A 144,179-nucleotide genomic window follows, 5' to 3' on the forward strand; every position below is an offset into this window, starting at 1 on the left:
CCAGCCCCGTCTACCTTGTCCTCCGTGTTCCTTGTTTCCTCCTGCTCTGATCCTGGTGTTCCTCGTGTTTCCCTGGTTTGTGATTTTTGGTTTTGGTCCTCTGTTTGGTTTTTGTTGTTTGTTTCTATTTGTTCTTTTGTACTTGGTTCTCCTCCCTGCCTTTTGTTGTTTTGGATTTTTTCAGCTCTATTAAAGCTCGCTTTTATTTCTAACTACCTGTCCTGCCTGTTACTCTGCGATTGGGTCCCCTTTGTAAACTCCACATACGACATCAGTATCTTTTGATGAAAGGGTTAACTCTAGAGTTATCAGTTACCCCCAAATTTCAGTAATTAAACCGGTCTAAGTCTAATGAACATAATCCATAAAATGATGGGCACAACTTATATATTAAGACCCAGATGTTTAAGTTAATTTTTCCTTTAAGATTTTAGCTTCTATAGTGGAACAGCACAGTAGTCAGGCAGATTGGTGGCAAACATTTTGAAAGACAAATAAATCAAAAAATCAACTCTCTGTTGCATGTGCAAACTGTGTGAAATGGTTTAGTTGTATTACTGAAAATAAATATGTTGTCTTAAAATCCAACTATCTTAACTTACAGTATATTTAGTTTGGCTTTCACAATTTGTTTAAAGTCTGATGCAATGCTATTATGCAAACTGACACCTCTCATTAGAGGTGTGAATGACTTTTGAGTTTTTGGTCCCTGAGCTGCTCTGGTGGTGCAGAGAGCTCTTTCCCCCAAGGTATGTTGTATAAGCAAACTATCTTAATTGTCACTAGGCAATTATGTAATGTTTATATTTTTCCAACAAAGTTACAAGGTGGAAAAAACAAGAACAGATGAGTAACAACAACAATGACATGACAAGGTGACTGCAAACATTATTGTACAAGAGTCAGGGGCATGTCAGGCACGTTAAGGAGAGTAGTTGTAGGCAGCTTGGGTTTTCATCAGTAACCAAAAGTTTCAATGCCAAGCATGTTTCACAATAAAAAAAATAAGCATCAAAATATTTTCTGAGATAACTTCCATGCCTCGCCTTTCTTCTCAGGCAAACCTTTCATGCTGAAAGCAGACAGCCTAGCCTCCTTCCACAACACTTCCCTAGTCATTCTGCTTTGTTACCTATTGTACCACTTTGCGGTGGTGCTAGAGGGAAAGTCAGGGGATCACCAAAATCATCAGGATTCATAGTCTGAGAAGCATGAATATCTGTGCCAAATTTTGTACCCACCAATCTAGTAGATGCTGAGAAATTTCACATGATACGTGAATATTTTGGCCTGATGGTGGCACTAGAAGAAAAATTGAGTATCAATATGGCTTAACCACTTCAATGAATCGCCACATGGTGGAGGGGTTTGTGTGCTCCAGTGACCCCGGGAGTTGTGTTGTCGGGGGCATTGGCTCCTGGTAGGATCTCCCAAGTCAGTGTGGTCCCAGGGAAAGGGCCAGACTGAGAGCGATTCACAGACCCTTTATGAATCAGACCCAAAAGAGTTGTGGAACTGCACCTGCAAAAGGGAGACCAGGGCCCCCTTCTGGACATGGGAGGGGAGCGTCTGAGGACCTGGCCTTGGGACATGGGGCCCGGCCGGGCACAGCCCGAAAGTTCAACATGGAGCCGCCACCCTGTTGGCCCACCACCAGCAGGGATAGGCATTGGGGTCAGTTGCGATGTGAGCCGGCCGGCAGGCGAAGGCAGGTACCTAGGTGTGTTGATCACCAGCACTGCAGACTGACTCTAGGTACTTGGAATGTCACCTCTCTGTTGGGGAAGGAACTAGAGCTGGTGCGGGAGTTGGAGCGGTATCAACTAGATATAGTTGGGCTCACGTCCACGCATAGCTCTGGTTCTGGAACCAAATTCTTGGAGAGGGGCTGTACTCTTGTCTTTTCCGGAGCTGCCCAGGGTGAGAAGGGCCAGGCGGGTGTGAGGATACTCAAGAGCCCCTGGCTGAGCATCACTGTGTTGGAGTTCTCCCCAGAGAATGAGAGGGTCACCTCTTTGCAACTGCGAGTCGCTGAGAGGAAGTATCTGACTGTTGTTTGTGCTTATGCACAAAGGGTCTCCACTCCCACCTCCGGAAGATTTTTTTGCGCATCCCGGGGGAGGCTGGGGACATGGAGTCTTCATCTTCAAAGCCTCCATTGTGGAAGCGGCTGCTCGGAGTTGTGGTTGGAAAGTTGTCGGTGCCTGCCTTGTCGGCAACCCTAGAAGTCCAAGTTAAGTCTCAAGTCTTGGGTGACAAGTCCAAGTCAAGTCTCATATGGTTGTAATAAACATTCTGTCATCTGCTGCATGCCATCCCATGCATGCCATTTAAAGAATATACTGTATTATCACTCCTTTATCTAACATACAGTATCAATATACTGGAATTTATAGCTTTTTTTTTTTTTAACTTGATTTTTATTGCAGTTACAGCAACTTACACAATCATAATAACAATCTATATCACTGTATTTTCATTTTGATAGCTGTCTCATAGTTTAAGTAAATAAGTAAATAAATGCATAAATTTAAATGATGATAACTGTGGTAAGGGGTCGGAGGTAAGGGAGGGGGAGTGTGTTGTATGGGTGTGTGCTGTATGAGTGCGTGCACGTGCCCAGAGAGGTGACCTGGGTCAGGAAGACAAAGACACAAGCATGATCCAGGATATACAAGAACACTCAGATCACCGCACTAGTACAATCCTGGCAGGGCTCCACCTTTTAACAAATGTGTCTTTTTGGAGTCTTAGGGAATAGGTTATTTGTTCCATGTGGTAGATTTCCCATACCTTCTCGATCCATAAATTGTATGTTGGGGGCTCAGGTTTTAACCACATAATTGTGATACATTTAATTGCTGCTGTAAGCAATATTTGTAAGAGATATTTTTTGGCTCTTCCATTAATGCCTTCTGGTATTGCTCCCAGCAGTGCCATTTTTGGATATTTGGTGAAATTTTGGTCGAATACATCTTCGAGTGCCCGAAATACCTCTTCCCAAAATGTTTTTAATTTGGGGCATGTCCAAAATATGTGATTATGGTTGCCAATATGTATACCACAATTTCTCCAACATTTATTCGAATGTTTAGGGCCCATTTTAGCCACTATTTCTGGTGTACGAAAGAATCTTGAAATTACTTTCCATTTGAATTCCCTCCAGCTATTAGAGTTGGTCACTAGATGTGCTTCGGTGCATATTTCTTCCCACATGTCCTGTGGTATGTCTGTATTCATTTCAATTTCCCATCTACCTTTTATTTGAAGCGTATTGTTCAAATTCATGCCTAAAAATATTTGGTAAAAATGGCCTATAATTTTCTTATCCTCATTTCCTGTTTGTAATTTCATCAGGAACTCTTCAATTGGAGTGGGCACCAGAAATTTATCCCATTCCTTGTGTTTCGTTAGGAAGTCCCTTAATTGTAGATATCGGAAAAAATCGGTATTGGGAAGTTTAAATTCCTCTCTCAACTGCTGGAATGACTTAAGTCTGCCATCCTTCAGGAGTTGGTGTAGGTTAACGAGTCCCTGTTCTGGCCATTTTCTAAATCCTGTATCTAAACTGGAGGGAACAAAATCCTTTATGAATCCAATATTGGTTAGTGCTGAAATTGCTTTGGGCAATCCAAATGCTAGTTTGATTTTTCTCCAGATTGTTAGTGTGACTTTAGTCCATTCGCCCATTTGAGTTTCTCGTAAGGGGACATCTAAGAAAGGCAAGATCTGTAGGGGCCACGCACAAAGGCTTTTTTCTATGTTAAGCCAACGTGTATGTGTACAATCCTGGGTCCATATTGTCAAAGGTTTTAACTGTGCAGCCCAGAAGTAATATCTTAGGTTTGGAAGTTTGAGCCCTCCCTTTGGTTTAGATAGCTGCAATGTTTTTAGTCTGATTCTTGGCCGCTTTCCTTGCCATATGAATTTTGAAATTAACCTGTCCAATTTATCAAATGTGGGTTTAGGAATATCAATAGGCAACATCTGAAATGGATAGAGAAGCTTAGGCAGCACATTCATTCGTACACTCTCAATTCGAATTTATAGCTTTGATACAATACCTTGAAAAATATTGATATTAAATACCATTTTAAATACCACGGGGAATAATTGAAATCGAGGGCATTCAATTTTAGATTTTACTAAAAGATAACTATAACAAGGCCAAGTTAAATGCATTAATCTGGTGCACTTTGAGAGCAAAATTAAGAGGCTTGATTTATGAAGAACTTTGTGCTCTTGTAAACAACTTTGTGCTCTTAGAAATTATTTAATCATAAACACAGTGGTTGTATAGATATGAATGGTGATTACGAGGATAAAAATAAGTCCCATAAAAGCATGGTGAACGACACAGGGTGCCGTAAAGCTCACTGTCAGAGCCGCGAGCCACCTTCACCCCAGAGCTCAACGATAAAGCACGTAAACATGTTCTAGTAGAAACCCAAAGTAGAAGCATGAACCTGAATATAAGCATAACAGGTCCTCGTTAAACAACTAAAACACAGCCATAAATCTTTGATCCATGTTGTTCATAACTGGACCTTTAATGTTATTAACTTTGTCTGTAGGCTACAACACAACAAAATAGGAAATAACAATAAACAATTTGTACATACCAATAAATAAATTGTGAAATAAACAGTTTATTAATTTGTTTATTTCACTGATAGTTATGTTATGTAGCAAAAATATAATCAGCCTTAACCAACCCCTAAGTTAAATGCATTATTTGCCCCGGCATTTGACCTCTGTGCCCTCAAAAATTGACAATACCAAAGGCTAAGTGGCCATGCCCCTAAAGTGATGAAATTCCAGGCCTAGTTTCTGCTGAAGATATATCCATATGGAACTTATAATTCCTTCTTAGCATACTATGTTACAGTACAAAGTGGTGACTTTAAAAATTGTTTATTTTGTGTTATCAGTGCATGGTATTGTGATGCTTAAGAATCTGCATTTCAGTGACAAAGTGTTGGTCTGTTGTTCCACCCTAATGAGCATGTACATATGTATTCTAGAGAGCCATAATTTAATCAAAACAGTTTTGAGTTAGCAAAATCACCTTGAAATATTGCTCCAGAAATGATCATTCTGAAAGCTGATCTGAACCAGCTGTAAAAGAAAGCATAAATAAGTGGATTCAGCATTGAATTTGACAGTGTAAGCCAGTTGAGTGTTTCAATCACTGAAACCGGTGGGGAATTATAAGATAAAGGCTGAAAGACAAGGAGAAGAAAGTAAGGAGTCAAACATAAAAGAAAAACTCCCATAACAATAGCCAGAGTTTTGGTGGCTTTTCTCTCCATCTTACTGACGGTTGCTCCAGACTTTGTGCTCTGACAGGTTGCGTTCTGGATGCTGTTCACCTGTTTCTTAGCAACAAGGAAAATCTTCAGGTAGATACAGAGCATTATGATCGCTGGTAGGTAAAATGAAAGAACTGGTCCCATAGTGTTTGCCATTATAATATCAACTGAGCACATATCTTCACATGTTCCTTGGCTGAATCCTGCAATTGTGATGCAAATTCCAATTAGAACAGAAATCCCCCAACTCACCAGGATCATGATCACAGTAACGTGAACATTGATTTTAGTTGTATAGGTCAGAGGCTGACACACAGCATAATATCTGTCTATGGAAATACAACATAAATTCAGAATAGAAGATGTGCACAGTGTTACATCGAAGCTGTCTCGTATTTTACATATTACATGTTCATGATGCAGACATGAGGTTACAGTGAATGCCATGCTGGAAGGAAAAACTAAAACTCCAACAAGCAGGTCGGCCACAGCCAGAGAGAAAATAAGGTAGTTGGTAGGGATGTGGAGCTGTTTGAAGTACATGATGGAGATTATTACAAGAAGGTTTCCACATATTGTGGCGACAGATAATAAGCCAAGGAAAATATATACTAATACACATATAATGGAGGGGTTGCTTGTAAATACATAACTTGTATTATCTGATTCATAGCAGGGATGTATGTTATTAACAGTGTAAGTCCTGTTGACAGTCACTTCTGGTTCCATGATTTCTGCAAAAATAATCTGTGGTATTTATTTAATATTTAAACATTTATTAGCCCAGCATTGATGTACAACTACAGGAACAACAATCTTCTAAAGAAAACAAGACATTTATGATTTTTAGTTCATTTGAGCTTTCCAATTTTTGTCCCTTACCTAGTAACACCTCAATATAATCCATGCAAGGACAGTGTTATGTGTTCTTAGTCAGTATGCCACTGCACAGAGGTTTTGGACGTGGTTCAGTATTTATAACCCCCTATGTCATTACCTAACTGAACACGAGATGTGGTCATCCAATCAGATGTGGGTACCTACATCCTGTTTGCATGAGATACAAAGATAAAAAATGACGAGTAATGTTACACGAACTGTGTGTTTGTGTGTGTGAGTATTTTAATGACCATTCTCATGTGTTTGTATCGCTACTCTCTCTGTTGTCTGCCCTTTGACCAGCTTGTATTGGGGAGAATCTGCTGATTTCTGGATGGTTGGTAACCAATAACAACACAAATGACGATCTGTGACCGAGTCATCTTCCCCCCGGGCCTCTCCGAGCCTAAATGGTATAAGTTTTCCAATGATTTGAAAATGGCCAGAGTAGTTCCACTTTATAATAAGGACAGTAAAACTGAGGTTGGAAACTACCGCCCTGTGTCTATCCTTGGATCTATTTCCACGGTATTTGAGAGATCAGTTTTCAACCACCTTAGTAGAGTACTGCCTTCTGAACACAGACTATTTTATGAACTTTAGTGTGGGTTCAGAAAGGCCCATTCCACTGATACCCGTCTTATTTACCTTTATGATCAGGTGGGGATGGAAAGTGAAAGAGGTAACGGTAACACTTCATTCTACAGGTCCGCACAATTCATGGTAATTACGTGATAATTAGCAAGTAACCTATTTGTCAGCTGCATCTCTTCTAGAGATTCGATGTCTTGCCTATTTTGTTTTCGACATGTCGAAGGTGCAACATTTAGACTACTTACAGAAATCTTTTGTTTTAGCTTTTGTAGCCGATCGGTACGTTGCGCCTATACTTTACGATAATAACACGGAGGCTCCGCAGTCTGCATCAAGACGGCCTCCAACCTTGTCATCAACAGTGCATGACCGCTTCACTGCTTCCGTTCCACCGCTTCACAGTAAACTCCCCGGACACATACACTGGAACACTGCTTACTAGAGGGAACCAGTAACCTTCACTAAGAGGCAACTCAACAAGCTGCAGCTTCATGATAAATACTAACGTTACAGCCTTTAGTCTTGCAGCCCGTTTAATAACGAGGTTCGGTAACTATCTCCAAAGTGTTTATTGCGCTTGTTCATATTGCAATGATGATGAAAATACGATTTATCGGTCAGCACTAATATGTGCACTGTACCAGGAAATGAACTTCATCAGCAGTAAATTCTCCCAGGCTCTCGCACTTGGTGGCGGAGGCTAGTCATCTGTAATAGCTACAGTACGAGAATGTCTTAGTTTGCCTTGATGTTTCTATTAAAGTTTAAGGTCTCTAAGCCCACATACATGTTTCATCAAATAATAAAGAATATATGAAAATGCTCGAAGCATTAAAGCTACAGTTGGTATCTTTAATGAAAATAACTTTCTGTCATATTGACAGTGGTACCTGAGACAGATAATCTGTGAAATAATCAGGTTCCTTGCCTCCTTTTAGTGCTCCTAATGGTATTTTCAACATTCCACCGTGCCCGAAGGAAAACAACTTATCAGACCCGAGGAGTCTCTAACGCAGTGTCAATCACTGCTCGTGAATTTCTGTCAAACTGTCAAACTAGGAAGAGCTCATTAAATATGAATCAAGATTATGTTGCTGTAATGGCTATTTCTCACCTCAAATGTGTTCAGAAACATATTTTAGTAAACTAGAAAATGAGAGTTTGTGACCCGGCCGCAATGTTGAAAACACTTGAGCCAAAACCAAACGCCGCCCACCGACTTGAGCAAACGTTCTAATTTTACAGCTATATGGTACACTAAAATATGTTTCTGACAAAGTGAGGAATAGGCATTACAGTAACAGAATCTTGATTCTGTAAAATGAAAGATTTGCTCAGGGCGGTGCTTGGTTTTGGCTCGAATCTTTTGAACATGGTGGCCGGATCACAAACTTTCATGTTACAGTTCACTAAAATATGTTTATGAAAACATTCAAGGTGAGAAATAGACTTTACAGTACCAGAATCTTGATTCATATTTGATCAGCACTGCTTAGTTTACAGTTTGATCGGAGTTCAAAAACTTCACAAGCAATGATTGAAATTGTTAGAGACTCCTCAGCTCTAGAGACTCTGATTGGTTGTTTTTCTTTGAGAGCGGTGGAGCCTTGCAAATTCCATTAGGAGCACTAGGAGGAAGAGGGCTACTACTGTCAGGATATAGTGACAGTTTGAGCAAATATGACAGAAAGTTATTTTTATTTTTATTTTGCCTTTTTTTATTGATTTATCCCTAGCATACCATGTAACAATACACAGTGATGATTTTACTTTTTTTTATTGTGTTATCAGTGCATGGTATTGTGATGCTTAAGACTCTACATTTCATAGGGACAATATTAATCTATTGTTCCACCCTAATGAGCATGTATATATTTTAGCTAGCCATGAAATAATCAAAACAATTTTGAATTAGCAAAATTACCTTGAAGTATTTTTCCCGAAATGATCATTCTGAAAGCTGATCTGAACCAGCTGTAAAAGAAAGCATAAATAAATGGATTCAGCATTGAATTTGACAGTGTAAGCCAGATGAGTGTTTCAATCACTGGAACCGGTGGGGGATTATAAGATAAAGGGTGAAAGACAATGCAAAGAAAGTAAGGAGTCAAACATAAAAGAAAAACTCCCATAACAATAGCCAGAGTTTTGCTGGCTTTTCTTTCCATCTTACTGACGGTTGCTCCAGACTTTGTGCTCTGACAGGTTGTGTTCTGGATGCTGTTCACCTGTTTCTTAGCAACAAGGAAAATCTTCAGGTAGATACAGAGCATCATGATTGCTGGGAGGTAAAATGAGAGAACCAGTCCCATAGTGTTTGCAGTATATGCACCTAGAACATTGTCTGAGCACATTTCTTCACATGCTCCTTGGCTGAATCTTACAATTATGATGCAAATTCCAATTAGAACAGATACCCCCCAACTCACCAGGATCATGATCACAGTAACGTGAACATTGATTTTAATTCTATAGATCAGAGGCTGACACACAGCATAATATCTGTCTATGGAAATACAACATAAATGTAGAATAGAAGATGTGCACAGTGTTACATCAAAGCTTTCTCTTATTTTACATATTATATGTTCATGATGCAGACATGTGGTTAGAGTGAATGCCATGCCAAAAGGACAAACTAAAACTCCTACAAGCAGGTCGGCCACAGCCAGAGAGAAAATAAGGTAGTTAGTAGGTGTGTGGAGCTGTTTGAAGTACATGATGGAGATTATTACAAGAAGGTTTCCACATATTGTGGAAACAGATAATAAGCCAAGAAAAATATACAGTAATACACATATTGCAGATGGGTTGCTTGTAAATACATAACTATCTGATTCATAGCAGGGATGAATGTTATTAACAGTGTAAGTCATGTTGACAGTCACTTCTGGTTCCATGTTTTTAGATTTCTGCTATAATAATCTGTCATATGTATTTAATATTTAAACATGTATTTACAACTACAGCAACAACAATCTTCTAAAGAAAACAAGACATTGATGACTTTCAGTTGATTTGAGCTTTTTGAGTGTTTTCCCTCACCTCAATATAATCCATGCAAGGACAGCGTTATGTGTTCTTAGTCAGTGTGCCACTGCACAGAGGTTTTGGACGTGGTTCAGTATTTATAACCCCCTATGTCATTACCTAACTGAACACAAAATTTGGTCATCCAATCAGATGTGGGTACCTACATCCTGTTTGAATGAGATACAACGATACAAAATGTTACATAAAGTGTGTGTGTGTGTGTGTGTGTGTGTGTGTGTGTGTGTGTGTGTGTGCGTGTGTGCGTGTGTGCGTGTGTGCGTGTGTGCGTGTGTGTGAGATTTTTTTATTGACCATTCTCATGTGTTCGTATCTCTTCTCTCTCTGTTGCCCTTTGACCAGCTTGTATTGGGGAGAACCTGCTGATTTCTGGATGGTTGGATACCAATAACAACACAAATGACGACCTGTGATCGAGTCACCTTCATCCCGGGCCTCTCCAAGCCTAAATGTTAGATTTCCAAATGATTTGAAAATGGCCAGAGTAGTTCCACTCTGGGTCCGAAATTAACACATTTGCCAAGCAATAAAAATGGGTGGATTTTCCGTTTGGTGATTAAATCTCAGGATGCTAACCGCCACATATTACACAAACACAGAAAGGTGTTATGCCTTCTTCGGCCTCAACCTCAGCTCCAGCACCGGCCTGCTGTCTTCCAGCCGGATTGCCGTCTGGGGGCTGGTTTCCCTGTAGCGAGGCTTGGGATTCGGAGAAGGAAATCTAGGCTGCCCAGTGTCTCAGCTAAATCCTGGCCTGCTCCTGTGTCAGGGGTCCAGCCGAACCCTTCTCCATGGATGAAGGGGTCCGGTCGACCCCTGCTCCAAGCATCCTGTCGGCGGTCCGGTCGACCCCTGCTCCACGTCTCCTGTCGGGAGTCCGGCCGACACCTGCTCCACGTCTCCTGTCAGGGGTCGGGACAACCCTTGCTACTCCAGTTGGGCCGCAACCACCTGCGTTTCCGGTTAGGCCGTAACCACCTGCTGTTCCAGTTGGGTCGCAACCATAACCTGTTCCGGTTGGGCCTCAACCACCTGCCGTTCCGGTTGGGCCGCAACCATCACCTGCTGTTCCGGTTGGGCCGCAACCATCCCCTGCTGTTCCGGTCGGGACGCAACCATAACCTGCTTTTCCAGTTGGGTCGCAACCACCTGCTGTTCCGGTTGGGCCGCCACCATCATCCGCTCTTATGGTTGGGTCGCAACCATGACCCGCTGTTCTGGTTGGGCTGCAACCATCGCCCGCTGTTCCAGTTGGGTCGCAACCATCACCAACTGTTCCGGTTGGGCCACAACAATCACCCGCTGTTCCGGTTGGGCCGCAACCATCACCCGCTTTTCCGGCTGGACCGTTGCCATCACCTGTTCCAGCTGGATCGCCGTCTTTGCAGCCACGCCCTGTTCCCCCTGGGTTTCAGCCCAAAGACCCTGTCCCTGTCCCTGTTGGGCCGCAGCACCAAGACCCTTTCCTTTTCACTGCTGGGCCGCAGCCCCAAGTTCCCGAGTTTCCCTGCTCTGTTTCTGCTCTGCCCCCGGGCCGTCCGCCCGAGTTTCCCGGCTCTAACTCTGCCCTGCCCTATGGGCCGTCCGCCCGGGAACCTCGGTGCCCGCTTGTCCCACTTGTTTGCCTTGTCTCCCGTTATACTCATCACTCCTGCCATGTTTCTAGTGTTCCTCCTGCCCGTGTATCTTGTGTCTTCTGGTTTGTAGTTTGGTTTTGTTCTCAGTTTGGTATTCAGTGTGTTTCGTTTGTACTTCGTTGTTTCCTTGGATCTGGACTTGTTTTTGTCAACTTTGTTTTATAGCATCAGCTTTGGATATTAAAAACTTGTCTTTCATTGAATTCACCTGCCTGTTTTGGTCTCTCTGCATTTGGGTCCACCTTTAAAACAACAACCTTGACTGAAGGAAAACAACCAGTCAGACCCGAGGAGTCTCTAACACAGTGTCAATCACTGCTTGTGAATTTCTGTCAAACTGTCCAACTAAGAAGAGCTCATTCAAAATGAATCAAGACTATGTTGCTGTAATGGCTATTTCTCACCTCAAATGTGTTCAGAAACATATTTTAGTATACTAGAAAATGAGAGTTTGTGACCCGGCCGCCATGTTGAAAACACTTGAGCCAAAACCAAACACCACCCACCGACTCGAGCAAACCTTCTCATTTTACAGCTAAATGGTACGCTAAAATATGTTTCTGAAAACGTGATGAATAGGCATTACAGTAACAGAATCTTGATTCTGTAAAATGAGATTTGCTCAGGGCGGTGCTTGGTTTTGGCTCGACTCTTTTCAACATGGTGGCCGAGTCACAAACTTTCATGTTACAGTACACTAAAATATGTTCATGAAAACATTCAAAGCGAGAAATATACATTACAGTACCAGAATCTTGATTCATATTTGATCAGCACTTTTATGAAGTGCATAACAGCAATCCAGACAGCCTTATGGTTGAAGGCCTAGAAACCATCAAAAAGAACATTCAAGGTGGTTATCGACTAAAATTATTACTGCAGAGAGAAACTTTTTACATCCACCAAATGAAGTATCACAATATATCCAGGACTTAACAAAGAAATTGATTTTAGTTTGTTTTTGTAGTGGCTCTTATGCATGTGGTCTGGTACTGTTGCCATAAATGATTATATATTATTACTTATTTACTTTTTTCTGTCTTGTTATCTATATATTTATGTTTTCTAAGGTTGTTATATATTTTTTCATATCGTTGCCAAACTTTTCCAACTTCATCACCTTCTCTGTCTGTGGCATTCAGACCCTAAACCCATTTGTTCCTACTGAACATATATCCATATGTAACCATTGATTTATCCCTAGCACATATAACAATACACTGTGATGATTTTATTTTATTTTTTTTATTGTGTTATCAGTGCATGGTATTGTGATGCTTAAGACTCTACATTTCAGAGGGAAAATATCATTCTATTGTTCCATCCTCAATGGACATGTATACATTTTAGCAAGCCATAAAATAATCAAAACAATTTTGAGTTAGCAAAATTACCTTGAAGTATTTTTCCCGAAATGATCATTCTGAAAGCTGATCTGAACCAGCTGTAAAAGAAAGCATAAATAAATGGATTCAGCATTGAATTTGACAGTGCAAGCCAGTTGAGTGTTTCAATCACCGGAACCGGTGGGGGATTATAAGATAAAGGCTGAAAGACAATGTAAAGAAAGTAAGGAGTCAAACATAAAAGAAAAACTCCCATAACAATAGCCAGAGTTTTGGTGGCTTTTCTCTCCTTCTTACTGATGGTTGCTCCAGACTTTGTGCTCTGACAAGTTGTGTTCTGGATGCTGTTCACCTGTTTCTTAGCAACAATGAAAATCTTCAGGTAGATACAGAGCATTATGATTGCTGGGAGGTAAAATGAGAGAACAGGTCCCATAGTGTTTGCTATTATAACATCCACTGAGCACATATCTTCACATGTTCCTTCACTTAAATTAAGTGTCTCACCACTTAGCGCCCTTAGTTCCCTTGAGAGGTCACATAGTTTCAAGAATTAAGGAATAATTTCACCGTTGTGTTTATTATTCTTCATCTTTTGATCATTGTTGGCTACATCAATATTTGTAAAATAATGTTCTTAACTATCTGTATCTATGATCTCACAATGAAGAGGCATTTTCCCCTTTAGACATTATTTTGAGTAATGCGACCAGAAATCGCTTGTTTTCTAAAAAAAAAAAGAAAGCTAAATACATATCGGCCAATCCCTGAACACATCGGCTATCGGTCTGATGATGATTAACCTCTGGAGGCAACGGCCAACGGATATCCTCTTTTGTGCGCCAGCCATTGCTTACAGTTCGATTAGCAACTTGAGACATGAGAATGGAGTTGGAGTTGAGAGACGACGTTTACGACCGAGTTGTTTCACAAGTAGCCAGTTTACACTCTGATAACATTTAATTTTTTAGCTAATAAAAACTTGAATCTTCGCCAGAGATTAGACGATTGGTTCTGAGATTGCATTTCTGCCAATGCCTTCCGTCTCCTCTGCTCTCCACACGGACTGTTTACCTGCATGCAACCAAAGTCCACTCAAAAGTGGTTGGTCAATACTACTTGTACTACAAACAGAAACCAGAACGCATTGGATAACAAAATCTTCCCGTTGCCTGCAAATTCTGCATTCATATGTAGATATCTCTTTATAGAGATGAGCTTTACATGTAAAATCCAGTGGGCTTCTTCCGGGTCTGAGAAGTGAAGCCAATGCATAAGTGGCCTAAACTTGCATTCTTTCAAGTTTGTATTACAAACTTAGTTTTGTATTACAAGTGTAAAACATATTTGTATTACAAACCATCGGAGATGTCTTTATTCACCCACTTCTAATGCGTTTAGCCTTGGCCAGGAGGTACTTTGCTGTAAACCTGGCGGATTGGAATCGCAGCTTGATGTCTCTGAAGTAGCTGATGATCAGGCCCTGGATGTGATATGGGATGTGGTAGTGGTCCATAGCAACTTGGATCAAACTGTGGGGAATGGACCCATACGTGTAAGCACAGTGAAGCCATACAAACTTTGAGGTTGCCTTTCTTCTCCTTTGCTTCTTGTATTTCTAATAGCCAGCAGGGGGCGACTCCTCCGGCTGCTAAAAAAAAGTCCAATTGAATAGAAGTCCATGAGAAAATGACCCTACTTCTCACTTGATTTATTACCTTAGTAATCGTTAGTAGTAGAACGATTGACTATGAAATCTTTGCAAAACAGTTTTTGTAGGATGAATTCTTTCACTGCTTTCTCGATTTGCCGCTGCCATTGCACTTGTACATCCTACCCAATCATTACTACGTATGTGCAACTCTCAAAAGAGATGAGAAGAAAGCGAGATGGCTCACTTGTTAGTATTAGCTAAGTTCCATCACCAGCTCCGGGAAAAACTATATTGTTTAATTCAGAATGTTAAGACTTTTAAAAACAAGTTTTAATGTCTTCTGGATGTCTTAGGTATATTATATGAATATATATGGTGACTTATATGTACATCACATATGCATAGCTTATATGTGTGAGATACACATGGACATATTGAACATTTCACCGTTTTAAACGTACATTCCCAATGTGTCCCAGTTTATTTCCTGTTGCAGTGTATGCTCATATCATATATCTCATCAGACTGCATCCAGAAAATGTTAAAATTTGTTTTGAAAAGTCTTAATAACAGTCAGAAAAAAACAGTTTTTCGGGAGCTAATGATGGAGCTAACGAGTGAGCCATCTTGCTTCCTACTCATCTCTGTTGAGAATTGCATATGGGCAATGCAGCTTGTGACCAGGCCTGCAAGTTGAGAGCCAAAAACTTGATCAGTTAGTCAGTGGGCAAGGTTTTTGATTGACATTTTGGGCAAAAGTAACAAAAATTACATGCTGTAAAGCATAAATGTAATTTGGATGTTGTGAATGACGAATGGTCGACAGTTGATTGTAAGTGCAACACTGTTTCAGATAAAATCAAGTTAATTAAATCAATTGACAATTCATCACTCTATTTTTCAATTCACATACATTTCCATTATTAATTCATTAGCATTTTCATCATTTCCTTTTTCTTAAATCATTTTTGTTACTCCCACCCTTGAGGCCACTTTCATTAAATGATGAATGTCATTTTTATATTGTGAATGATGAAAATGAATATAAGAAGGGGAAAATGATGAAACATGGCTCTGTTTTCATCATATCATGATTGTCTTAATCAAATCGGCTTTATATTAATCAGATCACTTGATAATTTATCGCTTGATTTTTCATTATACATTCGATAATAATAATATACATTTCGATTCACGTGCATTTTCATCACATCCATTTATTATCAATTAATTTTTGTTAGTTCCTCCCCTCATACTGTGGTATAATGTCTATACATTGACATGTTAATGCACTTTATTTTGTAGCCTAACTTTGTCTTTAATTTAATGTCTATCGTATAACATCATCATTATATATATATTTTTCTTTACCCTCCTTCCACCCACCCCCACCTTTCCTTTTAAAAGTGTTACGCAGTAACATTTACTCATTGTAAATTTGCACTGACCTACTTTTATCTAAGTACATTTCTACTAGGGCTGTCAAAGTTAAAGTGATAATAACATGTTAACTCAAACTTGTTTTAACGCCACTAATTTCTGGTTGCTTTCTTGCTTGTTTCTCTGCTATAGCAAGGGCCTTCCTTTTAATTGTGAAGTAATGTTCAAAGACTAAAAATATTGTTCAGGAGTATCACACTTCTGCATTCAACGTATGGAAGCAGTGTCTGCAGAAATATAATGAATACTGTTCATTGAATACAAACTAAATGAGACACAATGAGATATACAGATCCTACATTTATTTACAGACATTCACAATGACATTACATATTATTTAAACTTCTTAATCTGCGAGTTGTACAAACAGATAATGGATGCCTAGTACAGAGGCAATTTTGGTGTAAATATATATACATATATATATATGTATATATATATATATGACATGCAGTGGAAAAAGAGTGGAGAAGATAACCTTCATGGTCAAACTACATCATTAGTGACAGCATTATATGATAATGATTCAATAGAGCTTATAATTAGTAAAATCACCTTGAAATATTTTGCCAGAAATTATCATTTTGAAAGCTGTTCGAAACCAGGTGTAAAAGAGACCATAGACAAATGGATTAAGCATTGAATTTGACCATCCAAGCCCCTTAAGCATTTCAATCACAGGAGGTGGTATTGCATTATTATTGAAAATGTGAAAGGAGATACAAAGAAAGAAAGGAGTCCAACAGATTAGAAATATTCCCATCACAATAGCCAGAGTTTTAGTGGCTTTTCTCTCCATTTTACTGATAGTTGCTCCAGACTTTTTGTTTTGACAGGTTGTGTTCTGGATGCTGCGTGCCTGTCTCTGCGCCACCATAAAAATCTTTAGGTAGATGGAGAACATTACGATAGCTGGGAGGTAATACGCAAAAATTGCAACCATAAATGCAGTCGGCCTTATTGTGTGTTGAAAAAAACGACACCTGTTAGATTGGCCTTGGTTCATTCCCAAAATTGTGCTTCCAATTCCAAATAGTGCAGAAACAGTCCAGCTCACCAGGATCATGTTGACAATAGTACGAACATTTATTTTACTTCTGTACCTCAGAGGCTGACACACTGCGTAATATCTGTCAACAGAAATACAACATAAATTCAAATTAGAACACATGCACAGAAACATGTCCAAGGTGCCTCGTACCTTACAGAGTAAGTCGAGATAACAACATGAGCATACAGCCAGTGTAACACTAAAAGGTAAAACTAAAACCCCAACAAGCAGGTCAGCCACAGCCAGAGAGAGGATCAGATAGTTTGTAGGAGTGTGGAGCTGTTGGAAGTAAATGATGGAGATTATTACAAGAAGGCTTCCACACATTATGAAAACTGATAAACAGCCGATGAAAACAGTTGACAAACTTGAAGTTGTAACTGCTGTCATGCCAGATACATTTGCTGATTCATTACAGAAATCATCAGACCTGTTGATAAAGGATTTAAGTTCCATGCATAAATGATCATTAATACTGAGATAATATTTGCAACAAAATGCCTTTAATCAAGAAAATATAACACAACAGTATCAGGTTTCTGTATAAAGAGATTTTTAAGTGAATGTTAGTGTTCGGTATGTTTCACACCATGCCTATTAATCCTAGTTAGTGCATCTATACCGATAGGCTCCTTGGTCTCTGTGCCACTGAGCAGTATTCTGAGAATAGATTTATGTTTGTCTGAGCTCATTAGCATATCAGGTTCAGGGGAGTGGCATTTAATGTAGATCCAAATGTTGAGTAGTCATACAACTCCTTGTGTATGTGCGTTCCTGTGTTTAGAGAAAAGCAAATACACACAGTAGTTGCCATCCAATCACACAACTATCCACTTCAGCCAGGGCCATGAAGCAGCATTAAAGGGGAACTATGCCCATTTTCAAAATTCATAAGCTAATGTGCTATAAGTCAAACTTGTTATGTAGGGTATAAAGTTGTTATAGATGACACTGAAAGCACCCAGGGGAATGTTCTGAGTATATGGGTACATTTTTTCTTACACAATTGAGAACTCTATGGTAGAATAAAGCTCATTTGGGTATAAAAATGAAAACCAACATTCTGTGGCTCTACAAAATCAATCTCCCATTCATTGTCTACGGAGCAGCTCAAGACTTTATCCCATATGGCATCACAAGTTTGAGACTTTGTTCTCTGGTTTCTGACTTTGAGAGAGAGGAGCTTATGTTCACAAATATTGATTGAAATTTCCTAGGTCATGGAAATAACATATTATTGGAATTCTTAATTTGGGTCGTGTTCCCCATTAAGATCTTTCCTTTAAATATGTGCTTTTCCACCTGTTATGAATTTATTATTTCCCAAAATTACAGATGACATTGGTAGCAGAACATATCGTCACTTTTTGCAAACTCTATGTGATATAAATTACATTTTAAATGGATTACATTTAGTAGTTTGGCAATTGAAACTTCCAGTGCTACAGATGGCCTGTCCGTCATTGGCTGTAGCCAATGGGTTGCGCCGTCAGTTTTAGTGCAAGGCTAATTGTGATGATGCTTCCGGCGACGCTGCTTCCCGTGACGCCCCCCATCAAATAAAATGTAGGCTATTTGTCTTCCTAAATATTAATGTTGATTATTATTATTATTATTATTATTTATTTATATTCTCATTATATTATTATTTGTATTATTATTATTCTGTGTTATATCATTAAAAAAGCATGTGAATAGAATATATATTTATGAGTTTTAAATTTGACTTTCAGACTTTAATTAGGTATCACAAACATACTTGCTAACTTTGAGACCTAAAAAAAAGAGAGGATTTCTAAAACTAATTGGAGGGTCTGGGGGTCCGTCCCCAGAAAAATTTGAGTTTCAGAGACTTTGTTTCCTGCATTCTGGTGACTTTAAAAGAGTGAAAATAACAAAATAATAACTTCACTGCAACTGCATTTTATGTTAAACTTTTAATTTAACCTTTAACTCCCAGGGAAGAAAACTGAATAATTGACCCCTCTGGTGTGAACTTCAATGTTGTCAAAGTGTCAGACTGTTGGATATGTGGAGGGAGTGAGTTCCAGAGCCTGGGAGCAGTGCAGCTGAATGCCCTAGCACTCATGGGTGCTAAGATGTGAGGTGGGGTTGGTCAGAAGACCAGCTGAGGATGAGTGCAGGGAATGGGCTTCTCTCACTCACTGAAGGTCCTTTCAGACACAACGTGACAACGCCACCACTGACCTCTGAAACACATTGTTTCTAACGGCTTGCACAGCGCTGCGACGGCTTTTCACTGCACTGAACAAAGCTGAACTCTGGCCCCTGCTCGCTGTGGAGAGCGCAGCTTAAACATGAGCTCAAACTGAGCTGTGTCGCGAGCACAGACTGCTCTCTTCCCCTGAGAAAAGACAGTTGGTGAAGCTCTGTTGCCGTCCGGGTGGCAACAGTAGGGACTTAACACACTGTTCAGTTCCAGAAACAGGTAAAGATAACGAAAAGGAAAAAAAAAGTGTGAAAATTTGACATAAATTGGGAGAAATACGGGAGAATTGTGACTCCGGGAGGAAACCGAGAGAAAGCAATGAAAAACGGGAGTCTCCCGGGAAAAACTGGAGGGTTGTGTGTGGCTGCTTGCTCGATGCTAAGTTGCTTTCACTGGAAGTCCGAGAGTGGAATATCCCTCTTGTAAATTTGTAACCACGGCGATAACATGGTGTTCACCGTGTGTCCTCGGGAGAAATTAATGCTTTCAAGAGGAAGAAACTCTAAATTTCCGCCATGGGTAATACCAAGGAAGAGAGCCTCCATTTTCCTGACTTGACACAGTGAACGCCATGTTGGTGAAAGTTTATGAAGATGATACTCTGATGACCCGTTCCTGTGAAGGCAGCATATGGAGCAGCGCTACAGAAAGCTGACAGAAACACGGAAGTAAAGATGATACACCGTCTCATCTAGTTGTATTGGTGTAAACTGGCAGGTTTTCTAATGTTGCAGACCACATTCTTTTGCAAGTAGTTGCAACTTTCAACTCATGAATCTTTGGTGTAGTTCAAACGCCCCCCAAGAACACCTCAACGCCCCCCTTACAAAAATATTTCTTCCAGCGCCCCCCGATGTCCTCTGAACGCCCCCTGGGGGGTGGTACCACCCCCGTTGAGAAACACTGGTTTAGGGTAAGAATATCAGGGAAAGCCAACTAGAGGCAGTGTAGGACAGGTCATGCTTTTGCCATGGTAGGAAAAATGACATTGTGACTGGAAAGGTCTGATTTTGCATAATAATTAGCCATGTGCTTCTGTTCTGGATAATGGGCTCAGGACATTTTTTGGCACCACCTAGCATTACTACAAAAGATAAACGAGTATTTCATTAGTTAACTGCATTTTTCTCTTTCAGGATTATAGGTTACGTTACAAAAAAAAAACAGATCATAACTATCACATACTATTTTCCCAATGCGTGGAAGCCGGTCCTGGATGTTACTACATCATAGTGTGAGGTAGTGTTAGTAGCTCTGTCCTGCTCTTTATTGGAATCAGGAAAGTTTATACTTCAGCAACCCCGACCAAACTTGTTATGCAATATGGCATTACATTCAGTATCTTTTGATGAAAGGGTTAACTCTAGAGTTATCAGTTACCCCCAAATTTCAGTAATTAAACTGGTCTAAGTCTAATGAACATAATCCATAAAATGATGGGCACAATTTATACATTAAGACCCAGATGTTTAAGTTAATTTTTCCTTTAAGATTTTAGCTTCTATAGTGGAACAGCACAGTAGTCAGGCAGATTGGTGGCAAACATTTTGAAAGACAAATAAATCAAAAAATCAACTCTCTGTTGCATGTGCAAACTGTGTGAAATGGTTTAGTTGTATTACTGAAAATAAATATGTTGTCTTAAAATCCAACTATCTTAACTTACAGTATATTTAGTTTGGCTTTCACAATTTGTTTAAAGTCTGATGCAATGCTATTATGCAAACTGACACCTCTCTCATTAGAGGTGTGAATGACTGTTGAGTTTTTGGTCCCTGAGCTGCTCTGGTGATGCTGAGAGCTCTTTCCCCCAAGGTATGTTGTATAAGCAAACTATCTTCATTGTCACTAGGCAATTATGTAATGTTTATATTTTTCCAACAAAGTTACAAGGTGGAAAAAACAAGAACAGATGAGTAACAACAACAATGACATGACAAGGTGACTGCAAACATTATTGTACAAGAGTCAGGGGCATGTCAGGCACGTTAAGGAGAGTAGTTGTAGGCAGCTTGGGTTTTCATCAGTAACCAAAAGTTTCAATGCCAAGCATGTTTCACAATAAAAAAAATAAGCATCAAAATATTTTCTGAGTTAACTTCCATGCCTCGCCTTTCTTCTCAGGCAAACCTTGCGTGCTGAAAGCAGACAGCCTGGCCTCCTTCCACAACACTTCCCTAGTCATTCTGCTTTGTTACCTATTGTACCACTTTGCGGTGGTGCTAGAGGGAAAGTCAGGGGATCACCAAAATCATCAGGATTCATAGTCTGAGAAGCATGAATATCTGTGCCAAATGTTGTACCCATCAATCTAGTAGATGCTGAGAAATTTCACATGATACGTGAATATTTTGGCCTGATGGTGGCACTAGAAGAAAAATTGAGTATCAATATGGCTTAACCACTTCAATGAATCGCCACATGGTGGAGGGGTTTGTGTGCTCCAGTGACCCCGGGAGTTGTGTTGTCGGGGGCATTGGCTCCTGGTAGGATCTCCCAAGTCAGTGTGGTCCCAGGGAAAGGGCCAGACTGAGAGCGATTCACAGACCCTTTATGAATCAGACCCAAAAGAGTTGTGGAACTGCACCTGCAAAAGGGAGACCAGGGCCCCCTTCTGGACATGGGAGGGGAGCGTCTGAGGACCTGGCCTTGGGACATGGGGCCCGGCTGGGCACAGCCCGAAAGTTCAACATGGAGCCGCCACCCTGTTGGCCCACCACCAGCAGGGATAGGCATTGGGGTCAGTTGCGATGTGAGCCGGCCGGCAGGCGAAGGCAGGTACCTAGGTGTGTTGATCACCAGCACTGCAGACTGACTCTAGGTACTTGGAATGTCACCTCTCTGTTGGGGAAGGAACTAGAGCTGGTGCGGGAGTTGGAGCGGTATCAACTAGATATAGTTGGGCTCACGTCCACGCATAGCTCTGGTTCTGGAACCAAATTCTTGGAGAGGGGCTGTACTCTTGTCTTTTCCGGAGCTGCCCAGGGTGAGAAGGGCCAGGCGGGTGTGAGGATACTCAAGAGCCCCTGGCTGAGCATCACTGTGTTGGAGTTCTCCCCAGAGAATGAGAGGGTCACCTCTTTGCAACTGCGAGTCGCTGAGAGGAAGTATCTGACTGTTGTTTGTGCTTATGCACAAAGGGTCTCCACTCCCACCTCCGGAAGATTTTTTTGTGCATCCCGGGGGAGGCTGGGGACATGGAGTCTTCATCTTCAAAGCCTCCATTGTGGAAGCGGCTGCTCGGAGTTGTGGTTGGAAAGTTGTCGGTGCCTGCCTTGTCGGCAACCCTAGAAGTCCAAGTTAAGTCTCAAGTCTTGGGTGACAAGTCCAAGTCAAGTCTCATATGGTTGTAATAAACATTCTGTCATCTGCTGCATGCCATCCCATGCATGCCATTTAAAGAATATACTGTATTATCACTCCTTTATCTAACATACAGTATCAATATACTGGAATTTATAGCTTTTTTTTTTTTTAACTTGATTTTTATTGCAGTTACAGCAACTTACACAATCATAATAACAATCTATATCACTGTATTTTCATTTTGATAGCTGTCTCATAGTTTTAACACAAAATCTTACAGCTTAAAACAAGGGGGAAAGAGAGAACACAAAAAAGACAATCCGAATAATTGAAATAAAATAAAGTAAAGTAAATAAATGCATAAATTTAAATGATGATAACTGTGGTAAGGGGTCGGAGGTAAGGGAGGGGGAGTGTGTTGTATGGGTGTGTGGTGTATGAGTGCGTGCACGTGCCCAGAGAGGTGACCTGGGTCAGGAAGACAAAGACACAAGCATGATCCAGGATATACAAGAACACTCAGATCACCGCACTAGTACAATCCTGGCAGGGCTCCACCTTTTAACAAATGTGTCTTTTTGGAGTCTTAGGGAATAGGTTATTTGTTCCATGTGGTAGATTTCCCATACCTTCTCGATCCATAAATTGTATGTTGGGGGCTCAGGTTTTAACCACATAATTGTGATACATTTAATTGCTGCTGTAAGCAATATTTGTAAGAGATATTTTTTGGCTCTTCCATTAATGCCTTCTGGTATTGCTCCCAGCAGTGCCATTTTTGGATATTTGGTGAAATTTTGGTCGAATACATCTTCGAGTGCCCGAAATACCTCTTCCCAAAATGTTTTTAATTTGGGGCATGTCCAAAATATGTGATTATGGTTGCCAATATGTATACCACAATTTCTCCAACATTTATTCGAATGTTTAGGGCCCATTTTAGCCACTATTTCTGGTGTACGAAAGAATCTTGAAATTACTTTCCATTTGAATTCCCTCCAGCTATTAGAGTTGGTCACTAGATGTGCTTCGGTGCATATTTCTTCCCACATGTCCTGTGGTATGTCTGTATTCATTTCAATTTCCCATCTACCTTTTATTTGAAGCGTATTGTTCAAATTCATGCCTAAAAATATTTGGTAAAAATGGCCTATAATTTTCTTATCCTCATTTCCTGTTTGTAATTTCATCAGGAACTCTTCAATTGGAGTGGGCACCAGAAATTTATCCCATTCCTTGTGTTTCGTTAGGAAGTCCCTTAATTGTAGATATCGGAAAAAATCGGTATTGGGAAGTTTAAATTCCTCTCTCAACTGCTGGAATGACTTAAGTCTGCCATCCTTCAGGAGTTGGTGTAGGTTAACGAGTCCCTGTTCTGGCCATTTTCTAAATCCTGTATCTAAACTGGAGGGAACAAAATCCTTTATGAATCCAATATTGGTTAGTGCTGAAATTGCTTTGGGCAATCCAAATGCTAGTTTGATTTTTCTCCAGATTGTTAGTGTGACTTTAGTCCATTCGCCCATTTGAGTTTCTCGTAAGGGGACATCTAAGAAAGGCAAGATCTGTAGGGGCCACGCACAAAGGCTTTTTTCTATGTTAAGCCAACGTGTATGTGTACAATCCTGGGTCCATATTGTCAAAGGTTTTAACTGTGCAGCCCAGAAGTAATATCTTAGGTTTGGAAGTTTGAGCCCTCCCTTTGGTTTAGATAGCTGCAATGTTTTTAGTCTGATTCTTGGCCGCTTTCCTTGCCATATGAATTTTGAAATTAACCTGTCCAATTTATCAAATGTGGGTTTAGGAATATCAATAGGCAACATCTGAAATGGATAGAGAAGCTTAGGCAGCACATTCATTCGTACACTCTCAATTCGAATTTATAGCTTTGATACAATACCTTGAAAAATATTGATATTAAATACCATTTTAAATACCACGGGGAATAATTGAAATCGAGGGCATTCAATTTTAGATTTTACTAAAAGATAACTATAACAAGGCCAAGTTAAATGCATTAATCTGGTGCACTTTGAGAGCAAAATTAAGAGGCTTGATCTATGAAGAACTTTGTGCTCTTGTAAACAACTTTGTGCTCTAGTAAATTATTTAATCATAAACACAGTGGTTGTATAGATATGAATGGTGATTACGAGGATAAAAATAAGTCCCATAAAAGCATGGTGAACGACACAGGGTGTCGTAAAGCTCACCGTCAGAACCGCGAGCCACCTTCACCCCAGAGCTCAATGATAAAGCACGTAAACATGTTCTAGTAGAAACCCAAAGTAGAAGCATGAACCTGAATATAAGCATAACAGGTCCTCGTTAAACAACTAAAACACAGCCATAAATCTTTGATCCATGTTGTTCATAACTGGACCTTTAATGTTATTAACTTTGTCTGTAGGCTACAACACAACAAAATAGGAAATAACAATAAACAATTTGTACATACCAATAAATAAATTGTGAAATAAACAGTTTATTTATTTGTTTATTTCACTGATAGTTATGTTATGTAGCAAAAATATAATCAGCCTTAACCAACCCCTAAGTTAAATGCATTATTTGCCCCGGCATTTGACCTCTGTGCCCTCAAAAATTGACAATACCAAAGGCTAAGTGGCCATGCCCCTAAAGTGATGAAATTCCAGGCCTAGTTTCTGCTGAAGATATATCCATATGGAACTTATAATTCCTTCTTAGCATACTATGTTACAGTACAAAGTGGTGACTTTAAAAATTGTTTATTTTGTGTTATCAGTGCATGGTATTGTGATGCTTAAGAATCTGCATTTCAGTGACAAAGTGTTGGTCTGTTGTTCCACCCTAATGAGCATGTACATATGTATTCTAGAGAGCCATAATTTAATCAAAACAGTTTTGAGTTAGCAAAATCACCTTGAAATATTGCTCCAGAAATGATCATTCTGAAAGCTGATCTGAACCAGCTGTAAAAGAAAGCATAAATAAGTGGATTCAGCATTGAATTTGACAGTGTAAGCCAGTTGAGTGTTTCCATCACCGGAATCGGTGGAGGATTATAAGATAAAGGCTGAAAGACAAGGAGAAGAAAGTAAGGAGTCAAACATAAAAGAAAAACTCCCATAACAATAGCCAGAGTTTTGGTGGCTTTTCTTTCCATCTTACTGGCGGTTGCTCCAGACTTTGTGCTCTGACAAGTTGTGTTCTGGATGCTGTTCACCTGTTTCTTAGCAACAAGGAAAATCTTCAGGTAGATACAGAGCATTATGATCGCCGGGAGGTAAAATGAGAGAACAGGTCCCATAGTGTTTGCTATTATAACATCAACTGAGCAAATATCTTCACATGTTCCTTGGGTGAATCCTGCAATTGTGATGCAAATTCCAATTAGAACAGAAATCCCCCAACTCACCAGGATCATGATCACAGTAACCTGAAAATTAATTTTAGTTCTATATGTCAGAGGCTGACACACAGCATAATATCTGTCTATGGAAATACAACATAAATGCAGAATAGAAGATGTGCACAGTGTTATATCAAAGCTGTCTTTTACTTTACATATTACATGTTCATGATGCAGACATGTGGTTACAGTGAATGCCATGCTGAAAGGACAAACTAAAACTCCTACAAGCAGGTCGGCCACAGCCAGAGAGAAAATAAGGTAGTTAGTAGGTGTGTGGAGCTGTTTGAAGTACATGATGGAGATTATTACAAGAAGGTTTCCACATATTGTTGCAAAAGATAATAAGCCAAGAAAAATATACACTAATACACATATTGCAGATGGGTTGCTTGTAAATACATAACTATCTGATTCATAGCAGGGATGAATGTTATTAACAGTGTAAGTCATGTTGACAGTCACTTCTGGTTCCATGTTTTTTGATTTCTGCTATAATAATCTGTCATATGTATTTAATATTTAAACATGTATTTACAACTACAGCAACAACAATCTTCTAAAGAAAACAAGACATTGATGATTTTCAGTTGATTTGAGCTTTTTGAGTGTTTTCCCTCACCTCAATATAATCCATGCAAGGACAGTGTTATGTGTTCTTAGTCAGTGTGCCACTGCACAGAGGTTATTGACGTGGTTCAGTATTTATAACCCCTTATGTCATTACCTAACTGAACACAACATTTGGTCATCCAATCAGATGTGGGTACCTACATCCTGTTTGAACGAGATACAACGATACAAAATGTTACATAAACTGTGTGTGTGTGTGTGTGTGTGTGTGTGTGTGTGTGAGATTTTTTTATTGCCCATTCTCATGTGTTCGTATCTCTTCTCTCTCTGTTGCCCTTTGACCAGCTTGTATTGGAGAGAACCTGCTGATTTCTGGATGGTTGGATACCAATAACAACACAAATGACGACCTGTGATCGAATCACCTTCATCCCGGGCCTCTCCAAGCCTAAATGGTAGATTTCCAAATGATTTGAAAATGGCCAGAGTAGTTCCACTCTGGGTCCGAAATTAACACATTTGCCAGGCTATAAAAACGGGTAGATTTTTCGTTTGGTGATTAAATCTCAGGAGGCTAACCGCCACATATTACACAAACGCAGAAAGGTGTTATGCCTTCTTCGGCCCTAGCCTCAACCTCAGTTCCAGCCCCGGCCTGCTGTCTTCCAGCCGGATTGCCGTCTGGGGGCTGGTTTCCCTGGAGCGAGGCGTGTGATTTTCGGAGAAAGAAATCTAGGCTGCCCAGTGTCTCAGCTAAATCCAGGCCTGCTCCTGTGTCAGGGGTCCAGCCGAACCCTTCTCTATGGATGAAGGGGTCCGGTCGACCCCTGCTCCAAGCATCCTGTCGGGGGTCCGGTTGACCCCTGCTCCACGCATCCTGTCGAGGGTTCGGTCGACCCCTGCTCCACATCTCCTGTCGGGGGTCCGGCCAACACCGGCTCCACATCTCTTGTCAGGGGTCGGGACAACCTTTGCTACTCCAGTTGGGCCGCAACCACCTGTGTTTCCGGTTGGGCAGTAACCACTTGCTGTTCCAGTTGGGTCTTAACCATAACCTGTTCCAGTTGGGCCGCAACCACCTACCGTTCCGGTTGGGCCGCAACCATCACCTGCTGTTCCGGTTGGGACGCAACCATAACCTACTCTTATGGTTGGGCCGCAACCATCACCCGCTGTTCCGGTTGGGCCGCAACAATCACCCACTGTTCCAGTTAGGCCGCAACCATCACCCGCTGTTCCGATTGGGCCGTAACCAACACCTGCTTTCCCAGCTGGTTCGCCGCCTCCGCAGCCTTCACCTGTTCCGCCTTGGTTTCAGCCACGCCCTGTTCTGCCTGGGTTTCAGCCCAAAGACCCTGTCCCTTTTACTGCTGGGCCGCAGTCCCAAGACCCTGTCCCTGTCCCTGTTGGGCCGCAGCACCAAGACCCTTTCCTTTTCACTACTGGGCCGCAGCCCCAAGTTCCCGAGTTTCCCTGCTCTGTTTCTGCTCTGTCTCCGGGCAGTCCACCCGGTGCTCTGCCCCCGGGCCGTCTGCCCGAGTTTCCCGGCTCTGGCTCTGCCCTGCCCTATGGGCCGTCCGCCCGGGATCCTCGGTGCCCGCTTGTCCCACTTGTTTGCCTTGTCTCCCGTTATACTCGTCACTCCTGCCATGTTTCTAGTGTTCCTCCTGCCCGTGTATCTTGTGTCTTCTGGTTTGTAGTTTGGTTTGGTTCTCAGTTTGGTTTTTGGTGTGTTTCGTTTGTACTTTGTTGTTTCCTTGGATCTGGACTCGTTTTTGTCAACTTTGTTTTATAGCATCAGCTTTGGATATTAAAAACTTGTCTTTCATTGAATTCACCTGCCTGTTTTGGTCTCTCTGCATTTGGGTCCACCTTTAAAACAACAACCTTGACTGAAGGAAAACAACCAGTCAGACCCGAGGAGTCTCTAACGCAGTGTCAATCACTGCTTGTGAATTTCTGTCAAACTGTCAAACTAAGAAGAGCTCATTAAAAATGAATCAAGATTATGTTGCTGTAATGGCTATTTCTCACCTCAAATGTGTTCAGAAACATATTTTAGTATACTAGAAAATGAGAGTTTGTGACCCGGCAGCCATGTTGAAAACACTTGAGCCAAAACCAAACGCCGCCCACCGACTTGAGCAAACTTTTTCATTTTACAGCTAAATGCTACGCTAAAATATGTTTCTGAAAACGTGATGAATAGGCATTACAGTAACAGAATCTTGATTCTGTAAAATGAGATTTGCTCAGGGCGGTGCTTGGTTTTGGCTCGACTCTTTTCAACATGGTGTCCGGGTCACAAACTCTCATTTTACAGTACACTAAAATGTTTTTATGAAAACATTCAAAGCGAGAAATAGACATTACAGTACCAGAATCTTGATTCATATTTGATCAGCACTGCTTAGTTTACAGTTTGATCGGAGTTCAGAAATTTCACAAGCAATGATTGACATTGTGAGAGACTCCCCGGCTCTGATTGGTTGTTTTTCTTCGAGCGGGGTGTAACCTTGCAAATTCCATTAGGAACACTTGGAGGAAGAGGGCTTCTACTGTCAGGATATGGTGACAATTTTTTAGGTGTATTAGGTTTAAGGGAAAAGAACTTTATTTATCAAAACAATTTTAGTGAGAAGAAAAAATGGTGGGGGCGGTACATTGATGACATTCTATTGTTTTTGACTGGTTCTGAGGAGGAACTTTTACTGTTTCACGATTTCTTGAATACTAATAAAAAAGATATAAAATTGTGTATTGAATATTCCAAACAGAGTATTAATTTCCGAGATCTGACTATCTCTAAGTGTGAGAATGGCTTGCTCCATACTACAGTATATAGGAAGGCAACAGACAAAAATACTAGGCCTAGAAACCATCAAAAAGAACATTCAGGGTGGTGATCGACTAAAATTATTACTGCAGAGAGAAACTTTTTACATCCACCAAATGAAGTATTACAATATATCCAGGACTTAACAAAGAAATAGATTTTAGTCCGCTTTGTAGTGGCTCTTATGCATGTGGCCTGGTACTGTTGCCATAAATGGTTATATATTATTACTTATTTACTTTTTTCTGTCTTGTTATCTATAAATTTATGTTTTCTTATTTTATTTTCATTATTTTCTCTGCTTTCTTGACATCATGTAGAGCAATCTAGTGACCACATTTTGCACTTGTCACCCGAGAGTTTATTGGCCTCTTGCTCAGGTGTTTGCAATCATCAATTGTCTGTGTACTCACAAAAGGGAAAGCTGTGTGCTGAGGGGTTAAACCCTGAAGAAGGCTGTTTGTGCTGCTACGTGTGGGTTGTTACCCAATCTTATATGTACCAGCATTGTTTTTAGCATTTCATCATGAAATAGCCAATTGAATAAAGGCTTTTTTATTTTTTGCCTGAAGAGTGCCTTGGACTCCCCCCTTTTTTGAACCGTTGTGTACCCCACCAAAGAGCACCTTCATCACACTGATTTGAACTTCCAAGCACTCTGGACTTTTTCCCTTTTTTGAGCAAATATGACAGAAAGTTATTTTTATTTTTATTTAGCTTTTTTAAAATTAACAATTGTAACTTTAATGCTAAGGTTATTATTCCATATATTTTTTCATATTGTTGCCAAACTTTTCCAACTTCATCACCTTCTCTGTCTGTGGCACTCAGACCCTAAACCCATTTGTTCCTACTGAACATATATCCATATGGAACCATTGATTTATCCCTAGCACATGTAACAATACACAGTGATGATTTTATTTTATTTTTTTATTGTGTTATCAGTGCATGGTATTGTGATGCTTAAGACTCTACATTTCAGAGGGAAAATATCATTCTATTGTTCCACCCTCAATGGGCATTTATATATTTTAGCGAGCCATAAAATAATCAAAACAATTTTGAGTTAGCAAAATTACCTTGAAGTATTTTTCCCGAAATGATCATTCTGAAAGCTGATCTGAACCAGCTGTAAAAGAAAGCATAAATAAATGGATTCAGCATTGAATTTGACAGTGCAAGCCAGTTGAGTGTTTCAATCACCGGAACCGGTGGGGGATTATAAGATAAAGGCTGAAAGACAATGCAAAGAAAGTAAGGAGTCAAACATAAAAGAAAAACTCCCATAACAATAGCCAGAGTTTTGGTGGCTTTTCTCTCCTTCTTACTGACAGTTGCTCCAGACTTTGTGCTCTGACAAGTTGTGTTCTGGATGCTGTTCACCTGTTTCTTAGCAAGAAGGAAAATCTTCAGGTAGATACAGAGCATTATGATCGCCGGGAGGTAAAATGAGAGAACAGGTCCCATAGTGTTTGCTATTATAACATCAACTGAGCACATATTTTCACATGTTCCTTGGGTGAATCCTGCAATTGTGATGCAAATTCCAATTAGAACAGAAATCCCCCAACTCACCAGGATCATGATCACAGTAACCTGAACATTGATTGCAGTTGTATAGGTCAGAGGCTGACACACAGCATAATATCTGTCTATGGAAATACAACATAAATGCAGAATAGAAGATGTGCACAGTGTTATATCAAAGCTGTCTTTTACTTTACATATTACATGTTCATGATGCAGACATGTGGTTACAGTGAATGCCATGCTGAAAGGACAAACTAAAACTCCTACAAGCAGGTCGGCCACAGCCAGAGAGAAAATAAGGTAGTTAGTAGGTGTGTGGAGCTGTTTGAAGTACATGATGGAGATTATTACAAGAAGGTTTCCACATATTGTTATAAAAGATAATAAGCCAAGAAAAATATACAGTAATACACATATTGCAGATGGGTTGCTTGTAAATACATAACTATCTGATTCATAGCAGGGATGTATGTCATTAACAGTGTAAGTCATGTTGACAGTCACTTCTGGTTCCATGTTTTTTGATTTCTGCTATAATAATCTGTGATATTTATTTAATATTTAAACATTTATTTACAACTAGAGCAACAACAATCTTCTAAAGAAAACAAGACATTGATGATTTTCAGTTGATTTGAGCTTTTTGAGTGTTTTCCCTCACCTCAATATAATCCATGCAAGGACAGTGTTATGTGTTCTTAGTCAGTGTGCCACTGCACAGAGGTTTTGGATGTGGTTCAGTATTTATAACCCCCTATGTTATTACCTAACTGAACACAAAATGTTGTCATCCAATCAGATGTGGGTACCTACATCCTGTTTGCATGAAATACAAAGATACAACATGACGAGTAATGATGCACAAACATTGTGTGTGTGTGTGTGTGTGTGTGTGTGTGTGTGTGCGTGTGTGTGCGTGTGTGTGTGTGTGTGTGTTTATATGTGTGTTTTTTTTATTGACCATTCTCATGTGTTTGTATCTCTTCTCTCTCTGTTGCCCTTTGACCAGCTTGTATTGGGGAGTACCTGCTGATGCTGGATGGTTGGCAACCAATAACAACACAAATGACGACCTGTGATCGAGTCACCTTCACCCCGGGCCAGTTAAAATTTGGGAAAGGCTTAGTTGTTCATAGATTATTTAATTGTACCATGAGGCCTTTTTGACCTCTTCTCCTGCCTCTTGAGCCATGATTCCCTGACCAGCAAAACACATGTCGCCACTGATGTGAAACATAGAACCAGAAATTGTTGTCCAACCCATATCTACCATACAAAAAGTCAAATCTTTAAACCTTTTACTTTCCACCATAAGAGCTATTCTTTCTTTACATCTCAGACAGCAAATTTTTCCTTATATTTAACCACAGTGAACCACCCAGCAACCACTGTCAGTCACCTAAAGCTAAGCACCACCCTAATATAACTAGTAATCATATCACAGGTTTGTCATTAGACAAAGAGTTACATTTAGTTCATAGTAAATATTAATTTCACTAGTTAAACTAAAATAAATCAAACTCATTTAAATTACACAATTGAACTTTTTACTGAATCCAGGTAACTCAGTATGATTGCTTTATGATATAATCCCTAGAGGCTTGCCCAGTCTCTCTCTCTCAAACATTTCACTTCTGACAGCAAGCTGGAGTAAACATTGAATGTAAAAAATGCAAAACCTTTAGAGAGAGAACTTGTTTTAATTGTTTTAACATAACACGTTGATTAAAGTGCCTTTTCCATTTAGACCCACGAGGGCCTATTCTTTCACAGGGAGCAAAAAGATTCATAAAAAAACCCTTGGCACAAAAACAGAATGTTAAAGGGACTATTTGTAACTTTCAGAAATGCTTGTTAACAGCGACACCTGTGGCCGTGAAATCAACGAAAGTCAGCGTCGGGCTCGCGCTTGCTCGCTCTAAATATACCTGAACGAGCGTCGCTCAAAACAGTGAGGCGACACACGTCAGCTAAAACCACAATATCACTCTATATTTCAGCTGCTTGGCAGTAATGTCAGTTGACCAGACGAAGGTCTCTCCATGAACATGATTTAGATCTGATCCTAGTGTTGGCTTTTCCTGCCTAAGTGCAGGCTGAAGCAGCGGGGCTCTGCAGCGTGTCTCCCTGCTCTCTCCGCAGCCGGAGAGAGCAGAGGAGACATCGGCACCCGGTCGGTAACGAGAAGACAACGTAACTCTCTGAAGAGCTCCGTCACTTCACAAGACACGGGAAACCTCTGTTGGTCTGGAGGAGCTGCAGCATTTATTTCTGCACAAACATCCCCTGTGCATTCACTAGATATTCTCAGAGCTAAACTAACTCTTCTGCAGTGTGTAGTGAGCACGCGTTCACGTCTAGAGGTGGAGGACGCGCGCGCTGTCTGAGTGAAGGAGAGCAGGCAGCGGAGACGAGGCTCCGGCCACACGCGAGCGCGCATATGCGAACGCGCATATGTGCCGACCCGCTACATTTATACGCTTAAAAAGTTACAAACAGTCCTTTTAAAGGAGGCAAAAAATAGACTTATATTTTTTTAATGTGTTGAAGGGCAGAGACTCTAAAACAGAACTCAGTTTGAGTGCATTTTCTTAAGAACAAAATTTAAATGGATGCCAACACAGCAGCTTCCAGAGAAAAAATATCAAATTCTACTACAATATTTCTTCCTGCTCCATCAACTTCTGTCTGCCCTCACCCATACTGAATAAAACAAGCTAAGTAGGTACATTTCACACGCCATGTTCTGTTTCCTGGGATGGATGGTCTCAAGTTAGTCAAATACTTAACACAAAGTTTTTACTCAAAAACTGGCGTAAGGTGTGCTGTGGGGACGTTGTGAATGTCCCAGAATAGATTGATATTTTACAAAAAAGAAAATTCCTATGAAGTTTCAAACCTGTCGTCCATATACCGTTACTATTATCCTTTTAAGTGCTTTACATGAAACTGTTTGGCCGTCCTGATTCACAATAGATTACCATCATAACAAACTAACTTCCTTGATTTACCTGCATTAAAGAAAACAAAAACAGCAAAAGGTGACTCAGAGAGACTCTAGAAATAAAGCTAAAGTGCTAAATATGAATATACCTGTTGATGAGGGTTCTATGGACTGGTAGCTCCATCCATCTTTGTCTCTGACATAAGAGCAGGACGAGAGCCTTCCGCAGGAGTTACATCTACCGCACATGTGGTCATCTGCAAATATTTTGGATTAAAAATATTTCAAATTATGAAAAACAATTGGTCAATTTCATGTAAACACTGTATAATATTTAATTTGACTAAAACATTTTCTAAAAATCATATCTGTAAATTTAAATGTTTGCCAACCCACCAGTTTCTGTTTCAGTTTTCTTCCTGCTCTGTCAACTTCTGTCTGCTTTCACACATATTGAATAAAACAAGCTAAGTAGGGACATTTCACACACCATGTCCTGGTTCCTTATGGGGATGGATGGTCTCAAGTTAGTCAAATACTTAACACAATGTTTTTACTCAAACACTGGCGTAAAGTGTGCTGTGGGGACGTCGTGAACCAAAAAGAAAATTCTTCTAAAGGTTCAAACCTGTCCTGCGTATGCCATTATCATTAACCTTTTAGGCGCATTACATGAAACTGTTTGGCAGTCCTGATTCACAATAGATTACCATCATAACAAACTAACTTTCTTGATTCACTTGCATTAAAGAAAACAAAAACAACAAAAGTCGACTCAGAGAGACTCTAGAAATAAAGCTAAAGTGCTAAATATGAATATACCTGTTGGTGAGGGTTCTATGGACTGGTAGCTTCATCCATCTTTGTCTCTGACATATACCCTTTTCATACCAATGACCAAGGTTGGACCAGGGTACGTTAACCCTGGTTGAACCCTGGGCTGGACAATTCAGATACGATCTGGGTCACACCCGGGAGCAATGCATACTAATTAGCTGAGGTGCTGTAAACGGGCGGGTTTGGGGGGGGTGCACGTCATAATCAGTGGACAGCTTCCGACATGCAACTTCCTGCAGAGCCCACAGTCCCCGTTGCCTTCTTGAGTTTGTAGAGCGTAATTGTTAAAAAAAAGCACAACAAACAAGGCACACAAGAACAGCAGCTACCATGTACACCGTCGATTGTGCAGACATTCTTCCAATGTTGTTTGGATTTGGATTGGTTGTCCTCACACAGTGGATGGTCCAATGAAGTTGCTGATGGAGGTGTTCAAAATTCAAGCTGTGCTAAGAGCAAGACGAAGAGATTTCATGACTGAATCTATTAGACGTCGCCGTGAGTATCTCAGAAGAAGAACATCATTTAAATTGTCTTTGATGGCTACTGTTGTCTCCCTTGGTACCACAACAAACCGGGGAATATGGGTCCGGGACCGAAGACATGGACACGCTTTCTGGGAAGCAGTTCAGCGTTTTGGCAAAGAACAGTGGATGGCACATTTTCGCATGTCACGTTCTACATTCGACATCTTAATTGAACTCATCGGCCCAGCACTGGGACGTAAAACAACAAACTACCGTGAAGCCATCGATCCACGGCGCAGGCTAGCAATTGTTTTGTGGTGGTTCGCAACACCCGGGGAGTACCGCAGCATCGCCTGTTTGTTTGGGGTTGGTTTGTCAACTGTGTGCACGCTGGTGCAACAAGTAACAATGGCGCTAGTTAGAACGTTGTACAAGCGGTTCATTTAACTTGCAACCGGACAGCGCCTGGATGACACAATTCGTGGATTTTTACGCCGTGGCTACCCTCAGTGCGCCGGAGCAGCCGATGGCACACATATTCCCACCATCTCCCCAAGAGATAACCCCGCCGACTACTACAACAGGAAAGGATGGCATTCAATTGTTTTGCAAGCTGTGGTTGATCACAATTTCTGGTGAGTAGGCCTACTGATTTTTTTGTCTCCTTATTTTCTATATGGCCCACAATCAAAAAAGTGACCACTTTATCAGTTATCATATGAATAACTTTATTTCATTCCTTCTTTTCTAGAAATCCACGGTAACTGATGGCGTGGAAGTCCCTGTCCACATAATCGGTGATGCAACATACCCCATCAAGCCATGGCTTATGAAATGATACATCCAGCATCATCAACTCTCAAGCTACACAGTCTCAATATACCCATACCCTCAGTTCAGCTTGGATGGTGGTTGAGAATGCCTTTGGGTGCCTGAAAGGATGGTGGCATTGTTTGATGAAGAAGAATGACATTGACCTTTGTATGATACCAGATGTAACTGCAGCATGTTGTATACTGCATAATGTATGTGGGATTCAGAAAGACAATTTCTTGCCTGAGTGGAACACTGAAGTTGCAAACAACTTCATGCAACTGAATGCGCCCGCTTATGATGGACAGATAGACAGCTCTCCCAACCTCATCCGTGACACTATAACAGGAAACCTCACAACAATGGTCCAGTGAATAATTTGTTGACAATTTTTATTCAAAAAATGGGAAGTAATTGTTGTTCTGAGCAAAATGCACAACTTAAACCTTGTAAAATGTTCAACTACGTTATACCGTGTTATGCAGAGCTGTTATGTCTGCAAAAAAATGTTTTCCAGTGAGTGCAATAAAGATTCTTTATAAGTCTACACCTGTGCACCTTTTTTCCTCAGTCTATTTACAGTATGCATTTATCTATAAAAACTTAATAAAGTAAAAGCACAGAAGTATTAGCATCAAAATGTACTTCCAGTAAAACTAAATAATTATATTAAGTAAAATAAGTAATAATAGTAATATATAAAGTAATTTAAAGTACTTTACTTGTAATAATAGTAGTATATGAAGTACTTTAAAGTACTTAACCTATAGTAGTAAGTAATAGTAGTATATAAAGTACTTTACTTATAGTAGTAAGTAAAACTAAATATAGAAGTTTTTCAGCTGGGCATGTCGCAACTGTTGGATAATGTAAGAGCTTGTCCAAATGTAATAAAATGGGTTTATATTTTATGAAGTTTGCTAATTGCTCAATAATGTAAAAACATTTCAATATGAACTGGGTTTGTTTCTTCAGAACAGATTGAACAGGCAACAGATGGATATTTATGCATGTTTATTTGAAAAATTCAAAAAGTTAAAAAGTACAGGTACAGGTAGAAACCACTCTGGGTGGGATCGGGTTCATCTGTGCTGCTAGGCGTTCATGGAGTGCCGTTAGCTTCTTCAGCCAGTATGTGTGGATCATGTAGGGGCCGGGTGCTGTCCAGCTCTTCATCTTTGACCCTCTTTCTTGGATGTCTGTCATTGAGATGGTTACTGGTTCTTGTTCTCAGAGGTTGCTGTGGTCAGTTCTCAGGTCCACTAGCCATTGGGCACCGATGTTGTGTGATGCTTCTTTTTCCCATATGCCTTTGCAGTATTTTTCCATCTCAGCTCTGGGTGTGTGTGACCAGCTTTTATTGCCCGGCCATTGACAGAACACTTTGGCTGTTTCAGTGGAGAACATCCTGTTGATTCTCCTGGAAAATGGCTTAAGGATAAGAAATGTAATTTTTCCTTCATATTCTATATATGAAATGGTCAGATATAACCAATCTAGCTCAAATGTTTTAAAATCGCAAAGTTGTATGATCAAAAAGTGGGGATGCAAATGCAAAAACACGTTTTTTTCCCCCAAGTCGAGAGAGCCTGCCTGCCAGAAGACGAGAGAGCCTGCCTTTTGACCAACTAACTTCAAAGACGACATCTTTGATTTGGAACCACAACTTCAACACATGGAATTACAAACCCTGTTCTTCCATGGATCGGTAACGTACTGGGCTTACCTTAGCATTAGCAATCGCACATGGCTGAGCAAGACTGTTCAATTAAGATTTCTAGAATGTACTTGTATTAATATGTTTAATGTTATTCATTGAGTTTGACTGTGGTGATTCATTTGTAGTTATTTTTATTTGGGTATCTGGCTTCGCCACATCTGATGTGTTTAGTTTATGCTTCACATAGACAAGGTCTTGCATGCAAACTAACCATCTTTTCTAACCCACTGCAGTATCTAACACACATTAAGATCACATACATAAACTGTGAACTAGTTAAACATAAACATACAGCTTCAGATAATCTTAACCCCCCACATCACCCCCCTCTCTGTTCTTCCTGAGCACATGTGCTCCGAAGAACAAAGAGTCATGTGATGATATGCTGGCGGCCATCTTTGATTCCGCCATCTTTGTAGTTTTACAGTGCTCGCCATTTTGTCTAGGCAATACAGACATCCTGAGACAAGAAGCCATCTTGTCTCTCTCTCTCACACACACACACACACACACACACACACACACACACACACATGCTTACATACTGTGTTTGGTTTGTTTAGTTATTTAGTTAGATTAATATTGTGTTTTGAACCTTTATTATCTTGTAAATAAATGTTTGTGGAATATACATGCTGGTCTCTTTAATGTTGCACAAGAGTGAATAATGCCAACCTCTGCTATGTCAAGAACTCCTATATCCTTCAACCATTACTATCTATTTTGGTTATAGTTATTAATTTAATTATTAATCAACATTCCAAATTGATAGTTTAGCATATATAATGAGACTATATTAACGTTTTGGCCATTGGTCCCTGATTCCAGGGTGGTGCCCCGTTTATTATTGATGTTTATTGATAATCTTTATTAATATTAATAATTCTATTATTATTTATTAATTAATTTGCTAATAACCAAAACCTGTTACAGTAGAATCCCTACACTGTCATTATATCCTGACAGTAGTACATGACACATAATCTGTGAAAATAATCAGGTTCCTCTGCCTCCTCTTAGTGCTCCTAATGGCATTTGCGAGATTCCCCCGTGCCCGAAGGAAAACAACCAAGCAGTGATTGACACTGCATTTGAGACTCCTCGGCTCTGATTGGTTGTTTTTCTTCGGGCGCGCTGGAACCTTGCAAATGCATTAGGAGCAAGATGTAGTGACAGTTAGAGCAAATAAGACAGAAAGTTATTTTTTAAGTTACCAATTGTAGCTTTAATGGCTAGGGTTATTATTCTATTACCTTTCCAACTTCATGACCTTCTCTGTCTGTGGCACTCAGACCATAAGTATGTTCCTACTGAACATATATCCATATCGAACCTTTGATGCATTCGTAGCATACCATGTAACAATACACAGTGCTGATTTTACATTTGTTTATTTTGTTATCAGTGCATGGTATTGTGATGCTTAAGAATCTACATTTCAGAGGGAAAATATTAATCTATTGTTCCACCCTAATGAGCATGTATATATTTTAGCTAGCCATGAAATAATCAAAACAATTTTGAATTAGCAAAATTACCTTGAAGTATTTTTCCCGAAATGATCATTCTGAAAGCTGATCTGAACCAGCTGTAAAAGAAAGCATAAATAAATGGATTCAGCATCGAATTTGACAGTGCAAGCCAGATGAGTGTTTCAATCACCGGAACCGGTGGGGGATTATAAGATAAAGGCTGAAAGACAAGGCAAAGAAAGTAAGGAGTCAAACATAAAAGAAAAACTCCCATAACAATAGCCAGAGTTTTGCTGGCTTTTCTCTCCATCTTACTGACGGTTGCTCCAGACTTTGTGCTCTGACAGGTTGTGTTCTGGATGCTGTTCACCTGTTTCTTAGCAACAAGGAAAATCTTCAGGTAGATACAGAGCATTATGATCGCTGGGAGGTAAAATGAGAGAACAGGTCCCATAGTGTTTGCCATTATAACATTGACTGAGCACATTTTTTCACATGCTCCTTGGGTGAATCCTGCAATTATGATGCAAATTCCAATTAGAACAGACACCCCCCAACTCACCAGGATCATGATCACAGTAACGTGAACATTGATTTTAGTTCTATAGGTCAGAGGCTGACACACAGCATAATATCTGTCTATGGAAATACAACATAAATGCAGAATAGAAGATGTGCACAGTGTTACATCAAAGCTGTCTCTTATTTTACACAATACATATTCATGATACAGACATGTGGTTAGAGTGAATGCCATGCTGAAAGGACAAACTAAAACTCCTACAAGCAGGTCGGCCACAGCCAGAGAGAAAATAAGGTAGTTAGTTGGGCTGTGGAGCTGTCTGAAGTACATGATTGAGATTATTACAAGAAGGTTTCCGCATATTGTGGCGACAGATATTAAGCCAAGAAAAATATATACTAATACACATATTGCAGATGGTTTGCTTGTAAATACATAACTTGTATTATCAGATTCATAGCAGGGATGTATGTCATTAACAGTGTAAGTCATGTTGACAGTCACTTCTGGTTCCTTGCTTTTCGATTTCTGTAATAATCTGTGGTATTTATTTCCCATTTAAACATTCAATAGTTCAGCATATATATGAACAACTACAGCAACAACAATTTTCTAAAGAAAACAAGACATTGATGATTTTCAGTTCAAGTCTTTTCCCTTACCTAGTAACATCTCAATATAATGGACAGTGTTACGTGTTCTTAGTCAGTGTGCCACTGCACAGAAGTTTTGGACTCGGTTCAGTATTTATAAAACCATACCTCATTACCTAAATTAACACAAACTTTGGTCAGCCAATCAGATGTGGGATGTTGGCAATAAACCCAAAAGACCCTCGCCATGAGATCCTGCTTTAAAAGCACAATCAGTCCATACTCATTGATATAAATAGAGTGGACAAAATATTTGAAACACTTCTTAACAAAAACCTATGACCTACATGAAGGTTTTTTGTGTTGCAGGATCTTGGCTGTATAAGACATCATAAATATTAGCTACATGTAGCCTACCTACTAGAGGTGTAATAAAATATCATATAATATAATATTATGTTGTGCGATTGATTCTCAAAAACACTATAGATTTTGAATTAATAGTTTACATGCAAAGATTCTTGGCAGACAGTGGCTCCTTTGGTGTTGTATTTAAACCTCAACCTCTCTTCTGTCTTCAGCCATTGACTCTTCCACTCCAACGCAACAATGTAAGCTGAGACGGGAAGTAGCGGTGCGCTGCTACGTTAGCATTAGCAAACCTAGCTGACTGCATTATCCCGCCGATGGCTGAATCCAAAAGAGATAGACCGGCTCCTGTGGTGTACAAAGCTGAAGTGTGGGTTTATTTTTGGCTTACACAATAAAGAAGGCACTAAGGAGATCGACAAGAGCCGTGACGTTTGAAGAATGATTAATGCCGAAATCAGATACTCCGGTAACACAACAAATCTTAGAGCTAAATTAGCAAAACACCATTCTGATGTAACATTACAGCGTTAAACGTGAGTGGATCTCTCTCAACTCACACTGGAACAAAAATTTTACACAAAGTTACCACCGACCTCAACGCATGCAAAAAAATAAAAGTAATTTTATTTAATTTTCAAAGGTAGAGAAGAAGCACCATTTTTAGCGTTTTATAGGTTGTGTACTTTAACCATCTCCTCCTACAGATTTAATCAGATCAACTTGAAATTTGGTCAGGACCACCTTAAAACCTTAAGGATGAAAAGTTATTCAAATGGTGAGTTTTCACTGAATGACTTGACCGTGGCGTGGTGGCCATCTTGAGCCATTCTCCATGAAACAGGAAGTTGGATGATGGATGCATTAAAAGAACTGGATACAGCATTGGAGGCGGGGCCCCGGTCATTCCTATGAGAGTTGCTCATCGGCGCATGAAGCCTAAATGGCTCGACTTCCATCTGGAAAAGTACCCGGATCTTGGAGGAGTAGCGTCCGAGATGATTGGCAGAGTAGCGTCAGCTCGGTCATATTGCTTGGTCACGGGGTCCCAACTTCACGGCGTCGTCACGCTCCAGCCTCAGTCTGGGTCTCACTCACATAAACAGAAGAAGGGAAATCCTCTGGATTCAGCTATTAGTGCATTTTATAACTTTAAAGACCTAATGATTTAAATAAAGACTATTAGAGTGTTCGTACTGGGAAGTTGATTCACCTCAAAAAAAATTATCCACTGAGTTAAAGATGTCTCTTTCCCAATGTAAGTCTATGGGAAAAAGTATTTTTGGGCCCAACGCATCACGTGACAGACATGGAAGTTGCAGTACCGCCGTTTGGCCACGTCGGAATCGACAACCGGCGCTCCTCCTGGGGGCTTGCTGTACATAGTCCAATCTGCCCCGAATTTCTCAGGCATGATAAGGGTCCAGTCCTGAGGACATTGACATGCAAATTTTCACTCAAACCTCCTTTCATAATTCATGAACCTTTTGTCGTAGAGTCTTGTGGGAGGTGTCATTGCAGTCAGCAGAGAGTTCCTGTTTGATTGGTGTGGCTTTCCCCACCCCTTACACATTAGCCCCGCCCCCTTTCATAACTCATGAACCTTTTGTCGTAGAGTCTTGTGGGAGGTGTCATTGCAGTCAGCAGAGAGTTCTTGTTTGATTGGTATGGTTATCCCCACCCCCTACACATTAGCCACGCCCCCTTTCATAACTAATGAACCATTTGTCTTAGACTCTTGTGGGAGGTGTCATATCACTCAGCAGAGAGTTCCTGTTTATTTGGTATGGCTTTCCCCACCCCCTAAACATGAACCACACCCCCTTTCATAACTCATGAACAGTTTGCCTAGTGCAATGACACCTCCCAGAAGACTCTATGACAGGGAGTCCCCCTTTCATAACTCATGACTAAGACTCTTGTGGGAGGAGTCATATCACTCAGCAGAGAGTTCCTGTTTAATTGTTATATTTATCCCCGCCCCGTAAATATTGTCCCCGCCCACTTTCATAACGCATGAACCATTTGTCCTTGAATCTTGTGGGAGGTGTCATATAACTCAGCAGAGAGTTCCTGTTTCATTGGTATGGTTATCCCTGCCCCCTATACATTAGCCTCGCCCCCTTTCATAACTCATGAACCGTTTGTCATAGAGTCTTGTGGGAGGTGTCATATCACTCAGCAGAGAGTGCCCGTTAAGTTGGTATTGTTATCCCTGCCTCCTACACATTAGCCCCGCCCCCTTTCATAACTCATGAATCGTTTGTCGTAGAGTCTTTTGGGAGGTGTCATATCACTCAGCAGAGAGTTCCTGTTTCATTTGTGTGGTTATTCCCACCCCTTACACATTAACCCTAACTCATGAATCGTGTGTCGTAGGGTCTCCCATGAAAAAATTGGTCTCAGACGAGGGGTCAGACCAAGAATGGTTCATAAAAACCCTATGACAAAAAAAAGAAGAGGAGGAGTTACCCGGCCTGAAGTAAGCCCTGGGCTCCCTCCTGGACCCAGTTCCAGACGGAGGGCCCGTCAGCGAGCGCCTGGTGGCCGGGCTTGCCATGTAGCCCGACCGGGGTCACCTTGAAGAAGCAACGTGGCACCCCCTTCCTATCTATACTGTGGGCTCACCACCTGCGGAAGGAACTGCTGTGGTTGGCTGCGCTGCCACACGGGTAGCAGTGAAGGCCAGGGACCTCGACGGACCAGACCCGGGTGACAGAGGCTGGCTCTTTGGATCTGGAACGTCACCTCTCTGTGGGGGAAGGAGCCGGAGCTTGTGCTGGAGGTCGAGCGCTATCAGTAAGATCTGGTGAGGCTTACCTCTACGCAGAGCCTCGGTTCTGGAATCGTACTCTTGTATAGGGGTTGGACTCTATTCTTCTCTGGAGTTGCCCAAGGTGTGAGGCGCCGGGCAGGTGTGGGGATACTCACAAATCCCCAGTTGAATGCCGCTATGTTGGAGTTTACCACGGTGGACAAGAGGATCGCCTCCCTACACCCTTGGGTTATTGGGGGGAAAACTCTGAAGGTTGTCTATGCATATGCACCGAACAGGAGTTCGGAGTATCCAGCCTTCTTGAAGACCCTGAATGGAGTCCTTCATGGGGATCCAGTAGGGAACTCCATAGTTCTGCTGGGAGACTTCAACACGCACATGGGCAACATTGGAGGCACCTGGAGTGGCGTGATTGGGAGGAATGGCCTCCGTGATCTAAACCTGAGTGGTCGTTTGTTACTGCACTTCTGTGCTAGTCATGGAATGTCCATAACGAACACGGTTTCAGATTTAGAGGTACTGATTCTCATCCCAGCCGCTTCAAACTCGGCTGTGAACCGATCCAGTGAGTGCTGGAGGTCACAGACCGATGATGGCAACAGGCAACATCATCTGCAAAAAGCAGCAATGAGATCCTCAGCACACCAAACTGCAAACCTTCTTCCCACCGACTTCGCCTCAATATCCTGTCCATGAATATCACCAACAGGATTGGTGACAAAGCGCAGCCCTTGCGGAGGCCAACCCCCACCGGAAACGAGTCTGACTTAATACCGAGAACCCGAACACAGCTCTCGCTTTGGGCGTACAGAGATAGATTGGCCCTGAGAAGTGACCCCCTCGCCCCATACTCCCGCAGCATCCCCCACAGTATCTCCCGGGGGACCCGGTCATATATGCCTTCTCCAAGTCCACAAAACACATGTAGAATGGATAGGCATACATCCATGCCCCCTCCAAGATCCTTGCGAGAGTGAAGAGCTGGTCCGTTGTTCCACGGCCAGGACGGAATCTGCATTGTTCCTCTTCGATCTGAGGAGGTCAAACCCTCCTTTCCATCATCTTGAAGTACACTTTACCAGGGAGACTGAGTAGTGTGATACCCATGTAATTGGCACACACTCTCTGGTCCCCCTTTTTGAACAGGGGAACCACCCTTGCCACTCCTTAGGCACTGTCACCGACTTCCACTCAATGTTGAAGAGACAAGTCATCCAAGACAGCTATTCCACACCCAAAGCTTTCAGCATTTCTGGACGGATCTCATCAATCCCCGGTGCTTTGCCACTATGGAGTTGTTTGACTAACTCAGTGACTTTCACCAGGGAAATTGATGATGATCCCCCATCAACTTCCAGCTCTGCCTCTGCAATAGAGGGCGTTTTAGTCGGATTCAGGAGTTCCTCAAAGTGATCCTTCGACAGCCCGATTACCTCCTCAGTTGAGGTCAACAGTGTCCCATCCTTACTGTACACAGCTTGGATGGTTCCCTGTTTCCCCCTCCTGAGGTGCCGGACGGTTTTCAAGAAGCACCTTGGTGCCGACCGAAAGTCCTTCTCCATGGCTGCTCCAAACTCCTCCCACACCCGCTGCTTTGCCTCCTTCACGGCAGTGGCTGCTGCCCTTCGGGCCTGTCGGTACCTTGCAACCGCCTCCAGGTTTACCAGGTCTATCCAGAGTCTTCCCCCACCCTCTAACCTAACTCACCACCAGATGGTGATCAGTTGACCGCTCCGCTCCTCTCTTCACCCGAGTGTCCAAAACATGCAGTCTCAGATCAGATGATATGATCACAAAATCGATCATCGACCTTCGGCCTAGGATGCTCTGGTACCATGTACACTTATGAGCATCCTTATGTTCGAACATGGTGTCCGTTATGGACAGCCCATGACTAGCAGAGAAGTCAACTAACAAATGACTGCTCAGGTTTAGATCAGGGAGGCCATTCCTCCCAATCACGCCTCTCCAGGTGCCTCCATCGTTGTTGTTGAAGTCTCCCAGCAGAATTATGGAATCCCCTACTGGAGGGCCATGCAGGACTCCATTCAGGGTCTCCAAGAAGGCCGAATACTCCGAACTGCTGTTCAGTGATGGTCCCCGGAGAGTCCCATTGGACTGAAGTCCCATTTGTCCGACAACCCGTTATCCTAAGAACACCCATTGGTCTGAAGGCCAATTGCACCTAAAATACCAACTTTCCCTGCAACTAACAGAGGCACATGGCAAATTATTATGCAAAATGATGTCATCAGACATTCCTGGTCGCAATATTGTTTTTTCTACCATGGAATACAACACACATTTTATGAAAAGAAGCGGTTAAGCTGATAATGAGCTGTGGCTCAGAGGCTAGAGCAGGTCATCCACCAATTGGAAGGTCGGTGGTTCGGGTCCTTGAGACACTTTACCCCAAATTGCTCCCGAAGGCATAGCCATCAGTGTATGAATGTGTGTGTGAATGGGTGAATACGGACATGCAGTGGTTGGAAGACTAGAAAAGTGCTATATAAATACAATTACATTTACCAATAATAATAATAATACATTTTATTTAATGTCGCCTTTCATGGCAGTCAAGGTCATCCATCTTACATCAATAAAATCAACACGTGCCATTGGTGTTTTATCCTTGTAAGGTGTCCTTGGGTGTCTTGAAAGGCGCCACCAAATAAAATGTATTATTATTATTGGCAACAGAGGATAGCTAAACAGTAAGTTAAAATTGATAAAAATAGAATGCAGATTTTTGTAGTAAAATTTAATATACTAGTTTAAAAAAGTGGGTTTTAAGAGTAGTTTTGAAATCTGTAATAGAGTCTAGTGTGCGGAAGTGAGTTCCAAAGTGTGGGTGCAGTGTTGTACTGAGGTTGATGCGTGGTATTGCCAGTAGATCTGGGGGTAGGAGGTGTAGGTCTAAAGGATGTCTATGAGATAAGCAGGGGCAAGATTATGAAGAGTTTTGAATGTCAATAATAGGATTTTAAAGTTAATCCATTGTGACAGAGACCTAATTGTACAACCTGGGCACAGCGATGACTGTGATGTGTTGTCGGGAGGGTATGGTGTAACAAAGCTTCATTGTTTTCATCATATTATGGAAGCCTTCACTCTCAACAACACTGAGAGGGTGCTTCTTCTCTACCTTTGCAAATTAGAGAAGAAGAACTTGTGTAAAATTGTTGTTCCAGAGTGAGTCGAGAGAGATCCACTCACGTTTAATGCTGTAATGTTACATCAGAATGGTGTTTTGCTAATTTAACTCTAAGATTTGTTGTGGTACCGGAGTATCTGATTTCGACATTGCACATTTTGCAAACGGCACGGCTCTTGTCGATATCCTTAGTGCCTTCTTTATTGTGGAAGCCAAAAATAAACCCACGCTTCAGCTTTGTACACCACATTCAGCCATCGATGGTAATGCAGTCAGCTAGGTTTGCTAATGCTAACGTGGGCAGCGCACCGCTACTTCCCATCTCAGCTTACCTTGTTGCGTTGGAGTGGAAAAGTCAATGGCTGAAGATAGAGTACAACACCGTTATCTAGCAGTTGGGGTTTAAATACAACACGAAAGGAGCCACTGTCTGCCAAGAATCTTTGCATGTAAACTATTAATTCAAAATCTATAGTGTTTTTGAGAATCGATATAGTATCGCACAACATAATATCGTGATACTTGATATTTTATTACACCCCTAGTAGGTAGGCTACATGTACTTATCATGTCTAATACAGCCACAACCCTGCAATACACCAAACCTTCATGGAGGTTATAATGTTCAGTTTTTGTTAAGAAGTGTTTCAAACATTTTGTCCACTCTATTTATATCAATGAGTATGGACGGATTGTGCTTTCGAAGGAGGATCTCTTGGTGAGGGTATTTTGGGTTTATTGCCAAGGAGAACATTCATAGTTGTGTGATTTGTATTTCAAGTGTGCTTTTGAAGGAGTATCTCTTGGCGATGGTCTTTTGGGCTTATTGTCAAGGAGAACATTCATAGTTGTGTGATTTGTATTTCAAGTGTGCACTATGTATCTTATTTCAGTCTCTCATTTCAGAAACGCGCCAAACACACATACACACACACACAAACACATAGTTGGTGTATCATTACCCTTCATTTTGTGTCTTTGTATCTCATGTAAACAGGATGTAGGTACCCATATCTGATTGGCTGACCAAATTTTGTGTTAATTTAGAAAATGAGGTAAGGTTTATAAATACTGAACCGAGTCCAAAACTTCTGTGCAGTGGCACATTGACTAAGAACACGTAGAACTGTCCATTATATTTTGGTGTTACTAGGTAAGGGAAAAGACTTGAACTGAAAATCATCAATGTCTTGTTTTCTTTAGCAGATTGTTGTTGCTGTAGTTGTACATATATATGCTGAACTTTTGAATGTTTAAATGTGAAATAAATACCACAGATTATTACAGGAATCGAAAAGCAAGGAACCAGAAGTGACTGTCAACATGACTTACACTGTTAATGACATACATCCCTGCTATGAATCTGATAATACAAGTTATGTATTTACAAGCAAACCATCTGCAGTATGTGTATTAGTATATATTTTTCTTGGCTTAATATCTGTTGCCACAATATTTGGAAACCATCTTGTAATAATCTCCATCATGTACTTCAGACAGCTCCACAGCCCAACTAATTACCTTATTTTCTCTCTGGCTGTGGCCGACCTGCTTGTAGGAGTTTTAGTTTGTCCTGTCAGCATGGCATTCACTCTAACCACATGTCTGTATCATGAATATGTATTATGTATAATTAGAGTAAGCTTTGATATAACACTGTGCACATCTTCTATTCTGCATTTATGTTGTATTTCCATAGACAGATATTGTGCTGTGTGTCAGCCTCTAACCTATAGAACTAAAATCAATTTTCACGTTACTGTGATCATGTTCCTGGTGAGTTGGGGGATTTCTGTTCTAATTGGAATTTGTATCACAATTGCAGGATTCACCCAAGGAACATGTGAAGAAATGTGCTCAGTTGATGTTATAATAGCAAACACTATGGGACCTTTTCTCTCATTTTACCTCCCAGCGATCATAATGCTCTGTATCTACCTGAAGATTTTCCTTGTTGCTAAGAAACAGGTTAGCAACATCCAGAACACAACTTGTCAGAGCACAAAGTCTGGAGCAACCGTCAGTAAGATGGAGAGAAAGGCCAGCAAAACTCTGGCTATTGTTATGGGAGTTTTTCTTTTATGTTTGACTCCTTACTTTCTTTGCAATGTCTTTCAGACTTTATCTTATAATCCCCCACCGGTTCCGGTGATTGAAACACTCATCTGGCTTGCTCTGTCAAATTCAATGTGGAATCCATTTATTTATGCTTTCTTTTACAGCTGGTTCAGATCAGCTTTCAGAATGATCATTTCTGGGAAAATATTTCAAGGTGATTTTGCGAACTCAAAAGTCTTTTGACTTTTGATTTGAATGTTCAAATACAATTTTAATAAGAGAGTAATAATGAAGGTTGAAACAATAAAGATTCCTAGTTCACTGCACTGTGTCAAGTTGTTCTAGTCATAAATCAGAAATAAACATGAATCAATTAGTTACTTCATTCAAATGAATTTTCAACGTGTATAAGGGCTTAGAACATTATAATGGAAGTATATGATGGCCATTCCCATGCTCTATTATGTATCATAAGTTGTTGCAGCAATTTCTGGGTTGATACCAACTGTTACACAGATTTGGTGATAAATTCAACAAGTTTTTACCACTCGAGAATTGATAAAAATTATCAAAAATCCCTCCAAAATACCACATTAACACCAAAAGCTGGAGGAACACCAAAGAAAAGGCCATGCTGTGATTTGGGATCAAAAACTTTTAATAATAATAATACATTTTATTTAGTGGCGCCTTTCTGGACACCCAAGGACACCTTACAAGAATCAATTAAAACACTGACAGATAAAACAATATAAAAAAAACAGGACATGACAGAGACATAATTGTACAGACACATAGGATGGGTGATGATGAGTACTAGAGAGAGTAGGCCAGTTTAAACAGGTGGGTTTTGAGGAGGGATTTGAATGATGTGACATTATCAGACTGCCTCATGTGTGGGGGGAGTGAGTTCCATAACCTGGGAGCAGAGCAGCTGAATGCCCTGGCTCCCATGGTGCTGAGGCGTGAGGTGGGGGTGGTCAGAAGTCCGGCTGATGATGAGCGGAGGGAGGGAGTGTACTCCTGGAGGAGGTCTATGAGGTAGGTGGGGGCGAGGTTATGGAGGGCTTTGTAGGTAAGCAGAAGGTTTTTGTAGTCGATCCGGGATTTAACAGGGAGCCAGTGCAGCTGGATGAGGATGGGGGTGATGTGGTCAGAGGATTTGGTGCGGGTGATGATCCGGGCGGCAGAGTTCTGAATGACTTGGAGTCTGTTGAGTAGTTTGATGGGAATGCCAGAGAGGACAGCGTTGCAATAGTCGATCCGGGATGTAACAAAAGCGTGAACCAGGATTTCAGTGCTGGAGTGGGACAGGGATGGGCGGAGTCTAGAGATGTTGCGGAGGTGGAAGAAGGCAGTCCGTTTTTTATGTGGGATGAAAAAGAGAGTGTGCTGTCCAGGGTGACCCCAAGACTCTTGACATGGGTGGAGAACGGTACTGAGAAGCCATCAATGGTGAGGTTTGGAGCAGTTGTGTGTTGAGATTTGGAGATGTTGTTCTTGGAGCCGATGAGCAGGGCCTCGGTTTTATTGCTGTTGAGTTTTAAAAAGTTCCTGCTCATCCAGCTCCTGATGTGTTGTAGGCAGGTGGTGAGGGAGGCGGGTGGCAGGGCAGCAGTGGGTGTAGTTGAAATGTAGACCTGTGTGTCGTCGGCACAGCAGTGGAATAGGACATTGTGATGACGGAGGATAGTGCCAAGGAGAAGGAGGTAAATGATAAACAGGAGTGGACCCAATACTGACCCCTGGGGGACACCCAGTGAAACAGCTGAACACCTTGACTTGTGATTGCCCAGTTTTACAAATTGTTGTCTGTCGGTGAGGTATGAGGAGAACCATGTGAGTGCAACACCAGTGATACCAATATCAGTCAGACGTGTGATGATTAGTGGGTGGGAGATGGTGTCAAAGGCAGCAGTGAGATCGAGGAGGATGAGGAGGATGAGGATGGTAAGCAGTCCAGAGTCAGCTGCACGGAGGAGGTCGTTGGTGATTTTGACCAGGGCTGGAGGTGGGACTGAAGTTGGGCGGCGACCACTCTCTCAAGGGTTTTGGAGATGAAAGTGAGGTTGGAGATGGGCCTGTAGTTGTTCAGATCAGCTAGGTCAGCACCGGGTTTTTTGAGGGTTGGTGTAATTGCAGCAGTTTTGAGGGTGGTTGGTACAATAGCACTGGTGAGGGAGGAGTTAATGATTCTTGTGATCATGGGGGAGATGGAGGGCAGACAGGCTTTGACGAGGATTGTGGGGAGAGGATCGAGCTGACAGGTAGTGGGTTTGGCTTTATGGATGAGCTCAGTGATGGTTAATTCCGTTGTGGGTGTGAAGTTAGAGAGGGTGCTGATGAGTGGTTGGCAGGAGGTTGACATCCAGAGTGGGTCACATGGGGAGGTGCAGGATGAGGCCAGCTGTTGGTGGATGGTGTTGATTTTGTTTTCAAAGAATTGCAGAAAGGCAGTGCAGTGATCAGTGAACATTTGGAGATTTCTGCAAGAATTGCATTTTTCGGCGATTGGATGGCGAGCATCTGTTCTGGAAACTGCTCAGAAACCCCCTTATTGTCAATATACATAGGAAAGCCATCCAACCTCTGAATGCTCTAGGTCTCTCGTTTGTGGTTGTAAAGTTTGGGCTGTGATTATCCTAGAAGTCACAACAGGTCATTTTATAAAGTAAGGTCAAGTTTATAAGTAATGGAACCACTTTATGGACAAATTTTGAATGGCTATTTCCTGCCATTGGCGCAAAGTCAACTCAATGGACATGGATACAAAGTGACGTGTCCAATGGCAGTGAAAATGGGTGAGCCATTGGATACTCGGTTGCGATACATTAAAAATCCACTAGATGGTGATGGTGACCATGGATGGTGTCTACAAAGTGGACATTTTTCACCCATTTTATACCCGAAACGCGCCAAAATTGGGACAGATGCCCCAAATTGGACCTGGACCACCGCCAAGAGGTCCAAATGGGTCTACATAGACTGATGAGTCCAACGCAAGCAAAAATAAACCCTGACAATCAATCGGTCAATGTTAATGTGGACACATTGACCTTTCTTGACCTTTAGCCAATTAAGGACATGTTTTCAATCCTGCCATGATTTTTGACCCCAATATCTCACCACGTGATCTCTGCGACCCCTTGAATCAACTGACATTGTAACTGTATTGCTACGATGACCCTGAAAGGAAGTAGCCGTGGAAGAGAGATAGAAGCCTGAAACACAGGATTCTGGATCAGAGGGTCAATTTTAGGTGCCCCTATAAATTTCACATCATTTAAAGCTATTTTAGCTGAAATATGACTGTCATTACAAATACTTTATAATGGGATTTTCCCTAACTTTCAACCCTCATTCATTTGTAATTTCAAATGGACATCTTCCCCAGAGTGTACCAAATACATAGAGATGTGCAACCACCACAGCATTGCTCTAGAATGAGTGGAGATCAACATATTTCAGTTTCAGCACCCCAGATTCCCAGCCCTAGAAAAAAAACTTGGTCCAAAATCACCCCCTCCCATCAAGGGCTCTCAGACTTGATGCCGCTAAAACACTTTAGAGGTGTGAAGATGGAGTCATCTTTTTGCAGAGCAACTAGAACCACCAAATTGTAGGTGCTTAATCTCGACCACGAGAACTATCGCTGCACCACATTTGGGGCCTGTAGGTCCTCTGGTGCACGAGCAATAGCCGTAAGATATTTGAGAATTTTGATGGAAAAATTGGGTGTGCATTAACTTTCTTTCTAAGGCATCCAAAGCTTCCAAATTTTAGGGACCATTTTCCCTGCTGACAAAGGGGACGTGCACCAAATGTGAGCTCTATAGCTCCTCAGGAACCCGAGCAACAGCCTAACCTAAAACCCATATTTTTTGAATGCAAGTGAATTTGAAATGGACAAAATGTCCACTTAAAATACCTTTATATTGCAGACTTTGTCTCACTTTGAGGACCATTTGAGACTCTTACCAAGGGTCTAGAGGCTCCAAAGTTGGGTCACTAGTTTTTCACGGTGTGCCTTTCGAGGCCACAGTGTCTGCAGGTCATTCAGAGCAGGTTTTGATTTCATATTCTGCGATTAGGCTCATATTCTGACCTATACTCGACCCAAAGGAGGCCTTCTCAACCTCCAAATGTGGATCAAATTAGACAACTTGATAAAATTCAAGTCACTTTGCATGTGTATGACATAATTAAAAAGAAACTCTGCCTTATTTGGCCTAATTTGGCCAAGTTTGACCTGTTTTTTGGCATTTTCCTACTGGTTGAGGCCTACTGTTTTGGTCCTGTTTAGGGAAGTGTGTTTTTGTACTTTCCTGAAGCCCAATCAACTTGAAACTCAGGACACTTAAACCACATAGTTGAGTGATGAATATGGTGTCTCTAAACCCCTGAAAACCTTCTTAAAGAGGCCAAAGTATTTTTTATAAATTTGAATGGGAAGGTATTGCTATTGGACGCCTGGCCTGGAAATTATCCCTCACTTCCCTCTTTTGACCCAAGGATGACCAAAGGAGCTAAAACTCGGTACATCTTAAAAGAACAGTTCATGATGAATAACTGACAAGACTTTGATGGATCTAGACCCTTTGGAACCAGTTTGGACAATTCGTGCAAAAACTTGGAAATATTTTCAAGTGGTGCAAACATGCACTTGTTCTAATCTGCTTCATCTTTGCAACATCTCTTCGTGGTTGTGAGAAGGTGTCACATCCTAGTACATTCCAGCACAAAGTTATTAAGTTTCTCTTTTCTATGTGTTTTCACATTAAAGCTGCAGTATGGAAAAAATTAACTTTTTCCGATCTTCTTCATTTTTTGCAGCATTTATTCATCCGTGGGACAGGGTGTTACTGATGAGTTTTCAGCCTCCTAGCACAAGGCACTGTGGATATATAGACACTGTCCACTTCAAACACCCAGGGCCGTGCAGTAAAGTATGTGAATTGATTTGTCCACTTCACATGACTTACCGCAGGGCCTTGGGTAGGCTGAATGGACAGTGGCTATATCTTCAAAAGGCCTTGTGCTAAGAGGCTGAAAATTGTTCAGTAACACCCTTTCCCACAAATGAATAAATGCTGCAAAAATGAAGATCGGAACAAGTTTTTTTTTCCATACTGCAGCTTTAATGTGAAACGTGAAGAAAAGAGAAACTTCCTAACTTTGTGCTGGAATGTACTAGGATGCTGAAATTGTGGCTGTGACACCCTCTCACACACACAAATGGATGTTGTGGAGATCCAGGAGTTAATTATGCTTCTGAAATATAGCTCAATTGGTTGTGCATTCTGATGCCACTGGATTGGTTGAGAACTCAAGTGGGGTGATCTGATGCTGTAGAGAGGCCAGTGTGTGGCAGGTGATGTTAGAGGAGAGTGGACAGGACTGAGACAAGGCTGGAGTGGACAGTGCTCTGTAAAAAGTAAGTTTTGTTTTTATTTTGTGTTGTTTAATTAATAATAATAATGAATTCCTTTTTATTGTGAATACCTTTGTCCAATGGCAATACCCGAGCAATTAAGGATGGGTTTGTCCAATGGCAATACCCAAGGGAGCCTGCCATCTGGTGGATAGATGACGGATTGCATTGAGGATCCCTAAAATAAGTCAAGTTTGACATATCATAACTCCGTGGGGGAAAAGGCCATAGGTCCAGTTATGGGCCCCCTCAATCAGAGTGATGTCTAGTAATTTTGAGCCTTTTCCCTGATTTTTTAGGACCTCTGGAACGATTTTTTAGGGAAAGGTATAGATCGTCCAATTCGCAATTTTTAGCCCATGAATGGGACTATTTTTCTTGGTGGGACCATAAGTACAGAAATGGTCTCACTATATGAAATGGCTACTATGGGGACACACAAAAATACATTTGAGCTCATTGGATCCACAAGAGTCTCAGCTTTCCAGTGATACCCAATTTGTGCAATTCCAAAACTGTTTAGGGACCCCATTTTGCAGAAATATTCAAACACATCATTTATACAAATGTAATACAATTTTATACAAATTTGTATGCAAATACAAATTCTATAAAAATGCATGGCATTAGCATAAATTTGGCATGTCTGTAAAGGGGAGACTTATGGGTACCCATTTTCGTTCAAATATCTTGAGGTCAGAGGTCAAGGGACCCCTGTGAAAATGGCCATGCCAGTTTTTCTCTGGGGTGTCATCTAACCTCATACCCAACAAGGAACAAAACTAAATTCCTTAGGTTTTTCTAGTTTCATATGATACAGTACCTTCACTTTAGGTCTGAAATAGAGCCTGCTACAGCCCCCGAAAGACAGTAAAGTCGATGAATGATTGAATTGTTTGGCTTTTATTTACATTATTCTATGTTTCCATTTATTGTGCAGCCACTGAAAACTGCCCAGCGTTAGAAGGATGACTTTGATAATTGCTTTTACTAGGCTTTCTTTTTTTTTTGTTAGGTGGAGGCATGTTGCTTAGCGTGGCGAGGATGTTTTTCGGTTGCCAGTCCATTTACGGCCATAATCTCTCACGTGTGAAGACCGGCATCAGATCAGTTTCTGAATTGTGGTGCTGTGGAGGCAGCGGTTTGTGTTATTCTGCCCGCGCTCCTGCTTGCTTGCATACTGTCAAACGCCCTCTGTAAGTAGCACTTAAATCCACCTGCACTGTCGTTTAGCAGGTGGATTATTTCCTGGAGTTCGGCACTACTCAATAGGCTTTTCGCGGTAGTCGGTGTTACCGGTGTTACACAGTGGTCAGGCACACATTATTACATTACGTACCCACCGCCGCCCCAACCATCATTTTGCTTTTTCTTACAGAAATAAAACCCATTTAGTTCATTTTGCCGTATCAGTGGCATGTCATCAATCAATAATTGAAGCGATTATCGGAAAGTGAATGCATCTGCTCCGTGAGGAGTCAGCTCAGAGTAGCAGGTATCATATTTCACACACGGGACGAGAGAGAGTTGACAGACCGGGAAATGGCAGAGGATTTGGTGTTGAAGTGAAAAGAAAACGCGCCTATTTCGCAATATTTCCGGAGAAGGAATTTTGTTTTGTTCCTCGTTGGGAAAGAAAAGAAGAAAGAAAAACTGGCACAGCCATTTTGACAGGGGTCCCTTGACCTCTGACCTCAAGATATTTGAATGAAAATAGGTACCCACAAGTCTCCCCTTTACAGACATGCCAACTTTATGCTAATTCCATGCATTTTTATAGAATTTGTATTTGCATACAAAATTTTATTTTCATACAAATTTGTATAAAATTGTATTGCATTTTTATAAACGATGTGTTTGAATATTTCTGCATACTGGGGTCTCTTAACGCAAGTAAGACTGACTACCGCGACAAGCCTATTGAGTAGTGCCGAGAAATTGGGTATCACTAGAAAGCTGAGACTCTTGTGGAACCAATGAGCCCAAATGTATTTATGTGTGTCCCCATAGTAGCCAGTTTATATAGTGAGACCATTTCTTACAAACTTGACCTCACTGTATAAAATGACCTGTTGTGACTTCTAGGATAATCACAGCCTCAACTTTACAGCCACAAACGAGAGACCTAGAGCATTCAGATGATGGATGGATTGACAATAAGGGGGTTTTGAGCAATTTCCAGAACAAAAGTGATTGCCATCCAATCGCCGAAAAATGCAATTCTTGCAGAAATCTCCAAATGCCAAAAGTTTTTCATAACAAATCACAGCATGGCTTTTTCTATGGTGTTCCTCAAGGTTTTGGTGTCTTAATGTGGTATTTTGGAGGGATTTTTGATAATTTCTATCAATTCTCGAGTGGTAAAAAATGGTTACATTTATCACCAAATCTGTGTAACAGTTGGTATCAACCCAGAAATTTCTGCAACAACTTATGATACATAATAAAGCATGGGAATGGTCATCATATACTTCCATTATAATGTTCTAAGCCCTTATACACTTTGACAATTCATTTGAATGAAGTAACTAATTGATTCATGTTTATTTCTGATTCATGACTAGACCAACTTGACACAGTGCAGTGAAATAGGAATCTTTATTGTTTCAACTTTCATTATTACTCTCTTATTAAAATTGTATTTGAACATTCAAAACAACAAGTCAAAAGAGTTTTGAATTCGCAAAATCACCTTGAAATATTTTCCCAGAAATGATCATTCTGAAAGCTGATCTGAACCAGCTGTAAAAGAAAGCATAAATAAACGGATTAAGCATTGAATTTGACAATGTAAGCCAGTTAAGTGTTTCAATCACAGCAATTGGTGTAACATCGTACGTTAAAGGCTGAAAGATGATACAAAGAAAATAAGGACTCCAACATAAGAGAAAAACTCCCATAACAATAGCCAGAGTTTTGGTGGCCTTTCTTTCCATCTTACTGGCAGTTGCTCCAGACTTTGTGCTCTGACAGGTTGTGTTCTGAATGCTGCGGGCCTGTCTCTGTGCAACAAGGAAAATTTTCAGGTAGATACTAAGCATTATAATGACTGGAATATAAAAGGAAAAAATACATGCCAGAGTGGTTGATATTAGAGAATCAATTAAACAACTTTCTTCACATTTTCCTTGATTAAAACCTACAATTACGATGCCGATGCCAATTAGAGCAGCGACTCCCCAGCTCGCCAGGATCATAATCCCAATGACACGATCATTTATTTTACTTTTATAAGCGAGAGGCTGACATACTGCGTAATATCTGTCAATAGAAATACAGCACAAGTTTAAAATAGAAGCCGTGCTCAGTGTAACGTCAAAGCTTCCTCGTACCTTACAAAATAAGCCCTCATGATGCCAACATGAGGTTACAGTGAATGCCATGCTGAAAGGAAAAACTAAAATTCCAACAAGCAGGTCGGCCATAGCCAGAGACAGGATGAGGTAGTTAGTAGGGATGTGGAGCTGTTTGAAGTAAATGATGGAGATTATTACAAGAAGGTTTCCACATATAGTCACAACAGATAGTGAGCCAAGGAAAATATATAATAATGCACATATTATGGAAGGGTTACTTGTAAATATGTAAGTAGTATTATCTGATCCATAGCAGGGATGTATGTCATTAACAGTGTAAGCCCCGTTGACAGTCACTTCTGGTTCCATGCTTCTACATAGATTTCTGAAATTAAATTTTCTAATATTAAGCAATTACATTGATGAAAGTTATTAAATATTTGAAAATTTACTTTACCATCTGTAACCACAACAATGTCAGTGTTCTTAAGAAACAAAGACATTAAGTTGAAATAACAAAACACTCATAGTTTATTTCATACCATACGCCTCAAGTTAGCTGATGTATCGTGTGGATTTGTGTCCTTTTTCACACTGCCACATTGCAGAACCTTTGGACTTGATATTAAAATAGTCAATACCTACCTAATTATCATAATTAATGCAAAGATCTCTTGTCCAATCAGATGGGATACATTACGTTATGTTTGCATGTAATATGAGTAATAATACACTGTGTGTGTGTGTGTCCTTGAGTGTGTTTTAACAATTTGAATGTAACTTTTAAAATTGCTAATACTAGAAGGTTAATATAAGATATACTGCACTTTATGTAGATGCGATGACAAGTACAAATGTACAATAAAATTAAGACTCAGTTTGAAAACTCGGTTCATCCTCGAATCCAAGTGGACTTTTGTGCCAGATTTGAAGAAATTCCCCCAAGGTGTTCTTAAGACATTGTGTTCACAAAAATGTTACAGATGTGAGGTCACCGTGACCTTGACCTTGCAAGTTAGTGTGGAAATTTCTTTATAAATGGCTGAGTTTGACACTGGTGTCTTCATCAGGCAGAAGGATAAGTGAATATTTACCGTGGCAACAAGTAACATCTGACGTTAGCACATATTAGCTGGTACAACATGGCTACTGGGTCACAAACTTTCTAATTATACAGCTGAACAGTACACTACAAGATGTGTCTGAAAACATTTGAGGAGAGAAATAGGCATTACAGTAACAGAATATTGATTCATATTTGATCAGCGAGTTTATATTGGACTTTATTAGTTGTAATCAACAGAAGACATTCCACAAATGTGTACCATGATTTCCAAATATTTCACTATCCACAAACATGTATTTTTGTATTTGTGTTGTGTAAAGTCACTAAAATAAAGGGCGATTTGCAAATATGCATAACTTACTCTGTAAATACTTATTTTAAGGTTTACATGTAAAGTGATATATACGCATTTGTGCATCTCTATCTACACATGGAATGATATTTGTGCATTTCCAGATCGGTTCCTGTGGATTTATGGCCCACATAACATGGCCCACCTTTCCTCCTGTTTGTTTACGGAATTTTGTCCGATTCGTACCACAGCAGATCTGTAGATAATAGTTGTAATCCAAGTATAAATGCGTATATATCACTTTACATGTAAACCTATAACATTTTTATGTGGAATTAAAATACATATTTACAGAGTAAGTTATGCGTATTTGCAAATCACCCTGTGTTTTTGAGGATGTGATTTTACACAACACAAATACAAAAATACGTTTGTGGGTAGTAAAAATATTTGTAGATCATGGTATATATTGTCCAGAGATACTTCTTATGTAGTTTTACAATCATGCAGGTCAAAATATTTTAAATGAACATCATTTTTAATTTTGTAAATATTGTTAATCGTTAATGCAAAACTGATTTGCAGGAACCCAGAAACATGGCATCAGAAGTCACTGTCAACCATATTAATGTTAATGACATACATCCCTGTTATGAAATAGATAATGGCTCTTACATCCTGAAAGGCACCCCTTCTACGATATGTGTTTTATTATTTATTTTCCTTGGCTCATTATCTGTTGTCACAATATGTGGAAACCTTCTTGTAATAATCTCCATCATTTACTTCAAACAGCTCCACACTGCTACAAACTATCTCATTCTCTCTCTGGCTGTGGCGGACCTGCTTGTTGGTCTTGTAGTTTTTACTTTCAACATGGCCCTCTCTCTCAGCTCATGTTTGTATTATGAAGATTTATTTTGCAATGTACAAGGCAGCTTCAATGTAAAAAAATGTGAAGAAAACTGTTTTATTGATGTTCTACTTGCAAACATTTTGGGACTTATTTACTAATTTTATCTCCCAGTTATCATAATGCTCTGTATCTACCTAAAGATTTTCCTTGTTGCCCAGAGACAGGCTCGCAGCATCCAGAACACAACCTGTCAGAACACAAAGTCTGGAGCAACTGCCAGTAAGATGGAGAGAAAGGCCACCAAAAATCTGACTATTGTGATGGGAGTTTTTCTGATGTTCTAGACTCCTTTTTTTTCTCTGTTTTACTGCTCAGCCTTCGGATACTATGTCAGTGCCAGTTGCATTGTCTGAAATACTTGTCTGGCTTACACTGTCAAACTCAATGCTTAATCCATTTATTTATGCTTTCTTTTACAGCTGGTTCAGATCAGCTTTCAGAATGATCATTTCAGGAAAAATATTTAAAGGTGATTTCACTAACTCAAAACTTCTTTGACATTCTTTGAGGTGCTGAAATAGCCTGTGAAGGGTGCCAGACTAACTTTCTACATTGGTTGGAACCGGGGTGCCAACTTTTTCATTTGGGTGCACCAGCACAATATTTAGGTGCACACCAAATTTTTTATCCCACCTTTTGCCACTGCAATAATAGTGTACATTTTAAGCGTTTTGTCACTTCCCATAGGCCTACACTAGGGATGTCACGATACCAGAAACTTAGTAGTCGATACCAAGACCAGTGGAATTCTATGATTCTTGATACCAATCAATACTCCTTAATTACTGTTTGTTTTTTGTTAGGAAGTTAAACATGTCATAATTTCCTTTGTATTATCTATTTCATACTGCTGTGAAAATATGTCTTTCAAACAACTGAAATTATTCAAGTTACTCGCCAAAAAAAATACATTTCTTTTTTGTCAGTGTGTGGGCAATTCTTCTCTGGGATGAGATTTATCCAGTTCACCTGTAACTGTAGTTGATAAATTTACTGTCAGTTAACTAACAAAGACAACGTGCCACATTCTCAGAAACACCAACAACCAACACCAAACTCCCTTCCTTATAAATCCATCAAAATGTAATAACTACTGAAAGATGGACCTCAGAAATCCAGCTGCAACACGGTGCGGGTAGGAGCGGAGAACGAGATGCTCTACATTCCCCTCGTTGATTATTTGTTGCCATTGTGAGCTTCCGTGTGAAGAAATAAGATCGTCCTGCTTACTGCATTTGTGATGTTTTGATTTGTATGTGACTAAATTGACTGGGCGTACGGATTTTCAGGCGTGACAGCAACAAACAACAAGTAAAAAAATCATCTTCATCGGATTGTTATGCGTAACATCATGAATTGAATCTGTTTTAGATTTTCTTCTTCTCTTTCACTGTCAGATAGAAGTCCTTCAGTGCAGGAGAGGATTGCATCTAGAGATTTATTATTTATTTTTTCTATGAAAGAACAGATGTAGTCCTTGTCCCACCCATTATATGATACTTCACGCATAGTCGATGCATAAGCTATTTAATGCTGATCATTTAATCGGCTATAAGACAAGCATGTATATTTTGTTTTCATGAAACGTGTCTGTAGAAATGAAAAAAATAAATGTTTCAAAGGATAAACCTGCATTTAAAAATGTTTTTTTTATTTCTAACTTTATTTTCTCACAAAAATCACAGATAATTTACAAAGAACTACCCAGATACTACTAATGTAATATCACACTATGAAAAAAATACAACATGTAGATATCCTGCATTTAAAATTTTACACAAGTAAAACAATAGTACTAGTATCAAAAAGTACTTAAAGTATCAAAAGTAAAAGTACCCATTATGCAGAATATCTGTTTTGGTGTAAAATGATATATTATTATTATGGTGGAGATGTTATGGAATGTTAGTTTATTTCAGTTGACAGACAAGTTTAACACATAGCCTACAGTAAGCCTCCTATTGTTACAGGCGACCCCTCCTCCCACAGGTTTCCTCTCAACCTGAGTTTTGCGCTCTTTAGCATGCTAGATATATGTAATGTGTCTGCGAAGCATCAGCGTTTGAGCAGTTCGCACATGATGCTCGAACGCTGATGTGCGAGTGGTGAGCCAACGACGATTTGCCTCTGATCTGGGACTTTTGTCGGGGATATCCAAAAACTGTCGGGGAGCTGAAAATCAGGGCTAAAGTCGTGTAGTGTTAGTTATAAGGAAACAGGCTAGTCTCCCGGAAGGTATGTTTTAAAGCTGACCTTTATTTTAAACTTGATGAACACTTATAAAGACTTTTTGTACCCCCACGACAACGTAGTCGGGGGTATATAGCGCACCTCGTGTCCGTCCTTCCGTCCGTTGGCGTGTCATACTTTCGTTTCCGGAGCAGAACTCGGAAACTACTTAGCTTAGGAACTTCAAATTTGGTATGATAGTTGAAAGTGTGGTCTAATTGTGCCTTTTGGGGGGTTGAAGTCCAAGGTGCCAGAAGTTTTGAAATTTGGGCCAAAAACTGTGATTTTTTTCGACTTCAATTTCGTTTCCGCAGTAGAACTCTAACACTTAAACAGCCTTCATTTAAATCGTTATGTCTTAAAAGATGTCAAATTCACTAATAGCCAAATCAAGAGTTATAATCCTCAGCATAATAAACATGCATCAGACCAACAGGACTCATACACGCTCATATGACGCATCTGGTTCTGTCAGCTTCACGTTTAACACTAAACACTAAACTAACACTACACTGACTGAGGCTGATGGGAATGTCATTAGTTTTGCAGGTATTTGGTGATTGAAATTTTGACCTGATGATGGCCCTAAAGGTATAGTCAGGGAATTACCAAAGCTGGTAGGATTCATCCTCTGGGCACCATGAATATCTGTAGAAGATGCCATGGCAATCCATCTAAAAGTTGTCAAGATATTTCAGTTTGGACCAAAGTGGTGGACCTACAAGCAGCCCAACATTCCCATCCACAGACCCATGCTGCTAGCAATGACACTTTCAATAAAGCATTGTGTTTTTTGCATTGCTTTTCTATTATGCATAGAGCATAGTACATGTGTCCTGCTTATTTATCATAGCAGGAAACATGTAATCCTGATGATCATATGATTTCTGTTTAAGAGACAGCATTGCCCTGTGTATCAGCTAATAGAGCTTTAGGTAAGCATGATGGTTACTAACTAAACCATAGAGATAAACTTTCATTAAACTTTCAATATAAATCAACAATGGATAAAGAAACGAAGCTTTACCAACTGTCAATATTAATGCAAAAAAATATATAATCCAGTAATATAAGTTATTATGAAATGGGCCATTCTCCGTAATGAGTACTTTTAATTATTTACCTAGTATATATATTTTGATTCTAATACTAAAGAGGTTCAGAATGGGGTCAACAATTACATTTAGAGTCCAGCCGCAACAGGATGTTACAAATGTATTTTTGCTATGCAACATGTGATACATTTTTTAACAAAAAACTATAAACTCAAATGTAATCAATATCATGTTGAATATTTTACTCAAAGAAAGTGTCATATAGTACCAGTGAGTGTTGGAAAAAGCACATACAGGATATACATGTACAGTACATGTGAGCATAGTGTGTTTAAGCTATTTTCATGATTGCATAAGCTGACAGCTCACTGTAACGCACCTTTGTCCCTAGGTCAGTGTATCTTTATTGTGACTAATTTTATCAGACCTTACTCGATCGTTGGCTATTTCAGCACCCCAAAGATTACGTCACAGCAGTTTTGTGTGCGTAAAATCACCTTGAAATATTTTTCCTGAAATGATCATTCTGAAAGCTGATCTGAACCAGCTGTAAAAGAAAGCATAAATGAATGGATTGAGCATTGAATTTGACAGTGTAAACCAGTTGAGAGTTTCAAACAGTGGAACAAACACGGACACGTGATTCAAAAGCTGAAAGGTAAAACAGAGAATCTTTAGGTAGATACAGAGCATTATGATCACTGGGAGATAAAATGAGAAAATAAGTCCCAAAATGTTTGCAAGTAGAACATCAATAAAACAGTTTTCTTCACATTTTTCATTACTTAATCCTGGAATTGAACAGCCAATGGCAACTAGAACAGAAACACTCCAGCTTACCAGGATCATGACCACAACAACATTAACATTTATCTTAGTTCTATAGTTCAGAGGCTGACACACTGCATAATATCTGTCAATGGAAATACAACATAAATTCAAAATGGAAGCTGTGCTCAGTGTTACGTCGAAGTTTCCTCGTACTTTGCAAAATAAATCTTCATAATACAAACATGAGCTAAGAGAGAATACCATGCTGAAAGGAAAAACTACAAGACCAACAAGAAGGTCTGCCACAGCCAGAGAGAGAATGAGAGAGTTTGTAGCAGTGTGGAGCTGTTTGAAGTAAATGATGGAGATTATTACAAGAAGGTTTCCACATATTGTGACAACAGATAATGAGCCAAAGAAAATAAATAATAAAACACATATCGTAGAAGGGGTGCCTTTCAGGATGTAAGAGCCATTATGTACTTCATAACAGGGATGTATGTCATTAACATTAATATGGTTGACAGTGAATTCTGATGCCATGTTCCTGGGTTCCTGCAAATCAGTTTTGCATTAAAGATTAACAATATTTACAAAATTAAAAATGATGTCCATTTAAAATATTTTGACCTGCATGAATGCAAAACTACAATAAGAAGTATCTCTGTTGATTGGTGTTTTTCATTACTGTGCCACTGTGCACAAACTTTTTATCAACCTGTATCTCATTACCATAATGAATACATTCTATAATGGTCCAATTAGATGTGGGACCTTTCATCGTGATGACATTAGGTGCCAGATTAACACACTATACTATAGATGAGAAGTCCTTTTTGAATTATTTAATTTCACCAGTATTGTTAATATCTGATTCATCATTTACGTAGGCATATTAGGGTCATGTCCTTTTGTCCTTTCATGTCCTTTTCCAAAGGACATGAAACCAAAAGTCTCCTGGCCAAATAAAAATACCAGCAGTCTCGCTACCAGCCTCAGCCCCACTCTCAGTCCACGTCCCAGCAGTCTCACAACCAGCCCCAGCCCCAGTCTCAGTCCACACTCCACCAGTCTCGCTACCAGCCTCAGCCCCAATCTCAGTCCACCTCCCAGCAGTCTCACAACCAGCCCCAGCCCCAGTCTCAGTCCACGCCCCACCAGTCTCGCTACCAGCCTCAGCCTCAGCCCCAGTCTCAGTCAATGCCCCAGCAGTCTCGCAACCAGCCCCAGCTCCAGCCTCAGCCCATGCCCCAGAAGCCTCAGCCCATGCCCCATCTCGGCTGGCAATATCCCCAAGATATCTAGGGGCTGGAGCCCCTATAACGAAGCGTGGGTCTTGGAGACGGCAATCGTCTATGTTGCCCAGTGGTCCAGTCGGCATCACGCCAGTTCTGGTGTCGGAGGTCCCGGCCAACTCCAAGACTGTTACTGAGTTGGGGGTCCCGACCGAATCCAAGCCTGTTCCTGTGTCAGAGGTCTCTGTCGTCTGCAACCTGCCGACACCTGCTCCACGTATGCTGTCGGGGGCCCGGCCAACAACCGCTCCGAGTATCCTTTTGGGGGTCTGGCCAACATTTGCTCCATGTAGCCTGTCGGGGGTCTGGCTATCTCCTGTTCCGGCTGGGCCGCAGCAGCACCAAGACCCCGACCCTGCTGGGTCGCAGCAGCTCCAAGTAGTCTTCCTCCTAAGGGCCCCGTCGCCTCCGTGGTGGTCCTCTTAAAGGGTTCCGTTGCCTCTGTGGTCGTCCTCCTAAGGAGTCCCGCATTCGCCGCTGATGCTCACCACCAGAGTTTCCCTGCTTTGCCTCTGCCCTGCCCCCAGGCCGTCTGCCTGAGTTTCCCTGCTTCACCTTTGCCCTGCCCCCAGGCCGTCCACCTGAGATTCCCTGTTCCACCCCTATCCAGCCCTCCATTCCTCAGTTCTCTGCCTACTTGTTCCAGAGTCCATTCTCCGGACCCCCTTCACCTACCGTACTGGACTTCATAAACTCTGGGATCCGTTCCTTGAGGGGGAATACTGTCATGTTCCTGGGTTTTCGTTGTAGTTTGTTTCCTGTTTTATTTTGAAAGTCATTATTATATACAGTGTGTATATATATATATATATATATATATATATATACAGTCTGCGCCCTCTGTTTTTGGTTTCCTGTCAGCTTTGTGTTTTGACACCAGCTTTGCATCGCATTTGTCAAGTTAACCTGGCTGCCTGGTCTCCTTCGTTTGGGTCCACCTTTGAACTGAAACCTTAAAAGATCTGACTACTTTGAAAGTCGTGTAGTGTGAAATAGGTGTTAGTTTTAGCAACAACATCATGGTTGGCCTTAAAATAAGTACGTAAACTTAGTACAATATGTATGGAAACAACGTAACATAACGACGGAAAACACGTCACAAACGTCACTAAAAAACTTGTTTTGGATGCATCCACCTGCCCGCCATGAGCACTCTTTCTCACATTTTATGCTACGTCACTAGCTCTGGGCGTAGCACATTTATGCAGATGCATTTATACTGCAGTCAGTACAGACTACATGTCGCAGAAATTATACACCTAAAGCAAGAACGCCATTCTTATTCCACGTTTTTGCCTTGCACATTATTCGTCATTCATATGCCTTTTTGCGTGACTGGTCTTCAGTGGCAGGAGTAACAGTGGTAGTAGTGACAATTTACAATGTAAACCATGTTGCAGCCCTCCTGTAATGTTCTGGTTTGATGAACCAAATTAGCTTGCTTTAGAATCAAAACCAAAAAGCCTTTCATTAAGTTGTTGTCAAGGGTCAACGTGTCAAATGGGCGATGATGGGCGATGATGTTTCCCGCCTTTGTGACTGTCTGCCCCGCCCTAATTTGTTCCACCTGTGTCTAATCACTCTGCTCTCCTTGTGTATTAAGTCTGTGTGTGAATGGACTCCCCTTCTGAAGTTTCCCTGATCCGCCTATGCCTGCCACCAGGCAGTCCGCCTGATGTTCCCTGCTCCGCCTCTACCCTGCCCCCAGGCGGTCTGCCTGAGTTTCCCTGCTTTCCCTCTGCCCTGCCCCCAGGCCGTCCGTCTGAGTTTCCCTGCTCCGCCTCTACCCTTCCCCCAGGCGTTCACTCAGGCAGACTGAGTTTCCCTGCTCTGCCTCTGCCCTGCCCCCAGGCCGTCCGCCTGAGTTTCCCTGCTATGCTCTGCCCTGTCTCTAGGCCGTTCGTCTGAGTTTCCCTGCTCTGCCTCTGCCCTGCCACCAGGCCATCCGCCTGAGTTTCCCTGCTTTGCCTCTGCCCTGCCCCCAGGCCATCCGCCTGAGTTTCTCTGCTCCAGTTTTGCCATGCCGCCAGGCCGTCTGCCTGAGATTCCCTGTTCCAAACCCTATCCAGCCCTCCATTCCTCAGTTCTCTGCCTACTTGTTCCAGAGTCCCTCCTCCAGATGCCCTCCACCCACCGTACTAGAATTCAGCTAGGGACGTCTGGAATCCATTCCTTGAAGGGGGATACTGTCATGTTCCTGGGTTTTTGTTGTAGTTTGTTTCCTGTTTTATTTTGAAAGTCATTATTATATACAGTAATTTCCTTCACCAAGGCCGAGGGCCTTGAAGGAGGTTATGTTTTCACCGGCGTTGGTTTGATTGTTTGTCTATCTGTCTGTTAGCAGGATTACTCCAAAAGTTTGCGATGGATTTGAATGACATTTTTTAAAGGGCTGGGGTGTGGCACAATGAACAATCCATTCAATTTTGATGGCAATCCGGATCTTAATCCGAATTCAGGAATTTTTTTTAAGGATTCCGATCAGCCTGAGCATTAAGACCACAGGGTATAACACATGCGCAGTGTAACTGATGACGTGTTGATGAAGCGTGACCCCGCCTCCTACTGAGAGCAGAGAGATATGTGTGTGGAATTGTGGCGAGACATCGAGGTGCGGGAGCTGCTGGCCGTCAGTGGTGAGAAAGAAAAAAGCAGTAGATGATGGAATGAGAGAGAACATAGTGTAACATTATACAAACATAACAAGGCTGCTGAATAAAAGAGGCATCCAACGATACGTTACACGGAAACACACCGTGTTAATAATAAGCCGACCCCCTCAAGGTACCGCCAGCTGTAAGCTGTGATCTATTTTTAAAGTCACGCACCTTGGCGGACGTCTGCGCTATCCGAGTGCCATTCTAGTTATATATATTCTTATTATGATCCACAGTGTATACCGTAAAAAAACAACAAAAAACCCCAGTATATATATATATATATATTTATATATTCGGGGTTGAACGGTTCGTGTATTTGACCCGAACCATTCGGTTCAGTACTTTCAGTTCGGTCCGCGACATCCTTCCGGTTCGCCGTCACCCAAACAGCCGTTTATGTCTACTACTCACACGCGCGGAACAGAAACTCTGGAGCGTGAGTTTTACCCGGAAAATTTTGGCAGCACACCAGAAATGATATCAGCGCTGTAGCGCCTAGTTGCTCAAGATAGTCGAGCTAAACTGACAACAATTTGTGTCAAACTGTACGCCGACACTGTTCAACTGAAGTCGGGTTTATATGTGGACACTGGAAACATTTAATTACGACGGCATCAACCGAATGTGTCGATCAGCGGAGCGAAACAAAAGCAGACTGGATGGAGAGTCCGTTTCCCCACAGCGTTCAGACAGCCTCCCACTGCAGATTCACACCGTGCCAAAGTCATATCTAATGCTATAAGAGTGTTTATTAATGCATATACGACCTCACTCCATCATAAACAATACAGAATTAAGCATATGGTCAAAGTGCATGAGCCTTCACGTGTGAATGTTAGTCTGTTGTGCCTGCCCTGTAGAAACTAGAATAAGCAGCAGTTGAGGATTTACCAACAACCTTAAGATGGAACATTACATTTACATTACAGACAATTTATTCTTTCTTATTGACAATATGTCAGTATTTGAGTGCCTTAACTGTTATAGTAAGAATTATGATCAATGAGCCACTGTTAAATGAGTGGGAGATTACAAAAAAGCTATTTGTTTTTTAGCATGGTTCTGGTTGAGCTTATGCTTCAATGTATGGCCTCAGTTTATAATTACATCATATTTATATGAAAATAACAAAGCTGTAATTTTTGTTTGTACTAATTACTGTAGAAGACCTATTCTTTCAATTAAGATTGTCAATGAAGAAGTGTTTATGTTCTTTATGTAAGCCAAACTTTTGTTGAGGCAAATATTTGTAACTTATTTTTGCAAAATAAATGAAAAGCATGTGGCAATCAGAACATGACCTCCATGCTGTACCATAAATGTACCGAACCGAACCCAAAACCGTGAATCCAAAACCGTGATATGAACCGAACCGTTCAACCCCTAATATATGTATATATATTGAATTTAGTCTGTGTACTTCCCTCATTCAGTGTCAGGTTGTCTCCTTTTTTACCTGTGTTTTTCCTGCCATTCTGCCTGTGTTCCCTCTGTTCTCTGTATTTTACCGGTTTGTACTTAGTTTAGTCTTTGGGTTTTTTTTCCTTTGTATTTTGTTTTATCTCAGCCTGCGCCCTCTGTTTTTTGGTTTCCTGTCAGCTTTATGTTTTGACACCAGCTTTGCATCGCATTTGTCAAGTTAACCTGGCTGCCTGGTCTCCTTCGTTTGGGTCCACCTTTGAACTGAAACCTTAAAAGATCTGACTACTTTGAAAGTCGTGTAGTGTGAAATAGGTGTTAGTTTTAGCAACAACATCATGGTTGGCCTTAAAATAAGTACGTAAACTTAGTACAATATGTATGGAAACAACGTAACATAACGACGGAAAACACGTCACAAACGTCACTAAAAAACTTGTTTTGGATGCATCCACCTGCCCGCCATGAGCACTCTTTCTCACATTTTATGCTACGTCACTAGCTCTGGGCGTAGCACATTTATGCAGATGCATTTATACTGCAGTCAGTACAGACTACATGTCGCAGAAATTATACACCTAAAGCAAGAACGCCATTCTTATTCCACGTTTTTGCCTTGCACATTATTCGTCATTCATATGCCTTTTTGCGTGACTGGTCTTCAGTGGCAGGAGTAACAGTGGTAGTAGTGACAATTTACAATGTAAACCATGTTGCAGCCCTCCTGTAATGTTCTGGTTTGATGAACCAAATTAGCTTGCTTTAGAATCAAAACCAAAAAGCCTTTCATTAAGTTGTTGTCAAGGGTCAACGTGTCAAATGGGCGATGATGGGCGATGATGTTTCCCGCCTTTGTGACTGTCTGCCCCGCCCTAATTTGTTCCACCTGTGTCTAATCACTCTGCTCTCCTTGTGTATTAAGTCTGTGTGTGAATGGACTCCCCTTCTGAAGTTTCCCTGATCCGCCTATGCCTGCCACCAGGCGGTCCGCCTGATGTTCCCTGCTCCGCCTCTACCCTGCCCCCAGGCGGTCTGCCTGAGTTTCCCTGCTTTCCCTCTGCCCTGCCCCCAGGCCGTCCGTCTGAGTTTCCCTGCTCCGCCTCTACCCTTCCCCCAGGCGTTCACTCAGGCAGACTGAGTTTCCCTGCTCTGCCTCTGCCCTGCCCCCAGGCCGTCCGCCTGAGTTTCCCTGCTATGCTCTGCCCTGTCTCTAGGCCGTTCGTCTGAGTTTCCCTGCTCTGCCTCTGCCCTGCCACCAGGCCATCCGCCTGAGTTTCCCTGCTTTGCCTCTGCCCTGCCCCCAGGCCATCCGCCTGAGTTTCTCTGCTCCAGTTTTGCCATGCCGCCAGGCCGTCTGCCTGAGATTCCCTGTTCCAAACCCTATCCAGCCCTCCATTCCTCAGTTCTCTGCCTACTTGTTCCAGAGTCCCTCCTCCAGATGCCCTCCACCCACCGTACTAGAATTCAGCTAGGGACGTCTGGAATCCATTCCTTGAAGGGGGATACTGTCATGTTCCTGGGTTTTTGTTGTAGTTTGTTTCCTGTTTTATTTTGAAAGTCATTATTATATACAGTAATTTCCTTCACCAAGGCCGAGGGCCTTGAAGGAGGTTATGTTTTCACCGGCGTTGGTTTGATTGTTTGTCTATCTGTCTGTTAGCAGGATTACTCCAAAAGTTTGCGATGGATTTGAATGACATTTTTTAAAGGGCTGGGGTGTGGCACAATGAACAATCCATTCAATTTTGATGGCAATCCGGATCTTAATCCGAATTCAGGAATTTTTTTTAAGGATTCCGATCAGCCTGAGCATTAAGACCACAGGGTATAACACATGCGCAGTGTAACTGATGACGTGTTGATGAAGCGTGACCCCGCCTCCTACTGAGAGCAGAGAGATATGTGTGTGGAATTGTGGCGAGACATCGAGGTGCGGGAGCTGCTGGCCGTCAGTGGTGAGAAAGAAAAAAGCAGTAGATGATGGAATGAGAGAGAACATAGTGTAACATTATACAAACATAACAAGGCTGCTGAATAAAAGAGGCATCCAACGATACGTTACACGGAAACACACCGTGTTAATAATAAGCCGACCCCCTCAAGGTACCGCCAGCTGTAAGCTGTGATCTATTTTTAAAGTCACGCACCTTGGCGGACGTCTGCGCTATCCGAGTGCCATTCTAGTTATATATATTCTTATTATGATCCACAGTGTATACCGTAAAAAAACAACAAAAAACCCCAGTATATATATATATATATATTTATATATTCGGGGTTGAACGGTTCGTGTATTTGACCCGAACCATTCGGTTCAGTACTTTCAGTTCGGTCCGCGACATCCTTCCGGTTCGCCGTCACCCAAACAGCCGTTTATGTCTACTACTCACACGCGCGGAACAGAAACTCTGGAGCGTGAGTTTTACCCGGAAAATTTTGGCAGCACACCAGAAATGATATCAGCGCTGTAGCGCCTAGTTGCTCAAGATAGTCGAGCTAAACTGACAACAATTTGTGTCAAACTGTACGCCGACACTGTTCAACTGAAGTCGGGTTTATATGTGGACACTGGAAACATTTAATTACGACGGCATCAACCGAATGTGTCGATCAGCGGAGCGAAACAAAAGCAGACTGGATGGAGAGTCCGTTTCCCCACAGCGTTCAGACAGCCTCCCACTGCAGATTCACACCGTGCCAAAGTCATATCTAATGCTATAAGAGTGTTTATTAATGCATATACGACCTCACTCCATCATAAACAATACAGAATTAAGCATATGGTCAAAGTGCATGAGCCTTCACGTGTGAATGTTAGTCTGTTGTGCCTGCCCTGTAGAAACTAGAATAAGCAGCAGTTGAGGATTTACCAACAACCTTAAGATGGAACATTACATTTACATTACAGACAATTTATTCTTTCTTATTGACAATATGTCAGTATTTGAGTGCCTTAACTGTTATAGTAAGAATTATGATCAATGAGCCACTGTTAAATGAGTGGGAGATTACAAAAAAGCTATTTGTTTTTTAGCATGGTTCTGGTTGAGCTTATGCTTCAATGTATGGCCTCAGTTTATAATTACATCATATTTATATGAAAATAACAAAGCTGTAATTTTTGTTTGTACTAATTACTGTAGAAGACCTATTCTTTCAATTAAGATTGTCAATGAAGAAGTGTTTATGTTCTTTATGTAAGCCAAACTTTTGTTGAGGCAAATATTTGTAACTTATTTTTGCAAAATAAATGAAAAGCATGTGGCAATCAGAACATGACCTCCATGCTGTACCATAAATGTACCGAACCGAACCCAAAACCGTGAATCCAAAACCGTGATATGAACCGAACCGTTCAACCCCTAATATATGTATATATATTGAATTTAGTCTGTGTACTTCCCTCATTCAGTGTCAGGTTGTCTCCTTTTTTACCTGTGTTTTTCCTGCCATTCTGCCTGTGTTCCCTCTGTTCTCTGTATTTTACCGGTTTGTACTTAGTTTAGTCTTTGGGTTTTTTTTCCTTTGTATTTTGTTTTATCTCAACATGCGCCCTCTGTTTTTTGGTTTCCTGTCAGCTTTATGTTTTGACACCAGCTTTGCATTAAAGCTCGCCTTTAATCAAGTTTACCTGGCTGCCTGGTCTCTTGCGTTTGGGTCCCCCTTTGAACTGAAACCTTAACAGATCTGACTACTTTGAAAGTCTTGTAGTGTGAACTAGGTGTTACTTTTAGCAACAACATGATGGTTGGCCTTAAAATACGTACGTAAAATAAATACAAACAACGTAACATAAGTACGGAAAACGTGATAACAACCTAGTGATACATTTTTGTTTTTGCATTGTTTTTCTATTACGCATAAAGCACAATACATGTGTCCTGCTTATTTATTATGGCAGGACACATATAATCTTGATGATCATATGATTGTTGTTTAAAAGACAGGATTGCCCCCTGTATCAGCTAATAGAGCTTGAGGTGAAGCAATAGATGAAACATAAATGTATAGACTGGAAAAATAGTCATGGGTTTTGGGTTAATTAGACTAGAAGTGGGGTCCCCCATAGGCATGATGGTTACTAATTAAGCCATAGAGATAAACCTTCATTAAACTTTCAATATAAATCTATATTAACAATTAATAAAGAAACCCTAGCTCAACTAGCTGTAATATATGATATTATAAAAATTGGCCCTTCTGCATAATGAGTAATTTCACTTATTTACTTTGTATTTTTTGATGCTAATACTTTTATACTTTCACTCAAGTAACACTTTGATTGCATGGCTTTTACTTATAACAAAAAACAGAGCTTTACCTCCTCAAGGTGTCTGACTTATTAATGTAGAGATGATGACAAACCTAAAGTTTAGGTTATGTGCATATTTTATTCTTTTTGCTTGTCTCATACCTTTCTAAATAAATAGTTGTGCCACTACAGTGGCACATACTGAAAGTGTTTATGACATAAAGAGGTTCAGAATGGGACCAACAACTACATCAAGAGTCCAACTCTCTGCATGATGTTATCAATTTATTTTTTGCTGTGTTGGAAGTGTTGCAAATGTTGAAACAAGCACATACAGAATACACATGTACATGTGAGCATAGTGTGTTTAAGCTTTTTACATGATTGCAAAGTGACAGCTCACTGTTATGCACCTCAGTCAGTGTTTCACCTTAGTATGTAGTATATATTGCATAATTAAGAAAACATTCAAAACATGATGCTGCCTTACAGGTTGCAGAGTTTCATGACACATTCGTGAGCCTTTACAGCACTCCAAAGAATACGTCACAGCAGTTTCGTGTTCGTAAAATCACCTTGAAATATTTTTCCCGAAATGATCATTCTTAAAGCTGATCTGAACCAGCTGTAAAAGAAAGCATAAATGAATGGATTGAACATTGAATTTGACAGTGTGAGCAAGTTAAGAGTTTCAAACAGTGGCACCCACATGGGCACGTGATTCAAAACCTGACAGCTAACATAGAGAAAGAAAGGAGTCCAGCACATCAGAAAAACTCCCATAACAATAGCCAGGGTTTTGGTGGACTTTCTCTCCATCTTACTGGCAGTTGCTCCAGACTTTGTGTTCTGACAGGTTGTGTTCTGGATGCTGCGTGCCTGTCTCTGGGCAACAAGGAAAATCTTTAGGTAGATACAGAGCATTATGATCACTGGGAGATAAAATGAGAAAAACTGTGCCAAAATTCTTGCACGTCGAAAATCAATAACACAGTTTTCTTTACATTTTTCATTGATTAATCCTGGAATTGCACGGCCAATGGCAACTAAAACAGAAACACTCCAGCTTACTACAATCATGACTGCAACAACATTAACATTTATCTTAGTTCTATAGTTCAGAGGCTGACACACTGCATAATATCTGTCAATGGAAATACAACATGTATTCAAAATGGAAGATACGCTCAGTGTTGCATCCAAACTGTCTCGTACTTTGCAAAATAAATCTTCATAATACAAACATGAGCTAAGAGAGAATACCATGCTGAGAGGAAAAACTACAAGACCAACAAGCAGGTCCGCCACAGCCAGAGAGAGAATGAGAAAGTTTGTAGCAGTGTGGAGCTGTTTGAAGTAAATAATGGAGATTATTACAAGAAGGTTTCCACATATTGTGACAACAGATAATGAGCCAAGGAAAATAAATAATAAAACACATATTGTAGAAGGGGTGCCTTTCAGGATGTAAGAGCCATTATCTATTTCATAACAGGGATGTATGTCATTAACATTGTCTTCTGATGCCATGTTTCTGGGTTCCTGCAGATCAGTTGTCAATTGACGATTAACAATATGAAAAATCACATTAATTTAAAATATTTTTACCTGCATGAATGCAAAACTACAATAAGAGGTCCCTCTGTTGATGGGTGTTCTTCATTACTGTGCCACTGTGCACGATCTTTTTATCAACCTGTATCTCATTACCATAATGAATACATTCTAAAATGGTCCAATCAGAGGTGGGACTTTTCATCGGGATGACATTAGATGCCAGATTAACATACTATACTGTAGATGAGATTTACTTTTTAAATCCTTTTTGAATTATTTAATTCTACGAGAATTGCTAATATCTGAAACACCATTTAGGTAGGCCTAATAGGGTCTTTTCCCAAGGACATGAAACCAAAAGTCTACTGGCCTAACAAAAATGCAACCTACCCCCATGTCTTTAAGATTTTAGAATGAGCCCACTCTGAAAAGTTCATTCCAGGTTAGTCCTAATGCAATAATGTCATGATGCAAAACAATTCATTATTTTACAGCAATAGTAGTAGTTAAAGCCGTAATAATAGAAGGTACATTATTAGTGGCCTACTCTGTATCACGTCAAAGCATGTAATAGACTCACCTGTCCACCAGAGGATAGCTAGTTCACATAACACAACTTTATCACAGATTTTCCACCTCCCGACTATTTTTGGAGCTCCCCAACAAAAGCCCCAGATCAGAGGTACATCGGCGTTGGCTCACCACTCGCACATCGCCGCTCGACAAAAAGGCTCGCAAATAAGCTCGCCAAGAAGCTCGCCGATGCCTTGCAGACACATTCCAGATATCTAGCATGCTAAATATCTGGACCTGTCGCGGACTCCGGCCACGAGCTACAGCCAATGAGAGCGCAAGACACGGGTTTAGGGAAAACCTGGGGTAGGCGAGGTCACCTGTAACAATAGGAACTTACCGTATGTGTTGCAATTGCCACACGGAGCAAAGTTGTTGTTGCACCCAGAGGAATAAATAGCAAAATAGAAGTGTGGAAACCAGTGGAAACAGGCTATTTTGTGAACTAATGTAACAACAACCACGTCTTGCGCATGGTATCATGTCATTTACTTTGTATTCCTCGCCTGTTTTCGTGACAAAACGTAATTTGGAGACCTCATCTGGGATACTTTTTTTGAGGCGCTTAAGATGCACGAAATCTCACGAAAATTGGAATACGTATCAGAACTGGCGAAAATTACAAAGTTCTGAAGTGATTTGGCTCGGGTGTCGCCAGAGGGCTCCATAGCGCCCCCTAATGTAGGCAGGTTTGAGAAACAAATACTTCCATCATCACGAAATTAGAGTAGGTCATTGCCTACATATGCAAGAGCGTATTATATCTCTTAGATTTTTAGATTTTTTTGGCCAACAAAAAGTCAGCCATCTTGGATTTCGTACGTTAATTTAAAATTTACGAACACACGTTTGAGGACTTTAAGATGCACAAAAACTCATGAAACTTTACACGCATATTCACACTAGTAATTACTTCAATTTAGTGTTGTAATTGGGCTTGGGTGTGGCATGTTGGCTCTTAATCTCCCCCTTAATACTTTTAGCCTTTGAATATACCTTTGACGCCCTTGGTATACTCGAAAAATCATGAAAGTTGGATACCTGTGGACTTTTACGTGAATGTACAGCGATTGGGTTCAGCGTGTTAAGCGGGCTCCATAGCACCCCCTAATGCGTGGAAGGCCATAGTTTGGAAAAAGTTGATCCTATATTCATGAAATTTGGTAGGCACATCCCGGTCATTATTTCAGACATATTTCTTATTGGGTTTCATTAGCTCCTCCCAACCGGAAGTTGGCCATTTAGAATTTTGTGCATTTTTCATGTATTTTATGCATACGTTTACATACTCCTCTTAGAGAGTTTATCAGATTTGCATAAAATTTGGGTGGTATAACTCTCAAACTAATGTGACGCTAAATTGCGAAGGAATGTTTGATCGATATATCAAACTGTGATATCATAGGTCATGTGAGAAGATGCCATTTTATCACATACTCCTCCTAGAGGATTCAAGAGATCCATCTCAAAGTCAGGCAGCAGAATTTCAACGCCTTCACGATGCAAAATTGCGAAGCTTTTGTGTTTTCACAAAACGGCATTGTTGTGGCGGCGTGGCGTATTTCGATGTTTCGACATGACACATGAGGCTGTTGTAACTTGGCTTTACATAGTCCAATTTGCCCCAAATTTCACAAGCTGGATAAGAGTCCAGGCCTGAAAACATATATGTGCCATTATGAGTGATAGTCATAGCGCCACCTACAGGAAACAGGAAGTTGTTGTAAACAATACATTGTCCAATCTGCCCAAAACTTGACATGTTTTATAAGATTCCCGGCCTGAAGACATATACGTGCCATTATGAGTGATAGTCATAGCGCCACCAACAGGAAACAGGAAGTTGTTGTAAATTAAATTATAAATTGTCCAATCAGCCCCAAACTTGACATGCTTTATTAAAGTCTTTAGCGCCACGCGCTCCACGGAGAAAATACCCTCTAACTGTTGCGTGCCGTGTCCGACTTTCATGGAAATGCATAGCAGCGGGTACCCCCAACGTGCACAAAGGGGTGAGGGCCTGTTCAACGCTGCTTGCAGCTTTGATTATTATTATTTTATGTCTTTGAGTGCAAAAATGAGGTGCTGACATGGTGTGCTGGAGAATTTACATTATTCGCCATTGAAAGACAAACTGTTGTAACTCGTCTATACTTTGTCCAATCTCTCCCAAACTTGACCTACTTCATAGTAGTCCAGGCCTGACGACATCTTAATGGCAATATTGACATATAGTCATAGTGCCACCGACTGGCAACAGGAAGTCAGCGTTATGTGACAAACATCATCCTATTTGCATGAATTTGACATTGTGTGATCTACACTTGACATAGAGCAACATAATACCTTTCTTGCCCGTGTTCTCTAGTGCCACATAGTGAACACAGGAAGTGGTGAAAAATTGTCAATCCGTTATTTCCTGTTCTACTCAATACACGCAGGAAATAACGTCTAAATTGTGCATGCAATGTCCAATGGTCACTATTTTAATGATCTATAGCACATGGTTGAAAGTGCATGGCACAAGTGCATTTAGGGCGTGTCCAAAGTAAGGGGCTATGAAGGGTTATATTTAGTCTCTTAATTAATCATAGGTGTGTTTTGCGCAAAACAGGAATTAAACCAATGTCAAGATTTTAGTTTAAAGGTGGACCCAAACACAGAGAGACCAAGCAGGCAGGTGAATTTAACAAAAGTGAGCTTTTAATATCTAAAGCTGAAGTAACAAAACAAAGTTTACAAGAAAAAATAAACAGAGTCCAGACTTGAGGAAACAAACTAAGTACAAATGAAATACACCAAAAACTAAACTGAGAACAAAAACTAAATTACAAACCAGAAGGCACGAGGAGCACGGGCAGGAGGAAACACTAGGAACATGGCAGAACAACGCAGGAGTGACGACGAATTGTCAAAGAGACAGGGGAACACACAGGCTTAAATACACAAGGAGGGCATGATGATTACACAAAGGTGGAACTAATCAGGGCGGGGCAAACAATCACAAAAAGGCGGGGAAAAAAAACATAGAAAGGAAGTAAGAATAGACATGACACAGGAGGATTGAATTCCGGGACAAGAGGGCGCAGAAGATCTCTGGCGGGTGGCCCGAGGGCAGGGCAGAGACAGAGACGGGGAACTCGGGCGGATGGCTCGGGGGCAGAGCAGGGACAGAGCTGGGAAACTCGGGAACTTGGGGCTACGACCCAACAGGGACAGAGTCTTGGGACTGCGGCCAAACAGAGGGACAGGGACAGGGTCTTGGGACTGTGGCCCAGCAGTGAAAGGGACAGAGCATGGCTGAAACCCAGGCGGAACAGGGAGTGGCTGAAGCCCAGGCGGAGGCGGAACAGGGCGTGACTGAAACACAGGCAGAACAGGACGTGACGGAAGCCAAGGCGGAACAGGTGATGGCTGTGGAGACGAAGACCCAGCCGGAACAGCAGGTGATGGCTGCAGCCCAACCGGAACGGCAGGTGATGCTTGCGTCCCAAACGGATCAGCAGTGGATGGGCGGATGGTCCGGGGCAGAGCAGAGACAGAGCCAGGAAAACTTGGGCGGACAGCCCGGGGGCAGAGTAGGGACAGAGCTGGGAAACTCGGCGGACGGCCCGGGGGAAGAGCAGGGACAGAGCCGGAAAACTTGGGCGGACAACCCGGGGGCAGAGCAGGGACAGAGCCGGGAAACTCGGCGGACGGCCCAGGGGAAGAGCAGGGACAGAGCCGGAAAACTTGGGCAGACGGCCCGCGGGCAGAGCAGAGACAGAGCTGGGAAACTCGGGCGGACGGCTCGGGGGCAGAGTAGAAACAGAACTGGGAGACAAGGGAACTTGGGGCTGCGGCCCAGCAGTGAAAAGGACAGGGTCTTTGGACTGCGGCCCAGCAGGGACAGAGACAGGGTCTTGGGACTGCGGCCCAGCAGGGACAGGGACAGGGACAGGGTCTTGGGACCGCGGCCCAGCAGTGAAAGACACAGGGCATGGCTGAAACCCAGGCGGAAAAGGGCATGGCTGAAGCCCAGTCAGAACAGGATGTGGAATAAACCCCGGCAGAACAGGACCTGACTGAAGCCCAGGTGGAACAGGTGATGGCTGCAGAGATGATGACCCAGCCCAAACAGCAAGTGATGGCTGCGGCCCAACCGTAATGACAGGTGATGGCTGCGACCCGAATGGAACGGCAGATGATGGCTGCGGCCCAACCGGAACGCCCGGTGATGGCTGCGGCCCTACCGGAACGGCAGGTGACGGCTACGGTCCAACCGGAACAGCAGGTGATGTCTGCGGCCCAACCGGAACAGCAGGTGGTTGAGGCCCAATGGGAACAGCAGCTGGTAGTGACCCAACCGGGACAGCAGGTGGTTGCGGCCAAACAGGAGCAGCAGGTGGTTGCAGCCCAACCGGAGCAGAAGGGGTCGGCCGGACCCCGACAGGATGCTTGGATCAGGGGTCGGCCGGATCTCCGACAGGATGCTTGGATAAGGGGTCGGCCGGACCCCCGACAGGAGACGTGAAGCAGGAGTCGGCCGGACAGCCGAGAGGACATGTGGAGCAGGCGTCGGCCTGACCGCCAACAGGACACGTGGATCAGGAGTTGGCCGGACCACTGACAGGACATGTAAAGCAGGAGCCGGCTGGACCACCGACAGGACATGTGGATCAGGAGTCGACTCTATGCTCTAACAAAGTGCCTGACCACAAGTCATTTTAAGACCAACACACCCCTGGGCACACAGATGGGCGCAAGTACTTACACAACGTGGGCGCCGGGTAAAAGTGAAATTAGAAATGACAGTTGAGCTACGCTGTGTGCCGCTTTGCGATGGCTGTAAAATAGTGCAGGCAATCTTGATGATAATACGATTTTTGTTTCAGAGACAGCATTGTCCTCTGTATCAGCAAATCAGCTAAGATAAAACATTAATGTATAGACTGGAAATATAGTCATTGGTTTTGGATTGATTAGACTGGAAGTGGGGTCCTCCATAAGCATGATGGTTACTAACTAAGCCCTAGAGATAAACTTTCATTAAACTTTCATTATAAATCCTTAATGGATAAAGAAACCCCCACTTCAATTTCATTAAACTTTCAATATAAATCTGTATGAACAATGAATAAAGAAACCTTAGCCCTACCAGCTGTAACATTAAAGGGATCTACACATTAATGCATCAATAATTTTAATCCAGTAATATATGTTATTATGAAATGGGCCCTTCTGGATAATGAGTAATTTTACTTATTTACTTTGTATATTTTGATGCTAATACTTTTGTGCTTTCACTCAAGTAACACTTTGATCGCATGGCTTTTACTTGTAACAAAGTATTTCTACACTGTGGTATTTCTACTCTTGCTTCAGTAAAATATCTGAGTACTTCTTCCTCCACTGGCTCTATCCATAATGGTTTTGTCATTTTTGAATAAAGAACACGTTTGAATGCCAAAACAGAACTTGGCCTCCTCAAGGTGTTTGACACATTAATGTAGAGATGATGACAAACTCTCAGGCCTAAAGTTTGGGTTATGTGCATATTTTATTCTTTTTGCTTGTCTCATACCTTTCTAAATAGTTGTACCAATTACAATGGCACATAGTGAAAGTGTTCATAACAGAAAAAGGTTCAGAATGGGGCCAACAATTACATTTAGAGTCCAACTGTGTGAAGTGTGAACATTTTACTTAATAAAAGTGTCATATAGTGCCAGGAAGTGTTGGAACAAGCCCATATAGAATATATATGTACAAGTGAGCATATTGTGTTTAAGCTATTTACATGATTGCATAAACTGACAGCTCACTATAATAAACCTTTGTGCCTCAGTCAGTGTTTCACCTTAGTATGTCATTTTCATTGCATAATTTAAAAAAACATGCAAAACATGACGCTGAGTTACAGGTTGCAGAGTTGAATGACACGTGCTTGATCTTTATTGTGCCAAATTTGATGGGAACTGAGTCGCTCGTTGGCTATTTCACCACCCCAACAAAATGTGTCACAGCAGTTTTGTGTTCGTAAAATCACCTTGAAATATTTTTACCGAAATGATCATTCTGAAAGCTGATCTGAACCAGCTGTAAAAGAAAGCATAAATAAATGGATTGAGCACTGAATTTGACAGTGAGAGCCAGATAAAACTTTCAAACAGTGGGGCAAACACTGAAATGTGATTCAAAAGCTGAAAGGTAAAACAGAGAAAGAAAGGAGTCCAGCACATCAGAAAAACTCCCATAACAATAGCCAGAGTTTTGGTGGCCTTTCTCTGCATCTTACTGGCAGTTGCTCCAGACTTTGTGCTCTGACAGGTTGTGTTCTGGATGCTGCGTGCCTGTCTCTGTGCCACCATCAAAATCTTTAGGTAAATACAGACCATCATGATCACTGGGAGATAAAATTATATAATAGGTCCAATGGTGTTTTCTATGGTCTGAAACTAGCAATGACATTTGCGATGCGCTGTGTACCGCTTTGCGCCGGCTGTAAGACAGTGCACGCAAACTTGATGATGATATAATTTTTGTTTAAGAGACAGAATTGCCCTCTGTATCAGCTAATCTGCTAAAACAAAACATTAATGTTGTTGTTTGAGGGTTTTTGTTGTAGTTTGTTATATATATATAATTATATTATATATTAATTATATTATATTATAATTATATTATATATTATGTATTTAGTCTGTGTACTTCCCTCATTCAGTGTCAGGTTGTCTCCTTTTTTACCTGTGTTTTTCCTGCCATTCTGCCTGTGTTCCCTCTGTTCTCTGTATTTTACCGGTTTGTACTTAGTTTAGTCTTTGGGTTTTTTTTCCTTTGTATTTTGTTTTATCTCAGCCTGCGCCCTCTGTTTTTTGGTTTCCTGTCAGCTTTATGTTTTGACACCAGCTTTGCATTAAAGCTCGCCTTTAATCAAGTTTACCTGGCTGCCTGGTCTCTTGCGTTTGGGTCCTCCTTTGAACTGAAACCTTAACAGATCTGACTACTTTGAAAGTCTTGTAGTGTGAACTAGGTGTTACTTTTAGCAACAACATGATGGTTGGCCTTAAAATACGTACGTAAAATAAATACAAACAACGTAACATAAGTACGGAAAATGTGATAACAACCTAGTGATACATTTTTGTTTTTGCATTGTTTTTCTATTACGCATAAAGCACAATACATGTGTCCTGCTTATTTATTATGGCAGGACACATATAATCTTGATGATCATATGATTGTTGTTTAAAAGACAGGATTGCCCCCTGTATCAGCTAATAGAGCTTGAGGTGAAGCAATAGATGAAACATAAATGTATAGACTGGAAAAATAGTCATGGGTTTTGGGTTAATTAGACTAGAAGTGGGGTCCCCCATAGGCATGATGGTTACTAATTAAGCCATAGAGATAAACCTTCATTAAACTTTCAATATAAATCTATATTAACAATTAATAAAGAAACCCTAGCTCAACTAGCTGTAATATATGATATTATAAAAATTGGCCCTTCTGCATAATGAGTAATTTCACTTATTTACTTTGTATTTTTTGATGCTAATACTTTTATACTTTCACTCAAGTAACACTTTGATTGCATGGCTTTTACTTATAACAAAAAACAGAGCTTTACCTCAAGGTGTCTGACTTATTAATGTAGAGATGATGACAAACCTAAAGTTTAGGTTATGTGCATATTTTATTCTTTTTGCTTGTCTCATACCTTTCTAAATAAATAGTTGTGCCACTACAGTGGCACATACTGAAAGTGTTTATGACATAAAGAGGTTCAGAATGGGACCAACAACTACATCAAGAGTCCAACTCTCTGCATGATGTTATCAATTTATTTTTTGCTGTGTTGGAAGTGTTGCAAATGTTGAAACAAGCACATACAGAATACACATGTACATGTGAGCATAGTGTGTTTAAGCTTTTTACATGATTGCAAAGTGACAGCTCACTGTTATGCACCTCAGTCAGTGTTTCACCTTAGTATGTAGTATATATTGCATAATTAAGAAAACATTCAAAACATGATGCTGCCTTACAGGTTGCAGAGTTTCATGACACATTCGTGAGCCTTTACAGCACTCCAAAGAATACATCACAGCAGTTTCGTGTTCGTAAAATCACCTTGAAATATTTTTCCCGAAATGATCATTCTTAAAGCTGATCTGAACCAGCTGTAAAAGAAAGCATAAATGAATGGATTGAACATTGAATTTGACAGTGTGAGCCAGTTAAGAGTTTCAAACAGTGGCACCCACATGGGCACGTGATTCAAAACCTGACAGCTAACATAGAGAAAGAAAGGAGTCCAGCACATCAGAAAAACTCCCATAACAATAGCCAGGGTTTTGGTGGACTTTCTCTCCATCTTACTGGCAGTTGCTCCAGACTTTGTGTTCTGACAGGTTGTGTTCTGGATGTTGCGTGCCTGTCTCTGGGCAACAAGGAAAATCTTTAGGTAGATACAGAGCATTATGATCACTGGGAGATAAAATGAGAAAAACTGTGCCAAAATTCTTGCACGTCGAAAATCAATAACACAGTTTTCTTTACATTTTTCATTGATTAATCCTGGAATTGCACGGCCAATGGCAACTAAAACAGAAACACTCCAGCTTACTACAATCATGACTGCAACAACATTAACATTTATCTTAGTTCTATAGTTCAGAGGCTGACACACTGCATAATATCTGTCAATGGAAATACAACATGTATTCAAAATGGAAGATACGCTCAGTGTTGCATCCAAACTGTCTCGTACTTTGCAAAATAAATCTTCATAATACAAACATGAGCTAAGAGAGAATACCATGCTGAGAGGAAAAACTACAAGACCAACAAGCAGGTCCGCCACAGCCAGAGAGAGAATGAGAAAGTTTGTAGCAGTGTGGAGCTGTTTGAAGTAAATAATGGAGATTATTACAAGAAGGTTTCCACATATTGTGACAACAGATAATGAGCCAAGGAAAATAAATAATAAAACACATATTGTAGAAGGGGTGCCTTTCAGGATGTAAGAGCCATTATCTATTTCATAACAGGGATGTATGTCATTAACATTGTCTTCTGATGCCATGTTTCTGGGTTCCTGCAGATCAGTTGTCAATTGACGATTAACAATATGAAAAATCACATTAATTTAAAATATTTTTACCTGCATGAATGCAAAACTACAATAAGAGGTCCCTCTGTTGATGGGTGTTCTTCATTACTGTGCCACTGTGCACGATCTTTTTATCAACCTGTATCTCATTACCATAATGAATACATTCTAAAATGGTCCAATAAGATGTGGGACTTTTCATCGGGATGACATTAGATGCCAGATTAACATACTATACTGTAGATGAGATTTACTTTTTAAATCCTTTTTGAATTATTTAATTCTACGAGAATTGCTAATATCTGAAACACCATTTAGGTAGGCCTACTAGGGTCTTTTCCCAAGGACATGAAACCAAAAGTCTACTGGCCTAACAAAAATGCAACCTACCCCCATGTCTTTAAGATTTTAGAATGAGCCCACTCTGAAAAGTTCATTCCAGGTTAGTCCTAATGCAATAATGTCATGATGCAAAACAATTCATTATTTTACAGCAATAGTAGTAGTTAAAGCCGTAATAATAGAAGGTACATTATTAGTGGCCTACTCTGTATCACGTCAAAGCATGTAATAGACTCACCTGTCCACCAGAGGATAGCACGTTTGCCTCGCCGAGGCATGAATTTTACACACGTTTATGAAGGTGCAGTACCAGCAGGGGTCAACAAAACTGCTCACTTTGGTTTGGGCAACTAAACCACTTATAGCTAGTTCACATAACACAACTTTATCACAGATTTTCCACCTCCCGACTATTTTTGGAGCTCCCCAACAAAAGCCCCAGATCAGAGGTACATCGGCGTTGGCTCACCACTCGCACATCGCCGCTCGACAAAAAGGCTCGCAAATAAGCTCGCCAAGAAGCTCGCTGATGCCTTGCAGACACATTCCAGATATCTAGCATGCTAAATATCTGGACCTGTCGCGGACTCCGGCCACGAGCTACAGCCAATGAGAGCGCAAGACACGGGTTTAGGGAAAACCTGGGGTAGGCGAGGTCACCTGTAACAATAGGAACTTACCGTATGTGTTGCAATTGCCACACGGAGCAAAGTTGTTGTTGCACCCAGAGGAATAAATAGCAAAATAGAAGTGTGGAAACCAGTGGAAACAGGCTATTTTGTGAACTAATGTAACAACAACCACGTCTTGCGTATGGTATCATGTCATTTACTTTGTATTCCTCGCCTGTTTTCGTGACAAAACGTAATTTGGAGACCTCATCTGGGATACTTTTTTTGAGGCGCTTAAGATGCACGAAATCTCACGAAAATTGGAATACGTATCAGAACTGGCGAAAATTACAAAGTTCTGAAGTGATTTGGCTCGGGTGTCGCCAGAGGGCTCCATAGCGCCCCCTAATGTAGGCAGGTTTGAGAAACAAATACTTCCATCATCACGAAATTAGAGTAGGTCATTGCCTACATATGCAAGAGCGTATTATATCTCTTAGATTTTTAGATTTTTTTGGCCAACAAAAAGTCAGCCATCTTGGATTTCGTACGTTAATTTAAAATTTACGAACACACGTTTGAGGACTTTAGGATGCACAAAAACTCATGAAACTTTACACGCATATTCACACTAGTAATTACTTCAATTTAGTGTTGTAATTGGGCTTGGGTGTGGCATGTTGGCTCTTAATCTCCCCCTTAATACTTTTAGCCTTTGAATATACCTTTGACGCCCTTGGTATACTCGAAAAATCATGAAAGTTGGATACCTGTGGACTTTTACGTGAATGTACAGCGATTGGGTTCAGCGTGTTAAGCGGGTTCCATAGCGCCCCTTAATGCGTGGAAGGCAATAGTTTGGAAAAAGTTGATCCTATATTCATGAAATTTGGTAGGCACATCCCGATCATTATTTCAGACATATTTCTTATTAGGTTTCATTAGCTCCGCCCACGCGGAAGTTGGCCATTTAGAATTTTGTGCATTTTTCATGTATTTTATGCATACGTTTACATACTCCTCTTAGAGAGTTCATCAGATTTGCGAATGTTTGATCGATATATCAAACTGTGATATCATAGGTCATGTGAGAAGATGCCATTTTATCACATACTCCTCCTAGAGGATTCAAGAGATCCATCTCAAAGTCAGGCAGCAGAATTTCAACACCTTCACGATGCAAAATTGCGAAGCTTTTGTGTTTTCACAAAACGGCATTGTTGTGGCGGCGTGGCGTATTTCGATGTTTCGACATGACACATGAGGCTGTTGTAACTTGGCTTTACATAGTCCAATTTGCCCCAAATTTCACAAGCTGGATAAGAGTCCAGGCCTGAAAACATATATGTGCCATTATGAGTGATAGTCATAGCGCCACCTACAGGAAACAGGAAGTTGTTGTAAACAATACATTGTCCAATCTGCCCAAAACTTGACATGTTTTATAAGATTCCCGGCCTGAAGACATATACGTGCCATTATGAGTGATAGTCATAGCGCCACCAACAGGAAACAGGAAGTTGTTGTAAATTAAATTATAAATTGTCCAATCAGCCCCAAACTTGACATGCTTTATTAAAGTCTTTAGCGCCACGCGCTCCACGGAGAAAATACCCTCTAACTGTTGCGTGCCGTGTCCGACTTTCATGGAAATGCATAGCAGCGGGTACCCCCAACGTGCACAAAGGGGTGAGGGCCTGTTCAACGCTGCTTGCAGCTTTGATTATTATTATTTTATGTCTTTGAGTGCAAAAATGAGGTGCTGACATGGTGTGCTGGAGAATTTACATTATTCGCCATTGAAAGACAAACTGTTGTAACTCGTCTATACTTTGTCCAATCTCTCCCAAACTTGACCTACTTCATAGTAGTCCAGGCCTGACGACATCTTAATGGCAATATTGACATATAGTCATAGTGCCACCGACTGGCAACAGGAAGTCAGCGTTATGTGACAAACATCATCCTACTTGCATGAATTTGACATTGTGTGATCTACACTTGACATAGAGCAACATAATACCTTTCTTGCCCGTGTTCTCTAGTGCCACATAGTGAACACAGGAAGTGGTGAAAAATTGTCAATCCGTTATTTCCTGTTCTACTCAATACACGCAGGAAATAACGTCTAAATTGTGCATGCAATGTCCAATGGTCATTATTTTAATGATCTATAGTACATGGTTGAAAGTGCATGGCGCAAGTGCATTTAGGGCGTGTCCAAAGTAAGGGGCTATGGAGGGTTATATTTAGTCTCTTAATTAATCATAGGTGTGTTTTGCGCAAAACAGGAATTAAACCAATGTCAAGATTTTAGTTTAAAGGTGGACCCAAACACAGAGAGACCAAGCAGGCAGGTGAATTTAACAAAAGTGAGCTTTTAATATCTAAAGCTGAAGTAACAAAACAAAGTTTACAAGAAAAAATAAACAGAGTCCAGACTTGAGGAAACAAACTAAGTACAAATGAAATACACCAAAAACTAAACTGAGAACAAAAACTAAATTACAAACCAGAAGGCACAAGGAGCACGGGCAGGAGGAAACACTAGGAACATGGCAGAACAACGCAGGAGTGACGACGAATTGACAAAGAGACAGGGGAACACACAGGCTTAAATACATAAGGAGGGCATGATGATTACACAAAGGTGGAACTAATCAGGGCGGGGCAAACAATCACAAAAAGGCGGGAAAAAAAAACATAGAAAGGAAGTAAGAATAGACATTACACAGGAGGATTGAATTCCGGGACAAGAGGGCACAGAAGATCTCTGGCGGGTGGCCCGAGGGCAGGGCAGAGACAGAGACGGGGAACTCGGGCGGATGGCTCGGGGGCAGAGCAGGGACAGAGCTGGGAAACTCGGGAACTTCGGGCTACGGCCCAACAGGGACAGAGTCTTGGGACTGCGGCCAAACAGAGGGACAGGGACAGGGTCTTGGGACTGTGGCCCAGCAGTGAAAGGGACAGAGCATGGCTGAAACCCAGGCAGAACAGGGAGTGGCTGAAGCCCAGGCGGAGGCGGAACAGGGCGTGACTGAAACACAGGCAGAACAGGACGTGACTGAAGCCAAGGCGGAACAGGTGATGGCTGCAGAGACGACGACCTAGCCGGAACAGGTGATGGCTGTGGAGACGAAGACCCAGCCGGAACAGCAGGTGATGGCTGCGGCCCAACCGGAACGGCAGGTGATGCTTGCGTCCCAAACGGATCAGCAGTGGATGGGCGGATGGTCCGGGGCAGAGCAGAGACAGAGCCAGGAAAACTTGGGCGGACAGCCCGGGGGCAGAGTAGGGACAGAGCTGGGAAACTCGGCGGACGGCCCGGGGGAAGAGCAGGGACAGAGCCGGAAAACTTGGGCGGACAACCCGGGGGCAGAGCAGGGACAGAGCCGGGAAACTCGGCGGACGGCCCAGGGGAAGAGCAGGGACAGAGCCGGAAAACTTGGGCAGACGGCCCGCGGGCAGAGCAGAGACAGAGCCGGGAAACTCGGGCGGACGGCTCGGGGGCAGAGTAGAAACAGAACTGGGAGACAAGGGAACTTGGGGCTGCGGCCCAGCAGTGAAAAGGACAGGGTCTTTGGACTGTGGCCCAGCAGGGACAGAGACAGGGTCTTGGGACTGCGGCCCAGCAGGGACAGGGACAGGGACAGGGTCTTGGGACCGCGGCCCAGCAGTGAAAGACACAGGGCATGGCTGAAACCCAGGCGGAAAAGGGCATGGCTGAAGCCCAGTCAGAACAGGATGTGGAATAAACCCCGGCAGAACAGGACCTGACTGAAGCCCAGGTGGAACAGGTGATGGCTGCAGAGATGATGACCCAGCCCAAACAGCAAGTGATGGCTGCGGCCCAACCGGAACAGCAGGTGGTTGCGGCCTAACAGGAGCATCAGGTGGTTGCAGCCCAACCGGAGCAGAAGGGGTCGGCCGGACCCCGACAGGATGCTTGGATCAGGGGTCGGCCGGATCTCCGACAGGATGCTTGGATCAGGGGTCGGCCGGACCCCCGACAGAAGACGTGAAGCAGGAGTCGGCTGGACAGCCGAGAGGACATGTGGAGCAGGCGTCGGCCTGACCGCCAACAGGACACGTGGATCAGGAGTTGGCCGGACCACTGACAGGACATGTAGAGCAGGAGCCGGCTGGACCACCGACAGGACATGTGGATCAGGAGTCGACTCTATGCTCTAACAAAGTGCCTGACCACAAGTCATTTTAAGACCAACACACCCCTGGGCACACAGATGGGCGCAAGTACTTACACAACGTGGGCGCCGGGTAAAAGTGAAATTAGAAATGACAGTTGAGCTACGCTGTGTGCCCCTTTGCGATGGCTGTAAGATAGTGCAGGCAATCTTGATGATAATACGATTTTTGTTTCAGAGACAGCATTGTCCTCTGTATCAGCAAATCAGCTAAGATAAAACATTAATGTATAGACTGGAAATATAATCATTGGTTTTGGATTGATTAGACTGGAAGTGGGGTCCTCCATAAGCATGATGGTTACTAACTAAGCCCTAGAGATAAACTTTCATTAAACTTTCATTATAAATCCTTAATGGATAAAGAAACCCCCACTTCAATTTCATTAAACTTTCAATATAAATCTGTATGAACAATGAATAAAGAAACCCTAGCTCTACCAGCTGTAACATTAAAGGGATCTACACATTAATGCATCAATAATTTTAATCCAGTAATATACGTTATTATGAAATGGGCCCTTCTGGATAATGAGTAATTTTACTTATTTACTTTGTATATTTTGATGCTAATACTTTTGTGCTTTCACTCAAGTAACACTTTGATCGCATGGCTTTTACTTGTAACAAAGTATTTCTACACTGTGGTATTTCTACTCTTGCTTCAGTAAAAGATCTGAGTACTTCTTCCTCCACTGGCTCTATCCATAATGGTTTTGTCATGGTTGAATAAAGAACACGTTTGAATGCCAAAACAGAACTTGGCCTCCTCAAGGTGTTTGACACATTAATGTAGAGATGATGACAAACTCTCAGGCCTAAAGTTTGGGTTATGTGCATATTTTATTCTTTTTGCTTGTCTCATACCTTTCTAAATAGTTGTACCAATTACAATGGCACATAGTGAAAGTGTTCATAACAGAAAAAGGTTCAGAATGGGGCCAACAATTACATTTAGAGTTCAACTGTGTGAAGTGTGAACATTTTACTTAATAAAAGTGTCATATAGTGCCAGGAAGTGTTGGAACAAGCCCATATAGAATATATATGTACAAGTGAGCATAGTGTGTTTAAGCTATTTACATGATTGCATAAACTGACAGCTCACTGTAATAAACCTTTGTGCCTCAGTCAGTGTTTCACCTTAGTATGTCATTTTCATTGCATAATTAAAAAAAACATGCAAAACATGACGCTGAGTTAAAGGTTGCAGAGTTGAATGACACATGCTTGATCTTTATTGTGCCAAATTTGATGGGAACTGAGTCGCTCGTTGGCTATTTCACCACCCCAACAAAATGTGTCACAGCAGTTTTGTGTTCGTAAAATCACCTTGAAATATTTTTCCCGAAATGATCATTCTGAAAGCTGATCTGAACCAGCCGTATAAGAAAGCATAAATAAATGGATTGAGCATTGAATTTGACAGTGAGAGCCAGATAAAAATTTCAAACAGTGGGACAAACACTGAAACGTGATTAAAAAACTGAAAGGTAAAACAGAGAAAGAATGGAGTCCAGCACATCAGAAAAACTCCCATAACAATAGCCAGAGTTTTGGTGGCCTTTCTCTCCATCTTACTGGCAGTTGCTCCAGACTTTGTGCTCTGACAGATTGTGTTCTGGATGCTGCGTGCCTGTCTCTGTGCCACCATCAAAATCTTTAGGTAAATACAGAGCATCATGATCACTTGGAGATAAAATGATAAAATAGGTCCAATGGTGTTTTCTATGGTCTGAAACTAGCAATGTCATTTGCGATGCGCTGTGTACCGCTTTGTGCCGGCTGTAAGACAGTGCACGCAAACTTGATGATCATATGATTTTTGTTTAAGAGACAGAATTGCCCTCTGTATCAGCTAATCCGCTAAAACAAAACATTAATGTTGTTGTTTGAGGATTTTTGTTGTAGTTTGTTATATATATATAATTATATTATATATTAATTATATTATATTATAATTATATTATATATTATGTATTTAGTCTGTGTACTTCCCTCATTCAGTGTCAGGTTGTCTCCTTTTTTACTTGTGTTTTTCCTGCCATTCTGCCTGTGTTCCCTCTGTTCTCTGTATTTTACCGGTTTGTACTTAGTTTAGTCTTTGGGTTTTTTTTCCTTTGTATTTTGTTTTATCTCAGCCTACGCCCTCTGTTTTTGGTTTCCTGTCAGCTTTATGTTTTGACACCAGCTTTGCATTAAAGCTCGCCTTTAATCAAGTTTACCTGGCTGCCTGGTCTCTTGCGTTTGGGTCCTCCTTTGAACTGAAACCTTAACAGATCTGACTACTTTGAAAGTCTTGTAGTGTGAACTAGGTGTTACTTTTAGCAACAACATGATGGTTGGCCTTAAAATACGTACGTAAAATAAATACAAACAACGTAACATAAGTACGGAAAACGGGATAACAACCTAGTGATACATTTTTGTTTTTGCATTGTTTTTCTACTATGCATAAAGCATAATACATGTGTCCTGCTTATTTATTATGGCAGGAAACATATAATCTTGATGATCATATGATTGTTGTTTAAAAGACAGGATTGACCCCTGTATCAGCTAATAGAGCTTGAGGTGAAGCAATAGATGAAACATAAATGTATAGACTGGAAAAATAGTCATGGGTTTTGGGTTAATTAGACTAGAAGTGGGGTCCCCCATAGGCATGATGGTTACTAATTAAGCCATAGAGATAAACCTTCATTAAACGTTCGATATAAATCAGCAATGGATAAAGAAACCCCCGCTTTAATTTGATTAAACTTTCAATATACATCTATATGAACAATGAATAAAGAAACCCTAGCTCTACTAGCTGTAACATTAAAGGGATCTACACATTATTGCATCAATAATTAAAATCCAGTAATATATGATATTATAAAAATGGGCCCTTCTGCATAATGAGTAATTTCACTTATTTACTTTGTATTTTTTGATGCTAATACTTTTGTACTTTCACTCAAGTAACACTTTGATCGCATGGTTTTTACTTGTAACAGAGTATTTCTACACTGTGGTATTTCTACTCTTGCTTCAGTACTTCTTCCTCCACTGGCTCTGGTTTTTACTTGTAAAAAAAAAAGAGCTTTGCCTCTTCAAGGTGTCTGACTCATTAATTTAGAGATGATGACAAACCCAAAGTACTACAGTGGCACATACTGAAAGTGTTTATGACATAAAGAGGTTCAGAATGGGGCCAACAACTACAGCAAGAGTCCAACTCTCTGCATGATGTTATCAATTTATTTTTGCTGTGTTGGAAGTGTTGCAAATGTTGAAACAAGCACATACAGAATACACATGTACATGTGAGCATAGTGTGTTTAAGCTTTTTACATGATTGCAAAGTGACAGCTCACTATTATGCACCTCAGTCAGTGTTTCACCTTAGTATGTAGTATATATTGCATAATTAAGAAAATATTCAAAACATGATGCTGCCTTATTGGTTGCAGAGTTTCATGACACATGCTTGAGCCTTTACGGCACTCCAAAGGATACGTCACAGCAGTTTCGTGTTCGTAAAATCACCTTGAAATATTTTTCCTGAAATGATCATTCTGAAAGCTGATCTGAACCAGCTGTAAAAGAAAGCATAAATGAATGGATTGAGCATTGAATTTGAAAGTGTGAGCCAGTTAAGAGTTTCAAACAGTGGAACCAACATGGACACGTGATTCAAAAGCTGACAGCTAACATAGAGAAAGAAAGGAGTCCAGCACATCAGAAAAACTCCCATAACAATAGCCAGGGTTTTGCTGGCCTTTCTCTCCATCTTACTGGCAGTTGCTCCGGACTTTGTGTTCTGACAGGTTGTGTTCTGGATGCTGCGTGCCTGTCTCTGGGCAACAAGGAAAATCTTTAGGTAGATACAGAGCATTATGATCACTGGGAGATAAAATGAGAAAATCTGTGCCAAAATTCTTGCAAGTAGAAAATCAATAAAACAGTTTTCTTCACATTTTTCATTGATTAATCCTGGAATTGTACGGCCAATGGCAACTAGTACAGAAACACTCCAGCTTACCAGGATCATGACTGCAACAATGTTAAAATTTATCTTAGTTCTATAGTTCAGAGGCTGACACACTGCATAATATCTGTCAATGGAAATACAACATAAATTCAAAATGGAAGCTGTGCTCAGTGTTACATCAAAACTGCCTCGTACTTTGCAAAATAAATCTTCATAATACAAACATGAGCTAAGAGAGAATACCATGCTGAGAGGAAAAACTACAAGACCAACAAGCAGGTCCGCCACTGCCAGAGAGAGAATGAGAGAGTTTGTAGCAGTGTGGAGCTGTTTGAAGTAAATGATGGAGATTATTACAAGGAGGTTTCCACATATTGTGACAACACATAATGAGCCAAGGAAAATATATAATAATACACATATTGTAGAAGGGGTGCCTTTCAGGATGTAAGAGCCATTATCTATTTCATAACAGGGATGTATGTCATTAATATTGTCTTCTGATGCCATGTTTCTGGGTTCCTGCAAATCAGTTGTCAATTGACGATTAACAATACAAAAAATCCCATTAATTTAAAAGATTTTTACCTGCATGAATGCACAACTACAATAAGAGGTCCCTCTGTTGATGGGTGTTCTATATTACTGTGCCACTGCGCACAATCTTTTTATCCACCTGTATCTCATTACCATAATGAATGCATTATATAATGGTCCAATCAGATGTGGGACTTTTCATCGGGATGACATTAGATGCCAGATTAACATACTATACTGTAGATGAGATTTGCTTTTTAAATCATTTAATTCTACCAGAATTGCTAATATCTGATACACCATTTAGGTAGGCCTACCAGGGTCTTTTCCCAAGGACATGAAACCAAAAGTCTATTGGCCTAACAAAAATAAAACCTACCCCCATGTCTTTAAGATTTTAGAATGGGCCCACTCTGAAAAGTTCATTTCAGGTTAGTCCTAATGCAGTAATGTCATGATGCAAAACAATTCATTATTTTACAGCAATAGTAGTAGTTAAAGCCGTAATAATAGAAGGTACATTATCAGTGGCCAATCTGTATTATGCTAAAGCGTGTAATATATTCACCTGTCCACCAGAGGATAGCGTGTTTGCCTCGCCGAGGCATGAATTTTACACTCATGAAGATGCAGTACCAGCACTCCGGCCACAAGCTACAGCCAATGAGAGCGCAAGACACGGGTTTAGGGGAAACCTGGGGTAGGCGAGGTCACCTGTAACAATAGGAACTTACTGTATGTGTTGCAATTGCCACACGGAGCAAAGTTTTTGATGCACCCAGAGGAATAAATAGCAAAATAGAAGTGTGGAAACCAGTGTAAACAGGCTATTTTGTGAACTAATGTAACAACGACCACGTCTTGCGCATGGTATCATGTCATTTACTTTGTATTCCTCGCCTGTTTTCGTGACAAAACGTGATTTGGAGACCTAATCTGGGATGCTTTTTTGAGGCGCTTAAGATACACGAAAACTCACGAAAATTGGAATACGTATCAGAACTGGCAAAATTTCAAAGTTCTGAGGTGATTTGGCTCGGGTGTCGTCAGCGGGCTCCATAGCGCCCCCTAATGCAGGCCGGTTTGAGAAAAAATACTTCAATCATCACGAAATTAGAGAAGGTCATTCCCTACATCAGCAAGAGTGTATTTAATTTTTTTGATTTTTTTGGCCAACAAAAAGTCGGCCATCTTGGATTTCCTGCATTCTTTTCAAATTTACGAACACAAGTTTGAGGACTTTACTAGTTTACAAAAACTCATGAAACTTTACATGCATATTCACACTAGTAATTATTTCAATTTGGTGTTGTAATTGGGCTTGGGCGTTTTATGTTGGCTCTTAATCTCCTCCTTAATACTTTTAGCCTTTGAACATACCTTTGACGCCCTTGGTGTACTCGAAAAATCATGAAAGTTGGACACCTTTGAACTTTCCGTGAATGTACAGCTATTGGGTTCAGCGTGTTAAGCGGGTTCCATAGCGCCCCTTAATGCGTGGAAGGCAATAGTTTGGAAAAAGTTGATCCTATATTCATGAAATTTGGTAGGCACATCCCGATCATTATTTCAGACATATTTCTTATTAGGTTTCATTAGCTCCGCCCACGCGGAAGTTGGCCATTTAGAATTTTGTGCATTTTTCATGTATTTTATGCATACGTTTACATACTCCTCTTAGAGAGTTTATCAGATTTGCATAAAATTTGGGTGGTGTAACTGTCAAACTAATGTGACGCTAAATTGTGAAGGAATTTTTTATCGATATATAAAACTGTGATGTCATTGGTCAGGTGAGAAGATACCATTTTATCACATACTCCTCCTAGAGGATTCAAGAGATCCATCTCAAAGTCTGGCAGCAGAATTTCAACACCTTCACGATGCAACATTGCGAAGCTTTTGTGTTTTCACAGAACGGCATTGTTGTGGTGGTGTGGCGAATTTCGATGTTTTGACATGACACAGGAGGCTGTTGTAACTTGGCTTTACATAGTCCAATTTGCCCCAAATTTCACAAACTGGATAAGAGTCCAGGCCTGAAGACATATGTGCCATTATGAGTTATAGTCATAGCGCCACCTACAGGAAACAGGAAGTTGTTGTAAACAATACATTGTCCAATCTGCCCAAAGCTTGATATGTTTTATAAGAGTCATAGCGCCACCAACAGGAAACAGGAAGATGTTGTAAATTGATTATTGTAGGGATTTGGTAGGAACAGGTTTGGTTATTATCAAATTAATTAATAATATCAAAATAAATAAATAAAAATTATCAATAAACATTAATAATAAACGGGTCACCACCCTGGAATCAGGGACCAATAACCAAAAAGGTTAATATAGTAAAGTAGTATACTAAACTATCAATTTGGGACTTTGATCAATGATTAAATTAATAACTATAACCAAAATAGATGGTAAACGTTGAAGGATATTGGAGTTCTTGACACAGCAGAGGTTGGCATTATTCACTCTTGTACAATATTAAACAGACCAGCATGTATATTCCACAAACATTTATTCACAAGATAATAAAGGTGTAAAACACAATATTAATCTAACTAAGTAACTAAACTAAACAAACCAAACACAGCGTGTGAGCATGTGTGTGTGTGTGAGAGAGAGAGAGAGAGAGAGAGAAAGAAAGAGAGAGAGAGAGAGAGAGAGAGAGAGAGAGAGAGAGAAGATGGCTTGCTACTTGTCTCAGGATGTCTGCATGTGCCTACAGACAAAATGGCGAGCACTTTTAAACTACAAAGATGGCTGGATCAGAGATGGCCGCCAACATGTTACTACATGGCCTCTTTGATCTTCGGAGCACCTGTGCTCGGAAAGGACAAAGAGGGGGGTGATGTGGGGTTTGAGATTATCTGAATGTGTATGTTTATGTTTAAAACTAATTCAGTTTATGTATGTGATCTTAATGTGTGTCAGATACTGCAGTGGGTTAGAAAAGACGGTTAGTTTGCATGCAAGACCGTGTCTATGTGAAGCATAAACTAAACACATCAGATGTGGCGAAGCCAGCTACCCAAATATCTTCACTACAAATAATATCACAACAGTCAAACTCAATGAATAACATTAAACATATTAAACACATATACAGGTACATTCTAGAAATCAAAGTTGAACAGTCTTGCTCAGCCGTGTGCAATTACTAATGCTAAGGTAAGCCCAGTACGTTACCAATCCATGGACAAAAAGGCTGGTAATTCCATGTGCTGAAGTTGTGGTTCTAAGTCAAAGATGTTGTCTTTGCTTTTCTCAAATCCAGTTTTGCAGATTGGAGGAAGCTGGTTGCTCCAATAGTTTCTTCCCAGCAGCTTGTTAGCTTGGTGCTAATTCCCTTGCTGTTCCTCGCGTCTTCTGCCTTATAAGAAAAGTCCTTGGTGTTTCTATGTCTGTTTCCTAACAGGCCATAGATCAGAGAGCTTAGGTGGGGATAGCAGTAGCTCACCTCCAGCAGGGCCAAAGAGTGAGAAGAAAGAGCAGAAAGAGGAGGAACAAAGAGATTCCTCTGGTTTTGTCCTGGGTGAATTTCACAAGTATGTGTGAATGCTACGGTAGCCATTGGCTATTGAGCTGAGTCCATGGGTCAAGGATCATGTTACTGAGTTCGTGTGGTCACTTGCCACCAGTCACATTGGTGGGTCCCAACACTGTACATTGTCTAATCAGCCCCAAACTTGACATGTTTTATTAGAGTCTTTAGCGTCACGCTCCACGCAGAAATTACCCTCTAACTGTTGCGTGCAGTGTCCGACTTTCATGGAAATGCACAGCAGCGGGTACCCCCAATGTGCGCAAAGGGGCGAGGGCCTGTTCAACGCTGCTTGCAGCTTTGATTATTATTATTTTATATCTTTGAGTGCAAAAACATGGTGCTGACGTGGCATGCTGGAGAATTTACATTATTCGCCATTGAAAGACAAACTGTTGTAACTCGACTGTACTTTGTCCAATCTCTCCATTACTTGACCTACTTCATAGTAGTCCAGGCCTGATGACATCTTAATGGCAATATTGACTCAGTCATAGTGCAACCTACTGGCAACAGGAAGTCAGCGTTATGTGACAAACATCATCCTATTTACATGAATTTGACATTGTGTGATCAACACTTGATATAGAGCGACATAATACATTTCTTGCCCGTGTTCTCTAGCGCCACATAGTGGACACAGGCAGTGGTGAAAAATTGGCAATCCGTAATTTCCTGTTCCACTCAATACACGCAGGAAATAACGTCTAAATTGTGCATGCAATGTCCAATGTTCACTATTTTAATGATCTATAGTACATGGTTGAAATTGCATGGCGCAAGTGCATTTAGGGCGTGTCCGAATCCACTTTTGCTAGTTAAGCAGCGCACAATCGGGGCGCAAAGTAAGGGGCTATGGGGGTTGTATTTAGTCTCTTAATTAATCATAGTTGTGTTTTGCGCAAAAAAGGAATTAAACCAATGTCAAGATTTTAGTTTAAAGGTGGACCCAAACACAGAGAGACCAAGCAGGCAGGTGAATTTAACAAAAATTAGCTTTTAATATCTAAAGCTGAAGTAACAAAACAAAGTTGACAAGAGAAAAAAAACAGAGTCCAGACTTGAGGAAACAAACAAAGTACAAATGAGATACACCAAAAACTAAACTGAGAACAAAAAAACAGAAGACACGAGCAGCACTGGCTGGATGAACACTAGGAACATGGCAGAACAAGGCAGGAGTGACAACAAACTGACAAAGACACATGGGAACACATAGGCTTAAATACACAAGGAGGGCAGGGTGATTACACACAGGTGGCACTAATCAGAGCGGGGTAAACAATCACAAAAGGCGGGAAAACAAACATAGGCAGGAAATAAGAATAGACATGACACAGGAGGATTGAATTCCGGGACAAGAGGGTACAGAAGATCTCAGACAGGCGGCCCGAGGGCAGGGCAGAGACAGAGCCGGGAAACTCGGGCAGACGGCTCGGGGGCAGAGCAGGGACAGAGCCGGGAAACTCGGGAACTTGGGGCTGTGGCCCAGCAGTGAAAAGGACAGGGTCTTGGGGCTGCGGCCCAACAGGGACAGGGTCTTGGGACTGCGGCCCAGCAGGGACAGGGTCTTGGGACTGCGGCCCAGCAGTGAAAGAGACAGAGCATGGCTGAATCCTAGGCGGAACAGGGCGTGGCTGAAGCCCAGGCGGAACAGTACGTGACTGAAGCCAAGGCGGCCCAACCGGAACAGCAGGTGGTTGCGGCCTAACAGGAGCAGCAGGTGGTTGCAGCCCAACCGGAGCAGAAGGGGTCAGCCGGACCCTGACAGGATGCTTGGATCAGGGGTCGGAAGGATCTCCGACAATATGCTTAGATCAGGGGTCAGCCGGACCCCCAACAGGAGACGTGAAGCAGGAGTCGGCCGGACAACCGACAGGGCATGTGGAGCAGGCGTCGGCCTGACCCCCGAAAGGACACGTGGATCAGGAGTTGGCCGGACCACCGACAGGACATGTGGAGCAGGAGCCGTTTGTACCACCTACAGGACACGTGTATTAGGAGTCGACTCTATGCTCTAACAAAGTGCCTAACCACAAGTCATTTTAAGACCAACACACCCCTGGGCACACAGATGGGTGCAAGTCCTTACACAACGTGGGCCCTGGGTGTCAAAATGACAACTGTGTCGGTCTGAAATGACCGTTTCGCTGCGCTGTGTGCCGCTTTGCAATGGCTGTAAGATCGTGCAGGCAATTTTGATGATAATACGATTTTTGTTTTAGAGACAGCACTGTCCTCTGTATCAGCTAATCAGCTAAGATAAAACATTAATGTATAGACTGGAAAAATAGTTTTTGGATTGATAACACTGGAAGTGGGGTCCCCCATAAGTATGATGGTTACTAACTAAGCCATAGAGATGAACTTTCATTAAACTTTCATTATAAATCCTTAATGGATAAAGAAACCCCCACTTCAATTTCATTAAACCTTCGATATAAATCTATATGGACAATGAATAAAGAAACCCTAGCTCTACCAGCTGTAACATTAAAGGCATCTACACATTAATGCATCAATAATTTTAATCCAGTAATATATGTTATTATGAAATGGGCCCTTCTGCATAATGAGTAATTTTACTTATTTACTTATATTTACTTGTATATTTTGATGCTGATACTTTTGTGCTTTCACTCAAGTAACACTTTGATCACATGGCTTTTACTTGCAACAGAGTATTTCTACACTGTGGTATTTCTACTCTTGCTTCAGTAAAAGATCTGAGTACTTCTTCCTCCACTGGCTCTATCCATAATGGTTTTGTCATGTTTGAATAAAGAACACGTTTGAATGCCAAAACAGAACTTGGCCTCCTCAAGGTGTTTGACACATTAATGTAGAGCTGATGACAAACTCTCAAGCCAAAAGTTTGGGTTATGTGCATATTTTATTCTTTTTGCTTGTCTCATACCTTTCTAAATAGTTGTACCAATTACAATGGCACATAGTGAAAGTGTTCATAACAGAAAAAGGTTCAGATGGGGCCAACAATTACATTTAGAGTCCAACTGTGTGAAGTGTGAACATTTTACTCAATAAAAGTGTCATATAGTGCCAGGAAGTGTTGGAACAAGCACATATAGAATATATATGTACAAGTGAGCATAGTGTGTTTAAGCTATTTACATGATTGCATAAACTGACAGCTCACTATAATAAACCTTTGTGCCTCAGTCAGTGTTTCACCTTAGTATGTCATTTTCATTGCATAATTAAAAAAAACATGCAAAACATGACGCTGGGTTCCAGGTTGCAGAGTTGAATGACACATGCTTGATCTTTATTGTGCCAAATTTAATCGGATCTGAGTCGCTCGTTGGCTATTTCACCACCCCAAAAAATGTGTCACAGCAGTTTTGTGTTCGTAAAATCACCTTGAAATATTTTTCCCGAAATGATCATTCTGAAAGCTGATCTTAACCAGCTGTAAAAGAAAGCATAAATAAATGGATTGAGCATTGAATTTGACAGTGAGAGCCAGATAAAACTTTCAAACAGTGGGACAAACACTGAAACGTGATTCAAAATCTGAAAGGTAAAACAGAGAAATAATGGAGTCCAGCACATCAGAAAAACTCCCATAACAATAGCCAGAGTTTTGGTGGCCTTTCTCTGCATCTTACTGGCAGTTGCTCCAGACTTTGTGCTCTGACAGGTTGTGTTCTGGATGCTGCGTGCCTGTCTCTGGGCAACAAGGAAAATCTTTAGGTAGATACAGAGCATTATGATCACTGGGAGATAAAATGGGAAAATGGGTGCCAAAATTGTTTCAAGTAGAACATCAATAAAACAGTTTTCTTCACATTTTTCATAGTTTGATGCTGGATTTGGAAAGCCAATGGCAACTATAACCGAAACACTCCAGCTTACCACAATCATGACTGCAACAACATTAACATTTATCTTAGTTCTATAGTTCAGAGGCTGACACACTGCATAATATCTGTCAATGGAAATACAACATAAATTCAAAATAGAAGCTGTGCTCAGTGTTATGTCAAAGCTTTCTCGTACTTTGTAAAATACATTTTCATAATACAAACATGAGCTAAAAGAGAATGCCATGTTGAAAGGAAAAACTAAAACACCGATAAGCAGGTCCGCCACTGCCAGAGAGAGAATGAGAGAGTTTGTAGCAGTGTGGAGCTGTTTGAAATAAGTTATGGAGAATATTACAAGAAGGTCTCCACATATTGTGACAACAGATAATGAGCCAAGGAAAATAAATAATAAAACACATATTGTAGAAGGGGTGCCTTTCAGGATGTAAGAGACATTATCTATTTCATAACAGGGATGTATGTCATTAACATTAATATGGTTGACGGTGTATTCTGATGCCATGTTCCTGCAAATCAGTTTTCTATTAAATATTAACAATATTTAAAATGTAAAAAATGATGTTCATTTAAAATAAATTACTTATATGAATGCAAAATTACAATAATAGGTACCTAAAAGATGAGAATGATTTTCAGTTCATGTCATACCTTTAAAATGCTCGTTCATACATCAGTGTTGATGGATGTTCTTCATTACTGTGCCACTGTAAAAAATATTTTTTTACCAACCTGTATCTCATTACCATAATGAATACATTCTATAATGGTCCAATCAGATGTGATACTTTTCATTGTGATGACATTAGGTGCCAAACCAACAGTGTAGATGAGATTCACTTTTAAATCCTTTTTGAATTATATCATTTTACCAGAATGCTAATATCTGATTCACCATTTAGGTAGGCCTATTAGGGTCTTTTCTCAACGACATGAAACCAAAAGTCTTCTGTCCAAACAAAAAAAACTCTAACCATGTTTATTTAAGACGTGAGAATGGGCCCACTCTGAAAGTTTATTGTCAGGTTAGTACTAATACAAGCAGGCAAAAGTGAGCATGGCTCAAGTACCCCCACTAACTGCTTGACCCCTACTAAAGTAGGGCCAAAGGTTTTGCCCTTTAGGAACTAATGGAACAAGTTCTTCTCCGGAAACGAAACTGAAGTGAAAAAAATCACAGTTTTTGGACAAAATTTGTAAAGTTTTGGGGAGCCTGGACTTCTAACACAAAAAAGGCACAACTATACCACACTGTCAACCATCATACCAAATTTGAAGTTCCTAAGTGAAACAGTTTTCGAGTTGTACTCTGGAAACAAAATTGAAGTCGAAAAAATCAGTTTTAGGCCAAAATTTAAAAAATGTTGGGCACCCTGGACTTCTAACCCCCAAAAGGCACAACTAGACGACACTGTCAACCATCATACCATATTTGAATTTCCGAGTTTCCGAGTTCTGCTCCGGAAACTAAAGTGTGACTCCCGAACGGACGGAGGAACGGATGGATGGACATGCTGAGCGCTATATAGCCTTGAATACATTGTTGCGGCGGTATAATAATGTCCTGATGTGAAAAGAATTCATTATTTTCACAGATGCAGTGATACCACATTTTTTTAGACCAAGTACAAGTACAAGTACTTACATTTTGATACAGGAACTTGGCTTGGGTCCTCAGGAGTTGTAGCATTTATTCAACCACAAATAAACTGTACACACTGCACAGCTACGTTCACAGCTATAACTTTACTGATAACTTCATACTCATCATCACAAACTCTCTCTATTTCTCTCTCAACTGGACACTCGCTAATGTTATGCCGGGCTTGCAATACACTGGTGGAAATCGTGACAGTATGCTAGGCAGACACACAGCTAACAACATTGCAGTTTAAGACCAAGGTGGTGGTACCGATTTATAAAAAGAGGGACCGGAGGGTGTGCTCCAATTATCGGGGTATCACACTACTCAGCCTACCGGGGAAAGTTTATTCTAAGGAGCTGGAAAGGAGGCTCTGACCGATTGTTGAACTTCAGATTTAGCTAGCTAAGGCTAAGAAGCTAGGCTAAGAAGCTAGGCTATATCATGGAACGGGCTACATGTTACTCTGTGTAGCGGGCTAACGACAGTAGCCTACATGCAGATGAACAGAACCAGGGTCTCACTCCATGCGCACGGAGCTCACCCCACTCACCTGGCATCCCTCCCGGTTCGGGAGAGTAGAAGTGGATCTGTTTGTAAGCAGACACAACACCGATTGCCCGATATGGTTCTTGGTTCTCCTGGAATAGTCAGCTTGTGTGAGCTTTCTTTTGGAGCTTGTTGAGCCTCACACAGCTCCCACAGACTCCTCTACTACCCTGAGAATCCTGGGGTTGTAAACACAGCAACATAGAAAGAGCAAGAGCTTTATGTTTGCACTGAACTCTGTGCTGAATATCAGTATCTATTGATGTATTATGTATTATCCAAACTGCCTGTATTTTGGGTTTCTACTAGAACATGGTTACAGGCTTTAAAGTTAAAAAAACGCTTTATTTTTCTCATACAGGCTGTGCTGCAGCACCTAGCAGGTAGCGCTCAACGCAGCAGCACGCCTCCTGACTACTCTCTCCCTCTCTCTTGCTGTTTTTTTTTTAGTCTTTAGATTTTTTTTTAGTCTTTAGATTGTCTTTCGATTGTTTTCTTCATAGCAGTATGTGTATTAAACCTACTGTCATCACTTATGATAGACAAACTTTACTGGACATTGGAAGAAACAGTTTGCCTACCCAATGCAGTCTGCCTGCATTGGTCCCGTTGCCTACCAAACACCGTCACCGGGCGAAACGCGGTAAGAGAGCCGGCGTCCAGGTGAGGAACAAAACAAGACCTCATAGTACCGCAATGCCAAGCATATATTTGTGCATTGCACAGTCCTTGAACAACAAACTGGATGATATGCGGGCCAGGATTGAGTTTCAACGGGAAACACGAGACTGTAATGAACTGTGTTTCACAGAGAGCAGGTTGAATGAAAACACTCCTGATGCTGCCATCGGATTAACAGGCCTTCCACCTTTCCAACATTATAGGACTTTGGACAGTGGGAAATCTAAGGGAGGTGGTCTGTGTGTGATGATCAACTCTTCCTGGTGCAACGGTAGTAATGTTACTATCAAGGCGACTATGTGTTCACCAGACCTAGAGTTCATGATTTTAATGTGCCGCCCTAATTACCTCCCCAGAGAATTCTGCGCTGTTGCTTTGACTACTGTGTATGTCCCCACATGCGCCAACATCACGTCAGCTATGAAGGTGCTACACAAAACCATCCCAGCACTAGAATCAAAACATCCGAGTGCTGCTGTCATAGTAACCAGAGACTTTAAAAGGGCGAATCTGAAGAGCGTACTTCCAAAGTTTTACCAACATGTCAAATGCAACACAAGAGGCGGTGCCACACTGGACCACTGTTATTCCACACAGAAAGGTGCCTATGGGGCGTTCCCCCGTCCGCCGCTGGGGAAATCCGACCACAACGTCATCTTGTTGCTGCCCAAGTACCGCCGACTCTTAAAGAGACAGGCTCCCGCTACCAGAGTAGTACAATGCTAGTCAGAGGAAGCAGAGGACAGACTCAGGGACTGTCTGGAGGATTCAGACTGGGACATGTTTAAAGACACGACCAACAACAATGTGGAGGAATTCACATCAACAGTGCTGGGCTATATCAAGTTCTGCACGGACACTGTAGTGCCAACAAAGTCTGTACGTTCCTACCCAAATGACAATCCCTGGGTTAAAAATGCAGCTGTCAAGGCTGCACTTAAGGACAGGCACAGGGCTTGTAAAACCGGAGAGCCTACTGAGATCAAGATGACCAAATACTCAGTCCGCAAGGCTATCACTGTGGCTAACAGACAGTACAGAGACAAGTTGGAAGACAAATTCAAGGACTCCAACTCTAGAAGCCTGTGGCAAGGCTTACAGTCCATCATTAATTACAAAGGCAAAATAAGCTGTGAGGCAAATAACAACACCTCCCTCCCTGATCAGCTCAACTCCTTCTATGGTCGGTTTGAGGTTAACACAGCTAACCCTGCACCCGCTGCCCCACAACCCCCCTGCCTACCACTGTGTACCCCCCCTGCACAAGGCACTAACCCACCTGGAGGCGAAAGAGGGCAACTATGTGAGAATGTTGTTTATAGACCACAGCTCGGCCTTCAATACAATAGTGCCCTCCATTCTCATCTCCAAGCTGATGGCCTTAGGTGTGAACATCTCCCTCTGCAGCTGGGTCCTGGATTTCCTGACAGGGAGACCTCAGGCAGTAAAAGTGGGCAACAACTTTTTAACATACATGACCCTCAACACAGGTGCCCCCCAGGGTTGTGTGCTCAGCCCTCTCTTATATTCCATCTACACCAGTGACTGCACAGCCAGGCACAGCTCCAATGCCATCATCAAGTTCGCCGATGACACAACAGTCATTGGTCTGATATCCGACAACAACACCACGGATTATACGGACGAGGTGATGGCGCTCTCCACATGGTGCCAGAGGAATAACCTGGAGCTTAATGTGGAGAAAATTAAAAAGCTGATACTGGACTTCAGGAAGAAGGCTGAGCACACACACAATCCTATAACCATCAATGGTGCGGCCGTGGAGCGAGTCAGGAGCTTCAGGTTTCTTGGTGTCCACATCTCGGAAGACATGAAGTAGTATCGGCATGTGGACACACTGGTGAAGAAATCCCAGCAGTGCCTTTACAACCTAAGAAGGCGGAAGACATTTTTAATGTCCTCACCTGTACTGAGGAACTTCTACAGGTGCACTATTGAGAGCATTATGACCGGCTGCATCACCACCTGATATGGCAACTGCTCCAAGCAGGATCGACGGCGGCTTCAGAGAGTGGTGCGGTCGGCCCAACGGCTCACAGGTGGAGTGATGCCTAACTTGTAGGACATATACACCAAGAGATGTATAACCAAGGCAAACAGAATCATTGCTGATCCCAGCCACCCGAGCCACGGCCTCTTCATCAGGAAGCAGTCCAAGAGGAAGCCTGGCTACATCAGCATCAGAGCTAAAACCAACCACCTCAGAAACAGCTTCTATCCCCAGGCCATCCGGATGCTGAGCTGAGTCTCAAAACTGACCCTGACCCACTAGAGCCCTGTCTCTATCCATTCATCCATTCGTACCCACCTCCTCACCTTTGGTTACACTGCACTTATTGCACCACACACTTACGGGTGTGCGGGTGGGTGTATATTCTCTGTGTATATTCTCTGTTATTTATTTTAGAATTGTGTATGTATTCTCTATCTCATATTTATCGAACAATTTGCTATTGTTGCTGTTATATTTATATGTTTATAAGGATGATTGTATTTTAATTCATTATTGTTAGTCAATTGATTGAGAGATCGATTGTCTATTATACAGGGATGAGAGAGTAACAAACAGGAACAAAGAATCTCACTGCCATGTCAATGTGTATGTAATCAATAAACTAAACTTGAACTTGAACTCAAACTATTTTCTCTGGTCTGTTTGAGCTCCACTAATGCTAAAGCTCTGTTCTGATTGGTCAATTGACCCACTCTTTGGACTAGACTCAAGCTCCTCTCTAACTAGCTTTTTTGCCTGGATAAAGAAACCCCAGCCTTACCAGCTGGAACATTAAAGTAATCTACAGATTAATAAATCAATAATTATAGTCCAGTAATATATGTTATTATGAAATGGGACATTTAGCATAATGACTACTTTTAATTATTAACTTAATATATTTTGATGCTAATACTTCTGTACTTTTACTCAAGTACTTGTAACAGATTATTTCTACACTGAAGTTTTTCTACTCTTACTTCTACCAGTACTACCAGTAAAAAATTGAAGTACTTCTTCCTCCACTGGCTTTTTCCATAATGGTTCTGTCATGTTTGAATAAACAACATGTTTCAATGCCAAAACAGAACTTTGCCTCCTCAAGGTGTTTGACTCATTAATGTAGAGATGATGACAAACTCCCAGGCCCAAAGTTTAGGTTATGTGCATTTTTATTCCACTTACAGTGGCACATATTACAGTGTTCATGACATAAAGAGTTTCAACTCTCAACAGGATGTTGTGAATTTATTTTTGCTGTGTTGGAAGTGTTGGAAGTGTTGGAACAAGCACATACAGAATACACATGTACACGTGAGCATAGTGTGTTTAAGCTTTTTAAATGATTGCAAAGTGACAGCTCACTATAATGCACCTCTGTGCCTCAGTCAGTATTTCACCTTAGTATATAGTTCATATTGCATAATTAAGAAAACATGCAAAACATAATGCTGCGTTACAGGTTGCAGAGTTATATAAAACATGCTTGAGCCTTTTCAGCACTTCAAAGGATACGTCACAGCAGCTTTGTGTTCGTAAAATCACCTTGAAATATTTTTACCGAAATGATCATTCTGAAAGCTGATCTGAACCAGCCGTAAAAGAAAGCATAAATAAATGGAATGAGCATTGAATTTAACAGTGCAAGCCAGTTTAGTGTTTCAAACAGTGGAACAAACACTGAAACGTGATTCAAAAGCTGAAAGGTAAAACAGAGGAAGAAAGGAGTCCAGCACATCAGAAAAACTCCCATAACAATAGCCAGAGTTTTGGTGGCCTTTCTCTCCATCTTACTGGCAGTTGCTCCAGACTTTGTGCTTTGACAGATTGTGTTCTGGATGCTGCGTGCCTGTCTCTGGGCAACGAGGAAAATCTTTAGGTAGATACAGAGCATTATGATCACTGGGAGATAAAATGAGAAAATAAGTCCCAAAATTGTTGCAAGTAGAAAATCAATAAAACAGTTTTCTTCACATTTTTCATTGCTTAATCCTGGAATTGTAGAGCCAATGGCAACTAGTACAGAAACACTCCAACTTCCCAGGATCATGACCACAACAGCATTAACATTTATCTTAGTTCTATAGTTCAGAGGCTGACAAACTGCATAATATCTGTCAATGGAAATACAACATAAATTCAAAATGGAAGCTGTGCTCAGTGTTATGTCAAAGCTGCCTCGTACTTTGCAAAATAAATCTTCATAATACAAACATGAGCTAAGAGAGAGTGCCATGTTGAAAGGAAAAACCACAACACCAACAAGCAGGTCCGCCACAGCCAGAGAGAGAATGAGAGAGTTTGTAGCAGTGTGGAGCTGTTTGAAGTAAATGATGGAGATTATTACAAGGAGGTTTCCACATATTGTGACAACACATAATGAGCCAAGGAAAATATATAATAATACACATATTGTAGAAGGGGTGCCTTCAGGATGGGTCAGGATGTAAGAGCCATTATCTATTTCATAACATGGATGTATGTAATTACCATTATTATGGTTGACAGTACCTTCTGATGCCATGTTTCTGGGTTTCTGCAAATCAGTTTTCCATTAACAATATTTAAAATATAAAACATATCTATTTTAAAATATTTTGACCTGCATGAATGCAAAACTACAATAATAGATCTTTCTGTTGATGGGTGTTCTTCATTACTGTGCCACTGTGCACAAACGTTTTATCAACCTGTGTCTCATTACCATAATGAATACATTCTATAATTGTCCAATCAGACATGGGACTTTTTCATCGTAACAACATTAGAAACCAGAGCAACATACAATACTATTGATGAGATTCACTATTCAAATCCTTTTTAAATTATTTAATTTCACCAGAATTGCTCAAATCTGTTACACCATTTAGGTAGTCCTACTAAGGTATTTTCTCAAGGACATTAAACCAAAGCTATCCTGGCCTAACAAAAAAACCCTAATCCAATTTCTTTAAAATTTGAGAATTGTCCCACTCTGAAAAGTTCATATAAGGTTAGTCGTAATGCAATAATTCCATGATGCAAAACAATTCATTATTTTCCAGCAATAGCAGTAGTTAAAGCAGTGATACTAGAACCTACATTAACAGCGGCCAACTCTTGGTGTCACGTTTTGCCTCGCCGAGGCATGAATGTTACACTCGTTTATGAAGGTGCAGTACCAGCTGGTGGCAACAAAACCGCTCACTTAGGTTTATGCAACTAAACCACTTATACGTAGTTCACACTACACAACTTTAGCCCTGATTTTCCACTCCCCGACAGTTTTGGAGCTCCCCGACAAAAGGCCCAGATCTGAGGCAAATCAGCATTGGCTCGCACTCACACATCAGTTCGAACGTCATTTGTGAACTGCTCAAAGACGCGAGCTGATGCCTCGCAGACACATTCCAGATATCTAGCATGCTAAATAGTATGTGTTTAGATCAGTTCCATTCCATTCCGTTCAGTTGGGTTCAGTCTGGCAGTGTTCAGCTCACGTATGATGCTGGGGTAGAAGCTGTTCTTAAGTCTATTAGTCCATGATGTGAATGACCTGAACCGTCTATCAGAGGGCAGCAGTTAGAACAGCTGATGTCCAGGATGAGAAGGGTCCTTAAGGGTGTTGGCTGCTCTGTTGAGGCAGCAGGTGGTGTAAAGTTCATCTAGAGAGGACAATGGGCAGCCAATGTCTATTATGAGTTATTTTGTCTTGGAATGGTTCAGGGCCAGATTGTTTTCCACGGACCACCCTGTCAGTTTTTGGACTTCATCCCTGTAGGCTGTCTTGTCATTTCCTGATATGAGTCCGACCACAGTCGTATCATCCGCAAACTTGATGATAGTGTTGGTAGGATGGGTGGGGGTGCAGTCTTGGGTGTAGACGGCATAGAGAAGGGGTCTCAATACGCAGCCTTGTGGGGCGCCAGTGCTGAGTATGAGGGTGGAGGAGGTGTGGGGGCCCAATCTGACCGTTTGGGGGTGATTGGTCTGGAAGTCCTTGATCCAGTGACAGATAGGTGGGAGAGTCATAAGTCATTCAGTTTGGAAACCAGTCCGTCCGGGATGACGGTGTTGAATGCTGAGCTGTAGTCTATGAAGAGCATCCTCACGTAGATGCCCTGTTGTTCGAGGAGGAGCAGTGCGGTGTGTAGGGCAGTAGTGATAGCGTCCTCATAGACCTATTTGATCTGTAGGTGAACTGGTGTGGGTTGAAGGTGGCTGGGAGGCTGGCTTTGATGTGCTGCTGGACCAGTTTCTCAAGGCACTTCATGATGACTGGGGTTAGTGCAACTGGACGGTAGTCATTGAGGCCACTGTTGACAGGTTTCTTTGGCAGTGGGATTATTGTTGCAGATTTCATGCAGGATGGGATTGTGGCTTTGGACAGGTTGAAGATCTTTGTGAAGACTACTGAGAGCGGGTCTGCACATTCTCTCAGCATCCTTCCCGTCACTCCATCCGGGTCTGCAGCCTTCCTTGTGTTGACAGCCCTGAGCACACGCCTCACCTCATGCTCCTGTGCCATGAGCGTGTGACTGTTGGATGGTGGATGGTGTGACTGTCTAAAGGCCGCATAACGAGCCTTTAAGAGAGTTCTGACCTCCTTTGTCATCCAGGGCTTCTGTTAGGAGTGCAGCCTCAGCCGATGCCCCATCTCGCCTGGTGATATCCCCAAGAGATCTAGGGGCTGGAGCCCCTAGAACGAAGCGTGGATCTTGGAGACAGCAATCTACTAAGCTGCCCAGTGGTCCAGTCGACATCACGCCAGTCCCCGGCCGACTCCAAGTCTGTTTCTGTGTTGGGGGTCCAGCTTACACCTGCTCCACATATCCTGTTGGGGACTCAGCTGACCCCTGCTCCTCGTATCCTGTCGAGGGACTGGCCGACGCCTGCTCCACGTATCCTGTCGGGGGCCCGGCCGACTCCTGCTCCAGGTATCCTGTCGTGAGTCCGGCCAACACTTGCTCCACGTATCCTTTTAGGGGTCCAGCCGACACCTGCTCCATGAATCCCGTCGGGGGTCTGGCCAACACTTGCTCTAAATAGCCTGTCGGGGGTCTGGCTGACACCTGTTCTGGCTGGGCCGCAGCCATCCCCTGTTCCGGCTGGGCCGCAGCCATCTCCTGTTCCATCAGGGCCGCAACCATCTACATCGCTTCCTCGTCTTCCTCCTGAAGGGTCCCATTGCCTCTGAGGTCGTCCTCCTGAGGGGTCCCGCATTCACCGCCGATGCCCACCGCCAGAGTTTTCCTGCTCCGCCTTTGCCCTGCCGCAAGATGGTCTGCCTGAGATTCCCTGTTCCACTCCTATCCAGCCCTCCATTCCTCAGTTCTCTGCATACTTGTTCCAGAGACCCTCCTCCAGACCTCCTCCACCCACCGTACTGGACTTCATAAACTGTCTAGGGACGTCTGGGATTCGTCCCTTAAGGGGGGATACTGTCATGTGCCTGGGTTTTTGTTGCAGTTTGTTTCCTGTTTTATTTTGAAAGTCATTATTATATTATTAAATAATTATCATTATTATATATATATATTGGTCGGGGAGCAATGATGCAGCAATTTCATCATGGAAGAGAAGGGACAAAAGGTAGTGTTAGTTTTGGCAATGATAATTTGGGTACCATGGCAAGATCTATCAGACTTTGAATGTTTCAGGAATATTGAGTATATGTGATGTTCCAAGGGTAAATCAGATAAAGTGAGAGCATGCTGAGGATTAATGGAGAGTGATTTAGTTGTGTATTCACCGCACCTGAGAAACCCGTAGAAGGCCATTAGCAGAACTGCTTCCAACATTAAGTCAATATAAGTTGAAAAATAACCTTGCCTTAACCTCGACATCAATTTATGCACCAGCGAAAAAGTGAGAGGCAGTCTTTTATCATTGCCTGGAGGACGCGCCTTTTTCAGGCCATTGAGGAGCAGCTGAATGGAAGGGTTCCCCAGAAGGCTCTGGGATGCTGGGTCTTTACAACGAATGGGGAACTGAATCCCTGCTAGCATGGCTTTGATACTTTGCATTTGAAGATTGCGGGACTCAAATGAAAATACAATGAATGCACAGGTTACAGAGATATTTACTGGAAAAGGACTAAGGAGGAGGTTGGCGCAAAAGGAAGAGAAGAAATACCAAGCTGAATCGCTTTAATTGTACTTTTGGCTAAACCAAGTCTCATGTAATTGGAGTGCTTAATCGAGAGTCATCTGATGGAATGAAGGGCATTGCATGCTGGCCGGCTTGGCCTGGGGACACATAGATTTGAACTCCCGAAATTTAAAAAGGAAGAGCATCAGCTACTCGATTCTCATGACCAGGAATGAAAGTAGCTTGCAGAATGAAATTATTTAGGACGCATGTCCAAGTTAATTGTCGCATGAGACGGTATATAGTAGATATCTTAGAGCGGCCTTTATTTATTATCTCTACTGTTGCAGCATTGTCGCAAAACTCCATGATTTGCTTCCTTGTCCATCTGCTGCCCCATAGCAAGCAAGCAACGACGATAGGATAAAGCTCATGGAGAGCAGTGGATTTGGATTTAAGGGACTTAATTTCAGCGGGCCAGACATCTGCAAACCACTCGTTATTGTAGAATCCCCCAAAAACAACAGAAGGGGCCGCATCAGTAAAGAACTGGAGGAAAACCGAAGACTCTACGAAGTCATTGTAAAAGAAAGAGATGCCATTCCATTTATCACATAACGAGGCCCAGAACTGCAGGTCTGAGCGACAGCCCTCCTCTAAGACTACAGTGTCATTTAGATTTTTAACAGAATGAACCAATGTTAGCAAGCGTGATACGAATGAACGACCATGAGGGATGATGCGCATCGCAAAGTTAAAGTGGCCTAACAGAGATAAGAAATCCTTTTTGGAGAGAATGGCAGCAGCAGACCAGAATTTGATGGCTTCTCTAATACGAGACAGCTTGTCTAGCGGCAATTATGCTTGCAAAAGTACGCTATCGAGGGTAATGCCGAGAAATTCCAATCGCGTAGAAGGGCCAATTTTCACTTCTGAAAGAGGTACACCTAACTCATGGAAGAAACTTTAACTTTGGAGATGCTGCAAGCTGGTGGGGATGAAGGAAAGTCAACTACTAGAAAATCGTCTAAGAGGTGCAGGACGAAAGGGAGTCTGCAAGTGTTATACAGAATCCAGCATAATGCTTCTGACAAAATGTCAAATATGCGAGGGCTACTGCGGCAACCAAAAGTCAGTTTACAGAAAAGTAAAACTTAAAATGCCATTTCACGCCAAAAAGATGCCATTGCAAAGGATGGAGCGTCATGACTTTGAAAGCATCTGTAATGTCCGCTTTCCCCAGCCATGCACCAACCCCAGCCGACTTAATCATCTGCACAGCATTATCTACCGAAGCATAGTACAAGTAAGAGGGCTCTTTAGGAACCAAGCTATTTACACTCTGAGTGGCAGAATCGTGAGGAGCTGAGAGATCAATGATAAGACGTTTTTTGTTTGAATATTTCTGGGTAGCGACACCTATGGGGCTTACTCTGAAGATGGAAAATGGGGATTTTGACAATGGACCAATCATATATCCTTTTTTAACCTCTTTTGATAGGAGCTCATCTACTATTTCTGGCTCCTTAAGCGCAGACTACGCTTTCCCAGATTTTGCAAGACAGAGCCTCCTGGGACACACGGAGCGTGGATGGCTGTCTCCGCACCAAAAGTACAATAAGGTACCAAAGACGGCGAAAGGAAAAACTGACACACCGTCATCAGGATGCAGCAGGTGCGGACAAATGAAAAAGCACTTCTGGAAAAACTTCCCTGCTCATGATGCCGAGTGTAGGAAATGTCATAAAAAAAAGGACACTTGGCAAAGAAATGCAGGTCAAGCGGCGACGTCCACGACATCACAGACGCACAGACAGAGAGCAATGAGGAGGATTTTGCTTTCCTGGGAGAAATGTGCTCTGAGGAAGAGGAGGAGTGGAAGGAACTGTTGCAGCTGAACAGGGAAAATACTGTTTTTAAACTGGATATTGGAGCCACTGTTACAGTGATCCCAAGCAGCACCTACTCCATCAAAAGTCACGGGACACTGCAGCCGCCAGGAAAAGTGCTATATGGACCAGGAAATCACAAACTGGACGTTAAAGGACGTTTCAAAGGCAAGTTGAACTTTGAAAGTAAAACAACAGAACAGGACATTTATGTTGTTGTTGCAGTCCAAGTCACTACTGGGTCTTCCTGCATTAAAAGCTCTTGCCCTGATGAAGCGTGTCTGCACAGTGCAGGCCCAGCAGGAGGATTTTAAAGCGCAGTACCCCACAGTGTTTTCCAGCTTGGGGAAATTAAAGGAGCCCTACAAGATTGAGCTGGAGCCAGGGGCGGTTCCATACGCTCTGTCATCACCACGTCGGGTGCCTCTGCCCATGCGTGATAAAGTGAGAGCAGAACTGAATCGCATGAAGGACATGGGAGTGATTTCCAAAGTGACCTAACCCACACCATGGTGCAGCCAGGAAAAATACGGCTGTGTGTGGATCTAACACACCTGAACAAGTGGGTGCCGCGAGAGAGACACATACTCCCAGCAGTCGACCACACACTAGCTATGTTGGCTTGGGCGAAAGTCTTCACGAAGCTGGATGCCACTTCCGGCTTCTGGCAAATCCCCTTGTCAGAGGAGTGCTCGTTCCTCACAATATTCATCACCCCATCCGGACCCTACGCATTCAACCGACTGCCGTTCGGGATCTCATCTGCCCCAGAGCATTTCCAGCGTCGCATGTCACAGATGCTGGAAGGGTGCGAAGGAGTCGTGTGCCATGCGGACGACATCGTCGTGTACGGAGAAGACATGCAGCAACACAACGAGAGACTGCACCAGGTCCTGAAGAGGCTGGAAAAAGAGGGACTCACGTTGAATGAAAAATGTGTGTTCGCCAAAGACAGCATCATGTTCGTGCGTCACCGTGTCACAGCAGACGGCGTGACACCAGATCCAGACAAGGTTAGAGCTATTATGGAGATACCTGAACCTACCAGGGTCGAAGGAGTGAGGAGAGTGATGGGGATGGCCAACTCTCTGGGCAAGTTTCTACCCCACCTTGCATCATACACGCGCCCAATCAAAGATCTGCTCAGTGAGAAAAATGAGTGGTGCTGGGAGGCACCACAAAAAGAGTCATTTCAGAGACTGAAAAATGAACTGAGTTCACCACGGGTGCTAGCTCCATACTCACCAATAGCAGAGACATGCGTATCAGCTGATGCCTCGTCCTTTGGCTTAGGGGGTGTCCTGAGTCAACGACAAACAGATGGGACATGGAGACCAATTGGGTTCGTCTGGTGGCCGGGACTGTCTGTACACATCAGTCAGCTGGTGGAACACTGCAGCACATGTTCACAGCACAGAGCAGAGCACAGAGAGCCTCTGCTTACAACTCTGGTGCAAGCGAGACCCTGGCAAAGAGTGGGTACAGACTTATTCTTCTGGGAGAAAAAGACTTATCTCCTGGTAGTGGATTACTTTTCACGCTACATCAAAGTAGCCAACCTCAACGTCGCTAATGCCAACACAGTTATCGCAGCCCTGAAGGAGGCGTTCAGCCGCCACGGTATACCAGAGACAGTTATGTCAGATAACGGGCCGCAATACAGCTGGGAACTATTCAAGGACTTTGCCACGGAGTATGGATTTACACACGTCACCAGCAGCCCGAGGTATCCACCCACGAACGGAGAAGCCGAGCGTGCTGTGGCGACTATTAAAAGACTGTGGAAAGGAGGAGAGGAGAAGCTAAAAGCTTTGATGACTTACTGCGCAACACCTCTTGAGTGCGGTTACTCCCCTGCACAACTCCTCATGGGGAGACAGCTGCGCACCACCATACCACAGCTTCCAGCGAGTCTTCATCCCCGCTGGCCGAATATCAGAGGGTTCAGGAAGTCAGAGAAGCGGGCAAAGGAGAACCAATGACGCAACTACAACCTGCGGCACAGAGCCCGCCCTCTGCCACCACTGCAGGCTGGCCAAAATGTATGGCTGGCAAAAGAGAAAAGACCAGGGACTGTTGTTCAACATGCCACAACACCCAGATCTTATATTATTGACACTGATGAAGGACAGGTCAGGAGAAACCGCACACAGGTTTGCACAGTAAATCATCCACAAGTGCAGTCAACACCACCTGATACACCTGTCACATCCTCAGAGCCAGTTAACACAGAGACACACACTCAAGAGACAAACACGCCATACGTGACTAGCTCAGGCCGAGTGTCACGCCCACCTGTGCGTATGGACTTGTAGTGAGTTACTGGGGGGTGAGGAAAAAAAAAGAAAAGGGAAAATTGTTGAAAATAAATGTTTTTCTATTTTCTGTTTATTAATGTTAGAAAAATGTGATAAGACATTCTAGGTGTTACAGAGGTTAATGTCTGAGTTCAGAGCTAGGATACCTGTAAAAGAGTGTTATTACAGCAGAGTTGAATATGTTAAGAGGGTGGTGTTCCTACTTAAAAGGGGAGGTGTTCTGTTAAGTGAAACTATAGTGAGGTTACAGTAGAGGATGTTACACGGACCTTCTATGTGTGAACACTTCCGGGTCATGATAATAAACGGACTACGTAACTACACCGTTGAGCCGTCTCGCTGCCTCTTTAATATGCACTCACACACGCAGTAACGTAACAAAGCGGAGCGCCTCTTTGCTGCAGCTTTTTTCCCCTTGGGAGGAGCACCGTTTGAGTCGCTCACTTTGAACTCTTGGGCATTGGCGGAGCTTTGTTGACACCGGAGGTAATCGAACAGCTCCTCGTGGTTAAGGCCGGAGGGAACTGAGATGTTGCGGACGTATAGCTCTTCCAGAATGTGGTGAACGGGCCATCCGGCAAGCCGTTTGTGGATAACCCGGGAGCTGCGGCGCTGACGAGGCGCCTCATCCGCTTCATTCTCGCAGCGAACGACGGCGGATTGAGCCTGTGTTTCGGCAATGAAGCCGATCCCATCTTCCGATGACTGAGACTCACTCTCCGAGTCGGAGACAGCGTGAGACATGGCGATCGATAGGGCCAACAGAAGATATGGCAATCGCATGAATAACTCCAGTGGATCCTATGATCTGAGAAAGCTGGAAAAGCAGGCAGCGGCAGTACTGGTGCAGGGCAGCAGCAGCATTGACAAGGAGAGGGGGAGACAGGGAATTTTTGCAGCTTAAAAAGACCGCCCAATTGGGAGGGTGCGCTTGGTATATGTTTATGGAGTGTAAGGCATGTCACGTGTATGTAGCAGTGCAGCTCGAGCTGACTGCCTGAACTAGCTCACAGGCATCGCTCCATACATATATATAGCTCTGGAAAAAATTAAGAGACCACTTCAAAATGATCAGTTTCTCTGGTTTTACTATTTATTGGTATGTGTTTGAGTAAAATTATTTGTTTTGTTTTATTCTATAAACTACTGACAACATTTCTCCCAAATTTCAAATAAAAATATTATCATTTAGAGCATTTATTTGCAGAAAATGACAACTGGTCAAAATAACAAAAAAGACGCAGTGTTTTCAGATCTGGAATAATGCAAAGAAAACAAGTTCATATCAATTTTTAAACAACACAATACTAATGTTTTAATTTAGGAAGAGTTCAGAAATCAATATTTGGTGGAATAACCTTGATTTACAATCACAGCTTTCATGCGTCTTGTCATGCTCTTCACCAGTCTTTCACATTGCTGTTGGGTGACTTTATGCCACTGCTGGCGCAAAAATTCAAGCAGCTAGGCTTTGTTTGAGGGCTTGTGACCATCCATCTTCCTCTTGATCACATTCCAGAGGTTTTCAATGGGATTAAGGTCTGGAGATTGGGCTGGCCATGACAGGGTCCTGATCTGGGGGTCCTTCATCCACACCTTCACTGACTTGGCTGTGTGACATGGAGCATTGTCCTGCTGGAAAAAACACTCCTCAGAGTTTGGGAACATTGTCAGAGCACCAAAGAAGCAAAGAAGAGCCAGGCTGAGGTTTGCAAAAGACCATAAGGATTGGACCATAGAGGACTGGAGTAAAGTCATCTTCTCTGATGAGTCAAATTTTCAGCTTTGCCTAACACCTGGTTGTCTAATGGTTAGACGGAGACCTGGAGAGGCCTACAAGCCTCAGTGTCTCGCACCTACTGTGAAATTTGGTGGAGGATTGGTGATGATCTGGGGGGCTTCAGCAAGGCTGGAATTGGGCAGATTTGTCTTTGCTGAAGGACGCATGAATCAAGCCAAAGTACAAAGTTGTCCTGGAAGAAAACTTGCTTCCTTCTGCTCTGACAATGTTCCCCAACTCTGAGGAGTGGTTTTTCCAGCAGGACAATGCTCCATGCCACACAGCCAGGTCAGTGAAGGTGTGGATGAAGGACCGCCAGATCAGGACCCTGTCATGGTCAGCCCAATCTCCAGACCTGAATCCCATTGAAAACCTCTGGAATGTGATCAAGAGAAAAGATGGATGGTCACAAGCCCTCAAACAAAGCCGAGCCGCTTGAATTTTTGCGCCAGTAGTGGCATAAAGTCACCCAACAGCAATGTGAACGACTGGTGGAGAGCATGCCAAGACGCATGAAAGCTGTGATTGTAAATCAAGGTTATTCCACCAGATATTGATTTCAGAACTCTTCCTAAGTTAAAACATTAGAATTTGGTTGTTTAAAAATTAATATGAGCTTGTTTTCTTTGCATTATTCCAGATCTGAAAACACTGCTTCTTTTTTGTTATTTTGACCAGTTGTCATTTTCTGCAAACAAATGCTCTAAATGAAAATATTTTTATTTGAAATTTGGGAGAAATGTTGTCAGTAGTTTATAGAATATAACAAAAAAAATAATTTTACTCAAACCCATACCAATAAATAGTAAAACCAGAGAAACTGATAATTTTGAAGTGGTCTCTTAATTTTTTCCAGAGCTGTATATATATATATATATATATATAATTATATATATTTATAAAATTATGTTATATATTGTGTATTTAGTCTGTTTGCTTCCCTCATTCAGTGTCAGGTTGTCTGCTTAGTTACCCATGTTCGTCCTGCCATTCTACCTGTGTTCCCTGTGTTCTCTGTATCTTACTGGTTTGTACTTAATTTAATTTTTTTTTTTTTTTTTCCTTTGTATTTTGTTTTATCTCAGCATGCGACCTCTGTTTTTGGTTTCCTGTCAGCTTTGTGTTTTGACACCAGCTTTGCATTAAAGCTCGCCTTTTGCCAACTTTACCTGGCTGCCTGGTCTCTTGCGTTTGGGTCCCCCTTTGAACTGAAACCTTAACAGATCTGACTACTTTGAAAGTCTTGTAGTGTGAAGTGTTAGTTTTAGCAACAACATCATTGTTGGCCTTAAAATAAGTAAGTAAAATAAATACAAATAACGTAAAATAAGTACGGAAACGACCTAGTGATACATTCTTTTTTTGCATTGTTTTTCTATTATGCATAAAGCATAATACATGTGTCCTGCTTATTTATCAGAGCAGGACACATGTTATCTTGATGATTATATGATTTTTGTTTAAAAGACCAGATTGCCCCCTGTATCAGCTAATAGAGCTTGAGGTGAAGCAATAGATGAAACATAAATGTATAGACTGGAAAAATAGTCATGGGTTTTGGGTTAATTAGACTAGAAGTGGGGTCCCCCATAAGCATGATGGTTACTAATTAAGTCATAGAGATAAACCTTGATTAAACTTTCAGTATAAATCAGCAATGGATAAAGAACCCCGCATTAATTTCATTAAACTTTCAATATAAATCTATATGAACAATGAATAAAGAAACCCTAGCTCTACCAGCTGTAACATTAAAGGGATCTACACATTAATGCATCAATAATTATAATCCAGTAATATACGTTATTATGAAATGGGCCCTTCTGCATAATGAGTAATTTCACTTTTTTACTTTGTATTTTTTGATGCTAATACTTTTGTACTTTCACTCAAGTAACACTTTGATCGCATAAATGTAACAGAGTATTTCTACACTGTGGTATTTTTACTCTTACTTCAGTAAAATATCTGAGTACTTCTTCCTCCACTGGCTCTTTCCATAATGGTTCTGTCATGTTTGAATAATCAACATGTTTGAATGTTAAAACGGAACTTGGCCTCCTCAAGGTGTTTGACACATTAATGCACAGATGATGACAAACTGTCAGGCCTTAAGTTTAGGTTATGTGGATATTTTATTCTTTTTGCTTGTGTCATACCTTTATAAATAGTTGTGCCAATTACAGTGGCACATAATGACAGTGTTCATGACAGAAAGAGGTTCTGGCCAACAATAACATTGAGAGTCCAACTCTCATCATGATATTACAAAAAAAAGTATGAACATTTTACTTAATGAAAGTGTCATTTAGTGCCAGGAAGTGTTGGCACAAGCACTTATAGAATATACATGTACATGTGAGCATAGTGTGTTTAAGCTATTTACATGATTGCATAAACTGACAGCTCATTGTAATGCACCTTTGTGTCTCAGTCAGTGTTTCACTTCAGTATGTTCTTTTTATTGCATAATTTAAAAAAACATGCAAAAAATGACACTGAGTTACAGGTTGCAGACACATGCTTGATCTTTATTGTTCTAAATTTGATCAGAACTGACTTGCTCGTTGGCTATTTCACCACCCCAAAGAATATGTTAAAGCAATTTTTTGTTCGTAAAATCACCTTGAAATATTTTTCCCGAAATGATCATTCTGAAAGCTGATCTGAACCAGCTGTAAAAGAAAGCATAAATGAAAGGATTGAGCATTGAATTTGACAGTGTAAGCCAGTTAAGACTTTCAAACAGTGGGACAAACACGGACACGTGATTCAAAAGCTGAAAGGTAAAACAGAGAAAAAAAGGAGTCCAGCAACATCAGAAAAACTCCCATAACAATAGCCAGAGTTTTGCTGGCCTTTCTCTCCATCTTACTGGCAGTTGCTCCAGACTTTGTGCTCTGACAGATTGTGTTCTGGATGCTGCGTGCCTGTCTCTGGGCAACAAGGAAAATCTTTAGGTAGATACAGAGCATTATTATCACTGGGAGATAAAATGGGAAAATGGGAGCCAAAATGTTTTCAAGTAGAACATCAATAAAACAGTTTTGTTCACATTTTTCATCGTTTAATCCTGGAATTGTAAAGCCAATAGCAACTAGTACAGAAACACTCCAACTTATCAGGATCATGACCACAACAACGTTAACATTTATCTTAGTTCTATAGTTCAGAGGCTGACACACTGCATAATATCTGTCAATGGAAATACAACATAAATTCAAAATGGAAGCTATGCTCAGTGTTACATCAAAACTGCCTCGTACTTTGCAAAAAAAATCTTCATAATACAAACATGAGCTTAAAGAGAATGCAATGTTGAAAGGAAAAACTATGACACCAACAAGCAGGTTCGCCACTGCCAGAGAGAGAATGAGAGAGTTTGTAGCAGTGTGGAGCTGTTTGAAGTAAATAATGGAGATTATTACAAGAAGGTTTCCACATATTGTGACAACACATAATGAGCCAAGGAAAATAAATAATAAAACACATATTGTAGAAGGGGTGTCTTTCAGGATGTAGGAGCCATTATCTATTTCATAACAGGGATGTATGTCATAAACATTAACAGTGACTTCTGATGTCATGTTTCTGTGTTCCTTCAAATCAGTTTTCTATTAACGATTAACAATATTTACAATATAAAAAATGATGTTCTTTTAAAATATTTTGATTTGTATGAATGCAAAACTACAATAATTGGTCTCTCTGTTGATGGGTGTTCTTCATTACTGTGCCACTGTGCACATATTTTTTATCAACCTGTATCTCATTACCATAATGAATACGTTCTATAATGGTCCAATCAGATGTGGGACTTTTTATTGTGATGACATAAGGTGCTAAACAAACAGTATAGATGAGATTCAGTTTTTAAATCCTTTTTGAATTATTTCATTTTACCAGAATTGCTAATATCTGATTCACCATTTAGGTAGGCCTATTAGGGTCTTTTCCCAAGGACATGAAACCAAAAGTCTCCTGGCCAAACAAGAAAAAACTCTAACCATGTTTATTTAATACTTGAGAATGGGCCAACTCTGAAATTGTAATGTCAGGTTAGTACTAATGCAACTAGACACTGTTAACCATCATACCAAATTTGAAGTTCCTAAGTGAAATAGTGTTCTGCTCCGGAAACTAAAGTGTCACTCCCGAACGGTTGGAGGAACGGATGGAAGGACACGCAGAGTGCTCTATACCCCCGACCATGTTGTCGTAGGGGGTATAATAATGTCATGATGATGTCATGAGGCAAAAAAACATTATTTTCACGGATGCACTGATACCACATTGTTTTAGACCAAGTACAATTACAGTAGTTACATTTTGATACAGGAACTTGGCTTGGGTCCTCAGGAGTTGTAGCATTTATTCACCTACAAATAAAATGTACACACTGCACAGCTACGTTCATAGCTATAACGTTACTGATAACTTCATACTCATCATCACAAACTCTGTCTTTTCTCTCAACTGGACACTCGCTAATGTTACGCCGGGCTTGCAATACACTGGTGGAAACCGTGACAGAGTATCCTAGACAGAAACACAATGAACAACCTTGCAGTTTAACTAATTGTTGTGGCAGACTAGGGTAGTGGTACCGATTTATAAAAAGGGGGATCAATTATCGGGGTAACACACTGCTCAGCCTACCGGGGAAAGATTATTCTAGGGTGCTGGAAAAGAGGCTCTGACCGATTGTTGAACTTCAGATCTAGCTAGCTAAGGCTAACAAGCTAGGCTATATCATGGAGTGGAACGGGCTACATGCTACTCTGTGTAGCGGGCGAACGTTAACCCTGCACTGCAGCACCGACAGTAGCCTACACGAGGATGAACAGAACCTGGGTCTCACTTCATGTGCACGGAGCTCGCCCCACTCAACTGCTCAGGACACACCAGCAAAGTCTGAGCTAAGCTTGTGTTGAGGCCAACACACCGACACCGCTAGCAAAAGTCCGTAGACTTTGTCGGCATGTTGTAACTCACACTGGCTCTGCACTCTACTGGACTCCATGGGTAACACTCTCCTCCAATCACATGCACATTTTCACCCACTGACATTTGCATAAACGTAGCCGGCCAATCACGCAGGTGGCGTCCAGCGCTGCCTGTCATCCTTTTTCTCTTCAGCGACCGGCAATTGCCCACTGACTGCTACATCTCCACAGATGGAGTCGCAGCTACAAGAACATCAACAGTGCCCATCATGCCCTGGCCTCATTGCCGACATTTGCTTCCTATGCCTCGTAGCAGACCACGCAGAGGAGGGCTTTCAGCAACCTCCAGACTGCCTGTCCTACAAGTCGATACCAAAGATTCTACGCCAGCAGAGATGGGATCATTTTCAATGTTGCAGAGTCAGATTCCGCTGCGATGACAGCTACCTGGAGTCTAAGCTTGACGTTGCCGAGATCCCCACCCCTGCCTCCGAGGCTCCTCTTCTGCCTCTGGTCATTCCTACCAAGACGCCGGTTTCATCTGCTGATGAAAGCAATGATGTTTCCTCAGTGTCTGGCGGTTCCACGGCCCACGTAACCCTGCCGTTGACTCCAATTTGCTGGGACTGCTACGGCGGGATACATTGGACTACAGCTGCCATCTTTGCCACGTTTTTTACGGCCCAGCTCGTCCAGCTCAGGCAGCCTTTGTCTCACTTTCACTTCCGGATATCTTGCAATATGTCATGGCGTCCTGGCCCCATCCATTGAGGACGAGAGCCACGGTAACAGGTAAGGTTGATTCATCTTGCCCCGGCATGCCCCCCTAGATATATCCATGACGTAACTTGTCGGGGGCCCGGCCGACCCCTGCTCCAGGTATCCTGTCGGGTCCGGCCAACACCTGCTCCATGTATCCTGTCGGGGGTCTGGCAAACACTTGCTCCAAAAAGCCTGTGGGGGTCTGGCCGACACCTGTTCCGGCTGGGCAGCCGCCCTCACCTGTTCCGGTTGGGCTGCAGCCATCCCCTGTTCCACTGTGCCGCAGCCATCTCCTGCTCCGGCAGGGCCGCAGCCATCCCCTGTTCCGGCTTGGCCGCAGCAGCCCCAAGTCCCTGTCCCTGCTGGTTCGCAGCAGCCCCAAGTGGTCTTCCTCCTGAGAGGTCCCATCGCCTCTGCGGTGGTCCTCCTGAGAGGTCCCGTGGCCTGAGTGGTTGTCCTCCTGAGGGGTTCCGTCGCCTCGTCCCACATTCGCCGTCGATGCCCACCACCAGAGTTTCCCTGCTCCGCTTTGCCCTGCCGCTAGGCGGTCTTCCTGAGATTCCCTGTTCCACCCCTATCCAGCCCTCCATTCCTCAGTTCTCTGCGTACTTGTTCCAGGGTCCCTCCTCAAGACCCCCTCCACCCACCGTACTGGACTTCATAAACTGTTTAGGGACGTCTGGGATCCGTCCTTTGAGGGGGGATACTGTCATGTTCCTAGTTGTTGTAGTTTGTTATATATATAATTATATTATATATTGATTATATTATATTATAATTATATTATATATTATGTATTTAGTCTGTGTGCTTCCCTCATTCAGTGTCAGGTTGTCTCCTTTGTTCCCTGTGTTCTCTGTATCTTACCGGTTTGTGCTTAGTTTAGTTTTGGTGTTTTTCCCTTTGTATTTTGTTTTATCTCAACATGCGCCCTCTGTTTTTGGTTTCCTGTCAGCTTTGTGTTTTGACACCAGCTTTGCATTAAAGCTCGCCTTTTGTCAAGTTTACATGGCTGCCTGGTCTCTTGAGTTTGGGTCCCCCTTTGAACTGAAACCTTAAGAGATCTGACTACTTTGAAAGTCTTGTAGTGTGAACTCAGTGTTACTTTTAGCAACAACATCATGGTTGGCCTTAAAATAAGTACGTAAAATAGATACAAACAACGTAACATAAGTACGGAAACCGTGATAACAACCTAGTGATCTTTTTTTTTTGCATTGTTTTTCTACTATGCATAAAGCACAATACATGTGTCCTGCTTATTTATCAGAGCAGGACACATGTAATCTTGATGATCATATGATTTTTGTTTAAAAGACAGGATTGTCCCCTGTATCAGCTAATAGAGCTTAAGGTGAAGCAATAGATGAAACATAAATGTATAGACTGGAAAAATAGTCATGGGATTTGGGGTACCCCATAAGCATGATGGTTACTAATTAAGCCATAGATATAAACCTTCATTAAACTTTCAGTATAAATCAGCAATGGATAAAGAAACCCCCACCTTACCAGCTGTAACATTAAAGCGATCTACACATTAATACATCAATAATTATAATCCAGTAATATATGTTATTATGAAATTGGCCCTTCTGCATAATGAGTAATTTTACTTATTTACTTCATATTTTTTTATGCTATTACTTTTGTACTTTCACTCAAATAACACTTTGATTGCTTGGCTAATACTTGTAACAGAGTATTTCTACACTGTAGTATCTCTACTATTACTTTAGTAAAAGATCTGAGAACTTCTTCCTCCACTGGCTCTTTCCATAATGGTTCTGTCATGTTTGAATAAAGAACACGTTTGAATGCAAAAACAGAAATTGACACATTAATGCACAGATGATGACAAACTCTCAGGTCTTAAGTTTAGGTTAAGTGCATATTTTATTATTTTTGCTTTTCTCGTACCTTTCCAAGTAGTTGTGCCAGTTACAGTGGCACATAATGAAAGTGTTCATGACAGAAAGAGGTTCATAATGGGGCCAACAATTACATTGAGAGTCCAACTCTCAACACAATATTACAAAAAAAAGTTATTTTAAAAAGTTATATTAATATAAGCTATTTCACACCCCAAAAAATACGTCACAGCAGTTTTTTGTTCGTAAAATCACCTTGAAATATTTTTCCCGAAATGATCATTCTGAAAGCTGATCTGAACCAGCTATAAAAGAAAGCATAAATGAATGGATTGAACATTGAATTTGAAAGTGTAAGCCAGTTAAGACTTTCAAAAAGTGGAACAAACACTGACACGTGATTCAAAAACTGAAAGCTAAAACAGATAAAGAAAGGAGTCCAGCACATCAGAAAAAATCCCATAACAATAGCGAGACTTTTGGTGGCCTTTCTCTCCATCTTACTGGCAGTTGCTCCAGACTTTGTGCTCTGACAGGTTGTGTTCTGGATGCTGCGTGCCTGTCTCTGGGCAACAAGGAAAATCTTTAGGTAGATACAGAGCATTATTATCACTGGGAGGTAAAATGGGAAAATAGGTGCCAAAATTGTTGCAAGTACAATATCAATAAAACAGTTTTCTTCACATTTTTCATCGTTTAATCCTGCAATTGTAAAGCCAATGGCAACTAGTACAGAAACACTCCAACTTATCAGGATCATGACCACAACAACATTAACATTTATCTTAGTTCTATAGTTCAGAGGCTGACACACTGCATAATATATGTCAATGGAAATACAACATAAATTCAAAATGGAAGCTGTGCTCAGTGTTACATCAAAGCTGCCTCGTACTTTGCACAATAAATCTTCATAATAAAAACATGAGTTAAAAAAGAGTGCCATGTTGAAAGGAAAATTTACAACATCAACAAGCAGGTCCGCCACAGCCAGAGAGAGAATGAGAGTTTGTAGCAGTGTGGAGCTGTTTGAAGTAAATGATGGAGATTATTACAAGAAGGTTTCCACACATTGTTACAATAGATAATGAGCCAAGGAAAATAAATAATAAAACACATACCGCAGAACGGGTGCCTTTCAGGATGTAAGAGACATTATGTGTTTCATAACAGGGATGTACGTAATTAACAGTACGGTTGACAGTGACTTCTGGTGCCATGTTTCTGGGTTTCTGCAAATAATTTTTTTATTACTATTTAACAATAATTAAAATATTAAAAAAACATGTTTATACAAAATATTTTGACTTGCATCAATACAAAATTACAATAATAGCTCCTTTTAAAGATGAGAAAGATTTTCAGTTCATGTCTTACCTTTAAAATGCTCGTTCACACATCAGTGTTGATGGGTGTTCTTCATTACTGTACACAATCTTTTTTTATCAACCTGTATCTCATTACCATAATGAATACATTCTATAATCGTCCAATCAGATGTGAGACTTTTCATTGTGATGACATTAGGTGCCAAACCAACAGTATAGATGATATTCACTTTTGAAATCCTTTATGAATTATTTCATTTTACCAGAATTGCTAATATCTGATTCACAATTTAGGTAGGCCCATTAGGGTCGCTCACAGCTTCTGTGATTCATTGCTTTGTTCTCATTAACGATGCTCCCTCTCTTCATTCACTCTCAGCTCTTTGACCCGAAGAGGAGGGGGCAACTTTGAATGCTGTGTGTTTACAAACTGCAACCGACAATGCTACATAGTATACCTTTAAAGTAACTAAATTGCATTTACAGTACGCCTCATCCAGTGTTGTGCCAGTGTTGAAGTACCAGACTGTCATAATCAGGCATATAAGTGTTTTTACTTTTAATAAAAGCTTCCCAATTTTATTTTTAATCTTGAGTGTTTAATGTATATGTGATTTGTTGCTTTAATTAATCCACTGTTATATACATTTTTATGTAAATAATTGCGATGGAGGCTTTATTTAACTTTCCTGACTTTTAATGAACACCATCAGACAGCCGTTGAGTTACAAATGGATCGTTTTAGTTACTTAGGTAAACCCCCACAGTACATGCGCACACACATTCAACTACTGTACCGTATATAACATAGTACATGCGCAATGCATTCAACTACCGTATACAACATAGTATATGACACCTCCCCGCTTTTTTTATGCCATTTCAACAACAAAACATTTCAACATAAATTGCCCCTGTACCATGTCTTATATCATGCATATCTCAAAACTAAGACAACTCAAGTTGATACACTTTAAATCACAATGGTCTTCTTCCTACTCAACCAAAGCACTCATTACAATTCACTTCATTAACATAAATCGTAACTCATTTCATTCACAACATTTCATATCAACATTGTCAACATCAATGTCGATTCTGTACCTCACAAAACGCTCGAAGCAAAAGTTCGTCGGGGGATTGAATTTAGCCATGACTCCTCTTGCTGTTGTAAATAATTGCGATGGAGGCTTTATTTAACTTTCCTGACTTTTAATGAACACCGTCAGACATCCGTTGAGTTAAAAAAGGATCGTTTTAGTTACTTCCTTAAACCCCCACAGTACATGCACATTCAACTACCGTATATAACATAGTATATGACAATATATATATCGAAGTTATATAATATGCAGAGTGTAAAGATAATCATCTTCATTGTGACAACCATTATCACAGGCTATTTCAGTAATCCGTATAAGTCAAGACAGTTTTGAAGTAGTATAATCACCTTGAAATATTTTTCCAGAAATGATCATTCTGAAAGCTGATCTGAACCAGCTGTAAAAGAAAGCATAAATAAATGGATTGAACATTGAATTTGACAGTGCGAGCCAGTTAAGTGTTTCAATCACAGGAACTGGTACTGAGTCATTACTAAAAGGCAGAAAGGTGACCCAAAGAAAGAAAGGAGTCCAGAATAAAAGAAAAACTCCTAAAACGATAGCCAGAGTTTTGGTGGCCTTTCTCTCCATCTTACTGGCAGTTGCTCCCGACTTTGTGCTCTGACAGATTGTGTTCTGGATGCTGCGTGCCTGTCTCTGTGCTACCATCAAAATCTTTAGGTAGATACAGAGCATTATGATCACTGGGAGATAAAATGATAAAATAGGTCCAATGGTGTTTTCTATGAGAACATCAATTAAACACATCTCCTTACATTTTTCATTGTTTAATCCAGCAATTATGATGCTAATTCCAATTAGAGCGGAAACCCCCCAGCTCACCAGGATCATGACCACAATAACCCGGTGGTTTATTTTAGTTCTATAGGTCAGAGGCTGACACACGGCGTGATATCTGTCAATAGAAATGCAACACAGGTTCAGAATAGAAGCTGTGCTCAGTGAAACATCAAAACTGCCTCGTACTTTGCAAAATAAACCCTCGTGATAAAGACATGAGCTTAGAGAGAATGCCATGCTGAAAGGAAAGACAATGATCCCGACAAGCAGGTCCGCCACAGCCAGAGAGAGAATGAGATAGTTAGTAGGAGTGTGGAGCTGTTGGAAATAAAAGACGGAGATTATGACAAGAAGGTTTCCACATATTGTGATAACAGACAATAGCATTAGGAAAATATACAACAATACACATATAATGGAAGGGGTCTTTGTCAGTATGAAATTGAAGTTATCTATTTCGTAGCAGGGGTGTATGGGAGTCACAACGTTAGTCCTGTTGAAAGTGACTCCTGGTTCCATGTTTTAGGGTTCCTACAATTCAATACAATTCATATTATTAGCAATAAGCAGAAATATGCAGTATGTGTATATATACTGTATATAGACATACATAAATTAAAATATATAATATTTTAGTCAGTCAACAATGTCATCGGTTAAAAAAACAAAACAAATCTGTTAATTTGTCATATCAAACCTGTTAAACCCTCAAGACTGTCCATGCATTAGTGCAGATGGTTGCTCTTGGTCACATGTACCACTGTGCAGAACCTTGATATTTATCAGCATCTAGCTCGTCAAAATAATCGTTGCCCAATCAGGAATGGGACTGCATCCTGTTTGCATGAGATGTCAAAGTTGACCAATGATGTGTGTGTGTGTGTGTGTGCGTGTGTGTGTGTGTGTACTTTTTTTTGTCTTTTTGGTATGTCTCAATACAATTTCATGTGTCGATTTTTAACTTTGATGCTCAGTCAAACCTCAATGGGCAGTGGTGGACTAAAGGTTAGAGAAACGAGCTGAAAGAGAAAGTGAAAAAGCAGCACTTGCACCTCCCTCCTTACCACCACTAAGGTGCCCTTGAGCAAGGCCCTTAACCCCAATCGCTCCAACAGAGCTGCTCAGTGGCCAGCAGATCAGACTGTGGTTGTACTGGGCAGCTTCCAGGTGTGAATGTGTAACTGTGTGAATGTGATCAGGGCGTTTCTGAAAAAGAGAGCATTACTCTGAGTTAAATTCTCCTGAATAAATAAAGGTAGGTCAATGCCAAATGGGTGGAAAACCTGCCGATTGGGCTACTTTTCATTAGCTTGGGCTGGAAAAAAGTAAAGTGGGCAGTTATTGAAAAATGTAGCTGTTTATTTCGAGGCAAGTTTTTACAGACAGTAAGTAAACACAACAATCCTGCATTTTTAGGTCATTAAACACAACACTGCAGTTCCTTGATTCACCTTAAAGGGTAACTTAGGCATTTTTCAACCTGGACCCTATTTTCCCATGTTTTTATGTCTAAGTGACTATTGGGGGCAACAATTTTTGATATTGGTCCAATATTGAGGGAGAACACTGCAGACAGCAGCTGCTAAACCGGCTGTATTGTAATTGCTCAGGGAAGTTCCACACCATCAATGTACTGCCACTAAAAGTGCTTGTTTTTCTTGCCACTGACAGGCTCAGGTTGTTATTATAAGTGTCGAACATTATGGAAAGGACACTTATTGTGTCATGTGACTTGTTGCTGGAAGACAGTAGTGGAAACTTGAGTGAGAGTTGGAGAGAGGATTGCCGGTGTTGTCAGAGGTTTTTGTTTTGGGAGTACAGAAAGCGTAGCTTAGTGTTATCTAAACGTGTTTTAATGTCATGGCTGAATATTTAGCTGATTTCAACAATGTGGATGCAAAGTGAGATTTCAGAACTAGACTTTGTTAGACACAATTACAAACAAGCCTTGGACCAAGCGAAAGGTAAAGAAAAACCCTTTATTCTGTAGGGTCTTTGTAGGGTACTTTCAATAATGTTGTCAGACACTTACAATAACAATCTGAGTCTGTCAGTGGCAAAAAACAATTTCAAAAATTGTCCCCATTACTTATTTTGAGACAAAAACATGAGAAAATAGGGTCCAGGTTTAAAAAATACTGAAGCTACCTTTGCCTTTAACGTAACCAGTTACTCTAGTTTACCATAGCAACCACTATAGTGACCCTGGCAGGCGTGCTGACTGCAGACATTCTTTTGCTTGCTACAGTATGTGGTTACCACTGGTATCTAAATCCTGTGCAATGCCAAAGTGGGTAAAATATAAGAAAAGCTAAATCAGAAGGAGTGGGGAAATGAGCCTGACCTAAAGCCTTGGATTGCACCTGTTCCGGGTAATGAGCCCAACTCTTGTGGTAAATACTGTAATATTGAAAATGTTAAATATCTTAAGGAGCACGCCACATCGAAAAAGTACACAGCCCACTGCATACCCAGTGTTGAATCCTTCAGCCTTCAGCTACAAGCAAAACTAGTCGGAAAACATCATTCATTTTTACTCTGCTTAGTGAACCCGAGCGCCCCAGGTACCGGGGAACAACCCATAACGTAGTTACAAAATATTGCTACTTCATAATTGTTTATTTATAGAAGAATATAGAATACATATATATATATACAGTATATATATATATTTATATACAGTACAGTGTGTTATAAATGCAGTCATAGAGTAAAAGAACACATTCAGTTGCATCATTGTCTATGGGATCTTGTTTTAATGGTAATATTGCCTTTAGATTTTAGAATTTTAGAATTTAGATTTTATACACGGTGAGGATGAAAATCCCTTTTTTTTTCTTTATTGCATCTCCATTTTCTCTGTAATGGTGATATAATGTAGTTTACTTTTAATGGATTCATATTCCTTTGCTTCTTACCATTCAAAAGAGACCAGATATATGCATATAAGCCTTATGGTTGAGGAGCTATTCCTGATTCATTTTGGGTATGTTATTTGAGGTGTTTTTTCCAAGGGATAGTGCTAGGGCTCCTCAGGCTTAAAACAGCCAAGTCTGCAGCTTATTTGTTGTGTTTGCCACTAACTTGGTTTAGTTGCAAACAAGGCAACACAATTTCTTCCAAGCAACCTTGAATACATGATCAGGGATACAAATAACTGGTTTGCTCACTCAGCTGAACGCCAGTGTGACAACACTCTGGAGGATTACAGAGAGAGGAGATGATAGTGGCATCATCAATGTGTGCACGTAAAATGTCACAGAATGATGCATGTTTTTGGGATACAGAGTAAATATAGTACACACAGCATTTTTAGCTTTATAAAATGTTGAACTATGTTGTATGTATGGAGCTGTAATGTATGCAAAAACATACAGAAAACATACTGTACAGATTTAAAGTATCTATTCATCAACATGAACCTTATTTCCTCTGTCCATCTACAGTACCCATTTATCATAAATCAGACAACATTGTGTTATCTAATATGATAATATAGGCTACATTTACAAAAGGATTAGAAACTTCTGAAGACTGAAATGTATATTTCTCTCACTCCACCATCCCAGCAAAGATTTACTACATATAGTAGACCTGCTAACGTTTTTCAGCTGGACATGTGGCAACTGTTGGATAATGGAAGAGCTTATCCAAACATAATAAAATGAGATTATATTTCATTTAATTCGCTAATTGCTTGATAATGTGATGACCTGGAACTGGGTTTGTTACTTTATGACAGATGGAACAGGCGACAGATGGATCTTTTTGCAGGTTTATTTGGAAAATTTAAAAAGGAAAAAAAAGGTAACGTTACAAATAGAACATGTACAAACACGCTTTAAAAACAGATGCACGTGCAGCTGGCGGTACCGTGAGGTGGTCAGCTTATTATTAACGTGTTGTGTTTCTGTGTAACGTAACGGCGGATGCCTCTCTCATTCAGCAGCCTTGTTATGCTAACCAAGCCTCCTGATTTTCCCGGGAGACTCATGTTTTTCATTGCCCTCTCCCGGTTTCCTCCCTGGGTCACAATTCGTATTTCCCCCAATTTATGTCAAGTTTACTTTTTTTAACCTGTTTCTGGCACTGTACAGCATGTATAATCCTAAAAAAGGGACAGCAGGGACAAAGAAATGAATTATAACTGATGAATATTAGTTTATGCTAGATATCACATGCAAAGTTTATGCCAGAGGGTGAATTATTCAGTTTTCTTTCCTGAGATTTAAAGGTAAAATTAGAAGTTTAACATAAACATGCTGTTGCAGTCTACTTATTATTTTGTTATTTTCATTGTTTTAAAGTCACCAGAATTCAGGAAATAAAGTCTCTGAAACTCAAAGTTTTCTGGGGGAGGACCCCTAGACCCCCCCGCTCTCGTTTTGAAATCCTCCCCATTTTTGAGGACTCAAGATTGGTAAGTATGCAAAACAAACACATTCGAAAGGATTTCTTCAAACAGAGCCTTCAACAAAACGTGGTACACACAGCACAAATGGCCGGTGATGGGGCCGGTGATGGGCCAAAATGCCGGGGCCGATTTTTTGTCCCAGTCCACCCCTGGTTGGAGTCACGCAGGGGGCTGGTTGAAGAGTGGCCACAACAGTCAGCAGAGCAGCCAGAGCAGGAAGTTGAGGCTCCAGAGCTAACTGAGGAGGATGTTTCCTTTCCCTGTAACCGTGCTCTTCAGCAGAAAAATGATTCCACACTAGCGGAGTGTTTCAAGAAAGCAGAGGCTAGTCCAAACTTACTCTCTGAGCTTTTTGTGTGTGAAAATGGTTTGTTTGAATATGGGCATCAGCTTGTCCTTCCTGAGGTATCTAGGGCTGAGGAGTTTAGGGTAAGTCATACTGTCCCACGGACTGGTCATTTGGGTTTCACCAAGACTTTCATGTGGATAAGTAAAAGGTTTCACTGGCCAGGAATGTATACCCACGTTCAAAACTACTGCAAGGCATGCCCAGAGTGTCAGCTCACTGCGGGGAAGCATATTGCCCCCACACCCCTCATTCCACTCCCTGTTATTTCCACTCCCTATGAGCGAGTTGGAGTTGATATTGTTGGCCCTGCTGAAAGGAGTCAGTCAGGCAACAAGTGCATTTTGGTCATTTGTGACTATGCCACTAGGTATCCAGAAGCCTACCCCTTAAGAGATGTGACAGCCAAGCAAGTAGCCACAGCTTTGCTTAAGTTCTTCAGGCAGGTTGGTATTACCACAGAGATCCTAACTGATCAGGGCACAAATTTCATGAGCCAACTCGTCACATACCGCCGTTTTGTCACACCCCTTGGTGTCACTGTATTTTTGGCATCAAAACCAATATAGCTACCCGTGGCGTCACTTTAGGATTATGCAACAAAACCAGGTTTAGGAAATAACTACATTGTTGGGCTCAAAACTATTACGTTTGTACAGTGAAAATAACACCGGACTACAGTGAGAATGACACTGAATGTTATGAACATGAGACATGTTGATTGTAACGTGACACACGGGACACGAACGGTGGTCTCCTGGATGAAATCCTTGTGTTTTTTGGACCCATCAACCTAAACTGTGTGTCTTCTCGCTCTTTAAACTACGTCACCACACTCTCGGTGCACTTTCTCGGAGTGTTAACTGTTGCCGTGGCTGGGTTTACATTATAATTAATGGAAGGCCCGGTGCATTTCATACAGGCGTTAAAGGGTGGCATGTATGGCGGTACCGAACGCCGAAGGCCGTGACAAAGCCTCAGTATTTGACGCCCTGGGGGCGAGAATGGGCTGGAGCGACACAGCAATGGCACTGCCTTGTAACTTGAAATGATGTAGTGGGAACGTTTATAAGGAAGTTCAACTAAATAGTCACAGAGTATCTTTGTTGCATCTGAACGAGATATGAATCTACAGTGGGAACTTTGGCAGCTTTCATAGCGATCATTTTTTCTTCACTGATAAGTGGCTTTCACAGTCAATGAGATTTACTGTCCCTGACACAGCATAGATGTGGGATAAACATCGAAGAAACCCAACAGAACATGCGGCAATTTATTTTCTGATTGACATTTCCCTTTAATTTCCTCAATTATAGCTTTATAAATCCCCATGAAAGTTAAAATGTTGGTGGCGCACAGCTAAAGTTCCAAGTACTATTATCTTCAGCTTGGTCCTACTTAAACGTCATTTTTGGGGGGGTTTCTTTGCATTAGAGACTTCTTTTAGTTGGTTTGAGCACTTCCACACTGTGTGGTGGAGCTTCATGTTATGCTCCGTGTCAAAGCTCAGCGCTGGCAAATTGAAAGAGGTGACTGGCTTCATAGCCCAGGCTTTTGAATACAAACTGAGCTTTGAATTTAAAACACTGAGTGCCCCACTGAGGGCCCCTAACAATGAGGACCCTATTTAAGTGATCTATAGCGCATTGTCTAAAGTGCATGGCGCAAGTGCATTTAGGGTGTGTCAAACTCCACTTTTGCCAGTTAAAAAGTGCATAATCTGGGTGCAAAGTAAGGCGCAAGGAGCAAAGGGATTGTATTTAGTCTCTTGATTAATTATTCATTATAAGCACTAGGCTAAATACGATAAACATGTTTTGATAAATACTGAAAACTGTATTTCATTGCGATGCAACCCATGGGGTGCTTGGACCAGCTGAGTTGAATTCTTCCGGAGCTGCATTACACACTGGCCGTCCACTGTCAGAGTGGCGGTGCGTAACGCGCAAATCCATCATCCCCAAAATGCCGCCGTTTAGGGGGAGAGGGCCCGTAAACTTTGAAGTAGTCTACGTATACACTCGCGCACACACACAAGGATGATGAGAGGAGACGCCACAGAGGCGTGTGTGCACCGTGATCTCTCTGACCGCTGAGAGCGCACTGCATGTTGAGCAATACAGATGCCTGAGAGCCTTACTTAATCATATTCTCTTATATTCTGAATTGTCACCTGCCGCCTGAATTTTGTGTTTTCCTTAACAATAAATAAAAACGTTGTTCAAGGTTGTTGTGAACCCGCCTATGTAGGCGCTTCTTACTATCTGAATAATGTGCCTTTTATATAGCTGGAAAGTACTGTGCCAGACTCTAGACCAGGTTTTTGTTGGTCAATGGCAAAATCGCTTTCTGCTGCCTCAATATACCAATGCGCCAACAATGCGCCTGACCACACCTTAACACCTTAAGACCAACGCCCATGGGCGCACAGATAGACGCAATTACGTTTGCTACTTACACAACATGGGTGCTGGGCATGAAAATGACAACTGCGTTGGTATGATACTAGCAATGACAGTTGCATTGCGCGCCGCTTTGCGCCGCTTTGTGCCAGGTGTGAGTGAGGGCCTTGAATCCTTAAGCAGATCTGACCATCTGAATCATCACCGCCAAAGTTCCCCCAATGCTGACTGATATCACGGCATAGCATCTTGGCTATTTTATACAGTATGTTTCTTCCTGGTTTAAAGCTTACTGTAAGAACGCAAAAGCCAGCGAAACACTCCTTGTATGGGCCTAGTTTTGCACATGATGTCAGCCAAAATCCATCCAATGACAAAATATGTCTATACATATGACTTTCCTGCTTTGCTTTCATCACAATTACTACGGCCAATGTGAACATATATCATTTGGGGTACATGCAATGAACCCCCAAATTATATACTTAAAGTACCCATATCATGCTCATTTTCAGCATCATACTTGTATTTTGTGTTTCTACTAGAACATGTTTACATACTGTAATGTTAAAAAAAACGTGCATTCTCCTCATACTGTCGGCCTGAATATACCTGTATTCACCCTCTGTCTGAAACGCTCTGTTTTAGCGCATTTCGATGGAACTGCGACAAAATTGAAACAAAATTGCGTTGCCTGGCAACAGCTTCGGTCCATGTGTACTTCCTGTCAGCTGATGACATTCACATACACTGCAACCAGGAATAAACTGGGACACATTTAGAATGTTTACGTTTAAATCTGTGTAAAGGGTCTAAATATTGTATGTTTGTGACATCACAAATGGACAGAAATCCTGACAGCTTGTTTCAAATGCAGAGTTTCTGAATATGGGCTGTGTGTATTTCCCTGTGGATTGAGTGTTTCGATACTTTCACAGTAATTATATTGAACTTAAGCCTGCTTTATAATAAAAAAAACATGAAAATCTCACTTTTTTATAATGTGGCACCTTTAAGTCTTGTTTTGTAATGAACTAAAGGGACAGTTGGACCAGCAAAAGACTGAACTGAAGACACTCCGAAAGAGCGCTTTAGTATTATGAACGGTATTGCAATCGCTTATTGATGTGTGTCTGATGATGCCAGCTAGAGCCAGACTCAAAAATGAAGGAAGTGCATAGTCAGTGACTATGAATCTTTTGAACTGAATAAAAGAATAATCAGAAAAATGATTTGTGATTTCTGCATCCGACAGGCCTGAGAAGCTATGGGGGGTAAAATAAATTACTTCTTAAAATGCAGTTTTTTACAATAACTTCTTTTAATTCTATTCTAGTTTATTTCTTATTCTTATTTTGCAATAAACTGTTAACATGTTTTAAAAATCAAAAGTTGGATGTATGTTTATCCAAATGCTCACTTGTGTGTCTCCATAATTATGTCTCCAGTTAGATGATGTGATGCAACAGCCTTCAATTAGAGGTGTGAATGTATGATGTGTGGTTGTTGGTCCCTGGGCTACCCACACACACACACACACACGCACACACACACACACACACACACACGCACACACACACACACACACAGACACACACACTCTCTCTCTCTCTCTCTCTTCCTGCCTGCATCATCTCACCTTTTCAACCTGGGGCCTTATTGGTTTCAAGCAACAACAAATCTAATAGCACAAAACAAATGTATGGCCTCTTAATGATCTGAATAATGACATAATACACCCGCAGAGTCCAATTTAGTGAGGAACAAGAAACAAACAAGAAATCTGAATTAGCCCTGTTAATAGTCTAGGGAATACATTCTGTTTACTCACTCAATATCAAGCCAGAAGTTTTCTTAGGTGTGAAATTCATGATTCAGTCTATGAGGAATGCATCATGCATTATGGTGTTATGTGACTGAGAACAAACGCAGACAACAGAAAAGTAACAGTCAAATTAACAGTTCCCATATTGTTTATAGTGTTGAACACAGAAAAGTAAACTATAGTTAAAATAGCAGGTCAGTTAAGCATTACAGTTGTGCATTTTGTGATAAAAGCAACACGTTTGGCACAGATGTAGTTTTATATGTTATAAAAAGATGCAGATATCGGGGCGCTGCAAATTTGGCCCCTAAGGGCCATGGCAGCCATTTTTCCAAATGGTCACAAAATAATATTCCTAAATATTGCAGAAAACTGATTTCATGACTCTTGATGATTTCCAAGGTGTGTTCAAGCTGATTAGATCAGACACCAGAAGATCACAGACGAAGATGTGTTTTCCCCTCTTTCTTTTTTAAGGGTGCTTTTAAAAACCTGAGAAAAATGCAGAAAACCAAATGAAAGGAGCATGGTCACTTCAGGGTCAAACTTCACCCCCTCGCCTTCATGATTAACATGACAACTATCTTCAGCTTTCCATCGGTGCATTTTACTTTTCTATTAGCTGACCAATTGACAGAGATATCGCGACCTGTTAAGACAATTAGGAATATTTGCACCTACAGTATTCGGAGGCCAATTTGAAAAATTGCATCCATGACCCTCAGGGGCCAAATTTGTAGTGCCCCAATATCTATATCTTTTCATAATATACAACATAAATATATAATATATAAACATATTGTAGTGGCTATCTTTAGTCTTCATTGTTCTTACTTTTAGTCAATAACCACATTTCAAAGACGACATGACAATGTTTTACGCGTTGAGTCGGCCCGGTAGCAACGGCAACGGTAAAACAACCGTGTTGCTCCGCCGTCCACTCGTTTATTTACAAAACAGAACCTTTCAAAATAAAAGTAATTTCACAATAATATTCACTTCCTCTCCCTTTGTCACATCTCTACGTAAGCCGCCCAGGACGAAACTTAGATTCACAGTGGTCAAATATACAGGAATGAATCACATCATTCACACTATTCTCCAACATTACACTAAAATATATTCCTCACTGAACTCCGGCAAATAATATCATCCAAACAATAAACATAAACTTGGCACTAGTAAATGGCGCTTACACATATAACATATGAACCGTCTGTGCCAAATGCGTTGCTTTTATCGCAAAATTCACAACCATTATGAATTTTTCAGCTCAGCGGCCCCACTAAAATGATGCAAGTCACACTCAAAGTGCCATCTTTGACCGACCAGTTGACAGTGGGGGGTGCTGACGTAGAGGATGCCTGGCAAAAAAAGGGAACCCCTAACTCTAGAGCCTACTGTATAGAGAGCATCTATAATGCTGGAAACACTAGGCAGAGGTGAAGTGGGGCTCACCACAATAATTACATTTTGTCTGAGGCTGGGAGGCGTATTCATGTGCTTCAGGTGGGAAGAATTTTTTTGGAACATAAGTCAACATGTCACAGGAGTCACAGGACTCTGTTTGCTGATTACTGTAGCTGCAGGTATTCTCTGGTTGCAATTCGTTGATAAAAGTTAAACTATCCCCAATTTTTAGTTTGGCCGCACATCGCCCCAGAATCAAACCGCCGCAGCTCGCTGATCTCGGAGCAGCCGCCACAGCTTTCCATAGACATTGCACGACAGCTCGCCACAGGCTGCATAACGCCTCTGCTCTTAAGGTAAGAAAACTAAAACTGCTTGATGAAGGTTGGAGAAAGATTGCCTTCATGGTTCAAAGAAATCAACATTAGTCACATTCCCATCCAGATGTAGCGCATTTCATCATTTTTTCCAAGTTGACACACATTTCCATCCGTGAATATTTCAGGTGCCATTTAAATATTGCAGAGGAAGAGGGCGCAACAAGATGCCATAGCTGAAAGAGTGGCGTTCAAACCTCAGACAATAGAAAAGTATGAAATATGTGATGGAAATATGGCGTTTATGTTTCATGTGCATTTTTGTGAGGAAGATTACAGTCTCCTCATCGGTTCACACAGATCTGATGTTTTCATCTGCCCCAGTGTTTTGTCTCTTCAGTGGACATTTAAGACGCATGCTTCATGAACGTCAGGATTTATTCAGTAAGCCCGTTTCCATCGCACTCTGTCACATACCATATTTTTTACTTCAGCCAAGCATTTTTCTTTTTTTTTAGATATTTCAACACATTCTCATGTGAACTTCTCACATACTGACACTTCGTCAGACCCATCGGCGTCACTTTTTGGTCGCAGACGTGCTTAAAGCTGAAGTAGGCGAGATTGGAGCAAATATGATGAAAGAAAGTTACTTCTATAAAATGGTCGCTATACTGGACAGTAGTACATGAAACAGGTAACCTGAAAAAAATCATGTTCCTCTGTGTCCTCCTAACAGTATCAGAGCTGATCTGAGATCTGCTGTCCATCTGCCGTCTATGAGAGCCGGCTGTCAGTCACTCGTGAACTCCGACCAAACGGTCAAACTAGGCAGCACTGATCAAATATGAATTAATATTCTGTTACGTTAATGCCTATTTCTCTCCTCAAATGTTTTCAGAATCATCTTGTAGTGGACTGTTTAGCTGCAAAATGAGAAAGTTTGTGACACCGCCGCCATTGTGAAATGTGTTGAAGGGAACGCCAAGTTACGGTCACATGACCAGAGCACAGCCAATAGGAACACTCTCTTTCTCTGATATGAACTGTGATTGGTCAAAGTCTTCAGATTTTTTAAAGCCTGAAAACAGAGCCATGAGGAGGTGCAGAAGTCCAGTTTTCTCTCAGAACACTAGAATTACAATATGCTGAAAGGTTATTATGGAATTTTTGCCCAATGATGCCAAAAGTATACTGCGTCATGACTTAAACAAAACCACTTGTTAAGGTTTAGAAAACATGATTAGGCTTAAAATGACTGTGAAGTGAAAATGAGACGTAATGTTCTGACAACAGAACACAAACAAACAGCTGATTGTAATGTGAAAGCCTTGTGTTTCTTGGGCCCATCCACCAGCACTCCCGCCAGCACTTGCAGCATTGTCTAGAACTGCAGTATGGTTGCTTGTACCCACCAAATGTGAAGCTGATTGGATGATTCTCAAGATATGCGAAGGGCATATACATACACAGACAGACAGACAGACAGTGATTCCTTCCCTTAGTTAAATGATGCTACTACAGCGCCAACTATTGACCAAATGGCACCAAATTCGTCATGGTCACTCAGACATCATATCTACACAGCTCCACCAAATAACACAAAGCGTTCAGGAGATATGGCATTTGTTGTAATATAAGCCCTGCCCACTGCATTTGAGCTAACTTTGAAAGCCAGCTATAGCAAAACTGTATGGAACATCCACAATCCAAAAAAAGTAACTTTTTCGGCTTGGTCCAGGGATGTTCTGTACCAAATTTGGTGACGATTGCTCAAAGTTTGAACAAAAGTAGCAAAAAATCGCATTTGGAAAAAAGTAAAAATGGTGGAAATAAGCAAATGGGCGTGGCTTAATTTGATAAATTCTTTTGGAACCACAAGATCCAGGGAAATTACTTTGAATTTTGATCCTGAGACTTACGGTTCAAAAGTTACAGGCCAAAATGTAAAGTTCTATAGCGGCACCATCCAAACCCTAACCCTAACCCTAACCCAAACTGCACCACATTCAATCCTGCACTTCCTTAGGTCCTGAGCAATACATCTGCCAAGTATGAAGTAGATTGGATGAGCGGTTCTCAAGATATGTGAATAACATACATACAAACAGACAGAAAGAGATTCCTTGCTTTATATTAGATAACCACAATAACAAAATCATATTTTCCCCATTTTTTTAAGGGTGGTAACATCATGTATGAAAGCTCTGACATTAAAAAGACATTTAGAAACATTACATCCCAGTTACATATATAAAAGGGGGGGAATGACAGAAAGCGTGAGAACCACTGTCTTAGGTAGACCAACACACATTGTTATATACCACACCCTTTTTACACAAGCATATCCCATTGACAGCACAATTGCAGTTTGCTCCCTCATCATAATTATTATTCAACATAACCCTACTTCCCACTTTGCTACTGAACACGAATGTACAGTGTGTCCTTTTGACTGACACACAATGCTGTATTGTTTCTGGAGAGGATATTATTTGCAAGACCACAAGAGGATGCTGATAGCTCTTGGAAAAAATGACTAACACTGTCAATTTCTGATGAACACAGTTTCCTGTAGGCATATTGTGACATGAGGTAACCTCTTGATAAATGTAACTGCGAGGTTATAAGAATAATCACAACATCAGTGTTTATGATACATGCAACACATGAGTAGTGGTCCTAATTTGCATGTTGAGTTTTCATTTAGATGCTCCTGTCAATGTTAAGTAATACAGATAAGCCACAAGAGGCAGACTGATGCTCAAGTACTCAATGACTAAAGGGAAATGCTAAGCTCCACTTTTAAATGCATGAATAGTAGTCTCTTTATGCACCATATGGCCTAAAGTAAAATGCATGGAGAGGAGGTTGTGTTGCTCTGGCTCTATCTATTCGGTGTGGAGAGGTGGTTGTGTTGCTCTGGCTCTATCTATCTGGCGTGGAGAGGAGGTCGTGTTGCTCTGGCTATCTATTCGGCGTGGAGAGGTGGTCGTGTTGCTCTGGCTCTATCTATCTGGCGTGGAGAGAAGGTCGTGTTGCTATGGCTCTGGCTCTATCTATTCGGCGTGGAGAGGTGGTAGTGTTGCTCTGGCTCTATCTATCTGGCGTGGAGAGGAGGTCATGTTGCTCTGGCTCTATCTATCTGGCGTGGAGAGGAGGTTGTGTTTCTCTGGCTCTATCTATCTGGCGTGGAGAGGAGGTTGTGTTGCTCTGGCTCTACCTATCTGGCTTGGAGAAGAGGTTGTGTTGCTCTGGATCTATCTGTTTGGCGACGCCGGGAAGCTGCTTGACATCCTCCTGGATCCACCTTCTCACATATGTTCACATTACATGTATTATGTTTTGTCATATGGATTGTCTATGTTGTATTTTCATTATGCTGTTACTTTGTACACACAACATATATTGCACGTCTGTCCGTCCTGGAAGGGGGAACCCTCCTCTGTTGCTCTTCCTGAGCTTTCTTCCATTTTTTTCCCCGTTAAAAGGTTTTTTTTTTTGGTTCCGTTTTTCCTTATCCGATGAGAGGGTCGCACTGTAAAGGATAGACGGTGCCGTATCCTGAACAGATTGTAAAGCCCCCTGAGGCAAATTTGTGGCTGTACGAATAAAATTGACTCGACTCGACTTGACTTGTTTCATGACTCAGCCGAGTACAAAAATGTTAGACTCGCTGTCTACTTCTTAATTATTACAGTAATTCCCTCCCTTTTATTTGGCAACTTTACAAAGGCTTTTACAACCGCTATGCCACAAATGGTAGCTGTTCCTTTGCTCAAATGCCATTGGACTTACCCTAAAGTAAGAGGAACAAGACAGGGAAAGATTTCAGTCATCCTTTCATGGAAACAGCTTGCATGAGAAGGATGATCCGACGCACTGAAGTGCATCTGTACTGTTCCTTAGAGCTATACTTTTGACAGCCTCTGTTTTTGTTTACAAAAACGAAATAATTGTATATATAGCACTTTGACCCAGTATCGTATTTGTTTATGGGAGTATATATCATAAAGGAATAAAGCCTACAGTGTTACATAATGTGGTCTTTATTTGAATACGGATCCCTTTTACCTAAAACATAATCATGACAATAATGGGATTTAACCATTTGAAAGGGCCTCCTGCCCCCGCAACAACCACCTGTCAGCCACTTTTGGATGCTCAGACACG

The 144,179-nt window shown here is 41.4% G+C and overlaps 14 protein-coding genes and 3 pseudogenes across 14 annotated transcripts; 2 read left to right on the forward strand and 15 right to left on the reverse strand.

The window, feature by feature from the left end:
* Positions 1-5,039: 5,039 nt before the first annotated feature.
* LOC119477444 (trace amine-associated receptor 1-like) lies at positions 5,040-6,041 on the reverse strand. Its single transcript, XM_037751533.1, has one exon. The coding sequence runs from the start codon at positions 6,039-6,041 to the stop codon at positions 5,040-5,042; it is 1,002 nt and encodes a 333-aa protein (XP_037607461.1).
* A 2,639-nt stretch (positions 6,042-8,680) lies between these two features.
* LOC119477446 (trace amine-associated receptor 1-like) lies at positions 8,681-9,661 on the reverse strand. Its single transcript, XM_037751534.1, has one exon. It carries the CDS (start codon positions 9,659-9,661, stop codon positions 8,681-8,683), a length of 981 nt encoding a protein of 326 aa, XP_037607462.1.
* Positions 9,662-16,439: 6,778 nt separating this feature from the next.
* On the reverse strand, positions 16,440-22,419 carry LOC119477447 (trace amine-associated receptor 1-like). The gene is made up of 3 exons (XM_037751535.1): positions 22,104-22,419; positions 19,196-19,260; positions 16,440-17,465 (listed from the first exon to the last, which is right to left on the reverse strand). Exons 1-3 carry the CDS (start codon positions 22,417-22,419, stop codon positions 16,440-16,442), a joined length of 1,407 nt encoding a protein of 468 aa, XP_037607463.1.
* A 2,919-nt stretch (positions 22,420-25,338) lies between these two features.
* On the reverse strand, positions 25,339-26,347 carry LOC119477448 (trace amine-associated receptor 1-like). The gene has a single exon (XM_037751536.1). It carries the CDS (start codon positions 26,345-26,347, stop codon positions 25,376-25,378), a length of 972 nt encoding a protein of 323 aa, XP_037607464.1. The 3' UTR covers positions 25,339-25,375.
* A 4,009-nt stretch (positions 26,348-30,356) lies between these two features.
* LOC119477449 (trace amine-associated receptor 1-like) lies at positions 30,357-31,328 on the reverse strand. Its single transcript, XM_037751539.1, has one exon. It carries the CDS (start codon positions 31,326-31,328, stop codon positions 30,357-30,359), a length of 972 nt encoding a protein of 323 aa, XP_037607467.1.
* A 7,798-nt stretch (positions 31,329-39,126) lies between these two features.
* LOC119477450 (trace amine-associated receptor 1-like) lies at positions 39,127-40,104 on the reverse strand. Its single transcript, XM_037751540.1, has one exon. It carries the CDS (start codon positions 40,102-40,104, stop codon positions 39,127-39,129), a length of 978 nt encoding a protein of 325 aa, XP_037607468.1.
* A 3,423-nt stretch (positions 40,105-43,527) lies between these two features.
* LOC119477451 (trace amine-associated receptor 1-like) lies at positions 43,528-48,805 on the forward strand. Its single transcript, XM_037751541.1, has 2 exons — positions 43,528-43,915; positions 47,910-48,805. The coding sequence occupies exons 1-2, from the start codon at positions 43,528-43,530 to the stop codon at positions 48,803-48,805; spliced, it is 1,284 nt and encodes a 427-aa protein (XP_037607469.1).
* Positions 48,806-56,656: 7,851 nt separating this feature from the next.
* On the reverse strand, positions 56,657-57,658 carry LOC119477452 (trace amine-associated receptor 1-like). Its single transcript, XM_037751542.1, has one exon. The coding sequence runs from the start codon at positions 57,656-57,658 to the stop codon at positions 56,657-56,659; it is 1,002 nt and encodes a 333-aa protein (XP_037607470.1).
* A 1,586-nt stretch (positions 57,659-59,244) lies between these two features.
* LOC119477453 lies at positions 59,245-60,061 on the forward strand (annotated as a pseudogene).
* Positions 60,062-63,315: 3,254 nt separating this feature from the next.
* On the reverse strand, positions 63,316-64,161 carry LOC119477454 (trace amine-associated receptor 8b-like). Its single transcript, XM_037751543.1, has one exon. It carries the CDS (start codon positions 64,159-64,161, stop codon positions 63,316-63,318), a length of 846 nt encoding a protein of 281 aa, XP_037607471.1.
* Positions 64,162-73,658: 9,497 nt separating this feature from the next.
* LOC119477455 (trace amine-associated receptor 1-like) lies at positions 73,659-74,774 on the reverse strand. The gene has a single exon (XM_037751544.1). It carries the CDS (start codon positions 74,772-74,774, stop codon positions 73,791-73,793), a length of 984 nt encoding a protein of 327 aa, XP_037607472.1. The 3' UTR covers positions 73,659-73,790.
* Positions 74,775-79,602: 4,828 nt separating this feature from the next.
* LOC119477457 (trace amine-associated receptor 1-like) lies at positions 79,603-84,444 on the reverse strand. Its single transcript, XM_037751545.1, has 3 exons — positions 83,490-84,444; positions 81,419-81,486; positions 79,603-80,052 (listed from the first exon to the last, which is right to left on the reverse strand). Exons 1-3 carry the CDS (start codon positions 84,442-84,444, stop codon positions 79,603-79,605), a joined length of 1,473 nt encoding a protein of 490 aa, XP_037607473.1.
* A 16,601-nt stretch (positions 84,445-101,045) lies between these two features.
* Positions 101,046-102,044, reverse strand: LOC119477458 (trace amine-associated receptor 1-like). Its single transcript, XM_037751546.1, has one exon. It carries the CDS (start codon positions 102,042-102,044, stop codon positions 101,046-101,048), a length of 999 nt encoding a protein of 332 aa, XP_037607474.1.
* A 5,897-nt stretch (positions 102,045-107,941) lies between these two features.
* LOC119477459 (trace amine-associated receptor 1-like) lies at positions 107,942-110,436 on the reverse strand. Its single transcript, XM_037751547.1, has 3 exons — positions 110,218-110,436; positions 109,961-110,069; positions 107,942-108,852 (listed from the first exon to the last, which is right to left on the reverse strand). Exons 1-3 carry the CDS (start codon positions 110,434-110,436, stop codon positions 107,942-107,944), a joined length of 1,239 nt encoding a protein of 412 aa, XP_037607475.1.
* A 10,641-nt stretch (positions 110,437-121,077) lies between these two features.
* Positions 121,078-122,068, reverse strand: LOC119477460 (annotated as a pseudogene).
* A 4,218-nt stretch (positions 122,069-126,286) lies between these two features.
* LOC119477461 lies at positions 126,287-127,280 on the reverse strand (annotated as a pseudogene).
* A 1,529-nt stretch (positions 127,281-128,809) lies between these two features.
* Positions 128,810-129,811, reverse strand: LOC119477462 (trace amine-associated receptor 1-like). The gene is made up of 2 exons (XM_037751548.1): positions 129,484-129,811; positions 128,810-129,411 (listed from the first exon to the last, which is right to left on the reverse strand). Exons 1-2 carry the CDS (start codon positions 129,809-129,811, stop codon positions 128,810-128,812), a joined length of 930 nt encoding a protein of 309 aa, XP_037607476.1.
* Between the last annotated feature and the right edge of the window lie 14,368 nt (positions 129,812-144,179).

The sequence above is a fragment of the Sebastes umbrosus genome, chromosome 18 (assembly GCF_015220745.1).
Source record: "Sebastes umbrosus isolate fSebUmb1 chromosome 18, fSebUmb1.pri, whole genome shotgun sequence".
Lineage (NCBI taxonomy): Eukaryota > Metazoa > Chordata > Actinopteri > Perciformes > Sebastidae > Sebastes > Sebastes umbrosus.

Coding starts and splice junctions, on each gene's coding strand:
- LOC119477458 (XM_037751546.1), bottom strand. CDS start 102,044: ATGGCATCAGAATACACCGTCAACCATATTAATGTTAATGACATACAT.
- LOC119477457 (XM_037751545.1), bottom strand. CDS start 84,444: ATGGCATCAGAAGACAATGTTAATGACATACATCCCTGTTATGAAATA. Junction 81,487..83,489: donor TTCGGGAAAAATATTTCAAG/GTGATTTTACGA, acceptor TGTCAAATTCAG/TGCTCAATCCATTTATTTAT. Junction 80,053..81,418: donor CTTTCAGAATGATCATTTCG/GTAAAAATATTT, acceptor GCACTTTGTTAG/AGCATAGAGTCGACTCCTGA.
- LOC119477450 (XM_037751540.1), bottom strand. CDS start 40,104: ATGACTTACACTGTTAATGACATACATCCCTGCTATGAATCTGATAAT.
- LOC119477451 (XM_037751541.1), top strand. CDS start 43,528: ATGTTGGAGTTTACCACGGTGGACAAGAGGATCGCCTCCCTACACCCT. Junction 43,916..47,909: donor CTCGGCTGTGAACCGATCCA/GTGAGTGCTGGA, acceptor AACCATCTGCAG/TATGTGTATTAGTATATATT.
- LOC119477446 (XM_037751534.1), bottom strand. CDS start 9,661: ATGACTTACACTGTTAATAACATTCATCCCTGCTATGAATCAGATAGT.
- LOC119477452 (XM_037751542.1), bottom strand. CDS start 57,658: ATGGAACCAGAAGTGACTGTCAACGGGGCTTACACTGTTAATGACATA.
- LOC119477447 (XM_037751535.1), bottom strand. CDS start 22,419: ATGGAGGCTTTGAAGATGAAGACTCCATGTCCCCAGCCTCCCCCGGGA. Junction 19,261..22,103: donor AACCAGAGCTATGCGTGGAC/GTGAGCCCAACT, acceptor CGCTCTCCACAG/CGAGCAGGGGCCAGAGTTCA. Junction 17,466..19,195: donor GTCGCAGCGCTGTGCAAGCC/GTTAGAAACAAT, acceptor TCTTGATTAAAG/GCATTTTGTTGCAAATATTA.
- LOC119477444 (XM_037751533.1), bottom strand. CDS start 6,041: ATGGAACCAGAAGTGACTGTCAACAGGACTTACACTGTTAATAACATA.
- LOC119477454 (XM_037751543.1), bottom strand. CDS start 64,161: ATGGCATCAGAATTCACTGTCAACCATATTAATGTTAATGACATACAT.
- LOC119477449 (XM_037751539.1), bottom strand. CDS start 31,328: ATGACTTACACTGTTAATGACATACATCCCTGCTATGAATCAGATAGT.
- LOC119477448 (XM_037751536.1), bottom strand. CDS start 26,347: ATGACTTACACTGTTAATAACATTCATCCCTGCTATGAATCAGATAGT.
- LOC119477459 (XM_037751547.1), bottom strand. CDS start 110,436: ATGACTCTCCCACCTATCTGTCACTGGATCAAGGACTTCCAGACCAAT. Junction 110,070..110,217: donor TTGCGGATGATACGACTGTG/GTCGGACTCATA, acceptor TGTCCTCTCTAG/ATGAACTTTACACCACCTGC. Junction 108,853..109,960: donor CCCTCTGATAGACGGTTCAG/GTCATTCACATC, acceptor CCCATCCTGAAG/GCACCCCTTCTACAATATGT.
- LOC119477455 (XM_037751544.1), bottom strand. CDS start 74,774: ATGGCATCAGAAGACAATGTTAATGACATACATCCCTGTTATGAAATA.
- LOC119477462 (XM_037751548.1), bottom strand. CDS start 129,811: ATGGAACCAGGAGTCACTTTCAACAGGACTAACGTTGTGACTCCCATA. Junction 129,412..129,483: donor TTATCACGAGGGTTTATTTT/GCAAAGTACGAG, acceptor GCATTTCTATTG/ACAGATATCACGCCGTGTGT.